This window comes from Gorilla gorilla, chromosome 23 (genome assembly GCF_029281585.2).
Source record: "Gorilla gorilla gorilla isolate KB3781 chromosome 23, NHGRI_mGorGor1-v2.1_pri, whole genome shotgun sequence".
Taxonomy (NCBI): Eukaryota; Metazoa; Chordata; class Mammalia; order Primates; family Hominidae; genus Gorilla; species Gorilla gorilla.
The window spans coordinates 48,800,899-48,945,077 of NC_086018.1; the positions used below are offsets into that span (position 1 = coordinate 48,800,899).

The 144,179-nt window shown below is 40.8% G+C and overlaps 3 protein-coding genes across 26 annotated transcripts; 1 reads left to right on the plus strand and 2 right to left on the minus strand.

Moving 5' to 3' along the window:
• Positions 1 to 4,068: 4,068 nt before the first annotated feature.
• Positions 4,069 to 6,789, minus strand: LOC109025190 (U2 small nuclear ribonucleoprotein A'-like). Its single transcript, XM_055374492.2, has one exon. The coding sequence runs from the start codon at positions 5,638 to 5,640 to the stop codon at positions 4,282 to 4,284; it is 1,359 nt and encodes a 452-aa protein (XP_055230467.1). The 5' UTR covers positions 5,641 to 6,789; the 3' UTR covers positions 4,069 to 4,281.
• Positions 6,790 to 17,541: 10,752 nt separating this feature from the next.
• On the minus strand, positions 17,542 to 31,113 carry RABL2B (RAB, member of RAS oncogene family like 2B). 23 transcript variants are annotated; one of them, XM_055374501.1, is made up of 10 exons: positions 30,918 to 31,113; positions 30,456 to 30,703; positions 29,605 to 29,768; positions 26,717 to 26,746; positions 25,435 to 25,514; positions 24,528 to 24,607; positions 19,001 to 19,112; positions 18,557 to 18,654; positions 18,143 to 18,226; positions 17,542 to 17,976 (listed from the first exon to the last, which is right to left on the minus strand). In XM_055374501.1, the coding sequence occupies exons 3-10, from the start codon at positions 29,709 to 29,711 to the stop codon at positions 17,878 to 17,880; spliced, it is 690 nt and encodes a 229-aa protein (XP_055230476.1). In that variant the 5' UTR covers positions 29,712 to 29,768; positions 30,456 to 30,703; positions 30,918 to 31,113; the 3' UTR covers positions 17,542 to 17,877. The 23 variants fall into 23 exon arrangements, with proteins under 23 accessions (XP_055230476.1, XP_063560921.1, XP_063560922.1 ...); XM_063704851.1 differs by having other exon boundaries at positions 18,557 to 18,651; positions 30,308 to 30,462; positions 30,918 to 31,075; XM_063704852.1 differs by having other exon boundaries at positions 18,557 to 18,651; positions 30,918 to 31,075.
• An 87-nt stretch (positions 31,114 to 31,200) lies between these two features.
• On the plus strand, positions 31,201 to 70,844 carry LOC115936298 (putative uncharacterized protein FLJ92257). Of its 2 annotated transcripts, none has more exons than XM_063704855.1 (4): positions 31,201 to 31,839; positions 32,575 to 32,708; positions 36,935 to 36,983; positions 37,077 to 37,279. In XM_063704855.1, the coding sequence occupies exons 1-4, from the start codon at positions 31,774 to 31,776 to the stop codon at positions 37,164 to 37,166; spliced, it is 339 nt and encodes a 112-aa protein (XP_063560925.1). In that variant the 5' UTR covers positions 31,201 to 31,773; the 3' UTR covers positions 37,167 to 37,279. The 2 variants fall into 2 exon arrangements, with proteins under 2 accessions (XP_063560925.1, XP_063560924.1); XM_063704854.1 differs by lacking the exons at positions 31,201 to 31,839; positions 32,575 to 32,708; positions 36,935 to 36,983; positions 37,077 to 37,279 and adding exons at positions 57,141 to 57,517; positions 58,362 to 58,426; positions 67,174 to 67,231; positions 67,731 to 70,844.
• The last annotated feature ends 73,335 nt before the right edge of the window (positions 70,845 to 144,179 follow it).

A 144,179-nucleotide genomic window follows, 5' to 3' on the forward strand; every position in this document is an offset into this window, starting at 1 on the left:
GTTTGGTTTTTTGTCCTTGCGATAGTTTGCTGAGAATGATGGTTTCCAGTTTCATCCATGTCCCTACAAAGGACATGAACTCTTCATTTTTTATGGCTGCATAGTATTCAATGGTGTATATGTGCCACATTTTCTTACTCCAGTCTATTGTTGTTGGACATTTGGGTTGGTTCCAAGTCTTTGCTATTGTGAATAGTGCCACAATAAACATACGTGTGCATGTGTCTTTATAGCAGCATGATTTATAATCCTTTGTGTATATACCCAGTAATGGGGTGTCTGGGTCAAATGGTATTTCTAGTTCTAGATCCCTGAGGAATCGCCACACTGACTTCCACAATGGTTGAACTAGTTTACAGTCCCACCAACAGTGTAAAAGTGTTCCTATTTCTCCACAACCTTTCCAGCACCTGTTGTTTCCTGACTTTTTAATGATCGCCATTCTAACTGGTGTGAGATGGTATCTCACTGCGGTTTTTATTTGCATTTCTCTGATGGCCAGTGATGATGAGCATTTTTTCATATGTGTTTTTTGGCTGCATAAATGTCTTCTTTTGAGAAGTGTCTGTTCATATCCTTCGCCCACTTTTTGATGGGGTTGTTTTTTCTTGTAAATTTGTTTGAGTTCATTGTAGATTCTGGATACTAGCCCTTTGTCAGATGAGTAGGTTGCGAAAATTTTCTCCCATTTTGTAGGTTGCCTATTCACTCTGATGGTAGTTTCTTTTGCTGTGCGGAAGCTCTTTTGTTTAATTAGATCCCATTTGTCAATTTTGGCTTTTGTTGCCATTGCTTTTGGTGTTTTAGACATGAAGTCCTTGCCCATGCCTATGTACCGAATGGTATTGCCTAGGTTTTCTTCTAGGGTTTTTATGGTTTTAGGTCTAACATTTAAGTTTTTAATTCATCTTGAATTAATTTTTGTATAAGGTGTAAAGAAGAGATCCAGTTTCAGCTTTCTATATATGGCTAGCCAGTTTTCCCAGCACCATTTATTAAATAGGGAATCCTTTCCCCATTTCTTGTTTTTGTCAGGTTTGTCAAAGATCAGATGGTTGTAGATATGTGGCATTATTTCTGAGGGCTCTGTTCTGTTCCATTGATCTATATCTCTGTTTTGGTACCAGTACTATGCTGTTTTGGTTACTGTAGGCTTGTAGTATAGTTTGAAGTCAGGTAGCGTGATGTCTCCAGCTTTGTTCTTTTGGCTTAGGATTGACTTGGCGATGCGGACTCTTTTTTGGTTCCATATGAACTTTAAAGTAGTTTTTTCCAATCTTGTGAAGAAAGTCATTGGTAGCTTGATGGGGATGGCATTGAATCTATAAATTACCTTGGGCAGTATGGCCATTTTCATGATATTGATTCTTCCTACCCATAAGCATGGAATGTTCTTCCATTTGTTTGTATCCTCTTTTATTTCATTGAGCAGTGGTTTGTAGTTCTCCTTGAAGAGGTCCTTCACATCCTTTGTAAGTTAGATTCCTAGGTATTTTATTCTCTTTGAAGCAATTGTGAATGGGAGTTCACTCATGATTTGGCTCTCTGTTTGTCTGTTATTGGTGTATAAGAATGCTTGTGATTTTTGTACATTGATTTTGTATCCTGAGACTGCTGAAGTTGCTTATCAGCTTAAGGAGATTTTGGGCTAAGACAATGGGGTTTTCTAGATATACAATCATGTCATCTGCAGACAGGGACAATTTGACTTCCTCTTTTCCTAATTGAATACCCTTTATTTCTTTCTCCTGCCTGATTGCCCTGGCCAAAACTTCCAACACTATGTTGAATAGGAGTGGTGAGAGAGGCATCCCTGTCTTGTGCCCGTTTTCAAAGGGAATGCTTCCAGTTTTTGCCCATTCAGTATGATATTGGCTGTGGGTTTTTCATAGATAGCTCTTATTATTTTGAGATACGTCCCATCAATACCTAATTTATTGAGAATTTTTAGCATAAAGGGTTGTTGAATTTTGTCAAAGGCTTTTTCTGCATCTATTGAGATAATCATGTGGTTTTTGTCTTTGGTTCTGTTTATATGCTGGATTACATTTATTGATTTGCGTATGTTGAACCAGCCTTGCATCCCAGGGATGAAGCCCACTTGATCATGGTGGATAAGCTTTTTGATGTGCTGCTGGATTTGGTTTGCCAGTATTTTATGGAGGATTTTTGCATCAATGTTCATCAAGGATATTGGTCTAAAATTCTCTTTTTTGGTTGTGTCTCTGCCAGGCTTTGGTATCAGGATGATGCTGGCCTCATAAAATGAGTTAGGGAGGATTCTCTCTTTTTCTGTTGATTGGAATAGTTTCAGAAGGAAGGGTACCAGCTCCTCCTTGTACCTCTGGCAGAATTCGGCTGTGAATCCATCTGGTCCTGGACTTTTTTTGGTTGGTAAGCTATTGATTATTGCCACAATTTCAGAGCCTGTTATTGGTCTATTCAGAGATTCAACTTCTTCCTGGTTTAGTCTTGGGAGGGTGTATGTGTAGAGGAATTTATCCATTTCTTCTAGATTTTCTAGTTTATTTGCATAGAGGTGTTTGTAGTATTCTCTGATGGTAGTTTGAATTTCTGTGGGATTGGTGGTGATATTCCCTTTATCATTTTTTATTGGGTCTATTTGATTCTTCTCTCTTTTCTTCTTTATTAGTCTTGCTAGCGGTCTATCAGTTTTGTTGATCTTTTCAAAAAACCAGCTCCTGGATTCATTAATTTTTTGAAGGGTTTTTTGTGTCTCTATTTCCTTCAGTTCTGCTCTGATTTTAGTTATTTCTTGCCTTCTGCTAGCTTTTGAAGGTGTTTGCTCTTGCTTTTCTAGTTCTTTTAATTGTGATGTTAGGGTGTCAATTTTGGATCTTTCCTGCTTTCTCTTGTGGGCATTTAGTGCTATAAATTTCCCTCTACACACTGCTTTGAATGTGTCCCAGAGATTCTGGTATGTTGTGTCTTTGTTCTCGTTGGTTTCAAAGAACATCTTTATTTCTGCCTTCATTTCGTTATGTACCCACTAGTCATTCAGGAGCAAGTTGTTCTGTTTCCATGTAGTTGAGCGGTTTTGAGTGGGTTTCTTAGTCCTGAGTTCTAGTTTGATTGCACTGTGGTCTGAGAGACAGTCTGTTATAATTTCTGTTCTTTTAGATTTGCTGAGGAGTGCTTTACTTCCAACTATGTGGTCAATTTTGGAATAGGTGTGGTGTGGTGCTGAAAAAAATATGTATATTCTGTTGATTTGAGGTGGAGAGTTTTGTAGATGTCTATTAGGTCCACTTGGTGCAGAGCTGAGTTCAATTCCTGGGTATCCTTGTTAACTTTCTGTCTTGTTGATCTGCCTAATGTTGACAGTGGGGTGTTAAAGTCTCCCATGATTATTGTGTGGGAGTCTAAGTCTCTTTGTAGTCACTAAGGACTTGCTTTATGAATCTGGGTGCTCCTGTATTGGGTGCATATATATTTAGGATAGTTAGCTCTTCTTGTTGAATTGATCCCTTTACCATTACGTAACGGGCCTTCTTTGTCTCTTTTGATCTTTGTTGGTTTAAAGTCTGTTTTATCAGGGACTAGGATTGCAACCCCTGCCTTTTTTTATTTTCCATTTGGTTGGTAGATCTTCCTCCATCCCTTTATTTTGAGCCTATGTGTGTCTCTGCACGTGAGATGGGTTTCCTGAATACAGCACACTGATGAGTCTTGACTTTTTATCCAATTTGCCAGTCTGTGTCTTTTAATTGGAGCATTTAGCCCATTTACACTTAAAGTTAATATTGTTATGTGTGTATTTGGTCCTGTCATTATGATGTTAGCTGGTTATTTTGCTCGTTAGTTGCTGCAGTTTCTTCCTAGCCTTGACGGTCTTTACATTTTGGCATGTTTTTGCAGTGGCTGGTACCGGTTGTTCCTTTCCATGTTTAGTGCTTCCTTCAGGATCTCTTTTAGCGCAGGCCTGGTGGTGACAAAATATCTCAGCATTTGCTTGTCTGTAAAGCATTTTATTTCTCCTTCACTTATGAAGCTTAGTTTGGCGGGACATGAAATTCTGGGTTGAAAATTCTTTTCTTTTTCTTTTTTTGGTAGCACAGTGAGTGGAGTTTATTTTTATAATTTGTAGAAAATTGACATTTAGATTTCAAAACTTATATTACAAAATTATCAGCAGCAGTCTTAAGCATTTCAACAATGCTGATAGATTCCACTTTGCTAACACAAACAAGGCTATTATACCATGTTCGAAAAGCAAGACTTGTTCCAAGAGGGCCTATTATTATACATCTGCCTCACTGCTCAGGACCCGTTTATGACTGTGTCTTCTTCCATCTCTTCTTCACCATCACCAGTGGGCCCCGATCTGCATTCTCTGCCAGGGATCTGACCAGACTGCAGCAACCCCTTCAGCCGCTCCACTTCAGCCAGAGTTGAAGCATTTGCTATAGCATTCTTGATTGCTTCTACATCCCCTGGAGATGGCCCACCTTTCTTTTTGTCAGTTGGCAAACCAGCACCTGGATTAAAAGTTTTGCTTCTCCTGGCAATATCCTTTGCAAGCTGTGAACCCCGTTTGCCCTTGAACATTTTCTCTGCTTCCTGACGCTCTTTTAGTTTCATTTTCTGGAAATCCAGTACTCTGACTTGCGGAACTTTATAAATCACATACAATCTGTAATGCTTCTTATTGGTTACCGGATTTCTTAGGATACTTAGGTAAGTCAGCGATTTGAGAGATGCCAGAGGGTCCAGATCACCCAGTTCCACGAGCCTATTATTGGTGAGAATGAGTTCTGTCAGACAGGGCAGAGCCTGATCAAGTCCCTCACCTATACGGCATATTCTGTTGTTGTTCACTAACATTGTTTTCAGTCTTCTCAACAAAGGAAAACCATCCAGTTTCCTGATCTCATTGTCAGAAAAATCAATAGCATCAAACTGGTCTAATGTAGCACCTAGATTTTCAATGATGGGAATTTTATACCCCCGGAGGTCCAGCTCCCGGTCGCGCACCGCGTTGGTGTACTGCACCGCCTGCTCGATCAGCTCCGCCGTCAGCTTGCCCATCCTGCAGCCTCCCGTTCCCCCGCGCTGTGGAAAGCTGAAAATTCTTTTAAGAATGTTGAATATTGGCCCCCACTCTCTTCTGGCTTGTAGGGTTTCTGCCGAGAGATCCGCTGTTAGTCTGGTGGGCTTCCCTTTGAGGGTAACCCGACCTTTCTCTCTGGCTGCCCTTAACATTTTTTCCTTCATTTCCACTTTGGTGATTCTGACAATTATGTGTCTTGGAGTTGCTCCTCTCGAGGAGTATCTTTGTGGCGTTCTCTGTATTTCCTGAATCTGAATGTTGGCCTGCCTTGCTAGGTGGGGGAAGTTCTCCTGGATAATATCCTGCAGAGTGTTTTCCAACTTGGTTCCATTCTCCCCGTCACTTTCAGGTACACCAATCAGACGTAGATTTGGTCTTTTCACATAGTCCCATATTTCTCGAAGGCTTTGTTCATTTCTTTTTATTCTTTTTAATCTAAACTTCCCTTCTCGCTTCATTTCATTCATTTCATCTTCCATCGCTGATACCCTTTCTTCCAGTTGATCGCATCGGCTCCTGAGGCTTCTGCATTCTTCACGTAGTTCTCGAGCCTTGGCTTTCAGCTCCATCAGCTCCTTTAAGCACTTCTCTGCATTGGTTATTCTAGTTACACATTCGTCTAAATTTTTTCAAAGTTTTTAACTTCTTTGCCTTTGGTTTGAATGTCCTCCTGTAGCTTGGAGTAGTCTGATCATCTGAAGCCTTCTTCTCTCGACTCGTCGAAGTCATTCTCCATCCAGCTTTGTTCCGTTGCTGGTGAGGAACTGCGTTCCTTTGGAGGAGGAGAGGCGCTCTGCGTTTTAGAGTTTCCAGTTTTTCTGTTCTGTTTTTTCCCCATCTTTGTTGTTTTATCTACTTTTGCTCTTTGATGATCATGATGTACAGATGGGTTTTCGGTGTGGATGCCCTTTCTGTTTGTTAGTTTTCCTTCTAACAGACAGGACCCTCAGCTGCAGGTCTGTTGGAATACCCTGCCGTGGGAGGTGTCAGTGTGCCCCTGCTGGGGGGTGCCTCCCAGTTAGGCTGCTCGGGGGTCAGGGGTCAGGGACCCACTTGAGGAGGCAGTCTGCCGGTTCTCAGATCTCCAGCTGCGTGCTGGGAGAACCACTGCTCTCTTCAAAGCTGTCAGACAGGGACATTTAAGTCTGCAGAGGTTACTGCTGTCTTTTTGTTTGTCTGTGCCCTGCCCCCAGAGGTGGAGCCTACAGAGGCAGGCAGGCCTCCTTGAGCTGTGGTGGGCTCCACCCAGTTCGAGCTTCCCGGCTGCTTTGTTTACCTAATCAAGCCTGGGCAATGGTGGGCGCCCCTCCCCCAGCCTCACTGCCGCCTTGCAGTTTGATCTCAGAGTGCTGTGCTAGCAATCAGCGAGATTCCGTGGGGTAGGACCCTCTGAGCCAGGTGCGCGATATAATCTCGTGGTGCGCCTTTTTTAAGCCGGTCCGAAAAGCGCAGTATTCGGGTGGGAGTGACCCGATTTTCCAGGTGCGTCCATCACCCCTTTCTTTGACTCGGAAAGGGAACTCCCTGACCCCTTGCGCTTCCCAGGTGAGGCAATGCCTCGCCCTGCTTCAGCTCGCGCACGGTGCGCGCACCCACTGGCCTGCGCCCACTGTCTGGCACTCCCTAGTGAGATGAACCGTCAGATGGAAATGCAGAAATCACCCGTCTTCTGCGTCACTCACGCTGGGAGCTGTAGACCGGAGCTGTTCCTATTGGGCCATCTTGGCTCCACCACCCTGGTCAGTCTTTTTAATTTTAGTCATTCTGATAGGTGTGTGATAATATTTCATTGTGGTTTTAATTTGCATTTGCTTAAAGACTGGTGATGTTAAGCATATTTCATGTGCTCATTGTCATCCATATATCTTCTTTGGGGAAGTGTCTGTTCAAATCTTTTGCCTATTTAAAAACTTCTGTTGTCATCTTTTTATAGAGTTTTGAGAGTTCTTTTTACATGCTGAATGTAAGTTCTTTGTCAGCTGTATGCATTGTAAATGTCTTCTCCAAGTCAGAGCTTGCTTTTTAATTCTCTAAACGGTGTCTTTTGGAGCTCAGCAGTTTTAAACTTTGAGGGAGTACAACTAATCACTTTATTCTTTATTGTTACATATTATTTGGTATATCTATTCATTTATTTAGGACTTCCTCAGTTCTCTCAGCAATGTTTTATAGTTTTGAGTGTGCAGGTTTTTCACGTATTTTGTCAGAATTATTTATTTATTTATTTATTTATCAGAATTGTTTATAAGTATTTCATATTCTGATACTCAATTGTTGATTCCTAGTATACAGAAATACAATTGATTTTTGTGTGGTTATCATGTATCTTGAAATCATGGATCATGCTTTTGGTGTATGATCTAAGAGATTTTTGCTTAACCCAAGGTCACAAAAATGTTCTTTTATGTTTTATTCTAGAAATGTTAGAATTTTAGGTTTTTCACTTAGGTTTATGATCCATTTTGAGTTAATTTTTATATTTGGTATGAACTTGGATTGAAATTTTTTTTTTTTTTTCCTGAGACATAGTTTCACTCTTGTTGCCCAGGCTGGAGTGCAGTGGCATGATCTCAGCTCACTGCAACCTCTGCCTCCCGGGTTCAAGTGATTCTCCTGCCTCAACCTCCTGAGTAGCTGTGATTACAGGCACTCACCACCACGCCTGGCTAATTTTTTTGTATTTTTAGTAGAGATGGGGTTTCACCATGTTGGCCAGGCTGGTCTTGAAATCCTGACCTCAGGTGATCTGCCCATCTCAGCCTCCCAGAGTGCTGGGGATTATAGGCATGAGCCATCGTGCCCGGCTGGAAATTGTTTGGTATATGATGTCCAATTGCTCCAGCACTATATGTTGAAAAGATTCTCCTTTTTCCATTGAAATGCCTTTGTACCTCTGAAGAAAATCAGTCGTTCATATATGTCTGGCTCTGCTTTTGAGCTATTTTGTTCCTTTCATGTATTTGTTTATCTTGACACCAATACCACACCATCTTACTGCAAATGGGTTTATAATAAGTCTGGAAATCAGGTAGTATACATCTTCCAACATTTGTGTTTTCTTAAAGCTGTTTTGATGAGTTTAGGTCCTTTGTATTTCCATATGAATTTTAGCATCAGTCTGTTGATTTCTACAATAAAAATTCTGGCCGGGCTCGGTGGCTCATGCCTGTAATCCCAGCACTTTGGGAGGCCGAGGTGGGCAGATCATGAGGTCAGGAGATCGAGACCATCCTGGCTAACAAGGTGAAACTCCGTCTCTACTAAAAATACAAAAATTAGCCGGACATGGTGGTGCATGCCTGTAATCACAGCTACTCAGGAGGCTGAGGCAGGAGAATGGCATGAACCCGGGAGGCAGGGCTTGCAGTGAGCCAAGATTGTGCCACTGCACTCCAGCCTGGACAACAGAGCGAGATTCTGTCTCAAAAAAAAAAAAAAAAAATTCTGTTGAGATTCAGCAATCCCATTACTGGGTATACATCTAAAGGAATATAGATTTCAACAGGAAATCAGTATGTTAAAGAAATATTTGCATTCCTTTGTTCATTGCAGCACTGTTAACAATAGCCAAGATATGGTATCAACCTAAGCATCCATCAACAAGATGAATGGATCAAGAAAATGTGATATATATACACAGTGGAATACTACATAGCCATCAAAAAGGAGATTTTATTATTTGTGAAAATGTGGATGAACTGGAGGACATTAGGTGAAATAAGCCAGATACGGAAAGATACATGCTGCATGATGTCACTTATATGTGGAATGTAGTAAAGTCTAAGTCATAGAAACAGAATAAAATGGTGGTTTCCAGAGGCTGGGGGGTGGGAAGATTGGGAGACCTTGGTCAAAGGACACAAAATTTCAGTTATTCAGGAGCAGTAAGTTCAAGACATGTATTACACATCATGGTGACTATAGTTAATAACAATGTATTGTACACATAAAAATTGCCAAGAGAGTGGATTTTAAGTGTTTTTACTATAAAGAAAATGAAATGATAATTATGTGAGATAATGTTAAATAGCTTGATTTAGCCATTCCACAATGTATACATATATCAAAACATCATGTTGTATATCAGAAATATATACAATTTTTGCTTGCCAATTGAAAGAATTAACTTAAAAGAATCTGCTGATGTTTTCATTGTGATTGTGTTGAATTTGCAGATCAATTTGGGAAGACATGACACCCTAACAATACTGCATCCTCTGAGTCATGAGCTCAGTGTATCTATTCATTTATTTAGGGTACTGTGTCCTCTGAATCATGAACTCAGTGTATCTATTCATTTATTTAGGGCTGCTTCAATTTCTCTCAGCAATGTTTTGTAATTTTGAGTGTGCAGGTTTTTCACATATTTTGTCAGAATTATTTCTAAATATTTCATATTCTGATACTCAATTGTTGACTGCCAGTATACAGAAATACAACTGATTTTTGTGTGGTTACCATGTATCTTGAAACCATGCCAAGTTCATTTATTAATTCTGGTGCTCTGTTTGTAGCTGCCACTGGATTTCAACATAGACAATCAAGTCTTCTGTGAATAAAGACAGTGTTATTTCTTTCTTTATTTATTTTTGAGATGGAGTCTCGCACTGTCTTCCAGGCTGGCGTGCAGTGGCACAATCTTGGCTCACTGCAACTTCTGCCTCCCAGGTTCAAGTGATTCTCCTACCTCAGCCTCACGAGTAGTTGGGACTATAGGCATGTGCCAGCACGCCTGGCTAATTTTTGTATTTTTAGTAGAGATGGGGTTTCACCATGTTGGCCAGGCTGGTCTCGAACTCCTGACCTCGGGTGAACCACCCAACTCAGCCTCCCAAAGTGCTGGGGTTACAGGTGTGAGCCTCCACGCCCAACCTTATTTATGTTTTTCTATCTGAAAGCCCTTGTTTTTCTTGCCTTATTTCACAGTACAATGCTGAATGGAAGTGGTGAGAGTGGACATTCTTGTTCCTGAGCTTAAGCATGAAAAGCTTCAGTCTGTTGCCATTAAGTGTGATGTTAACTGTGGGTTTTTCACAAATACCATTTATTAGGCTGAGGATATTTTATTCTCTAAGAAAAATATAGAGGTTTATATTTTTGCTAAGAGGTTTATATTTTTATTTTTTACACAGTAATGAGTGTTGAATTTTGCCAGCTTTTCCTACATTTATTGAGATGATCATGTAATTTTTCTGTTTTTACTTTGTTAATCTGGTGTATTAAATAAACTATTTTAGAACAACTTTAGATTTATAGTAGTCACAGATTGTTACAGATTTACTCCTCTAGTTTGAGACTATTTCTCAGTCTTTCCTTGCTCTTATATGACCTTGACAAATTTGAGGGATAGTTAGGTATTTTGTAGAATATCCCTCCATTTGAATTTGTGTAGTATTTTTCTCATGATTATATTGGGATTATGAATTTTGGGAAAGAGTGTCATAGAGACAAATTATCCTCATCACATCCTATCAGGAGTCTACAACATACATATGACAACAGTGATGACATCAACCTTGATCCGTTGGTCAGGGCAGTGTTTTCTGGGTTTCGTCGCTGTTCGCTTTCCATAAGTGCTTCTTTAGAAGTGAACCACTCAGTCCAGCCCATTCTCTGTAGTGATGGTGGTTGGGGGTGTTGGCTCCACCCCCTGCAGGTGGCAGGAGTTACACATAGTATTTTTAATTTTTCTGTATGAAAGATTTGTCTCTTATTATTCATCTATTCATTATATTAGTGTAGAGCCCTAATGTATATTTATTTTATACAGTGGACTAAAAACCAATATGACACTATATAATTTGTTGCTCACATTTTTCCAGCTTTGCCCATTGGGAGCCCTTTCATATTGGCTCTTGAGTCTCTTTGACATGCCTTCATCATTTTTTAAATTAAAAAATTATTACTAATTTATTTTTATTTTATGGAGATAGGTTCTTTCTATGTTACAGCCCAGGCTGGTGTGGTCTTGAACTCCCGGCCTCAAGCAATCCTCCTACCTCGGCCTTCCAAAGTGCTGGGATTACAGGTGTGAGCCATTGCACCTGTGGCTTCATTCCCGGCTTCATTTCATTTGTTGAGCACATCCTTCCTTTCTGATATAATAAGATGCTACAGGCTCATTTTGCATTTCCCCTGCTTCAACCCTGGAATCCACCATTTCTCTAAAGTAATCTGGTTTTTTCACTGGAAAGTGTTTTTTAGAAACTAAGATCTGGACACTGGGTGTGCTTGTCAATACTGAGATGTATTACTTCTAAGCCCTCAAAGCTGGATGAGACAGTTAGGTAATATATGTTGTATACTAACCCATGTACACACATGTATCTATTATTGTTTTTGTATCTATCCATTTTATATATATATAAAACTAAATGAGAGTTCACAATAATACTTTCACCTCTTATCCAGTACCGCGAGATTTAGTTTATCCTTTTCTTGCTTCCAATACTTTTTTTTTTTTTTTGAGACGGAATCTTGCACTGTGGCTCAGGCTAGAGTGCAGTGGCGTGTGATCTCAGCTCACTGCAACCTCCCCCTTGTGGGTTCAAGCGATTCTCCTGCTTCAGCCTCCTGAGTAGCTGGGACTACAGGCGCCCACCACCACGCCTGGCTAATTTTTTGTATTTTTAGTAGAGACGGGGTTTCACCATGTTGGCCAGGCTGGTCTCGAATTCTTGATCTCAGGTGATCCACCCGCTTCAGCCTCCCAAAGTGCTGGGATTGCAGGCATGAGTCACCGTGCCCAGGCCCATTAAATTTTTTTTTTTTTTTTTTTGAGACAGATTCTCACTCTGTCGCCCGGGCTGGAGTGCAGTGGTGCGATCTCAGCTCACTGCAAGCTCCACCTCCCGGGTTCACGCCATTCTCCTGCCTCAGCCTCCCGAGTAGCTGGGACTACAGGTGGCCGCCACCACGCCCGGCCAATTTTTTTTGTATTTTTTAGTAGAGACGGGGTTTCACTGTGTTGGCCAGGATGGTCTCGATCTCCTGACCTCGTGATCCGCCCGCCTCGGCCTCCCAAAGTGCTGGGATTACAGGCGTGAGCCACCGCGCCCAGCCCCATTAAATAATTTTTAAATATTTAACTGACACTGCACTCCTGGGATAAACTCCATTTTAGTCATGTGTATTATCCTTTTAATATGCTGCTGGACTTCTCTTATTTATTTATGTATTTATTTTATTTAGAGGCAGAGTCTCATTCTGTCATCCCAGCTGGAGTGTAGTGGTGCAATCATAGCTCACTGCAGCCTTGAACTCTTGGGCTTAAGCGATCCTTTCATCTCAGCCTCCCTAGGAACTGGGACTACAGTCATGTGCCGCCACACCCAGCTAATTTTAGTGTTTTTAGTAAAGACAGGGTTTTGCCATGTCAGCCATGCTGGTCTTGAATTCCTGGCCTCAAGTGATCTGCCCGCCTTGGCCTCCCAAAGTGCTGAGATTACAGGCGTGAGCCACTGCACCCACCCACAATTAATTTTAAAGTATTCTCGTTACTTGAAAAAGAAAATCTGTACCCTTAGCTTCCTGGCCCCCACCAAATTCCTTCCCAACTTCACCGGCAACCCCCCACCCTAAACAACCACTAATCTGTTATTTTTGTCTGTAATCTTTCTGTTCAGTAATCTTTCTGTCTCTGTAGATTTGCCTATTCTGGACATTTCATATTAATGAAATCGCACAACCTGTGGTGCTTTATACGTGGCGTCTTTCATTCAACATACTTTTTTTTCAGTTTCATCCACGTTGTAGCACGTATTAGCACTTCATTTGTTTGTATTTTTGAGTAATATTTCATCATGTGGATATACCACATTTGATGGATATTTGGATTATTTCCAGCTTTTTGGTTATTATGGATAGTGCTGCTATGCCCACTCATATACAAGCTTTTCTGTGAGCGCATGTTCTCATTTCTCTTGAGTGTACACCTAGGAGTAGATCTGCAGGATCATAGGGTTAACTCGATGTTTCACCATTCCAGGACTGCCAAACTGTTTTCCAAAGTGCCTGCACTATTTTACTTCCTCCTCAGCAGTGTATAAGGGTTCCGATTTCTCCACAGCCTCATTAACACTTGCTATTATCTTTTTCATGATCAGTAAGTGGCATCTCATTCTGGGTTTGATTTGCATTTCTCTCATGACTAATGATGTTGAGCATCTTTTCATGTACTTGTCGGCCATTTGTATATTTTCTTTGGAGAAATGTGCATTTGCTTCATGTATTTTTAAAAACCATTTTATCGATATACGTATTTAAGGTATACCACTTGATGAGTTTGAAATAAGTATATACCCATAAAAACTTCACCACAATGAATGCCATAAACATATTCATCGCTTCAAAAAGTTTGCTCCCTCTCTCTTCATTTCTAATTCTTATGTTTTGTGATAAGGACACTTAACATAAGATCTATTTCCAGTAAATCTTTAAGTATGTAATACAGTGTTGTTAACTATAGTCACTGTGCTGTACGGGAGGTCTCTAGGACTTATCCCTCTGGCATAGCTGAAGCTTTGCACCCAATGAGCAATGCCTGCTTATTTCCTCCTCCCCCTAGCCCTTGGCAACCACCATTCTACTCTCTGCTTCTCAGTTTGAATATTTTAGATTCCTTATGTAAGTGAGATCATGTAGTATTTGTCCTACTGTGTCCGGCTTCTTTAACTTAGTATATTTGCTGCAAATGGAATGATTTCCTTTTTATTTTATTTTATTTTAATTTTTTTTGAGACCGAGTCTCGCTCTGTTGCCCAGGCTGGAGTGCAGTGGCGCGATCTAGGCTCACTGCAAGCTCTGCCTTCTGGGTTCACGCCATTCTCCTGCCTCAGCCTCCCAAGTAGCTGGGACTACAGGTGCCCGCCACCATGCCTGGCTAATTTTTTTTTTTTTTGTATTTTTAGTAGAGATGGGGTTTCACCGTAGCCAGGATGGTCTCGATCTCCTGACCTTGTGATCCGCCGGCCTCAGCCTGCCAAAGTGCTGGGATTACAGGCGTGAGCCACTGCGCCAGGCCAGGATTTCCTTTTTTAAAAAGGCTGAATGATGTTCCATTGTACGTATATGCCACATTTTCTTTATGTATTCATCCGTGGTTGAAAAAAAATTTTTTTTTAAGCATCTCTTTCAATCTTTGCAGATTGGCTTTGTGCTGGAGCATTCCTTCAACACCTAACCCGGATATTAACAACTCTGTCTTAGCCTTCACTTCTTGATAACCCTAGAGATCTTCCAAAGGAAAAAGCTTAGAGTCTTTTCAGATCTTTCCTGAATGCGTGACCTCCCCTGGGTATGTGCATGACATTTGAAATCCCCAATAAACACAAGTATTTTTTGAATGTCCTGATTTCCCAAAGAAACTCTCCCAGATTTTCCTCCCAGGCTTTATGTAATATATTGTATGTCTGAACCACAACTTTTTGTCCCAGGGAGCTGTGGGTTTTTTGGTCATCTCAGAATGTTTTCAAGCAATGCCTGCCCCTTTTCTACCTCGAGTGGATTCAGACTTGGGCAAAACAGACAAATGCCTCATTTTAGTCTTTCAGATCGTTTCTGACCGGTTAGAATAGACAAACAAAGTCATTTGTGAATAAGGTCTGCCTTGCTCCCTCTGGAACCTGGGACCTGGGTCCTAAATTGGGAAAATGGACTACTATCTTCAAGATCACCATCAAGCTGATGAAGGGGTGGGGCAAGGGCAAGTGAAAATGCCATAGCACTTTTCTGTCACTTTGAAGTTGCCCTTTCCTCATTTCAGTGCTTTCCTGATTGATATAAGTCTTTTACTTTTTCCAGAGTTCTGGCAAAGTTTCTGCTGCTTTTTCTCCATGTTTCTGTAGAGGGACAGGAGTTTGGAGCTGTCTACTCTGCCATTTTCCTGATGTCACTCCACTTCTGAGTCTTTCCTGTCTTTGTGGATAGCAGAGATGTCGATCTCGGATATGATACCCTGTAAGGATGGGGTCCTTCATGATGTGATATACAACTTAATATTCATTATATGGTTTTATGTCCCCAACATGTCTAGTAACCAAGGAGTGGACATAGGAGCGCCCCGCTCGCTAGCACTCTCAGTGACACACTTGGGGAATCTGTGTTTGTGTCTACAGCTTTAGGCTCTGTGAGCTGAAGTCTTGGACTCTGTGAGTGGCAGTGTGGGGAGTGGGGGAGGCATTTCCACCAAGTGATACAGTAAGAGTTTCACTAAACACAAAGCTATGGCTGCTTCCTAGACAGTCCATGCGCTTGTAACTGGCAAGCAGAGTTAGCATTCTGGAAAGAGGTGATTGCCTGTAATCGTCATTAGGAAGAAAGGATGTTGCCAGATAATAATAGGAAGGAGCAATGTATTTGGTACTCAGATGATTCATGCTGTCTCTTGGTACTTGCATGTTTAGATATAACTATGTAAGTGTTAACAACCACTGCCTCATAAAGGCATAGTAAGCAGGGGCTCAGACCCCATTAGGCAAGAGGAGCAGGATCAACCCACCAGGCAAACAACCTAGACCAGCGAAAGTGCTAGCCAGAGGATGAGAGGTGACAAGTATCAGTCTCTGCATGGGGTCCAACTACAATAGCAGGGGCTATGGTTTGTCCTTTCCCATTGACCCTTCTCTTGTACATTCCCCCAGGACTGGTGACCAGTTAGAAACATGGAGCAGCTCTACCTGGATGGAATGAACTTTAAGAAGCAGGTGGATCTGAGCAATGTACACATGGGTGGCTTGTGGATGTTGCTGGCACCCTGCCTAAACATTCATCCTCCAATTGCTTTGAGTTGGAAGCGCACAGTTGCCCTTTTTCCCAGAGAACTGACCTTACTGAAACAGAAGGCCCCCTTCCACCTCACACCCTTGGCTGAAGGGCACAAAAGGCCCCTGGTCTTGGGGTAGGACTAACTCTGGAGGGCAATTTGCCCTCCAGAGCTTCCCTGGGACGGGGTGGGGTGGTGAAGCCAGCCTCCAGCTGAGACCACAACCTTGCTGAGCTTCTTGTCTCCTGTCCCCCTCACTCTTCTGAGAATGACCCTAATTAAATCATTTGAACCACGGCCTTCTCAGGGTCAGCTTCTAAGGAACCGGATACAGAATAGGCCCATAAAACCAACACGATGGTGAACTTTATAGTCTGCAAATTCTATCTCAGTAAGCCTGTTGTATTTTTTTTTAAATACTTAGTAGTTATTTACAGTAACTACATTTTTTTAAGTTCTACCACATCAGGGTATACGTTCCTGGGAACCCCTGGTCAGGTCAAACATCTTACGTTGAACATCTAAGTATTGCTGATTTAAAGGGGAAATGTGCTTGTTCTTGAGCTCCCAAATTAATAGGTAATTGAATTCTTTTGAAAACACTAAAATCCACTGAAATGGCCTCCAATATAGTGAATTGAGAGTAAACATGGGCTACCCTGCAACAGGTCAAGGCAGCTACCCCTCATTGATAAGGGTGATGATTTGCAGATTCTTTTGTCTTTTTGCTCCGAACACACTTCAGAGCCACAAAGCACATACATTTACTCAATGTTTATGTAATTCAGCCTTTACTGTAAAAAAGGAAACAATAAAAACAAAACCCTATTAATAAACACAATGCAAACAATGCCCGAGATTATCATAAAAACATACTAGCAAGCCACAAGTACCAGAGAGGGGTGAACAGGCATATCTGCTAGCTCTCCTCTTGCAGTCCTCAGCCTCCCACAGGAGGCACAAGGTCCAAACTATTCCTCAAAAAAAAAGGACAGCCTCTTTATGCTGAAATAGGAACTTTAAAGGAAGCTCTTCTTGTAGTCCAAATGGATGTACCTTGTGGTATGGCTGTAAGGACTCCATTTTATCGCTTGTGTATTCCTAACTATAGCTAGGCCTGTCACCTGCTGTTCCTGTGATCTCAGCTTTACCTAGAAGAGCTCCTGAAACAGAGTAGGTACACAGAAATCTGGAATGAATAGCTATCTGCTCAAAAATGTTTGTTTAAAAACAGATGATTGGGGCCGGGCGCGGTGGCTCATGCCTGTAATCCCAGCACTTTGGGAGGCCGAGGCGGGTGGATCACGAGGTGAGGAGATCGAGACCATCCTGGGCAACATGGTGAAACCCCGTCTCTACTAAAAATACAAAAATTAGCTGGGCGTGGTGATGCCAGCCACTCGGGAGGCTGAGGCAGGAGAATCGTTTGAACCAGGGAGTCAGAGGTTGCAGCGAGCCGAGACTGCGCCACTGCACTCCAGCCTGGCGACAGAGCGAGACTCCGTCTCAGAACGAACAAAGAAACAAACAAACCGGATGATCGGGAGACTGAAGAGGAAAAAAGATGGGAGAAAACGTAGGGAAAGGATGGGGCCTCACAGACTCAGCTGTGGGTGGGGGGGTAATCATTACCTCAGCAGAAGCACAAGGAATTGTCCCCGAGGTGAGCTTTGGAAAGAAAACAAAAACAAAAACAAAAACACCAAAAAACACCTAAATTTCCTTTATTAAAGTGACACATAATCATGTTTTCTGATTCTCTTCACTGTCTGCCTGGGGGGAGGGGGTGGGGAAGGTGTTAATGATGCTGATCCCTAATTCTGCTTCAAGGAGATCTGGTGGGGAATTCTTCCACCAGTCCAGAGTTTGCTGGTGCTGACCTCATCCCTGTATCACGGGCCTTGAATGTGGGAGGCTAATAGGATGGGTGGGTTGCAGGAGGTAGAAGAGGGGATGGCCTAGAGAGTTTCTCCGTTCAGAGCTGGAGAGCTGTTGAAGGGAAGGGTATTTTAAAAGGGCTCCACCCACCCCTAGCCCCAGCCCCTCAGCTGTGGGGAGAGGCCGCCTCCTCTGATGGGGTCTCCATGCTGCTGCTCTGTTCCTGGTCTGGCACGTCCTCCTCTTCCTGCTCCAAGTTGAAGTTCTGTGAACAAGGTCGCAGGTGAGCCCTGGCCCTGCATTTGCTCAACCGCAGCTCTGATACATTTAGTGGGGCAAACTTAGGCAAGAGCCACTCTACTGGGTTGTAGTCCCTCTCCCTGAAGAGGAGCCGTTTCTTCCATCCCACCCGAAATGTGGACCTGACCTACCTCGAGCTCCTGAAAAATCTCATCCATGAAGTCCTGGGAGTTCTGTTTGTAAGACACAGCTAATCGAATTGCATCATTGAAGAGCTGGGGGTGAGGTAGAGATGGTGGATGAGAGTGCCTTGGACTCTGCCCAGTCCACCCCACTGGCCCCACTGTGAGACTACACAATACTCCATTCCTAAAATCAGCAACCTTACCCCTCCATTTGCCTCTCCCCGTCACCCTGACCTATGTATGGTCAATGGACTTCTGCCTCATCAAGTCCAGGCCCATCAGCTCCTCCCCTCCCTGCCACCCATGCCCATGCACTGTCCTGGTTCTCTCCATCACACCTGCAGTAAGCCCTTCTCTTCACAGCTTCCCTTTACCACCTAGCGCCCTGACCTTGCTAGCTACCTCTGCAGTCAGCCATACCTTCACAACATTGGTACCATCAGCAGCCGAGACGAAATACAGGGGCAGGGAGAACTTCTTGGCAAAATTGAAGCTTTTTTGGGTCACGTTTATGTCTGCTGTAGAGAGAAGGTAGGACATTGGTCTGTCTGTCAAGGGAGGGGAAGAAGGTTTGGAGGGGGGCCACTGGAGGCCTTCATTCCAGAAAGTGGGATAGGCAGGGATGATTGGGAAACATGTCCTAGAAAGAGCTCAGTTAATAGGGATCTGTATCTTGGAAAGAGGGCAGGTCGGCTTAGCTGGCTTCTTTATAAGGTGGGAAGAATGCAAGCAACCAAGGGTTGTATCTTATCGTGGGAGGGAGAACCAATCACTGAAGGCTGCCTGCCTGGGGAATGGAGGAGGAAATGTATGAGGGCAGGTCCCCAGTGAATTGCTAACACCCAGGTGCAGGGATGGCCCCACCATCAATTTTATTGGCCACCACGATGCATGGGATCTCTGGCCTGAACTCCCGAAGCTCTGTATACCAGGTGCTCAGGTTCCTATAGGTGACTTTCCTCTGTACATCAAACACCTGCAAAGGGCAGAGGAAGAAAGATAGCTCAGGTATGTCAATGTTTCTGCACCCCATCTCCAGGTGACTCACACACCCAAGCAGGTAAGCATGAGCACATGGTGCTGTTTGTGGGAACACTCTGAATTGCACCCTCTCTGACCACAGAGGCTGCCATTTCTCAGGGAAGCCCCCTGGAGCCTCCAGATGTGAAAATGTTTTAAAAAATCTTATTCTTGGCCCAGTGCAGTGGCTCACACCTGTAATCCCAGCACTTTGGGAGGTTGAGGTGGGTCAATCACCTGAGGTCAGGAGTTTGAGACCAGCCTGGCCAACATGGTGAAATTCCGTCTCTACTAAAAATGCAAAAAATTAGCTGGGTGTGGTGGCGCATGCCTGTAATCTCAGCTACTTGGGAGGCTGAGGCAGGAGAATTGCTTGAACTAGGCAGACGGAGGTTGCAGCGAGCCCAGATCATGCCATTGCACTCCAGCCTGGGCAACAAGAGCGAAACTCTGTCTGAAATAAACAAATAAATAACGTATTCCTTTTTTGTTATCTTGTCATCTAATCTTATTCACCTATTTTAACAATCATAAATTGAATCAATTTGCCAATTGATAGTCTGTTAGAAATTGTAAAAACTTTTGTGTTTTTTAGTCTACTCTTGTATTTATTGCTTAAACTGTTTTAAAGTTCCTCTGTAGTAACCGTAAATGTTTCTAGAGTTTTACTTTAGTTACTATTTACTTTTATTTATTTATTTACTTTTTAGAGACAGGGTTTCACTGTCACCCAGGCTAGAATGCAGTGGCTCAATCACAGCTCACTGTAACCTCAAAACTCCTGGGCTCAAGGAATCCTCCTACCTCAGCCTCCCAAGTAGCACGCACGCATTTTTATTTTTTTATTTTTTATTTTTTGTAGAGGCAGGCTCTCCCTATGTTACCCAGGCTCATCTCAAACTCTTGGCCTCAAGGGATCCTCCCACCTGGGCCTCTAAAGGTGCTGGGGTTACAGGTGTTAGCCACCACAACTGCCCTTGATTTTTTTTTTTTTTTTAGATGGAGTCTCACTCTGTTACCCAGGCTGGAGTGTGGTGGCATAATCTCAGCTCACTGCAACCTTTGCCTTCTGTGTTCAAGTGATTCTCTTGTCTCGGCCTCCTCAGTAGTTGGGACTACAGGTGTGCGCCACTATGCCTGGCTAATTTTTATATTTTTAGTAGAGACAGGGTTTCGCCATGTTGGCCAGGCTGGTCTCGAACTCTTGATCTCAAGGGATCTCCATATATGGAGTCTTGCTCTGTTGCCCAGGCTGGAGTGCAGTGGCGCTATCTTGGCTCACTGCCACTGCAACCTCCACTTCCTAGGTTCAAGCGATTCTCGTCTCAGCCTCCGGAGTAGCTGGGATTACAGGTGCGCACCACCACGCCTGGCTAATTTTTGTAGTTTTAGTAGAGACCGGGTTTCATCATGTTGGCCAGGCTGGTCTCAAACTCTTAACCTGCAGTGATCTGCCTGCCTAGGCCTCCCAAAGTACTGGGATTACAGGCATGAGCTACTGCACCTGGCTGATTTAAGCTTTTGTTTACTTCTTTGTTCTTTCTGCTTTTTGTTTTTTGAGATAGGGTCTTACTCTGTCAGCCAGGCTGGAGTGCAGTGGCACAATCTTGGCTTACTGCTCCTCAACCCCCTGGGTTCTGATGCTCCTCCTACCTCAGCCTCCTGAATAGCTGGAACTACAGGCACATGCCACCATGCCTGGCTAATTTTGTTTATTTTTTGTAGAGATAAGCTCTCATTATATTAACCAGGCTGGTCTTGGACTCCTGGGCTCAAGTGATCCTCCTGCCTCGGCCTCCCAAATTTCTGGGATTACAGGCATAAGCCACTGTGCCCGGCCTCTTTAAATTTTTTTAAAGTAATTTTTATGTTTTATTATTTGCAGTTCATAATTGTATTACTTTATAATTTGTTTTTACCTATTTTATTTTTATTTATTTATTTATTTATTTTGAGATGGAGTCTTGCTCTGTTGCCCAGGCTGGAGTGCAGTGGCGGTATCTTGGCTCACTGCCACTGCAACCTCCACCTCCTGGGTTCAAACGATTCTCCTGTCTCAGCCTCCTGAGTAGCTGGATTACAGGCGCGCGCCACCATGCCTGGCTAATTTTTGTATTTCTAGTAGAGACGGGGTTTCAACATGTTGGTCAGGCTGGTCTCGAACTCCTGACCTCAGGTGATCTGCCCGCCAAGGCCTCCCAAAGTACTGGGATTAAAGGCATGAGTCACCGCGCCCAGCCTGTTTCTACCTATTTTAAAATATCAGCAAGAAGGATGAGCACTGCAAACCAGCTCTAAGGGCAGAACTCTGAAAGACAACTGAGCTGCTGCTACAGTGAGCCTTCATGCCCTTCACAGGAGCTCCTCCAAAGTGTCTAGCCCAAACTGCCCTAGTACAACGTCAGTGGATTAAAGTTACAGACAACCACCACCCTGTAACTGCTGGTACAGCTGACCTCACTTCTAAATCACCCAGCTATTTGTGCAAGCAACATGGTTCAAGCTCAGGGCTAGGGGCTCGCCCTGTGTGGTGGCGGGAGGGTCAGCAACTGTCACATCTCAAGAGGTGGCAGGAAGTCTATGTGGATTCTCTTTCACAGGCCAATTTCAATGAATCACCAGGTTGTCTTGAATTCCCGATGAAGACTCCTTATAAAGGATGTCTGTAACTAAACTTCTGGAATCTGCCTCACACCAGGCTCAGATGCCTTTTGTCCAGGTCTGGTTTCCTGAGCATCCTTTCCTTGTTTTGAGAGCTGAGGAGGAGCTGGCTAGAATGAGGAGCATCCCCATCTCAAGGTTTCAAGGTGGAGGGTCGAGCCCTGGTTCCGTCTCTGACCCTCAGCTCCCCGTGTGGTCAGAAGGCAAGTGCTTTCTACTCGCCAGGGCCCGTGCAGCAGACTGGGGCTGGTGGCAGGCACCTGCAGACACAGGCATGGTGGCAGGAGAGACACCCCAGGCCTTCAGAAGAGGGTCTGAGGGGAGCCCACGGAGATGCATCAGATGTAGGAAGCAGTCACTCCAAGAGAAAAAGAGAGGTGAGCTCAAAATACCAAATGCCACTGTAGGCCTGAAACCAAACTGGCTAGGACCAAGCTCCTCTGCTCTTGAGGGTCAGACTTCTGCACTACACTGCCCCCATTTGCCTTGCCCCATCATCCTCTTGTTTAGTACCTTAACAGTTATCAGAGTTAAAGCTTTTGGAATTTTTCAAGGGATTTTGTTCTTAAGGGGCAGTCGGGGGAATTAGGTGACGAGTTCCTTCCTTTACCATCTGCAAAGGGTCAGAAGGGAAGAATCCTCACTGTCCTCACCACTGGTGTCTGTACTGTGCCTACCAGTCAGTCAGTTCCTGGGGGCAGCATGTGTGTCTTTCCACCTGGGCACTCCCAGCATCCTGCACACGTGCATCACAGACAGTCCATGTTGCGGAAGGGATCAGTGGTGCAGGAGCACACACGAAAGAGCTATGCTAATGACAAACATCAGAGGAGGCTGCATGGAGGTGGTGGCATTGAAGCAGGGCCTGAAAAATGAGCAGAGTTTCAAATAAAGGGGTGTGAGCTGGGGAGAGGCTGAGGGAAGAGCATGAAGGAAGGTGTGCAGAGGAGCAGGTGACAATGAGCAGAACAGAGCAGCTCCTTCTGCATCCCCTCTGCTATTGTTTCTTACAGATGAGATGACACCTACTCAGCCATGCATCTCTCTCAGTGCCAAGGTAAGGCCGTGCATATTTACAGACAATCACTAAGTGGGAGGTAGGGCTAGAAAGGTGGGTGTCTAAATGCTATGGGGTGCCATGGCAGACTTTATTAATATATGCCAACAATGGTGGCAACCTGTCCATCCCATGTGTTCTTTTAACCATGTGACTCTGGTTCCCCACTGAGAGATGCCATCTGTTTCTTCCCTCTGTGACTATGGACAGAGAGATGCCACATATTCCAGGGCTAGGCCATAAAAGGAAATATAAGTCCCACCGGGTTCTCTTTGGATACTTGATCTTGGGATCTTGGCTGATACTCTGTGAGCAAACCCAAATCAGCCCAACTGACAAACTGCGAAGAAACACGGGGAGTAGAACCTGCTGGTGGTCCAGCCAAGTACCAGTGTGTGTGTGGGGAGATGCCCCAGGCAGTTCCAGCCTGGAACCCAGCCTTGGAGTCTTCTTAGCTGAGACTTCAGACATGGATTCCCGATCCATCAGAAAAGGGTTGTTTTGTACCACCAAGTTTTGGGGTTTTGTGTTAAAGCAAGACCTTGAATGCTATTCCAAGAAGTTTTAGTGACCGAGGTTTTCACTTGGTGACAATTGCTAGGGTTAATAATTCAGAAGTCTATTACTTTCTGCATTGTTGATGGCTGATATTCATGAAAATGTGGGTTTTTTTTAGATGGAGTTTTGCTCTTGTTGCCCAGGCTGGAGTGCAATGGTGTGATCTTGGCTCACTGCAACCTCTGCCTCCTGGGTTCAAGTGATTCTCCTGCCTCAGCCTCCCAAGTAGCTGGGATTACAGGCACCCGCCACCATGCCTGGCTAATTTTTTGTATTTTTAGTAGAGATGGGATTTCACCATGTTGGCCAGGCTGGTCTCAAACTGCTGACCTCAGGTGATCCACCCATTTGGCCTCCCAGAGTGCTGGGATTACAGGCATGAGCCACCGTGCCCAGCCATGAAAATGTTTTTTAAGTGACCCAAAAGAAAAACATGCTCCTTTTCAGCATTTAAAAGTGGTGGCCTGAGAACCAAGCCAGGGAACTCACGGGTAGGAACCTCTATAGGACACAGGTTTACAGAGCTCCTTTTTCCTTTCTTAGCCCTTTCCTCGGCTGCATTTTTCTCTTGGAGTGACTGCTTCACCACACCCTGGTCACCAGGGTGGAACCGTGAGGATTGTGTCCTAGGCAACAAAATGGGAGGCTCGGGGGGAGGCAAGGGGCTGGCCTGAGAGAGAAGGTTCTCTGGGACCCGCAGCGTCTACTCAGTCCCAGCACGTACCCCCTGGGGAAAAGCAGCAGGCAACAGTGGAGGGAGGCCTTGGGAGCTTGTCTGACAGGTTAGGTCCATCAGAGGGACTGTGGCCCTGTTTCAGGCATATGTTTGCCTCTTGGATGCTACACCTGATGTTGAAGCCCTGAGCTTGCTGTTCCACCTTTTCTCCACCCATCCCCGCCTACAGAGAGCTCACCTGGCACCTTCTCACTAAGAAGCTCTGGGGAGCAGGTGTGGTTTGAAACATCCCCCGGGTGACCCTAAGCCCCCCTCCCACAACACCCAGACTTGGTTACAAGGGCCCAGGGCTGCTAGGCCCCTCACCCCTCAGGCCAGACTTGCCCAGTGCCTCTGTCCACCTCCCCACCGTCTCGTACCATGATGCAGGCGTGGGCCTTGTGGTAGTAGGAGGCATGCATGCTCTGGAACCGCTCCTGGCCTGCCGTGTCCCAAAAGTCTGCAATGTGAATACAGACAGACCCACATGCCCGGTGCATTTCTGTGCAAGTCACTAAGATACAACACACATGCGGCACAAACCACAGCACATGTGTGAGTGTACATGGGGAGCACAGGGAGAAACAGAGACCATACGGCCCCACACGTGTGTCTTCAAGACACAGTGTACCTGAGTGTGATGTGAGAGGTGTGTGTTCACCTGTGTGTATGGGAAGACAGTGGGTCAGGGGCCAGGAGGAAGGACAACACACTGGAAGCCCAAGGAGGGAGAAGACAGTTCCCCGTTTCCCATGTGACATGCAGGCTCCTCAAAGTTCTAAACTATTCCAACTTCTCACATGCACTGACCACAGATGGTAGACAGAGTCAGGCAGGCTGTGTGCCTGGCCAAGGAGAAGATTACGACCTGATGGAAGGTCGCAGCCCGATGTGGGAGATAATGTTCTGACCACATTTATTTTTTTAAACTGGCTGAGTAAGAACCCCTGAAGCTAGGAAAACTACTGCCTCGTCGAAGGCCTCTTATGTTCTTCTTCCCTGAGGTGGGTACAGCCCCCTGACTTCTCCTTTCCTGAACTCTGTCCTGCACAGGTGCTGGCCTGGTCACCAGGTCAGAGGGCTGGGACTTGGCCCCTGCATGCCTCCTTCCACCCTCCATGGCCTCCTGGCTCCTGGCTCTCTGGGTTCTCTCTAGCACCCCTTGTCCCTGCCTGGGGTCTCATTTTCTCCCTCTGGACTCTCTCCTTATGAACCTTCCCTCACCTCCCCTCGTCTTCCATTTCCTCTTTCCTGAGGGTCAGCATGTCTTGGCCCTGTGCCACTTACCCACAAGGATGGTCTTGCCATCTACCATGGCTGTGTGCTTGTACAGGGTCAGGGCGTACGTGGAAAGCTGCTGTGGCTGACTGCACTCAGGTTAAGGACCAAAATCAATAAAAGGGGAGGTAAGGAAGGAGTGGGGAGCAGGGGTGTTTGGTTTGATGAAATGGATCCTCTCCCTCCTCTTCTCTTTGGAGTTATTGAGATTTTAAATCAAATGAATGTTGCAGACAGAGGATCAGCTTCACATACCACTGGTACAAGCTCCATGGAAGGGTGAGGGGTGGGAGGAGATGGGAGTGTGTCCTGGCCATCGAAGTCTGAGGTAAAACATAGAACAGGATTTTACAGACAAGTGTCATAAAAGGCATCATGCAGTTGGAAAATGCAAATGTGGATACCCCAACTCAATCATGGATGGAGCTTTCGCAGGCTAGAAAGGAAACCCTAACACTAGGTAGCAACATGACCATTCCAGGGACAAAAGCTCCCACAAGCCATACAGTTGACAAACTGTCAATCAATTTGGAGTCTGCTTATGTGTGAAACCCTGAGAAAAAGGGTTAAACTCTGGGGATTAACACCTTCCGAGGCTGCAAGAAGCCGGACAGTGTAAAAAGCAGAGCCAAATGACGCAGGTGGGCTGGGTGTGCAGGAGCACTTGGTAGAAGGTGGAGTAACACATACTCAGATCTTAAGGCAACTGAGCCTTGGGGTGCCGAGCCTAGGACAGGCAGCAGCAGGCTCCAGGGGCTCCTCTCACCTGTGGTTCTCAGTGGATCCACTTGGGAAGCTGTTTAAAAATCTCCCAGTTGCGGGGAGGAACTCACTCCAAACCTATGCAATATAACAATTCATGGGAGAAAGGTGGGGCTGGCAGCTCCTATTTTACAAAGTTCATTCATATCAGAGATTTTTTTCAATAGTAGGGGGCCCAAGCTTTGAGGTTAGAGAGGTTAAATGACTTGGCCAGTATCAGAAGCTACTGAGGAGGAGGAGGTGGGGTTTGAATCCAGGCATTAGATCCAAACCATTTGCTGTTTGCCATTCTACTGCCCTCTTAATATAAAACAATCCAAATATGAGTAAGGTCCAAAATATACAGCACTGATTGTGCAATGCCATGTGGGTCAATTGGCAAGAAACAAGCGCGGAACAAAACCTGTGCATTCACTTACCCAATCCTCCTTCCTGGGCTGCTGGTACAAAGGGGTGGGCAGTGGGACACTGATACATGAGCGTGGGAAGACCCACAGGAACAAGGGGTACTTCAAACCTTGAAGGATACAAACCATCCATGAGAAATCTCTCCATGAGTCTGTAAGCAGAACAGGCAAGGTGGTCAGATGGCGTCTCCATCTCTCCCTTGTCCCAAACTTTTTCACCCTAAGGCTGACAACCTGGAAGCCACCTGTGGCTTCCCTTCCCCCTTTCACTCCACAGCCACACAGCTTCCGGGTCAAGTCTGGAAGCTGGATATCAGCATTACTAACCCGTCATAACAAAACAGCTCATGTCACTATGAGTACACACACCAGCCCATGTGAAGCTCTCAAATCTGTTATTTCCACCAGAGCACAGTTCTGCACATACAATTATCCTTGTGTTATGCAAAGGGAAACAGAGGCCAGGCCAAAGCTGCGCCTTCCGTTCAAAAGCCATTTCCCGGTCAGGCGCGGTGGCTCACACCTGTAATCCCAGCACTTTGGGAGGCCAAGGCAGACAGATCACTTGAGGTTAGGAATTCCAGACCAACCTGGCCAACACGGCAAAACCTCTGCTAAAAATACAAAAAAATTAGCTAGGCATGGTGGCGCATGCCTGTAATCCCAGCTACTCAGGAGGCTGAGGCATGAGAATTGCTTGAACCTGGGAGGCAGAGGTTGCAGTGAGCCTAGATTGCCCCACTGTACTCCAGCCTGGGTGACAGAGCAAGACTCTGTCTCAAAAAAAAAAACAAAAAAGCAAAAAAACACCATGTCTTGTTATTAAGCAGTATGATCACCTGGGGTCAAAAGAAATCTGGTCGGGTGCAGTGGCTCACGCCTGTAATGGCAGCTCAGGAAGGTGGCATGTGCAGGAGCAAAGGAAAAGCCTTCCACAGGAGGCAGTGCCCAGGTCTGAGGACACCTGTTCACAGGGGGTAGGGGAGCTGTCATCAGAGCCCACCAACAGAGCCCTGAGTGGAATCAAGAAGCATGAACATGTTGCATGAGGAAAAAAAAAAAAGGCACCTTAAAGAAAGCCTGGTGACTGGGGCTGCTACTGTTGTAAATTTCTGAACTCTGCAAGAAGGCCGCACTGCCACAACATTGCTATCTAGAAATGAGGCCGTGTACAACTGACGCCCTTCAGATATGATGAACACAAGTGTTAACTTTTTTTTTTTTTTTTTTTTGAGACAGGGTCTTGCTCTGTCATTAGGCTAGAGTGCAGTGGCGCAATCATAGCTCACCACAGCCTGGATGTGTTAACCTCTTAATGGGTGTTTTAGCCCAACTGAGTTTAGATTCATAGGTTAGAGACACTGAAAATTGGCAGTAATTCTTGAGTCCAATCAAAACTGAACCACAGTGTTCTTATGCACTCACCTTCCCTCAGATGCACTGTTTCCATCATGGTCTTTGTATCTGGTACAACCTTTTGCCTGAGATACTGCTAGTGGATGAAGACTGGCTTGTTTTCTAATTGTTGTGTCTGTGGAGGCCAATGTTATGGTAATCTTTGACGTCAAGTTAACCACTTGGATTCTTATTTTTTGTTACTGTTTGAAATGAGGCATATAAAGAGACTAGCATTGAACTTGGGAGCTGGGTATACCAAGATACATTCTCCGAAAGTTCTGTTTGTTATTAAAGTGGCAATTTGCTCTACACCTGCCTGCCATTTCTATTCTTTGTTGTTTTAAACTTGAGTGGGGATAAAGGGGGTGTTATCTATTGGGTAACCTTCCCAAACTGCAACACCTACCCTCACTTTTACTGTACAGGCGTGCTGTTGAGGATGGTCAAAGTAACTATAAAATACTAAACCAGAGGCCGGGCGCGGTGGCTCATGCCTATAATCCCAGCACTTTCGGAGGCGGAGGTGGGCGGATCACGAGGTCAGGAGATCAAGACCATCCTGGCTAACAAGGTGAAGCCCCGTCTCTACTAAAAATACAAAAATAAAATTAGCTGGGTGTGGTGGCGGGCGCCTGTAGTCCTAGCTACTCGCAAGGCTGTGGCAGGAGAATGGCGTGAACCCGGGAGGCGGAGCTTGCAGTGAGCCGAGATCACGTCACTGCACTCCAGCCTGGGCGACAGAGCGAGACTCCATCTCAAAAAAAAAAAAAAAAAAAAAAAAAATACTAAACCAGAGCTGCAGTGTGTGATTGTGTGGTGGGGAAGAGAGAGAGAGAAAGAGAGAGAGAGAGAGAATTCAAAGGCATGCAGATGGCCTAAAAACCAGCAAAGCCCCCAGAGAATTATTCACAGCTACCTGAGTCAAAGGACTTGATTATAAAAATGAAGGTAGAAACCAAGGTGGGCCTGGAGTACTTGGGAGATAAACGTAACCACTTCTCTGGGCAGGGGCAAGTGTACCGTCATGCTATGAAGGCAGAAATGGACATGTGCCCTCAGCAGTCCTAGGCGTGAGAACTAGGACGTCTCATGGAGACAAGCTGGCAGCACGGCAGAGCCTCCCTTCACCTCTCCGGGTGGCATGTAGGCACCGAAATTCATTACAAGAAGAAACCAGTCTTCACAATGATTATAGTCAATCGTCAGTTCTACCCAGTTTTCTCTATCTCAGAGAGTCCCTCCAAGAAAGCATCTTTACCACCTTTACCCAATCTGTCACGGTGGCATAGTCACTTTTGTCTTTCCATTCCCACTCCCTGCCCTTGCCATCCCTCAGCCCACAAACCACATACAATGTCCTCAGTTGCTCCACACGTTCTCTCAGGGCTCAGAGGAAACATTCAAATTCCTCAGTCCTTATGACCTGCCCCCTCCACCCAACACACACAACGGCTCACGTGATTCCCCTCGTTCCCTCATGAACATCTGGGCTCCAGCCAAGACTGCTCCTTCACCAGCCCCAAGAAGCCATGCTCCTCTGCCTCTGGAGGACTTTTTAAATGACCCGGACCCTCTCTGGGGCTGGTATTTATTCCCTAATCTCCCAACATACTTGGATTTGCCCACTGCGCTGTCTCCCAGGCAGATGATCTTCACGTTGTCATCAGCATCATACTTCCCTTGGTCCAACTCACTCGGTTTGGTTTTGTCTTCTGCCATTGGCTCCTAGCTGTAGAGAGGGGTCCAGCCCAAGGGAGGGGAGGGTATTGTCACTGTCTGGGAAGATCAACAAGAGGCTGTTGTCAGAGATAAGTCCCCTCAACCAAATCTCCAGCTGTACCTCCATCCAGACTGCTTCCCTCAGTGCCAGACTGAGATATGGTATGCAATTGACTACTAGCCTTGGAGTAGCGGAGTATGACACACAGGCATCAATAATATGTTATACACAAATAGTTAAGTCCTGCGCACCCCAAATGCTGCTCCTCACGTTACCCATTTGCACAAGACATTCACCAGGCATCCAGTGCCAAAGGCTGTGTGCAGCATTATGTCTAGCTCTGTTTTACTCTCCTCACACCTAAATATGACTTTGTAAACATTCCTGAGAATGTAACCACAGTCCAGACTCTTAGCTAGGGGGGCACATAGAAATGATATGATGACGAGATAGCAGCAATAGGTGAGCCTTACTGGGCATTCACCATGAGCAGACCTTGCACAGGGTTCAGAGGATGGAAGACACAATGATAGCAGAGTCTACTGTGGTGAGAGCTACGACAGAAGTATGCACACGGGTCAGGGGTAGAAAATACCAACAGGGCCCCCGAGTTTTCCTGACTGTGCCACCACACAGCTACTGCTTCTGCACAGCCAGGGACTTCGCCTTGTTTATCCAGGGAGACAATTCCTGGGAAGTGGCAGATGCCTGGAAAGCATGATGAGGGGTCTGCCCCCTTTCACCTGTACCCTGTAGAGAGAGCGACAGAAAGCCAAATCCAGCTTCATGGCTCCATGCTTGAAGACGTTCTTTCTTTTGTTTAGAGATAGGGTCTCACTCTGTCGTCCAGGCTGGAGTGCAGTGGCGCGATCACGGCTCACTGCAGCCTCCAACTCCTGGACTCAAGCGATCCTCCCTCCTCGGCATCCCTGGACTATAGGCGTGAGCCACGGCTTACGGGCGAAGACTTGCTTGTCGGTGTCCTCGCCATCTAAGTGGGTAAGCTATCTTTCGATAAATGTTTTTGGCCACCAACCATGTCCAGGCATCGCCAGGCTGCCCGTCCCGCCCCCCACAACAGCCTCGCGAAGCCACCTTTCCGTGCTTCCCCCGACCCGGACGCCCTCTCGCCCACACCGCTAGGGAGGCCTCGGAGGGGCTGTCCCCGCGTGCTAAGCCAGCCACCGGGGCGGATTTGCCCTCACGTGCGGTTCCGAGTGAGGGCTGGAGAGACCAGGGACGCTGCGGGTCGGCCGCTCGGGCCCTGCCGCCCGTCTGGACTCTGCGCGCTCTCGAACCACGCCCGCCGGCCCAGCTCGCGCCGCAGCGCACTCCACTTCCGGCTCGGCCCGCGTCCTCGCAGCTGCTAGGCAACCGCGCAAGGACCCCGAGGGAGGCTGCCCGGCCGAAGGCCTGAAGGACCCCGCCGGGGCGCTGGCTGCCCAGCGCGGCGCCTGGCGGGAGGGCCGCAGGGAGTGCGCATGCGGCCGAGTGCGGGACTGGGGCTCCTGGCTGTGGGTGTGGTATTGAGGCTTCAGCGGGTGCCGCCCGCCTAGAGGGAGTGGAGCGGTGAGCACGTCAGGGGTGGGGGGCGCAGGTCAAGCTTTCACCAGTTTTTAATTCTTTGATGGGGTAAATTTGAGCAATTTTCTCGTCTTGTCGACATTCGTTATTAACTGAGCAGGAATTAGGAGAGGAACCCGGTCCTCTCCACACAGCCCAGCAGGTGCGCCGCCCATGTGCCTGTGGAGAAGAGGTTCCTGTGGGGCAGACAGGTGTGGACCAAGTAGCTGTGAAATTTCTTCTGAAGAAAACACACAAGGAGGAAGCGAGTGAGCTCAGTGGAGGAGGGGCGCTACCCCAGGGGACGTCCCCATGCATGGGCTTGTGAACCTCGAATATGTGAGACGGTCTCAGTCAATTTAGAAAGTTTATTTTGCCAAGGTTGAGGACGCACGCCCGTGACACAGCCTCAGGAGGTCTTGACATGTGCCAAAGGTGGTCGGGACACAGCTTGCTTTTATACATGTTAGGGAGACAGGAGACATCAATATATGTAAGATGAACGTTGGTTCCCTCGGGAAAGGCGGGACAACTCGAAGCAGGGAGGGGGCTTCCAGGTCACAGGTAGGTGAGAGACAAACTGTTGTATTCTTTTGGGTTTCTGAATAGCCTCCGCAAAGGAGGCTATCACATATTAACCTATCTCAGTGAGCAGAGGGGTGACTTTGAATAGAAGGGGAGGCAGGTTTGCCCTAAGCAGTTCCCAGCTTTTTTCCCTTTAGCTTAGTGATTTTGGGGCCCCCAGATTCATTTTCCTTTCACAGGCTAGACAGCTTTAGGAACTGAAAGGTTCACGAGGCTGTAACGAAGAGTCGAGTTGCTCCAGGTGAGCCTGGGCCACAACAGCACGCAGGACCTGGGCGCCCACGAGGGGCTCCTGGGAGGGTTCGGGAAAGGGATCTGTGAACCCTATCTGAGATGGTTTCAGGTAATTTAGAAAGACGTGCACCCGTGACACAGCCTCAGGAGGTCTTGACGACATGTGCCCAAGGTGGTCAGGGCACAGCTTGGTTTTAGGGAGACATGAGACATCAATCAATATATGTAAGAAGTACGTTGCTTCCATCCAGAAAGTTGGGGACAACTGGAAGCAGGGAGGGGGCTTCCAAGGTCACAGGTAGGTGAGAGACAAAGGTTGCATTGTTTTGAGTTTCTGATTAGCCTCTCCAAAGCAGGGAATCACATATGCACGTATCTTAGTGAGGAGATAGGTGACTTGGAATAGAAAGGGAGGCAGGTTTGCCCTGAGCAGTTCCCAGCTTGACTTTTCCTTTAGCTTAGTAATTTTGGGGCCCCCAGATTTTCCTTTCAGAGAGCCTACGACTAGATTTGCATCTTTACGTCCTGCGCGGAGGCTGCTACACACATGCAGAAGTCATGCTGGTGGCCTGGACAGTGAAGGGAGAGAAGTGGATTTGGGAGACATTTAGGAGGTAAGATTGCTAGGACCTTGGTGATAGCTTGGACATGGAGGGTGGAGGAGGAGGGGTGTCTAGCAGATAATGCTCTTAGATTACCACCTGGGATATTAGGGAGAGTGAGCAGGCTGTTTTTTCTTTGTTAGGCAGAACTTGGTTTTGCGGTGCAGTAGGGTGCCTGGAGCCAAAAGCCTGACTTCTTCATACAGGCCAGACCCCACATGTGACTGCCAGGCCACTTTGAGGCTGAGAGAGATGGTTTTGTCTGGCCTCTGTCCTGCACATGTTTACGGATGACCTCTGTGTTGGCAGATTTGGGGGTCCGCCAGATGGGATCCTGTGAAGAGACCTCAAAGGTCTTTAGTCCAATCTATAAAACATTTTTATGTTGATTATATCATTTCCACAATCAAAGATGAATAAAATATACAGAGGTGTATTTAGTGAATAAGGTTGATGGTGCACCTGTGCTAGGCAGTGTTTTAGTTCGTTGAGACACCAAGAAGTTGAGACAATTCTTTACCTCAGAGTTTTGTGTCTGTAAGTCCTGCTGTTGAGAGCTGTGTGTGTTAAAATGTCTGATTTGGGCAGGTGAGATCTGGTCCCTCTGTAAGGTTAGGTAACAGGAGGTTGGTGTCCAGCAAATATTCAGTGCGCCATCATCATCCCAGTTCTTGTCCACCAATCTTCCAATTCTAGGACTGATGCGGAGGCCCTCAGAGCGACTTCAGAGGAGAAGTAGTATGCTCTGTGGCTATCTTGTTTTGGAGTGTAAATTGTAAATCCTCTGCAAACAAAAAGTTGGAAACAAGTAGTGTTTTGGCTTGAGTTTCCTGTAAATGGCTTACAGTCGTATAAACCAGAGCATGTATACCACAGGGCAACACGAGTGTCCCTCTATCACCCTTTCTCCCAGTGGCCTAGGTGGAGATGTAAACAGAATACTGTGTGCAGCCTCACTATGTGACAGTCCAGTGCTTTGAGCTTGGAGTGTCATCAGGGAAGGGCCCCTGACTTGGAAGGCTGCTGCATCTCGCTCTGTGACAGGAGGCACAACATGGCCTTGGTCTTATGAAGACCTTTGGTGCCCTAGTTCATTGTAGTCCCGATTAGCCTGATGCAGGTGCTGGGCCCTTGTTCTGGAGGTGAGAAAACACCCTGGGCTTCCACTGCATGGGCACTCTGAGCATTCAGGTGCCTGTTTGGGGACTGATACAGAGTCCTGTGCCAGATGCAGTGGTGCACACCTGCCAAGGGTCCCTGCTTCTACTGGAGAATCTGGACACATGTAAAAGGTAAGAAAGGCTAAGGGTAGGAGTTAGGGTTAGGGTTAGGCTTGGGGCTGGGGTTGAGGTTGTGTTTAGGGTTATGGTTAGGGTTGTGGTTGTGTTTAGGGTTATGATTAGGGTTTGGCGTTAGGAGTTAGGGCTAGGGATAGGGTTTTAGCGTTAGGGTTAGGGTTGGGGTTACGGTTACGGTTTAGGGTTAGGGGTCAGGGTCAGGGTTAGGGTTAGGGGTTGGGGTTAGGGGTTAGGGTTACAGTCAGGGTCAGGGTCAGGGTTTTAGGGTCAGGGTCACGGTCGGGTCAGGGTTAGGGTTAGGGGTTAGGGTGAGAGTGAGGGTGAGGGTTGGGTTAGGGTGATGGTGAGGATGAGGGGTTAGGGTTAGGGGTTAGGGTTAGGGTAGGGTCAGGGTCAGGGTCAGGGTCAGAGTCATGGTTAGGGGTTAGGGTCAGGGTCAGGGGTTAGGGTTAGGGGTTAGGGTTAGGGGTTAGAGGTTAGGGTTAGGGTTTAGGGTTAGGGGTTAGGGTTAGGGGTTGGGGTTAGGGGTTGGGGTTAGGGGTTAGGGTTAGGATTAGGGGTTATGGTTAGGGTTAGGATACTGTAAATTTCACATTATTACTAATAATAAATTATTATTTGTATTACATTATTACATAATGTAAAGGCTATTAAGACATGTTTGTCTTCAAAGAATGGCCTTGGTTTCTGTGGGTAGTGTCTCCTCATGGAAAGGTAATGCGTTCCTGCTAAATCATGGACAAAACGGGTTTCCAGGAGCTACAGGCTGCAGCAGCAGCTTCTCCTCTACCTCCTTCACTGCCTCATACTGTTGTTGACTTTGAAAGCTTCTTTCAGTCTAGTTTTATCAACAGAGCTAGTATTTTCATGAGGTTCTACTGCATACCAGGTTCCAGAAAGCTAAATGCCTTTTGTTTGTTATTATTCACTAAATACAAATCACAACTCTCTCCTCATTACTCACACAACAAAATTTAACTGAGGGAGACTGAGTGACTTTCCCAGGGTCACATAGCTACTAAGATCAGAGTCGTGTTTAGATTCATGTGGGAATACTGAACACAGACATGAACCAGTGGAAACATCCTACGTTCCAAAGGCCTACTCAAGCCATTTGTTCTTATTTTAAGGAAAATCTTTATGCTAATTTTAAACTCCAAATACTTATGAATGGCAGAGATCTACAGATTTGATTCTGATGTAAGAAATGATGGTCACCAGCTGGTTACTGCTACCACCCCACAACCCCGAGCATACTGGACGAATGTCTAAGCCTTGTGGTTAGTGGGGACAATGCTGGTGGGGTCTGAAGTTGTCATGCGGTGACTCATGCAAGCTTAGGCAGATTTGGTGATATACGACACAGAGATGCAAAGAAATGTTGTAGCTGACACACACCGGCTGGCTCTGGGAGATGCAGAAGGAGCACGTCACCCAAAATAGAGCCAGATATCCTTAAGGAAAGAGCAAAGGGGCTGCATCTTAAAGAATGAAGAAAGGATTTGTCATGAGAGATGGGACAGGAAGTTCTTGATAGGCAGAGGGAGATTGTGAGAATGTTGGGAAGGGAGGAGAGATTCTCGCACATCTGGGAAGCTGACAATCCATCAGCATGTCCAGAAGGAAAATAAGGAGGAGGAGCAGAAATAGATGAGGCTGGATATAGAAGCAGGGCTGAAGCTGTGTCGATTGTGGTAAAGAGTTGTGCTTCTATCCAGAAGGCAATAGGTAGCATTCTAAACAGAGATCTTTTAAAACAAGAGTCAGCAAATATTTTCTGCAAGGGGTTAAATGTTAAATATTTTAAGTTTTCCAAGCCATATGGTCTCTCTCTCAATGACTCAGCTCTTCCATTATACCATGAAAGTAGCCAGAGACATTATGTAACACATGTATTGGCTGTGTCCCATTACAACTTTACTTACAAACGCAGACTGTGTCAGACATGGTCCATGCATGGTGGTTTGCTACACCCTGTTTTAGAAAGCTCAGGTTTATGATGTGATGGAGAATGCCTACAAGAGCTCTTATTTTAAATGGTAGAGTGAACATATACTGGAATTCTATCCTGCTTGACCCAAGCTCTTGATAGCGAAAGGTAGAAAAGATAGAGAGTAAACAGGTAGATAGATAGATGATAGATAAAGAAAATACATAGCTGTTCCAGAAAACAGAAATGGATAACTTCATGAACCAAAAGCAGAGTAATATACTTTAGAAAGGAAGCAGGCCGGAAAACCCACAGTTGCAAAGCAAATAGAATTTCCAACTGCCTCTTGTAGCCCCTTCCTGGAAGTAGTCACAGCCCAGGGTGTTTGACTTCTTCCTCTGTTTTTTGTTTGTTTGTTGTTTGCTTTTCTGTGGGGTTTTTGTTGTTGTTGTTGTTTGCTTTTTTTAAAAAAAATTCCCTTTCCCTGCTTTTTGGTCACAGCAGCCTTTGTCACTTCAAACACCGCAAGTGTTCTTTAAAAAAAATTATATCAACCTTTCAATTAAAACGCAACATGTCTGAAACTTGGTATCTGGAGAGGTGAGTTGGACAAAGGAGCCCTTGTTGCTGCACGTTTTCATTCTTCAAATTTCACCTTGCACGCAGTAACAGACAGTGCACAAAGCCACTTCCTTATGGACTGAAATTCTGAAATCCTTTTATGCCTGGCCTTTCCATCCTTCAACTTCCCCTCTCCCACGCTGTGAAGGATCGTACTGGACATTTTTGTTTTACTGTCAGTGACAGGGGAACACAGGTAGCTCTAATATAGCTGTGACCCAGATGCTTCTGTTTCTAGCACGTATTTATTTTGCAGCAAACATTTACATCCATGATGTTTCACTGTCTTTTGAAAATAATTAGGCAATATCTCATCTGAGGTAGGATGTTTCTAGGGGTTGTGTTCTGAGGGAGGAAAACTAATCTGTTTTCTTTCCACTGCATTCTAGGAACAGTAAGAGGACCTTGTGCATGAATAATTTGTTTCCACACTACAGAGTGGGTAATAAGCAGATTAGTAAAAACAATTCTGCTTCACTTCAATAACAGCCTCCTCCAACTCATTTTTTCTCAACAAACTTATTTTTCCAGCAGAAGAATCCCAGACTTCTTAGAGAACCCAGTGACTTTTTGCACCTTAAATCTGTGAAATCCTCATGTTTTCTTCTGCCGTATCCATAGTTCAAACAAAGATGAGGCAAAGCTAGACGCATTCCTGAAGGAACCCAAGAAATTCCTCTCTTTCTCTCTCTGGAATGAAATGAATTCTCCAGACCACCAGTTCTAACCTTCAAAAACCAAACCTGTTTGTGAGATCTCCTTCAAATACTGCTGGAGACCCCAGTGTTTATTCATTAAGTTTTTTAAATGTTTGTTTTATTTGGAATCCATGTATTTGTAATTTTAGTGTTTGTATTAATATCAGGGAGAAATGTTTAAATCTGTCTGTGCCATATGTGCCTCTGGCTTATTGCCCAATTAATTGTAGTCTCAGGCTAAACTTTGGTTTCTGTCTTTAATTTTTGTCAGAAGAAATATAACTGATCTCAAAACATCTGCTTTTATTGTAGGGGCTCGTGCTGCCATCTCCATTCCTCTCTCTTTTCTTGCAATCTGGGTGGAAGTTCTTTAATATGAACATTTCAACCACCTTCATCCTACCATGTCCACTATCAGCACATTCAAACTGATCCAGCCAAGGCTGTCATCTTAGGCCAGGGATTTTTTAGGAATCTATTTTGCTGTGATGCGGCTGGCACCCCTTTGACTCACTGTATCACCCCAGGGTTCTTTTCATTTTAGAAGCCCAAGAGGGCAGAAAAAGAAGTAGGTGAGCAATTAAACACTCTGAGTCAGGAGCGTCTCCCCTTGCGTTAAGCAATGTTGTAGAACATCGATGTTCTACATCGATGTTGGCGACCTTGGTACCATTTTGTCCACTTGATTGGAAAAGCCAGTCAATAATTTCAGGTCACTGTTGGCCTTAGAAGAAGAGCCCAAAGGCAACAAGCAAAGGCGCTCGTGTCCAGTCGCCTTCTAGAAGCATTTTCACTTTCCCTTAAGGTTTCCCTTGATGAACGTAGAAGTACTGTATGTAGAATTGACCCAGTGCTGCCCTGGAAACTTTGTATATTAGGCCAAATTTACATTTCTTACCTTTATGAGAGGCACCCTGGTAGGCTAGTGGAGTTACACACAAAGTCTGATCTCAGCTGCACTGTCCAGAAATGCAACACGGTCCAATCAAATAACATTCTCTGAGCCTGTTTCTTTAGCTGTGAAAGAAGAATAACATACCCATCTAAAAAGGCAGCTTATTGTATTTGATTGGTCTTTTATTTTCTATGAAACTGTGTTTAACACAGTAATTATTTTCATTTGTGTACTACATTTGTGTTGTGTTTTTGGTTTTAGTTTTGTTTTTGAAATGGAGTCTTTTTTTTAGTGGTTTTTTGTTTTGTTTTGTTTTTTAGATGGAGTCTTTCTAATGTCACCCAGGCTAGAGTGCAGTGGCGTGATCTCTGCTCACTGCAACCTCCACCTCCCAGGTTCAAGTGGTTCTCCTGCCTCAGCCTCCTGAGAAGCTGGGATTACAGGTGCCCACCACCATGCCCAGCTAATTTTTTAAATATATTTTTAGTAGAGATGGGGTTACAACACGTTGCCCAGGCTGGTCTCAAACTACTGACGTCAAGTGATCCACCCGCCTTGGCTTCCCAAAGTGCTGGGATTATAGGCATGAGCCACCACGCCTGGCTTGTTTTAAAATAAGGGTTTCTTGGCTAGGCATGGTGGCTCACACCTGTAATCCCAGCACTTTGGGAGGCCAAGGTCAGTGGATCACCTGAGGTCAGGAGTTCAAGACCAGCCTGACCAATATGGAGAAACCCTGTCTCAACTGAAAATACAAAATTAGCCAGGCGTGGTGGTGCATGCCTGTAATCCCAGCTACTCAGGAGGCTGAGGAAGGAGAATTGCTTGAACCCAGGGGGCAGAGATTGCAGTGAGCTGAGATCGCACCATTGCACTCCAGCCTGGGCAACGAGCAAAACTCTGTCTCAAAATAAAAAAAAGATTTCTTAAAATGATATTTTCAGTATTTTATAGATGATGTGTAAGCAGCAATCTTAATAGGATGTTACCCGACACTTTGTGAGACTGGCAGCTGATTTTATCCAGATGTCTCTAATTCTTTTTTCTTTTTCTTTTTCTTTTTCTGTTTTTTTTTTTTTTTTTTTTTTTTTGACAGAGCCTTGCTCTGTCCCCCATGCTGGAGTGCAGTGGCACGATCTCGGCTCACTGCAACCTCCACCTCCCGGGTTCAAGCGATTCTCCTGCCTCAGGCTCCTGAGTAGCTGGGATTACAGGCACGTGCCACCATGCCCACCTAATTTTTTGTATTTTTGGTACAGACAGCATTTCACCATGTTGGCCAGGCTGGTCTCGAACTCCTGACCTTAGGTGATCTGCCTGCCTCGGCTTCCCAAAGTGTTAGGATTACAGGCGTCAGCCACTGTGCCTGGCCCAGATGTCTCTAATTCTAACATGAGATGTATTGCAGGATCATAGCAGAGTGAGTTGCTGATGTATCCAGAAGGAAATGAGCATGGAACTCTCACGACAGCTGTCCTGAGAAGTGTGTGTGTGCTGTGCTTGAATATCACTGCTCATTTATACACAGGCTTTCTGGTGACTGAGTTAACAGTATCTGTTTCATAAATAATGTAGCCCTCTTTCTTTCTTTCTTTCTCTCTCTCTCTTTTTTTTTTTTTTTTTGAGACAGGGTCTTGCTCTGCTACCCAGGCTAGAGTGCAGTGGTGCAGTCTCAGCTCACCGCAACTTCAGCCTCCTGGGTTCGAGCGATTCTCCTGCCTCAGACTCCCAAGTAGCTGGGATTACAGGCATGCGCCACCACGCCTGGCTAATTTTTTCTTTTTTTCTTTTTTGAGATGGAGTTTCGCTGTTTTTGCCCAGGCTGGAGTGCAATGGCACAATCTCTGCTCACCACAATCTTTGCCTTTTGGGTTCAAGGGATTCTCCTGCCTCAGCCTCCCAAGTAGCTGGGATTACAGGCATGTGCCACCACACCCGGCTAATGTTGTAGTTTTAGTAGAGACGGGGTTTCCCTATGTTGGTTAGGCTGGTCTCAAACTCCTGACCTCAGGTGATCTACCCGCCTCTGCCTCTCAAAGTGCTGGGATCACAGGCATGAGCCATCACTCCTGGCCTAATTTTTGTATTTTTAGTAGAGAGAGGTTTCACTCTGTTGGCCAGGCTGGTCTCGAATTCCTGACCTCAAGTTATCTGCCTGCCTCGGCCTCCCAAACTGTTGGAATTACAGGCGTGAACCACCATGCCTGGCCAGCTCTATTTATTTAAGCCTACATGTTTTGCACTTGTTAAAAGTATTTGAACATACAATTACTCAGCTTCCCTTGTTTACGCGTGAATTTTGCATAATGTTAAATATTTTTTCCAATCTAAGCTTTATTTTATCCCGTTTCTTCTATATTTGTATAACTTTGGGTGGCTATCTTCATTGGAAGTTTTTTCTCAAAAGCCTTAAGATAGAACATAGTTCTTGGCAGCAATTTGAAAGTTATTTGAGAAGGGGAGACTTACAATGATGATTCAAATGAAGGAAACTAAAAAGTAATGAAGCAAGGCAGAGGAAAAAGCAGTACTCACTTGAGCACATCCCAAAAGAATAACATTTCAAATGTAACTAGAAAAAAGTATGCTGAAGTTCGCAATACAGAAATAATTATTAATAAGATAGCTTTAAAGCCCTGCTCAGCTTTTGAATGTTGGGAATTGACCGAGAGGTGGCTGTAACCTAAGATGGTTCCTTCAGTAATGACCATTTTTTCTTTTTCAAGATGATGATTATTCCCCACCTTCTAAGAGACAAAGACCAACGAGCCACCACAGCCACCAGTCCCAGAACCCGCCAATGCTGGGGAACGGAAAATGAGGGAGTTCAACTCTGGTAAGTTCTCAGCGAAATCCATGACCTTTTCCTTTATCTTCTGGACTCTCAAGGTGACTGATGAAAGTTACCACATGCTCTGCAGGGGGAAATGGTTTAGCATGTGTTACTACATCTTAATCACATCTTTGTAAAGCCAGGAGCATTTTACAAGTCACGTTACAGACATTGTTTAAACATAGTCTGTATTTACCAAAGTATAGGACATTGTATCATCTCATATTAATTAGTTAGTTGGCTCAAAATTAGTGCTAATGACTTAGTAATTCAGTGATTTCTGTTAGCTTTAAAACCTTTATTTCAGAACTATTTCACCTCTTGGTTTTCATTTTTGCTGTGTGTCACTGCCTGCCGGCTGCTAATTTATTAACTCCCAGTGAATCATGTGTCCTGTGAAGGGACTGAATATTAGTGGCAATTTTATGTTGATGATTTGTATTTTGAATAAATAGTTTGAATACATAGAACATTAAGCTTGTATACATTTTGAAAATAGTATTTTAATATTCTACTGTGTCATAGTTACAATGATTGGATATATATTGAATTTATATGTACTTTAAGTCGTTATATGTTTATGGTCTTTAGCATTCTAACGTGCAATTGTATATCTGTTAAAGTCTTTTTTTTTGTCAAGATTAGACTGATTTATTGAGGCATCTGTTTGATGCCACATTAAGTGGCCCAGGCTTTGTGTAGGGGTTGAGGTTAAAGCAGGAAGAAGGGTGGTGAGAGGCGGGGTACCAGGATTAGGTTGGAATACCTGGGGGTGCTCTGAGGCTCCCCAAGTTTCCCTGGTCTTGGCCGGCTGTGCTGCTGGCCTGGGCATCTGATGGGCCTGCAAGGGTGGTCCAGGGGCTAGGGCAGGGACTTTGGAGTCACGCCGTTGGCTTTGAATCCAGACTCCTACACTTGGTAGCTGTGAACTCTCCATGCCTCAGGGACCTGCAGAACTGAGCTCTGTCTGAGCCAGGTTCCATCCAGGCACTGCGCATCCATCCAGAGGGGCACTGCCTCAGGTTGCTCGCTATTCACTGCCTTCTCAAGCAGACCCTTGTCTCCTTCTAGGCCCTCACAATCCGGTGGAGGAGACGAAACTCATCTGCCTCTGTCCCTCTGGGCACGCCTCATGCCAGGTGCATCTGTGGACGGGGGCCATGCTCCTGGGCTTCCAAAGTTGGAGAAAGCTGCCAGGCTCAGGTGGGTACATCACAGCAGCTGCTGCTGTCTGAACACAGTGACAAATAGAACACTCTGGGCCTGGAGCCCTGGTCTGGGGCATTGGGCAAGGCTGTTGCACTTCTCTGATCCCATTTCCCCATCTGGAAAGTGCGCTGATTGTATCTCCCTGTGGGCACTGAGGGCTCAGTGTTAGTTTGAGAGCCAGCATCTGGAGTTTGGGCTGTAATTCCCCGTCAGCCCCATAGCTGCGGGGAACCAGGGACTTTGTTGGGATTACTCTAGGCATCAGTTTAGCTTCCTGCCCCTGGCTTGGGCTCAGCACCTGAAGTAGTCTAGGGGGTAGGTGGTCCTGGGGGGGGCTGGGGCTTTTACCCAGACTGAGGTCACACCCAGAGCCAGAAGTCTTGGTGCCTGCTCTGGGCAAAGGTGCCAGCCTGTGCGACAAGAGCGAAACTCCGTCTCCAAAACAAAAACAAAAAAGCTTGCATCATTTCAAGGGGCTCACACCTCCCTAAGGGCCTGGTAATTGGCTGGCTCTGGCCTGCATCTGGCCCCGAGGGTATAGGTAACACCCCACCTTACCTGGTTTCTTCCTGCCAGGGCCAATCTTCAGACCTCAGGACTTTGCATCCTATCCCACCTCCCCTCTGGCCAGCCTTGAGCCCTTGTGGGTCCAGCACTTTTTCCAGGCTGTCTCCTGGTTGTCCTTCTGCCTCCAGGCCTGGCTCATGCTGCTCCCCCTCCCACTCTCCAAGACCCACAAGGACCACTCCACACCCAGCTCAGCCCCATCCCCTCAGATAGTCCTTTCTCTTTCCTCAGGTGGCCAGGTGCATATCTTGGTGTGAGGACCTTCACTGTATCTGGGAATGCCTACTGGTTACCTCGGTAACAGAGAACAAGGCATTTACCTGATATGAGTGTCTTGGTTCACTGTCTACATGGCTAGGGAGGGAATCAATAATAGGCTTTTCACTTGCTGCTAGGGCCAGTTCTCCTGGCCCCATGGCTCTAGGGACGGAGGACGCTGCAGGAGATGCACCGCTCACTTCCCAGCTGAGGACTGTGGGTCATCTCAGGGCGATTTCACAGTCCCCACATGCCCCACCCCCTCAGCTCTGCAAATACCAAGCAGTGCAGCCTGCCTAGGGAATGGTGGGCTCGGGAGTGCCCAGGTAGTGCCCAGAGTGCCGTTGGCAGGCCCCTCACCTAGCTGCTTCCACAGCTCTGTAGCAAGAGTTCTAACGTTTTTTGACCGTGAAGCCTGCTGAGAATAAGAGCTGTGGACTGTTTTCCCAGAAAGGCATGTACATGCTCTCCACACAAAACCTTTCATCGTGGCCAAGCACAGTGGCTCATGTAATCCCAGAACTTTGGGAGGCGGAGCCAGTCGGATCACCTGAGGTCAGGAGTTCAAGACCAGCCTGCCCAACATGGCGAAACCCTGTCTCTACTAAAAATACAAAAAATTAGCCAGGCGTGGTGGCAGCCACCTGTAATCCCAGCTACTCCAGAGGCTGAGGCAGGAGAATCACTTGAACCTGGGAGGCGCAGGTTGTAGTGTGGTGAGATCACGCCACTGCACTCCAGCCTGGGCGACAGGAGCGAAACTCTGTCTCAAAAAACAAAACAAAACAAAAACTTTCATCCTTTCGGGGGGCTAACACCTCCCTAAGGGCCCAGTAATTAAACACTTTGGGCCTGAGGGTGAGAAACTTTGTCTCAGTTCTTCCCCGAGTGATCAGCCCAGGGGTAAGGAAGGAGAAGCCAGAAAGCAGGACCCATGAGAAGGGCCCCCTCCTGGAGTTTGAGGCCCACTCCCTCTTGCCCCTGCCTCTCCTCTGCCCAGGACTCCTCCCTGCTCTGCCCCACTCCTGGGGCCATAACCATGGGGAGCTGTGGTTTTCTACAGGCCCCTGGGCACAAAGTGGGCAGGCTCACCTGGAGGCGATCAGAGTAACATGGCAGGAAGTGAGGGGGAAAGCCGCCCTGGAACTGTGCCTCTCTGCCCCCTGACGTCACTGGCGTGCACTCCTCCCTCCCCTCACTCAGGCAGTGGCATGAGTTCCATGTGAGCGCTGTCCTGCTCCCTCTGCTGCGTCTTTTTTTCCTTGGGGCTGCCATAACACTTTCCCTTCCCCAGCCCTGCCAACCTGGTGGGACATTGGGCTTCCCTCTCACAGGGTCCTGGGGACAGGCCCATCCTTTATCATACCAACAGAGAGACCATTTTTTTCTTCAGGACCTGGGGAGCAGCCAGGTTCCATGAGTTAAATGCAGATCTGAACCAAGCTGGGATTGGGGTACACACTCTCCTCTACTGAAAAGTAGCTAGGGATTCCAACTAGGTGAGAAGGAGAGTGGGGCAGAGCCAGACCAGACAAGGACTGATCACCTGGAAGAAGCCTGCCATCAAAGGTCTTGGCAAATGCTGGGTGCAGTGGCTCACTCCTGTAATACCAGCACTTTGCGGGGCTGAGACAGGTGGACTACTTGAGGCAAGGAGTTCGAGTCCAGCCTGGGCAACATGGCAAAACCACATCTCTACTAGAAATACAAAAATTAGCTAGGCATGCTACACTCCTGTAATCCCAGCTACTCAGGAGACTGAGGCAGGAGAATCACTTGAACTGGGGAGGCAGAGGTCGAAGTGAGCCGAGATTGTGGCCCTGCACTCCAGTCTGGGAGACAGAGTGAAACTGGCCTCAAAAAAAAAAAAAAAGAATATGGCCTTGGCAGAGAGGGGCCAGCCCAGCAGTGCCTTCCCTTGGGTTTCTCCTGGGTAGGCCTCTGCCATGAGGAGGTGCTTCCTTCTGCCTGTCCATGGCCCACAGCAATGGAATGTCTGCTTCTGGGGGTTGGGTGGGAGACTGCTGGCAGAACTGGAAACCTTCAGTTGGGGTTTTTTTGTTTTGTTTTGTTTTTGAGATGTAGCATCGCTTTGTCACCCAGGCTGGAGTGCAGTGGTGGAATCTCAGTTCACTGCAACCTTCGCCCCCCTGGGTTCAAACAATTCTCCTGTCTCAGCCTCCTGAGTAGCTGAGATTACAGGCATGTGCCACCATGCCTGGCTAGTTTTTGTATTTTTTGTATAGATGGCATTTCACCATGTTGGCTGGGCTGGTCTCGAACTCCTGACCTCAAGTGATCCACCCACCTCGGCCTCCCAAAGTGCTGGGATTACAGGCATGAGCCACTGAGCCCAGCCCCTTCAGGGGGGTTTTGAGGCTTCACTACAATACTAGTTTCCTGTGGCTGCTGCAACAAATTACCACACACTTAGTGACTTAAAACAACCAAAATGTATTCCCTTACAGGTCTGAAGGCCAGAATTCTACAGTAAGTCCTACTGAGTCAAGGTGAGAGCAGGGTCGGTGGCTTCTGAGGCTCTGCGGGAGAATCTGTTTCCTGGCCGTAGAGGTGGCCTGCACTCCTCAGCTTGTGCTGCCCATCTCGAATGACTGGAGTTTCCTGCTTCTGTCACTACACCTCCCACCCTCTCCATCACCTGCTCTGCTCTTATAAGGATCCGAGTGAGTACATCAACCCCAAAAGCCAAAGGCCCTTAACTTCATTATATCTGCAAAGCCCCTTTTGCCATATAAGGTCATGTTCACCAGTTCCCGGGATTAGGATATGGGCATCTTGGGGGCATCAGCCTGCTACAGCTAGGCTGCAAAACTGTTACACCCTCCTGGTGTTTCAATGATTGGGAGAAAAAGGGTTGGCATTTTTTGCTTAGGGGTCCCTCTTAAACTTGTATCTGTAAGGTCGGGGGTCCCTCTTAACCTTGTGTTTTTGTTTTTGTTTTTTTGAGGTGGAGTCTTGCTCTGTCATCCAGGCTGGCAGTGGCGTGATCTTGGCTCACTGCAATGTCTGCCTCCTGGGTTCAGGTGATTCTCCTGCCTCAGCCTCCTGAGTAGCTGGGACTACAGGCACCCGCCACCATGCCCTGCTGTTTTGTATTTTTGGTAGGGACGGGGTGGGGGTGGGGCTAGGGAGGGGGGTTTTGGCTATGTTGCCCTGAGCTCAAAGCGATCCGCCTGCCTCTGCTGCCAAAGTGCTGGGATTACAGGCCTGCACCACTGCACCCGGCTGCTGTAAAGTCTTATTTCACACAGCTGAGACATGTTCTAGGAAGTTTGCTAAAAGACCCCTGGAGACCGCCTCATTGTGACCTCCCTGTTATTGTGTTTAATTTGATTGAACTTTTCTGCCCTCCTGCTTTTCAGCTTCTCTAATAGTCTCCCATTAAACCAATTCTAAGAACCACCAAAAAGGGGAAATTTTTTCTTGAAAGCAGTAAAATGATATGGACTGTTAGAATGTAAAATATATGAAATCAGTCATTATACGTTAGTGCTGCTCTGACATAGGGACGTATTATTGAGAAGCAACTTTTGCTTGATTTTCAGAGAAATGGAATCGTCGTATCGCTGATCTACGTAAACAAACTGAAGAATTGTCTGAAAGAAAATATGGTATGTCTAAACTGGAAAAGTCCTGTAATCTTATGTTCATGGGCGTTTACACAGTGGAGTTACTGTTCATCATGTGGGTACCGTGGACAAGCCCAGGGCTGCCGGCGAGTCATGCCATCCTTACACATTTCTCCTTGTAAGGTACTTTGTTTCTAGACTGCTGCAAAGCTGAGGAAAAGTTGTATTTCTTTAGTTATTAGTTAGCATTTCTTTTAAACTTTCAGTATGGAGATTGGAAATTTATTTACATATTTATTGCAAAGCCCTAGATCTTAGGGATTTCATTGAATTATTTATTTATTTTTTTTGAGACAGAGCCTCACTCTGTCGCCCAGGCTGGAGCGCAGTGGCACGATCTCGGCTCACTGCAACCTCCGCCTCCCGGGTTCAAGCAGTTCTCTGCCTCAGCCTCCCGAGCAGCTAGGATTACAGGCACCAGCCACCACGCCTGGCTGATTTTTGTATCTTTAGTAGAGACGGGGTTTCATGATCTTGGCTAGGCTGGTCTTGAACTGCTGACCTCCTGATCCACTCACCTCAGCCTCCCAAAGTGCTGGGATTACAGGTGTGAGCCGCCATGCCTGGCCAAATATTTTTTTTTAAATGAATTGTTTCTCTTAGTCTGCTTTGTTAAATTTGGAATTCATCTGGGTGCGGTGGCTCACACCTGTAATCCCAGCACTTTGGGAGGCCAAGGCAGGCAGATATCTAGGTCGGGAGTTCGAGACCAGCCTGACCAACATGGAGAAACCCCGTCTCTACTAAAAATACAAAATTAGACGGGTGTGGTGGCGCATGTCTGTAATCCCAGCTATTCGGGAGGCCAAGGCAGGAGAATCGCTTGAACCCAGGAGGCAGAGGTTGCGGTGAGCCGAGGTTGCACCATTGCACTCTAGCCTGGGCAAAAAGAGCAAAACTCCATCTCAAAATAAATAAATAAATAAAATGTTCAGTACTCACCAAGGTGCCCCTATTGTCTCTACTTTTATCTTGATGCATCACTGAATTGATGTTAGATTTCAAATTCATCATTGCCCTGATACTGTTCTATCCTGAAGCCACCTTTATATAGTGATGAAAGAAATTAGCGATTTGTTATTATCCTCTCTCTGTTGGTATACATCAAATGCTCACCTAAAAAGAGGAACAACCAGTGGAAAACATGATGTTTTTATTTGGGTGACTATTTACTTGTAACCTACTAGCAAACTATAAAATTGTATGATATGCAGAATTTCAACTGAATTGCTTTAAGTGAACATTTAAACATGATAAACAATATTGATGGTATTTATGTTAATGTACTTAAAATGAACATTTTTCTTCATTATGAGTAATATAACCTACTCCTCAATGAAAACCTAGCACTAAATTTGCTAATGAATTCAATAACATTTCTATAATATTTTTAGTTACATGCTTAAGGTTCTCTTAGTGTTTCTCCCACTTTTTAATAGCTTATGCCTTTTTCACCTTTGGTTTTTTTTTGGTTCATTTTAAAGCAAAAATCTCACAACATGTGATATCTGGAAACACTGTAACCTAGTGGTAAGACCATAGGCCCTGGGGACACAGGCTGGCCATGTCTCTTCTCCTGTCTGAGCTTTAGTATCCTCTTTTGTGGTCATGAGAACTGAAGATCTGTCCCAAAGATTTGATAAGATAGTAAAGTGCTTCACATAATACCAGACATATAAATACACAGTAAATGCTTCCTCCTTATATTTTTATTGATTGATTGATTGAGACAGAATCTTGCTCTCTTGCCCAGGCTGGAATGCAGTGGCGTGATAATGGTTTCTGCAACCTCCACCTCCTGGGTTCAGGCAATTCTCCTGCCTCAGCCTCTCAAGTAGCTGGGATTACAGGTGCCTGCCACCATGCCCAGCTAATTATTGTACTTTTAGTACAGACGTGGTTTTACCATGTTGGCCAGGCTGGTCTCGAACTCCTGACCTCATGATCTGCCTGCCTCAGCCTCCCAAACTGCTGGGATTACAGGTGTGAGCCACTGTGCCCAGCCTGTCTTTTCTCTTCACACCCGCAGTTCATGAAGAAATATTAAATATGTACTAGTGAATATTAAGTATTTATTCTCACTTTTCAGACATGAACTTATGAATTCAACAGGTGAAGATTTACAACTTGATAAATCAGCTTTGTGAGGTACGTCTTCAGTCTTAAGTCAGATTAGAAGATTATGTGAGGTAATTAACACAACATTGATTTAATGGTAGCTTCCACATGAAATAGTATGCCTCTAAGTATTAATTATGTCCTAGGACATAATTCTCCTAGGACAGGAGAATTCATGTTGTCAAAATTCTCATACTCTCTAGAACAATAAACTCATTTTCTTTTTATTAGTAAATATTGCATTTATGGGTAGACAAAACTGAACGAACAATATTTGTTCTACTTTTGAGATGCAAGATTCATCTGGCATAATGCATTGAACAGGTTATTATTGAAGTCTACACCAGTCAACTGAATAAGCATTCATCAAATGTCCATGATATGCAGGACATAAGTTTTCTTTTAGAGTATGGAACCATGCATATTATCTTTTAATTAGATGATTTAGTTAGATATGTTTTTAAAGAACTAGAAATATAATTGATTTTCTTGTTTTGGCTCTGGAGTGGAGTGGGGATGAAACAGAATGGATTCACACTGTTTAGATTTACTAAAATGGAAGGATTGCAGCAAGATCATATCCCTAGTCTCCCCATAGCAAATGTCACCTGCTAGCTGTTTTTTTTTTTTTTTTGGAGGTTGAAGTTTTGTTCTGTCGCCCACGCTGGAGTGCAGTGGTATGATCTCAGCTCATGGCAAGCTCACCTCCTGGGTTCAAGCAATTCTCCCTGCCTCAGCCTCCTAAGTAGCTGGGATTACAGGCCTCTGCCACCACGCCTGCCTAATTTTTGTATTTGTAGTGGAGTTGGGGTTTCACCATGTTGGCCAGGCTGGCCTTGAACTCCTGACTTCAGGAGATTCACCCGCCTCAGCCTCCCAAAGTGCTTGGGATTATGGGTGTGTCACTGCACTTGGATTTAATGGGATATTTCACTACAGACTTTGGTAAACAGAATATTAGCATTTTTGGTGTTCTTTTTATTTTACTCATACTATTTTTCTTTGGACTCAATCACAATAACAGAATTAAAGATCAAAGTGTAAAAGTTAAAGACCAGTACAGATTCAATAATTATTCTTTTCTACATACTGTGTTTAAATGATATCCCTTTTTCTTTTTGTTCTTATAGCTCGAGCTGTAAAAGCCAAAGGTCCGGTGATGATCCCATACCCTTTCTTCCAGTCTCATGTTGAAGATTTTTATGTAGAAGGCCTTCCCAAAGGAATTTTTTTTTTTTTTTTTGAGATGGAGTTTTCACTCTTATCGCCCAGGCTGGGGTGCAATGGCGCAACCTTGCTGGTCACTGCAACCTCTGCCTCCTGGGTTCAAGAAATTCTCCTGCCTTAGCCTCCCAAGTCGCTGGGATTACAGGTGCCCACCACCACACCAGGCTAATTTTTGTATTTTTAGTGGAGATGGGGTTTCACCATGTTGGCGGGGCCAGTCTCGAACTCCTGACATCAAGTGATCTTCCCGCCTCGACTCCTGACATCAAGTGATCTTCCCACCTCGGCCTCCCAGAGTGCTGAGATTACAGACGTGAACCCATGTCTGGCCAGGAATTTTGTTTTTTAGGAAGGCTTTCTACTAATGGAATTCCTGGCCTTGAGAGGATGTTACTTTCGAAGAAAAGGATTTTTTTGTTATTAAAAGGTAAGATTCCTGGATTCTTATTGGACTGTTATGAGTAATCCATCTTTAGTCATTCACCACTAGGGTTGTATTTAATTAAGTCTGAGTTATTTTATGGTGGTTTTGTTTTGTTTTGTTTTGTTTTTACCGAATTTTTTTCTCATTGCCGTGCTTGAGGGCAATGATGTGATCTCAGGTCACCACATTCTCTGCCTTCCAGGTTCAAGCAATTCTCCTGCCTCAGCCTCCTGAGTAGCTGTATTTACAGGCATGCGCCACCATGCCTGGCTAATTTTTTGTATTTTTAGTAGAGATGGTGTTTCATCATGTTGACCAGGCTGGTCTAGAACTCCTGACCTTGGGTGATCCACCCGCCTCGGCCTCCCAAAGTTCTGGGATTACAGGCATGAGCCACTGCGCCCAGCCTGGGCCTGCTTCTTTCTCTTTTTTTTTTTCATTAGCAGCTTAAAATTGGTGCCTTATTCAGACACAAGCAAAAGGACATTAGCCCAGCTTTGGAAATAGGTGAGAGCCCATCTATGATTTTCCTAGTTTCTCCTCCCCCTTTGCTTTTTGCTCTCTTGTTAGTATATTAATTGTTTTCACTCTCTGAATCTTTTTTCCCCATTTCGTTGGCAGACATTTTTACTTGTCTTGGAAGAGTAGGTGAAGAGCTGTTTTTAGGACTCTTTGAAAGGGTACAGTGTGGGTGACAGTCTTGGCTAATGGTAACATCCAGGGAGCTGGGGTCAGCGTGAGCTGGAATCAGTTCAAATTAGCAAAGCACTGGCACTCAGTGGCAGGAATACAAGTGACTGCAAAGTGTTAAACACATCTGGAAAGGGATACTGACATCATCCTCAGAATCTGTGGGGAGTTCACATAGCCAGTTAAGACCCATTCCTCTTTGACCCTATAAAGATTCTTTAAAGAATAATACCCTTAGTGGTTTTCTAGCCAGCTTGCCTGTTCATTTATCTTTGAGGACGACATGCCTTGTGGAGCTCCACAGGCCCCAGAGGGGTATGGATTCTGCATTTAAAAGTGCTGAAGCTGAGAGACTGGGTCTTGGTGGACCCCGAGAGTTCTGTTTCTCCTCTACTCATTGTTCCTTTTTTTCCCAACAGCTGGCATTGCTGTTTAAATGGGTTGTTCTTTGCTTTTTTAAGTTGTTTCATAGTGGTGTGTCAGGATTTGGGTTTTCTTAATACTTTCCAAGCTGGTGACTTGAGTGGTGGTTAGGGAGGAAATGTTTTAGGGCTGTTCTGGAGCTATTGAGGTCAGGTGTCTAGATACTCCCAGCTTGTCTGTTGAGGAGAATGCTGTTCTCATTGTGCTGCCTTTGGTGGTGCTGTGTGTGGCTCTTTAGATGTGGGTGGAGGTGAGCTGGGGGAGTTAATGAGATCTTTTTTAGGTGCTTTTGATAAAGTAGCCTGCACTACAGGATTCACTGTGACTTTTTTCCTTAACCTATGCATTTCTCTCTGCTAGCTTTTGCTGTCTTTCTCATGCCTTTGATTTTCTCAGCTCCTCTTAGTTGAATTAACCTAAGTGCTCTGCTATGGTTTAAATGTGTCCCCCAAAGTTTATGTGCTGGAAACTCAATCCTCAATGCAACAGTTGGGATGTGGGGCCTAATAAAATAGCCTTCACGAATGAGTTAATGTTGTTATTGTGGTAATAGATTAGTAATCACAGAGTGGGCTTATTATAAAACAGAGTTCAGCCCCTTTTGCCCTCTTGCTTTCTTGCACTCTCTTTTCCTTCTGCCTTCTGTCTTCTATAGTGGGATGATGCAGCAAGAAGACCCTTACCAGATGCAGGCCCCTCAACCTTGGACTTCCTAACATCCAGAACTGTTAAGAAATAAAATTTATTCCTTTCCTTTCCTTTTCTTCCTCCTTTCCCTTCTCCTCCCTTTTCTTCCCTTCTCCTCCCTCCCTCTCTCTCTCCCTCCCTCCCTCCTTCCCTCCCTTCCTCCTTCCCTTTCTCTCTTTCCCTTCCTTCCTTTCCTTCTTTCCCTTCCTTCCTTTCCTTCCCTCCTTCCCTTTTTCCCTCCTTCCCTCCTTCCTTCCTTTTTTCTTTCCTTCCTTTTTTCCTTTTTATAAATTATGCAGTCTGTGGTATTTTATAGAAGCATGAAATGGACAAAGACTCCATTTTCAAGAGCAAGCACTTTTGTAGTTTCTGAGTGAATTATGACTGCAAAGGAAGTTCTATAGGTAGCCTCAGATCCACTACCTAGGAAGCATGCTACCAAGCAGACCTAGGATCTAGGATTTGATCAAGTGCTGGGCAACATGATACCTCTGCAATTTAGCACTTCCCTATATACCTCCAGTTGGCTCAGCCCATTAGGGCTAAAACTACCCCTCATATCCTGGTGTCTCTTGTAGGCAGAAGCTTTGCCTAAACCCTAAGCTGCTTGGCTCACATTCTGTTTTGTGGTTTTTTTGTAGGGGGTTCAAATATACACAAAAGAAATATGTTGAACCTCCATGCACCCAACCCGCAGATTAAGCAGTTACCTCCATTTTTCCAGATTTGTTTCGTCTGCTTCAATCTCCCTAAAAATTTATGTTTGTACAGGAAAGACTGAATAAATAGCTAATTCTCCACCCTACCTCTCATCTTAAGTCACTTTTCAGAGTAGTAAGTTAGTGACCTTCCCTCTAATGACCAGTAGTTTTTTTTTCTGAATACCATTATGAACTCATAGATTATTGTTTGCATTTTATGTATTTCAGGCCATTGCAGTCTTTATTGTTTTGGATGCTTACATTGTCTTATCTAGGTTAATAATTATGTCTTCAAGTTGAATTTCATGTCTTTTTGATGTGATCCTGTTGGACTTTGATGGCTTCCTTGCTTTCTGGCAAAAAAGATGTTCCAGGATCAATATACTGCACCATACATGGAGTCAGCCATTTCTCTAGGGAACCTTGATTCCTTTTAGTAGAGAACACAGTTTGAGGTCTTGGACTGAATGACATTTGTGAACCTCCTCTCCTGAGACTACAGCCTGCATCCTTGCATATAGCCCATTTGGAGCTCTTGCTGGGCACCAACAGATCTCCTAAAACTGCTATATAGTTCTGCCTCACTCTTACAAAGATTCATCTCTTGAGAGTTTTGTGCTCTACCCCCAGATGTGGTCTTTCTGGTTCTGAAGCTTTTGCTTCAGTCACCCTGAATTTTGCCAGCCCTATGCATGCTATACCTTGGATTGCCAACTTGCCCTCACTGAAGCCAGTTTCTCTGGTTAGAATAGTTGCCCAAACCCATGTCTAATACTCTAGTAAACAAGGTTCTACCTAAGTTCATCAGCCTCCCTAAGTTCTGGAATTACAGGCTGCCACCATGCCTGGCCTTCACCAACATTTGCCATTATCTGTTTTTTTTCTTCCTTTATACCTTAAAGCAGTATAAGAACAAGTGTCTTCAATTATAGGAAACAGTATAATCCCAGGGCATTGAGAGGCTAAGACAGGAAGATGTCTAGATGCCAGGAGTTTTTTTTTGGTTGTTGTTGTTTTGTTTTTGTTATTGTTGTTGTTGTTTTTGACAGAGTCTTGCTCTGTCACCCAGGGTGGAGTGCAGTGATGGGGTCCACTGCAACCTCCACCTCCCAGGTTCAAGTGATTCTCCTGCCTCAGCCTCCCGAGTAGGTGAGACTACAGGTACATGCCACTACTGCCTAGCTAATTTTTGTATTTTTGATAGAGTCAGAGTTTCACCATGTTGGCCAGGCTGGTCTTGAACTCCAGACTTCAGGTGATTTGCCTGCCTTAGCTTCCCAAAGTGCTGGGATTACAAGCATGAGCCACCATGCCCAGCCTGATGCCAGGAGTTTTAGACTAGCCTGGGCAACATAGCAAGACCTTGTCTCTACAGAATATTTAAAAATTAGCCAAATGTGGTGGTGCCTGTGTATAGTCTCTCTCCCTCTCTCTCTCTTTTTTTTCTTTCTAACTTTTTGTGACATGGTCTGGCTCTGTCACCCAGGCTGAAGTGCAGTGGTGTGATCATGGCTCACTGCAGCCTGAAACTCCTGGGATCAAGTGATCAATCCTCCCACCTCATCCTACCAAGTAGTAGGGACCACAGGTGTATGCCACCCAGGTCTTGCTATGTTGTCCAGGCTGGTCTTGAGCTCCTGGCCTCAAGCAATCCTCTCACCTTGGCCCCCCACAGTGCAAGGATTACAGGTATGAGCCACCATGCCTGGCCCCTACCCTGCCTACTGAGAACCAAAAGAAGGACCCAAATTCTCCTTAGCTCAACTCGAGCCATTTCCTGATTGCTTCATCAGCAAGGAGCTGGTTATTGGGCTGTCCAGGCCTCCCAAGCAGCACAGAAATGAGGTGAAGGAGTTTTCCTGTTGCTCCACTCTGTAAGGAGTTGGAGGGTGATGTTTACTCGTTTGCAGAGAGAGATGCCTTGTAGGCACCTCAGGATGGAGAGGACCCTGATTCCAATGTCCTTTTTTTCTTCAGAAACAGGACCTTGCCCTGTCACTCAGGATGGAGTTCAGTGCTCCTATCATGGCTCATTATAGCCTCAAACTCCCAGGCTCAAGCAATCCTACCATGTCAGCCTTCCCGTAGCTGGGACTACAGGTAAGCATCGTGACACTCAGTGAATTTTGTTTTTATTTTGTTGTAGAGATGGGACCTCAGTATGTTGCCACGGCTGACCTTGAACTCCTGCACTCAAGGGATTTTCCTGCCCTGGCCTCCCAAAGTATTGGTATTACAGGCATGAGCCATTGTGCCCACCATCTCTGGTTCTTAACCTTCTGCCTCCCTCTTCCAGTTTTAAAGAATGCTTGTAATTACATGGGCTCTCCTAGATACTCCAGGATAATCTTGTTTTAAGGTCAGCTGATGAGCAACATTAATTTTATCTGCACTCTTAATTCCCCCTTCCTATGCAATTGTGCTGTGTAACATAGGACATGAGCAATTGGTGGTGGTGGGGGTTATTACTTTGGCCACCACAGTAACTATTTTATGCCAGGTACTCAGCTAAGCACTGGTGAATTAAGCATGAATAACACACACTCCCTAATCTCCATCCATTCATGGGAGGAGCACTTCACCTGCCATGCTCCTGAGAATCTCGGGAGTCAAAGAGGTCTTCTATGAGGAGGTGATGCCAAAGCGGACAAGTGACAGAGGAGTCGAAGCTAGCTAGGAAGAGAGTAGAGGTTTAAGGGGAAGCATATTATAAGCAGAGGATATTACCCACTTCAGAGACTCCCAGAGGAGAAAGAGTGTGTGTTCAAGGGGCAGATGAGGCTCAGTTGGACTCCATAGCAGATGAAATGGAGAGGGGCAAGCAGTGAGGCTGCCTTGCAAGGCAGGGCAGAGCAGGGGCTGTTAAGGAGTTTGGACTTAATCCCTGAGGCAAGGAGAAGTGATGTAAATGGGGGAGTAACATGATGAGATTCATGGATTAGAGACATGGCTCAGGCTGCTATAGAGAAGGCACCAGGGAGAGCAGATGGCTCAATGGGTGTGCAGGAGACCTCTCCCTGAGTTTAGGGAGAGGTTTTTAAAACAGAAGAAGTTTGAGTAATTTAAATGATGATGGGAAGGAGCTAAAAGTGGGGGATAGGTTAAAGATACAGGAGAGTGGGAGGAAGAACCGACAAGTGAGGTTCCAGAGAGGGCAGGAGAAGAGGAGATTCCCATAGGGGGATTAACACTTTCTTTTCTTTTTTCTTTCTAAGACAGGGTCTCACTCTGTCACCCAGGCTGGAGTGCAGTGGCACAATCTTGGCTCACTGTAGTGTAGACTTCCCAGGCTCAAGGGATTTCTCCCATCCCAGACTCCCAAGTAGCTGGAACTACGGGTGTGCACCATCAGCACACCTGGCTAATGTCTCTTTTTTTTGGTAGACACAGAGTCTCACTACTTAGCACTGATTGGTCTCCAACTCCTGGCCTCAAGCGATCCTCCTGCCTAGGCTTCCCAAATTGCTGGGATTACAGGCATGAGCCACAATGCCTGGCCTCTGCTAGTTCCGTATTCTGTAGAGTTGTCTTTACTTTGTGCTAGTGTGTCCCTCATTGTGCTGATCCTCTGTAAAAATTAATCTTTTTTTTTTTTTTTGAGATGGAGTTTCACTCTTGCTGCCCAGGCTGGAGTGCAATGGTGCTATCTCGGCTCAGCGCAACCTCCACCTGCCAGGTTCAAGCGATTCTCCTGCCTCAGCCTCCCGAGTAGTTGGGATTACAGGCATGTGCCACCATGCCCAGCTAATTTTGTATTTTTAGTAGAGATGGGGTTTCTCTATGCTGGCCAGGCTGGTCTCAAACTCCTGACCTCAGGTGATCTGTCTGCCTTGGCCTCCCAAAGTGCTGGGATTACAGGCATGAGCCATTTTGCCTGGCCAAAATTAATACTTTTTATATTAAATTTACATATATATACGTTTTTTCTTTTTGATACCAGGTCTCACACTGTCACCCAGGCTGGAGTACAGTGGCACAACCTCTGCTCACTGCAGCCTCCACCTGCCAGGCTCAAGCAATTCTCCTGCCTCAGCCTCCCGAGTAGCTGGGATTACAGGTAAGTGCCACCACACCCAGCTGATTTTTGTGTTTTTTTGTAGAGACGAGGTTTCACCGTGTTTCCCAGACTGTTCTCAAACTCCTGAGCTCAAAGCAGTCCACCCACCTTGGCCTCCCAGAGTGCTGGGATTACAGGTGTGAGCCATCTTTCTCATTCTAGTTTAAACTTTTGAGTGGTTTGTGTCTCCTGATTGGACTCCTACAAATACAGAATTGATGCTAGGAAGGGTACCAGGAGATAGACGCACACAGATGGGATTTGGGAATAGGTTTGGTTATCCAAGGAGCAGTGCTGAGCTCCTTGCTAATGGGATATGGGATGCTGGTGATTTCCAGGAAGTGAGCTCACAATGACTCAAGCTGCCACATACTGTTGATTGTGAAATGCCAGTTGAAGCATATGTCCTGCGAGCTTAGGGGTGCTACAAGTTGACCACTGCAGCAGTAAAGATGACTCTGAAGAATGGCGTGGGATGGATCCTTTCAAATGCACTTGAGCAGCGGTCTCCAACCACAGGGCCACAGAGCTGGAGGTGAGCAGCAGGCGAGTGAAGGGAAACTTCATCTGTATTTCTAGCCCCTCCCATCGCTTGCATGACCACCTGCGCTCCATGTCCTGTCAGATCAGCAGCAGCATTGGATTCTCATAGGAGCACAAACTCTGTTGTGAAGTGTGCATGTGAGGGATCTAGGTTGTGTACTCCTTATGAGAATCTAATGCCTGATATTCTGTTACTGTCTCCTATCACCCCAGATGGACAGTCTAGTTGCAGGAAAACAAGCTCAGAGATCCCACTGAGTCTACATTATAGTGAGTTGTAGAATCATTTCATTATATATTACTATGTAGTAATAATAGAAATAAAGTGCACAATATATGTAATGCACATGAATCATCCTGAAATTATTCCCTCACTCCCAGTCTGTGGAAAAATTGTCTTCCACACATTCACTCTGTTTTTTGGTAGAGGCAGGGTCTTAATATATTGCCTAGGCTGATCTCAAACTCCTGGCCTCAAGTAATATACCTCTCTCAGCCTCCCAAAGTGCTGAGATTACAGGCATAAGCCACCACCCTCAACCAAGACTTTCTTAAACCAAATAAAAATTAAGTGAGATTACTTGAGCCCAGGTGGTCAAGGCTGCAGTGAGCCTGATTGCACCACTGCACTCCAGCCTAGGTGACAGAATGAGACTGTCTCAAAAAATAAAATAAAATACAAATTAACCCTTTATGACATTCCCAGTAATTTCCTAAGTGTTCCCCAGAAGTCTTTGAATTCTGTTTAATTTTCACATAACATTTAAGACATTTAAGAATTTATGTCTGTCTGTGTCATCCGTTTATGTCAAAAGATGTCTTTTTGTCACTTCCAGCTGGATCTACCATGAAGGACTTCTGAATCCAGGAAGAGAGACTGACTGGGCAACATGTTATTCAGGTACAAAAAGATTTGGACTGTAACTTAAAAATGATCAAATAATAGTGCATGCATCAAGTGCAATGGGAAGCTCTTCTGGAGAGTGAGAGAAGCTTCCAGTTAAGGTGACATTGAAGCCAAGTCCTGAAAGATGAGGAAGAGTTGTATGAGAGTGGGGAGGGAAGGGGGAGGTGGAGGGATGGGGAATGGGCCGGGATGGGATAGCGCAAACTGCCCGGAAGGGAAACCAGCACCGTACAGACCTGAACAACGAAGATGGCATATTTTGTTCAGGGAATGGTGAATTAAGTGTGGCAGGAATGCTTTGTAGACACAGTAATTTGCTTGTGTGGAATTTTGCCTGAGAGACCTCATTGCAGTTTCTGATTTTTTGATGTCTTCATCCATCACTGTCCTTGTCAAATAGTTTGGAACAGGTATAATGATCACAATAACCCCAAGCATAATATTTCATTAATTCTCACAGAATCACATGTAGGTGCCACAGTTATCCCCATTTTATGAATGGAGTGATGAAGCCTTAGGAATAATGAATGATTTGCGCAGGCTCACCTGGATATTAAGACTGAGTCAAATGTTGAGTCTGGTCTGACTTTAATGTTTGCTTTGTTCATGAGCACCACATATTGCCTCTCCTATGCAGTTAAGCAGGTAGGTGACAGAAAAGCCCATGTTTGTCTCTACTCACACACTTCCGACTGAATGTATGTATGGAGTTTCTACACCAAATTCTTCAGTGCTCTGGATATTAACTGGGTATCCCATGACTTTATTCTGACACTACCTGGAGTTAGCACAGACCCCACAAGTTAGGGGCTCAGTCCCACGAGGCCATCCTCACTTCAGATGCCAATGGCAAGTCCTAAGTTGTCACCATACTTTTGACCAACCTGTTACCAATCGGGAGTTCCCATAACTGTCTTCTTGGGTTTAATAATTTGCTAGAACAGTTTACGGAACTCAGAAAAACAGTTTATTTTCTTTTTTTCTGAGAGAGAGGGTCTTATTTTGTTGCCCAGGCTGGTGTGCAATGGTGCAGTCATAGCTCATTGCAGCCTTGATTGTCTGGGCTCCAGTGGTTCTCCCACCTCAGCCTCCCTAGTAGCTGAGACTACATGCCTGCACCACCACATCTGGCTAGTTTCTTTTATTTTTAGTATAGATGGGGTCTTGTTGTGTTGGCCAGGCTGGCCACAAATTCCTGGTCTCAAGTGATCCTCCCACCTCAGCCTCTGAAAGTGCTGGGATTACAGATGTGAGCCACCACATCTGGCCAGTTCATTTCTTATTACTGGTTCATTGTGAAGGATACATCTCAGAAACAGTCAATGAAAGAGACGTGCATGCTGGATGCAGTGGCTCATGCCTGTAATCTCAGCACTTTGGGAGGCCAAGGTGGGAGGATCGCTTAAACTCAAGAGTTTGAGACCAGCCTGGGCAACATGGTGAAAACCTGTCTCTATAAAAAATTAAAAAATAATAATAACTGGTGTGGTGGTGTGCACCTAGAGTTCCAACTACTAGGGAAGCTGAGAAGAGAGGATACCTTGAGCTGGGGACTGGGGAGGCTTAGGTTACAGTAAGCTGAGATTGTGCCACTGCACTCTAGCTTGGACAAAAGAGCCTGATCCTGTCTCAAAAAAAAGAAAGATACCCAGGGCAAGTTAAGTTCGGAGGGGCACAGAGCTCCCATGCCCTCTGTTGAACATGAGACCCTCCCAGCATCTCCTGTGTCCAGCAACCCTGAAAGCTCTGCAAACCCCGTTCAGGGTGTTTATGGAGGCTTTATTATGCAAGCATGATTAATAAAATCTTTGGCTGTTGGTGATTAAGTCAGTCTCCAGCCCCTCTTCCTCCTGGAGTTCAGTGCATGAGGCTGAAAGTTCCAAGCCTCTTACCATGTGGTTGCATGGTAATCAGCCCTCCTCTTGAGGAAATTTTGGAGCTTGCAGTCACCCAGTCATCTCAACAACATCCCCAAATGCATTCTTACCATGCTGGAGATCCCAAAGTTCTTAGAGGCTCTCGTGTTAGAAACCTGGGACCAAGACCAAATATTAAAACAAAAGATGTTCCTGTCACATCTATCACTGAGGTCTTTGTAAGAGCTTTAGAAGCTCTGTGCCACAAACCAGGGACAGAGATTAAATATATATTTCTTTTCTTTTTTTTGAGACAGAATCTCCTGTGTCATCCAGGCTGGAGTGCAGTGATGTGATCATAGCTCACTATAGCTTTGGCCTCCTGAGATCAGGCAATCCTCCCATCTCAACCTCCCAAGTAGCTAGGACTACACATGCATGTCACCCATGCCCAGCTCATTTTTGTAGAGTCAGAGTTTTGCCATGGTGGCCAGGTTGGCCATGTTGGCCAGATGGGGTCTTCTTTTGTTGCCCAGGCTGGCCACAAATTCCTGGGCTCAAGTGATCCTCCCACCTCGTCCTTGTAGAGATGAGATTGAGTTATGTTGTCCAGGCTGATCTCAAACTCCTGGGCTAAATGGATTGTCTCACCTCAGCCTCTCAAGTAGCTGGGACCACAGGCGCATACCACCATGTCGGGCTAATATTTATTTTTATTTTTTTCTAGAGGTGGGATGTCTCACTGTGTTTTTCATGCTAGTTTCAAACTTCGGGCCTCAAGTGTTCCTCCTGCCTTGACATCCCAAAGTGTTGGGATTCTGGGTGGGAGCCACCATGCCCAGCAATCACAAGGGTCTTTATAAAAGAAAGAGAGTAGGAGATTCAGAATTGGATCAGGAGATGTGGTGATGAAAGCAGAGGTAAGAGAGAGAGATTTGAAGATGCTTCACCTCTGGCTTTGAAGATGGAGTCAGGGGCCATGATCCAAGGAATGGGGGTGGCTTCTAGAAGCTGGAAAAGCCAAGGGAACATATTAGAGTCTCCAGAAGGAATGCAGCCCTGCTGACACCTTGACTTTAGCCTTAATAGACCTAGTTTGGGTTTCTGGCCCCTAGAACTGTAAGATGGTAGATTTGTGGTGTTTTAAGCCACTAAATGTAGGAAACTGCAAACTATGTTGCAGCAGCAAGAAGAAATGAACATGAAGCCAGGCATGATGGCTCATGCCAGTAATCCCAGCACTTTAGGAATTTAGGCAGGAGGATCACTTGAGGCCAGGAGTTCAAGACCAGTCTGGGCAACATAGTAAGACCTTGTCTCTAGAAAAAATGAAAAAATTGGCCAGGCGTGGTGGCTCACGCCTGTAATTCCAGCACTTTGGGAGGCCGAAGCGGGCAGATTACCTGAGGTCAGGAGTTCGAGACCAGCCTGGCCAAGAATGTGAAACCCCGGCTCTACTAAAAATACAAAAATTAGCTGGGCGTGGTGGCACGCACCTGTAATCCCAGCTACTTGGAAGGCTGAGGCAGGAGAATCACTTGAATCTGGGAGGTGGAGGTTGCAGTGAGCCGGGATCGCACCGTTACACTACAGCCTGGGCAAGAAGAGTGAAACTCTGTCTCAAAATAAAATACTAAAAAATTTAGCCAGGCATGGTGGCATGAACCTGGAGTCCCAGGTACTCGGGAGGCTGAGGTGGGAGGATCGCTTGAGCCTGGAAATTTGAGGTTGCAGTGAGCTGTGATTTCGCCACTGCACTCCAGCCTTGGTGACAGTGAGATCTTCAAAAAAAGAAAGAAGAAAGTAAAGAAAGAAGAAATGAGCATGGTGGGCATGGGGACAGATGGCAATGTTAAATAGAATGGTCAGGGGTGGCCTCCTAAGTGAAAATTGAGTAAAGATTTGAAGGAGGGGAAGGAGGTGGCCAAGGTGCTGAGGGAAGAGGATTGTAGGCAGAAACAATAGAATAAACTGTCTGAGGTGTGTCTCTGGCTCTGGAAGGAGGCCCATGGAGCAGATGGAGAGAGGAAGAGAATTAGGGGAGGGAGCCAGGGAGTTGCTGGGTGGGGATCAGTACAGATCACATAAGCCCTGGGAGGTTATTGGTGGGGCTTTGGCTTTTACTCTGACTCAGATGGGAACTGTAGGAGGGTTCTGAGCAGAGAGGCGACATGATCTGTCTCCCGATTTAAAAGCATTCTCTGGCTGCTGAGTTGAGAAAGACTGTGGGAAGATGTGATAGAAGCATGGGGGCCAAGCTTTGGCAACATCCAGGCGGGAGATGATGGTGGTCCTGCCAGGGTCGTGGTGGTGTTGAGAGATGGTCAGAGGGGAGAAGTAGGGGAGGAGGCCAGGGAGTTGCTGGGTGGGGATCTTTAGTAGATGTCGAAGACAATCAACAGGATTTCCTGACAGACTGGATATGGGGTGTGAGAGAAGGCAGGGGTCAAGGTTGAGTTTGATTGTTACTGAAATTATTAAGTAATTTTAAAAAACACTACTGCCTTTCCCAATCCTACGAAGTATGGGATGCTAGATTAAAGAAATCTCTTCAGGCTCATTGCAGTGGCTCATGCCTGTAGTCCCAGCTCTTTGGTAAGCAGAGGTGCGAGTATCTTTTAAGGGCAGGTGTTCAAGACCAGCCTGGACAACACAGTAAGATCTGCTCTTTACAAAAATATTTTTCAAAATTAAATAAATGTAGCTAGGCATGGTGATGTGCACTTGTAGTTTCAGCTACTCAGGAGGCTGAAGTGGGCAGATCTCTTGAGGTCAGGAGTTTGAGGCCAGCTTGGGCAACATAGCAAGAACCCTCACTCTACAAAAAAATTAAAAAAATAACCAGGAATGGTGACACTCAACTGTACTACCAGCTACTGGGGAGCTGAGGCAGGAAGATGGCTTGAGCCCAGGAGGTCGAGGCTGCAGCGAGCTGTAAATGCACAGCTGCACTCCAGTCTGGGTGACAGAGCAGTACCTGTCTCACAATACAAATAAAAATACAAGTAAAATAATATCTCAAGTCAGAGCCTTTTGGCTCTGCAGCCCTTGCAACCCCTCAGCCGTGCAGTGAGGTTTGCATCGCTGGGAATGAGGAGACCCCTGCCCGGTGTTGTTGCCTGGCTAATCAGTGTTTTAAAACTTACATTAACCGGGGTGGGCGCGGTGGCTCACACCTGTAATCCCAGCACTTAGGGAGACCCAGGCGGGTGGATCACCTGAGGTCAAGAGTTCAAGACCAGCCTTGCCAACATGGTGAAACTCCTTCTCTACTAAGAAAATACAATAATTAGCTGGACATGGTAGTGGACGCCTGTAATCCCAGCTACTTGGGAGGCTGAGGTAGGAGAATCACTTGAACCTGTGGGGCGGAGGTTGCAATGAGCTGAGATTGAGCCACTTCACTCCAGCCTGGGCAAGAGAACAAGACTTTGTCTCAAAGAAAAAAAAGTATTATATCAACATGTAGTGGTTTTATTAATATGTAATGAATATTAAATATTTTTAAAATCTTATATCAACATGTAATGGCTTTAATATGTGATGAATAATATTTAAAAATTTGGGTCTTATTTTCTAGTTTTAATATAATTATCTACAGAAAGAAATAGTCTTAGAGATCTTCAATAAAGTTAAAAAAGGTAAAGGGATGTTAGACCCCAAAAGACTGAGAATTTCTAGTTTACAAATATTCAGACTAAGCCACATACAACTTGCTACTTGAACTATTTTTTTTTCTTTGTTTTTTATTTTAGGAGATGGGGTCTCACCCTGTCACCCAGGCTTGAGTACAGTAGTGCTATCACAGCTCACTGCAGCCTTGAACTCCTGGGCTAAGGGTACTCCTACCTGAGCCTGCTGAGTAGCTAGGACTGTAGGTATACATGACGATACTTGGCTAATTTTTAAATTGTTTTGTAGACATGGGGTCTCACTTTGTTGGCCAGGCTGGTGTCAAACTAATGGCCTCAAGTGACCCTTCCACCCCTGCCTCCCATCCTAGAGGTATGTGCCACCACAAGGAGCACTTGTTCAATTTTCTAAAGAAAAAATTTCTAAAGTAAGGCTGTGGGATGATGGCAGGAAGATAAAAGAAAAACGAAGAATAAGTTAAAATGACTTATTCACACATATTCTTTTGACAGCAAGAAGAACTTTTAATATATACATTCCTTACAAACAAACAAACGGCAGATAAACAATGTTGTATAGGAACTTCAACACACCCTGTACAATATTCCCACTTTGCTGACATAAGTTATGGAAATTTCGTGGTTTACTTGAGTGTCGCTACCAGTATTTTGCTTCTCTGATGATTTTTATCAACTTCCTAATCTGTTAACTTCTCTCCAAGGTATGTCATGTCACGACATACTGCCGTTGCACGAACACGGCCAGTGTCTTCCTATTAAACATGTAGAATGCTTTCCTAATTTCTCTTTGTACTCTCTGTCTTTGTGTTCTGCATTTTCCTTACTTTTATTGTCAGAAACTCCAGAAAGTCAATCGTACTAATTTATCACGATTTGCTTTATTTATTTATACTTTGCTTATATGGAATTTTGCCCAACAGACCTCATTACAATTTCTAACCTGTTTTATTTTGTTTTTTTTTCTCTGAGACAGGGTCTCCCTCTGTTGTCCAAGGCTGGAGGGTAGTAGTGCTATCGCAGCTGACTGCAGCCTCAACCTTCCAGGCTGAAGTGATCCTCCCACCTCAACCTCCCACGTGGCTGAGACTACAGGTGCTTGCCACTATGCCCAACTAATATTTGGAATTTTCGTATACGTGGATTCCAGAGAGGTGACAGTGAAACGTGGGTAAGCATGGATTTTGGTATATGCAGAGATGGGGGGCTGGAACTAATTCTGTATACTGAGGGACGGCGACTGTATATGTTTTTACAATTACACTGTAGGATACATACTGTTGCATAGCCTTGAAAATAATAATTTTTAATTGAGTGGAATAATAATAATAATATTGCTAAAAGTAGCAGCTGGCCAGGTGTGGTGGCTCACACTGGTAATCGCAACACTTTGGGAGGCTGAGGCAGGAGGATGGCTTGAGGCCAAGAGTTTGCGATAGGCCTTGGAAACAAAGGGGGAGTCACCATCCCTACCGAAAAAAACATGAATTAGCCTAGTGTGGTGGCATGTTCCTGTAGTCCCAGCTACTTGGGAGGCTGAGGTGGGAGGATCACTTGAGCCCAGGGAGGCTGAGACTGCAGTGAGTCATGATCAGGCCTCTGCACTCCAGCCTGGGTGACAGAGTGAGACCCTGTCTCAAAACAACAAAAAAGTAGCAGCTAACATCAACTGACCTTTTATACCAGGTGCCTATTGATATCATAGTTTAATTTCTTAGAACTGTTTCTTATTTCACTTACCAACTCTGTCTTCAGTTACTCCCAGGTTTTTACTGTGTTTGTACAGATGACCTTTTGTTTAGATTGAATTGTCTCCCCAGAAGTAAGATTACTGTGAGTCATGGTGAATGGACATTCTCATTACCCTTAATGTAAATTGACAGGGTTTTGGGTGCCTCCCAGCTATAATCTTAGCACTTTGGGAGGCTAAGAGAGGAGGATTGCTTGAGGCCAAGAGTTGGAGGAGGCAGTATGGCAGTATGGTGAGACCCTGTCTCCATTATTTTAAAAAATTGACAGGCTTTACCCGGGAAGGCTTATACACAATTTAAACACCCCTCATAGTATAAGAAAGTGCCCATTTCACTGCACCTTTGCCAGCACAGGGTATTATAATTTAGTAAGTCATTTTTTGTTTGATTATTTTAAATAGATAAAAGACCTCATATTACTTTACTTGTCACATTTCAACATCTTTTCTTAGCTTATTAGCTCTATCTCTTTTCTGTCTGTAAATGGTTGTTGTTGTTTTGTTCTTTGAGACAGGGTCTTGCTCTGTCACCAGGCTGGACTGTAGTGGCATAATCATGCCTTGCTGCAGCCTTGACCTCCCAGGCTCAAACTTCAGCATTCCGAGTAGCTGGGACTACAAGTGTGCACCACCACTCCCAGCTAACTTTTTTCTTTTTTTTTGGATAGAGACAGGGTCTCACTGTGTTGTCCAGACCGGTCTCTAGCTCCTGGCCTTAAGCAATCCTCCTGCATTAGCTTCTCAAATTGCTGGAATTTCAGGCATGAGCCACCATGCCTGGCCTGGGCTAGTCCTGTATTCTCTAGAGTTCTCTTTACTTTGTGCTAGCCAATCTCTCATTATGCTGTTCACCTGTTATAATGAATAATTCTCCATATTAAATTTTACCACTTTAAACTTTTGAGTGGTTTATGCTTCCTGATTGGACTCTGACTAATATGTTAGGAAGGGTCCCAGGAGATAAACCCACACAGATGGGATTTGGGCATAGGTTTGGTTTCCCAGGGGGCAGTGCTGAGCTCTTTGCCAGTGGGAAATGGGATGCTGGTGATTTCCAGGAAGTGACCTCACAATGACTCAAGCTACCACTTACTGTTGATTGTGACAAAATGCCAGCTGAGGCACATGCCTTGGGAGCTAAGTGGTTGCTGCCCTTGACCACTATGAAGACTGGTGTGGGAAGGGTCGCTTTGGATGCACTTGAGCAGGGGTCCCCAACCCCTGAGCCATGGAGCCGTAAGGAGCCACACAGCAGGAGGTGAGTGGTGTCGAGTGAGGGAGTGAGGGAAGCTTCGTCTGTATTTACAGCCACTCCCCTTTGCTCACATTCCCGCCTGAGCTCCACCTTCTCAGATGAGCAGCAGCATTAGATTCTCATAGGAGAACGCACCCTGTTGTGAACCGTGCATGTGAGGGATCTAGGTTGCGCTGTCCTTATGAGAATCTAATACCTATTGATCTGTCACTTTCTCCCATCACGCTCAGGTGGGACCATCCAGTTTCAGGAAAACAAGCTTAACACGCCCACTGATTCTACATTATGGTGAGTTCTATAATTATTTTATTATATATTGGATATCTAATAAATATATATTTATTATGTATATTAATATGTTAAATATATTAATATATTAAATATATTATTATATATTGTAATAATGGAAATAAAGTGCCTAATAAATGTAAATGTGCTTAAATCTTTTGGCCCAGCTCCTACTTCCCGGCAGCCTCTCCAGGCCCAGAACTTTCTCCAATCAGCCTCTACAGACCAAGCTCATGACTCACAATGGCCTATTTAGGCCCATACCCCACCTCATGGCAGTCTCCGCAGATGAGCCTACTGCCTCACAACAGCCTCCACAGGCACAGCTCCATCGTTACAATGGCCTCTTTAGACCCAGCTCCTGCCTCCCAGCCTTCTCTCCAGGCCCTGAGCTTTCTCAAGTCGGCCTCACCAGGCCCAGCTCATGCTTCTTTGCAGCCTCTCCAGGCCCAGCCACTGCCTCCCGTCGGCCTCTACAGTCCCAACATCTACCTCACAGTAGATTCTTCAGGCCCAGCATCTGCCTCACTGTGGACCCCCCAAGCCAAGCTCCCAACCTTTCAGCAGCTTCTACACACCCAGCTCCCGCCTGCCAGTGGCCTCTTCAGGCCCATGGGGGTCATTCCTCACAACAGCCTTTCCAGGCCCAGTTTTTCCCTTCCGGCAGCCTCTCTGGGCTGAGAACCTCCTCAAGTCGGCCTCTCCAGACCACTTGCACCCTCCGGGCGTCCTCTCCGGGCCAAGCTCCTCTTCCTGGCTGTGTCTCCAGGCCCTACTCCTGCCTCTCAACAACCTCTTTGGACTCAGTGCCTATCCATCTCCTGGCGTCCTTGGTCGGCCCACAGCTTCCTCAAGCCAAGCTCCCCAGGCCCAGGTCAGGCCTCACGGTGGCCTCTCCAGGATGAGCTCCTGCACTCCGATGGCACCTGCAGGCCCCAAATGGTCTCCGGTCGGTGGGCTTCTCCACGCCAAGCTTGGGCCTCCCGGCGACCTCTGCAGGCCCAAGTTGTCCTGAAGTCGGCATCTCCCGGCCATGCCTCCCAGCAAGTAAGCAAGCTCTTTTGGCTGAACTCCTGCCCAGCTCCCAACCGCCTTTGTAGGTCCCGAACTTTCTCCAGCCAAGTACTTCGGGCCTAATTCCTGCCGCCCGGTGGCCTGTACGGGCCCAGCAATGGTTGGAGAGTGGCCTCTGCAGGTCCTGCTCTTGCCTCCCAGGGGCCTCTCCAGGCCCAGCTCTTGCCCCCACGGCGGCCTCCCGGGGCCAAGTCCCTGCCTGCCTCCCAGCAGCCCGCGTGCGGCCCAGCTCCTCCCTCACGGTGGCCTGTTGATGCCCATGCCTCTGGTACCCTGCCCAGAGGCATGAGCCTCTTGCCTCACACCGGCCCCTCTCACGCTGACAGAGGTCCGCGGGAGCCCCTAGCCTCACACCGGCCCCTCCCAGGCTGACAGAGGTCAGCCTGAGCCCCTAGCCTCACACCGGCCCCTCCCAGGCTGACAGAGGTCAGCCTGAGCCCCTTGCCTCACACCGGCCGCTCCCACGCTGAGAGAGGTCAGCGTGAGCCCTTGCCTCACACCGGCCGCTCCCACGCTGAGAGAGGTCAGCGTGAGCTCCTTGCCTCACACCGGCCCCTCCCACGCTGAGAGAGGTCAGCCTGAGCCCCTAGCATCACACGGACCCCTCTCAGGCTGACAGAGGTCAGCGGGAGGCCCTAGCCTCACACCGGCCCCTCTCACGCTGACAGAGGTCAGCGGGAGCCCCTAGCCTCACACCGGCCCCTCTCACGCTGACAGAGGTCAGCGGGAGCCCCTAGCCTCACACCGGCCCCTCTCACGCTGACAGAGGTCAGCCTGAGCCCCTTGCCTCACACCGGCTCCTCCCACACTGACAGAGGTCCATGGGAGTCCCTTGCCTCACACTGGCCCCTCCCACGCTGAGAGAGGTCAGCGTGAGCCCCTTGCCTCACACCGGCCCCTCCCACGCTGACAGAGGTCAGCCTGAGTCCCTTGCCTCACACCGGCCCCTCTCACGCTGACAGAGGTCAGCGGGAGCTCCTAGCCTCACACCGGCCCCTCCCAGGCTGACAGAGGTCAGCCTGAGTCCCTAGCCTCACACCGGCCTCTCCCAGGCTGACAGAGGTCAGCGGGAGCCCCTAGCCTCACACTGGCCCCTCTCACGCTGACAGAGGTCCGCGGGAGCCCCTAGCCTCACACCGGTCCCTCCCAGGCTGACAGAGGTCAGCCTGAGCCCCTTGCCTCACACCGGCCCCTCCCACACTGACAGAGGTCAGCGTGAGCCCCTTGCCTCACACCGGCCCCTCCCACGCTGAGAGAGGTCAGCGTGAGCCCTTGCCTCACACCGGCCCCTCCCACGCTGAGAGAGAGAGAGACAGGTGATGTACTTTTTCTTCTTGGATAATTTTCATTGTTTTATCTAATTTGGCTGTAACTAATGTGTTTAATATGGCTTGCTTGTTTTTTAAAAAGTTGTTCAGTATCCTTAGAACTCAGTGCTGATTTCTTTTTCTAGCAGGCCTTTTATATAGGACATCTCACTTTCTCCTGGCTCTCTACTACTAGCATGAGGTCTCTGAAAAATCAAGACAGCAAAATAATTTGTTATAGAATAGCTTATGTAGAGGGACAGGGGAGGAGTCATATTCCAAGAGGGAAAGACCTTTGAGCCAGGCTCAATTTGTAGAGGCTGTTGAATGAAAATGAGAGAGAGAGAATGCACACTTTATTGCACTATTAAAGCAAAATTCTGACAATAACTTCTAAAAATGATTCAACTCTTATACACTGAGAATATGACAGACCTTCCAAAAGTATAATTTCTTACATGAACGTCCAGGTATATAAGGAAAAATAACTATTTCATACCAATATCTTCAGCCGCCTTTATTGTTGGTTCACCAGATAGGTTTTTATCAGAATCGCAGAACATTAATTTTTTAAATTAGTTACCATTACAACTAGCTTGAGAAGAACTTTCTTTTTAATAATTCGACCCAGATGCATTCTAGATACTCCAGTGTTACGAATCAATGGCTTCATGAGGAGCCGCTGTTGACTCATGCTATCTCTGGACACACTGACAGGAAATGTCTTCTTACACCTGTTTTCCTCCTGCTTTTCCTTGGTAGGACTTAGTTCCTTGGCATAGTTCAGTATCAATGGCAGTCATAGAGAAGTGTTACAAAAACCCAGCTTATTCCAACTTGTGAATTATTTGGCACCCAGGAACCAGGTCTTACAATCTTCAACCCACTTTTTCCTAACGTGGCCCCTTTTCTGAAATGTTTATTTATATATGATGTAGGCCTGGGGAAAGGACATGGACTTTCAAAGAAAATATTCTCCAATAGATCTCTCAACTCCAGAGAACCTTCTGACTAAATCTGAAAGAATTCCACTGTGCTCTGATAACATCCTTTAATAATGAAGAAAAGATATTTTTCCCCCAGGAGGATTTTGTAGTGAAAGAGATGGCATAATTTTTTTTAAAAATGTTGTTTATAATCTCATTTGTTTTTTCATTTGTGGGGTGTGTCTTAAATCCTAAATGGTACATCCTTTTTAAAATACTTCTAGTAATAAAATGTTTCTGAAGTTATGTTGTAAATATCATTGGACTATGTTTAATAATGTTAAGTTGATCCCACTTCCCCTGAAATTATATACATAAATGCTGAAAGTATAAATTTACATATACAACTTCATGGAACATTTTTCTTCCAAGTGTGCATTTGCTAGAATTTGCATTGAAAGGTTTTGGAAGGAGCCTGTTGGTATGAATCCTGTGTGAGCAACACTCAGATTTGTTGCATACTGAACAGCATGCTAAATCTCACTTCACAATCTTAGATTTCTCATCTACCATCTTGAGCTGAATTTAAAATGTAACTGCAGTTTATTATGTCACCTGTTCGTCAAACACTGATGCAAAGCTTAGTTTTCAGTGTGAAGAACCCATGACTAGAGAAAGGAAGAAGAAAGGGTCAAGCAGACCTCATTAAAGAGTGTATGGGCAAGAAAACACATCAGATGTCTTGATAGGTTTTTTAAAGTCCTGTTAGACTTGTCATGATTTCCAAAACACTAAATGCCATCTAGTATGTTGGACCCTCCAAAATTACAGTAGAATATTATTATGGGTCATCTTAATTGGAAATATACAGGAAAATCCTGATGATTAAGTAGACTAGTGATAGCTGTCACACATTTATATAACCTATGTTGAAAAGAAAGAAGAAAGGCAGGAAAGAAAGAAGGAAAAAGAGCGGAGAGAGAGGAACAAGAAAACACGTGGATTTGTGGAAATGAAAATTTTTAAATTACTAATTTGCAAGAATGGGTAAGAAAAATACCGAGTATGAACATAAATGCTTTCAATTCAGTTTGTCTCTTAATCCTTCTCAGTCCGTGGCCAGTTTTGAAACTTGGTGTAACTTCCTTCCTTTATTCCTCCCTCCCTTGCTCCCTCCATCCCTTCTTGCCAGCCTCCTTCCCTTCCTCTCTCCTTGAGTTTCCTTCTTCTTTCTTGTTCCCTCCCTCCCTCTCTCTTTTTTTCCCTTAGTTTCCCCGGAAGCACATATACCAGCCATTTGAATGCTTTCTGCTCATAGATACTGCCAAGCCCCCTCACCCAGACTGCTGACTAGATTTGGTAGAATGGAATGAGAAACATAGACTTTGTGTCTGTGGCGGCCACCTCTGATGTTGCAGATTTTTGCCGTGATTATGCACTCCAGCCGAGGGACGCTAGAGAGGTTGAAATTTCAACTGTGGGATTTGCCATTTTGGAATTTGCAGAAATGTACTGGATATGCTAACAGCAGCCTGGCTAGCCTCCACTTCACAAGGAAGTATTTAAATATACACGTGTAATATGAAGAAAATTGCATTAGATCATAAGGGATGAATTATTTTGTAAATGACTATACCATCAAATACCATACCTGATATCAATCATCTTCATCAGACAGTATCTGTGTATGTAAGTAGATAAACAAAAAAGCAGGAGTTTACTTCTCTCTAATGTATCCTTGACTCTCTAGCGGTGACCTCTGAAATGTCTCTTCTGATCCAGACTTGTTTGAATCATGTGCAACATTTTAGATTTGTCTTTTCTCTGCAAGTTTTTTTTTGTTAAGTACCATAACATATTGAACCAAATAGTTTTGCTTGCTTTCTATTGATGACACATGATTTTGGCTTTTATCTTCAGTGGAAAATCAATGTGTCACATGGCGTTCACTAAGAAAAAGGTATGGGGCCTCTTTGTAATTCTTTTTCAGATGATTGCTTTATCTTGATTTATGCCTTCAAACTTTTTCCCATTCAGCAGAAAATATTGTGTCGCTATCTGTGAGAGCAAAGCGATCTATACCAATTTATGCTCTAAGTGTAGCCTCCTTCCAGAACTGCTTATGGAACATATCAACTCACTATAGATTAGGGACATAATGGATTCTTCTTTCTTAAAAGTGGCAGATTGACAATTTTAGTTCATATACAAGCTTTTATATTAACATTAAAACAATATTTCTATGTAAAATAAAATATTGTAGTTGATTATTATTCAAGGGCCTCCCAGAATTTCAAGGTCTGAAAATAAATTCAATGTTCCTGGTGGTAACAAAATTGCCCCTACTTCCTTGTATCAGGACTGCCATTTGGAACTGCTGGGGAAGCTCTTTTCAGAAATTATTTTCAAAACAGCATTGTTGCCTTTTGCCAAACTGAAATCTGGTTGTAAACTTTTGAAAACTAGTTCCTTGGAATGGAATTCAAGTTGTCTTCTAAGCAATTTTTTTTTAACTCAAACATACATTCTATCTTGCTTTATTATGTCACTATTTGTGTAGGAAACATATTTCTATTTTTACCATTTTCAATTTATTTACATTTACATTTACATTTGTGTGTATATATATACACACATACATACACTTTAAGTTCTGGGATACATATGCAGAACTTGCAGTTTTGTGAAATAGGTATACATGTGCTGTCGTGGTTTGCTGCACCCATCAACCCGTCATCTACATTAAGTATTCCTCCTAATGCTATCCCTCCTCTTTCCTTCCTACCCACTGACAGGCCCCAGTGTGTGATGTTCGCCTCCCTGTGTCTATGTGTTCTCATTGTTCAACTCCCACTTATGAGCGAGAACATGTGGTGTTTGGTTTTCTGTTCTTGTGATAGTTTGCTGAGAATGATGGTTTCCAGCTTCATCCATGTCTCTGCAAAAGACATTAATCCATCCTTTTTTATAGCTGCATAGTATTCCATGGTGTATATGTGCCACATATTCTTTATGCAGTCTATCATTGATGGGCATTTGGGTTGGTTCCTAGTCTTTGCTATTGTGAATAGTGCTGCAATAAACATATGTGTGAATGTGTCTTTATAGTAGAATGATTTATAATCCTTTGGATGTGTACCTAGTAATGAGACTGTTAGGTCAAATGATTTTCTAGTTCTGGATCCTTGAGGAATTGCTACACTGTCTTCCACAATGGTTGAACTAATTTACACTCCCACCAACAGTGTAAAAGCATTCCTATTTCTCCACATCCTCTCTAGCACCTGTTGTTTCCTGACTTTTTAATGATTGCCATTCTAACTGGCACGAGATGGTATCTCATTGGACCAGGGGTGATGAGCTTTTTTTTTTTTTTTCTTCGAGACAGCCTCACTCTGTCACCCAGGGTGGAGTGCAGTGGCACAATTTCGGCTCACTGCAACCTCCACCTAATGGGTTCAAGCAATTCTCCTGCCTTAGCCTCTTGAGTAGCTGGGATTACAGATATATACCACCACGCCTGGCTAAAGTTTTTTTGTGTGTTTTTGGTAGAGACAGAGTTTCACCATAGTGGCCAGGCAAGTCTCAAACTCCTGACCTTGTGATCCACTCGCCTTGGCCTCCCAAAGTGATGGGATTACAGGCGTGAGCCACCACGCCCAGCCTATGATGAGCTTTTTTTCATGTGTTTATTGGCCGCATAAATGTCTTCTTTTGAGAAGTGTCTGTTCATATCCTTTTCCCACTTTTTGATGGGGTTGTTTTTTTCTTGTAAATTTGTTTAAGTTCCTTGTAGATTCTGGATATTAGCCCTTTGTTAGATGGATAGATTGCAAAATTTTTCTCCCACTCTGTAGGTTGTGTGTTCACTCCGATGATAGTGTCTTTTGCTGTGCAGAAGCTATCTTTAGTTTAATTAGATCCCATTTCTCAATTTTGGCTTTTGTTGCCACTGCTTTTGGTGTTTTAGTCATGAAGTCTTTGCCTATGCCTATGTTCTGAATGGTATTGGCTAGGTTTTCTTCTAGAGTTTTTATGGTTTTAGAGCTTATGTTTAAGTCTTTAACCCATCTTGAGTTAATTATTTTATAAGGTGTAAGGAAGGGGTCCAGTTTCAGCTTTCTTCATATGGCTAGCCAGTTTTCCCATCACCATTTATTAAATAGTCAATCTTTCCCCATTGTTTGTTTTCGTCAGGTGTGTCAGAGATATGTTGTATATTTCATGGTACAATGCCTTCTGTCAATGGGGAAAAATAACAAGCATATATGGGATGAATGAAGTCTGCTATGGTTAAGGTTGAGAATATTTACTGATCCTTGAGTTCAGTCTCCAGGAATGTTGGAAATAGAGAATGGAGATATTGGAGATAAAGAAAAGTTCTGAAAATGACACTTCCCATAGTGTCAAAATTGTGATCTATTGGAGAATTCTGTGATACATCAAAATCTCTGTTTATACTGAGGTTTGTTATTGTGTATGAGCATATCTTTATCAGGTGTAGGCTATTTCTATACTTTCATGTCTTTAAATCAATGTTTCTATTCACATATGTATATGTGCAAATAGAAGCATGTTAATATTATATATATATTTTCTGTCATTACCATGATTGCTATGATTATCATTAGGATGTATTATTAGTGTGACCGAAGTATCATCAGTATCAGTTTCTTTCTAACTGCAGTGCTCCTGTAATGCTTCGTTTCTACAGAGCCAACCTACACCCACCGTTTCCCTGACTATAACTTTAGCTAAAGTATAAGCCCTTATAAAGCCATGAAAGCCTACCAAGAATTGTCAAAGAAGCTAGGCAGCAGCCAGGCTCTGCCTTAGGAAAAGACTTTACTTTTTATTATCATGTGCAGTACTTAACTACTTGTTTTGACCTCTAAGATTTTGCTCTCCTATATTTCTATCCCCTGGCTTTCTGATATTTCATGTGATTATATTTGAAATTTTAACCTTGCTTTTCTTTTTGGAATCTCTGATATCTCTGCTGCCACAGGTAATGACAGGTTCCTCTCTAACTGTTGGTGTTATCCCTGGTCAGATTATTACTGATGACAGAAGTAGATGTTTTATGTGGATTCTCTCGATATCAGAAACAAATACAGATATCACAACTCAAAAATGACAGACTGATAACCATTATGAACTTAGATGCAACATTCTTAATACAATATTAGCAAATTGAGTCTAGGAATATTTAAAAATGATAATGTGTTTTAACCAAGTGGGGTTTATCTCAAGTTGGTTTCAACAACTGAAAATCTACCATGCTGACAGAAAAAAGAAAAATCACGTGACACTCTCAATAGATGCAAAAAAGGAATTTACAAAATGTAACACATTTTTTAAATTAAAAACTCCCAGCAAACTGAGGATAGAAAAGTACATTTTCAAACTGATTATGTGTTTACAAAAAATCTATAGCAAACATCTTACTTAAAATGGTGAAAGCCTTAATACTTTCTACATAAGATTATGAAAAATGCAATGATGTCCTCTCTCCCTAGTTCTTTAAAGTATTGCATTCAATATTAAATAAGTGGAAATATATACCAAGTTCATTGATAAATATTTAATACTTATGAGATGATAATTCTCCTGAAATTGATCTCTAGATTCAGTGGAATTCCCATGAAACCTTATAGGTCCTTTTGGATAAATTACAAAACTGATTCTAAAACAGGGAGAAAGAAAGAAGGGAAGGAAGGAGGAATGGACAGAAAGAAGAAAGAAATAAAGAGAAAAGAAAAGAAAATAAGAAATAAGTGACACCCAAGTTGGGAAGAAAGAAAAATACTATTCTCACGTGATGTAAACATATACATAGAAAATCCTTAGGCATCTGCAGAAGTGTGCTAGAGGTATGAAGTGAATTTAACAAAGTTGTAGGATGAAAGATCAATAAATAAAATCAATTGTGTTTCTATACACAATCAACACCAATTAGAAAATAAAATTATGTAAGCAATTTAACATAATAGCCTCAAAAATAATAAAATAATTCAGAATAAATTTAATAAAAGGTATGCTGATCCAAAATTTCTAAATCACTAATACGAGAGATTGAATAGGTAGAAATATGTATCAAGTTCATTGGTGAATATACATGTCATACTTATTAGATGATAATTCTTCTGAAACTGATCTCCAGATTTGGCACAATCCCAATCAAACCTATAGGCCTTTTTGGAGAAATTACAAAGCTGATTCTAATTTTTTTTTTAAATGCGGAAGTCCTAGAATAGCCAGAGCATGTTTTAGAAAGAAGAATAAAGTTGGAAAACTTTCCAAATTTCAAGACATATTGTAAAGCTACACTAACCAGTACAGTAAACTTACTGGCATGAAGAAGACATATATATCAGTGAAACAGAATAAATAATTTAGAAATATATCCAGCCTTACATGGCCAAAGTTGCCAAAATAATTCAATAAGGAAATCAATGTCTTTATAAAGATGGTACTATTAAAATTGGATATTAAATGGAGAATATGAACTTCAGAATTACCTCACACCATATCCTCAAATTAACTCAACATGTATTTTATACATAATGTAAATATAAAAAGTATAAAGCTTACTGAATAGGAAAAATTTTTAATAATCTTACTATAGCTAAAAATTTTTTAGATAAGAAAAGGATGGATGAAAATGGAAAAAAATAGTAAGTTGGACTTCATGAAATTAAAACTTTTGCAATTTAAAACATAGCATCAAAAAATGAAAAGGCAAACCACAGATTGGGACAGAATAATTTTAAATATGTCTGATAAAGAACTTTCATCTAGAATGTACACATAACTAAAAAACTAAATAACAAAACACAAATAACTCATTTAACATAATATTTTGACCTAAATGGGCCAAATATTTGTACAGATATTTTAATTTAAAAAGAGATGATGTCCAATACACAAATGAAAAGATACTTAACATTACCTGTCATCAGGGAAATGCAAGTTAAAACCACATTGAGGTACCACTGTACACCCACTGGAGTGGCTGACACGAGCAGAACTGACCATACCACATGATGTGAAGAATTGCTATTCACACCTGGCTAGTGGGACTTCAAAATGGTACAGACATTTTGGAAAGCAGTTTGGCAGTTTCTTCTAATGTTAAACTTAGTACTGATCATATAGCCAAATAATTCCACTGCGACTCAAAATAAATAAAAACATATCCGTACCAAGCCTCATCCTTGAAGTTCATAGCAGATGTGTCCATCAACTTGTAAATGGATAAACCAGTTGTAGATGGAGTACCACTCAACAATAAAAAGGAGCAAACTGATACAACAGCAATATAAATGAATATCAAAAGCATTATGCTCAGTGAAAGAAGCTAGACGTGAAAGACACCAATGTATCATTCCACTAATAGGATACTCTAGAAAATGCAAACTGTAGAAACAGAAGCAGATTAGTGGTTGCCTGTGTTCAGGAATGGAGAAAAGATCAAATGCAAAACAGCAAAAGAAAACATTTTGTGATGATGCAGATTTTCTGTATCTTGATCATGATTGTGGTCAAATGATGATATTCATCTGCCATAACCCATTAAATTGCACATTGAAAAGGGTGAATTTTACTGTGTGTACATTATACTTAAATGGAGCTGTAAATATGTTTGGAGCTTATCTGTGAACATTAGTTGCAGAGCAGGAGTTATTTTTATAGAGTGGAAATCTGCTGAGTGCCAACTTGAGAAGGGTTGAAAAAAATTAGAACCTTCTTCCAACACATTTCAGTTAGAACACTCTTAGGATGTCATTACAGCTATGCTCTATATTGGAGTCTCTGATGAAATCACATATCTAACAATCTCAGCATGCCTTTAATCAACAGAATATACACGTGTTTTCTTTTTTTACTATAAAGGATATACCAAACAACTTTTTCAAGACTTTACTTCAAAAAGGCACATAGTTTTGCAACATTTTTGGTAAGTCTTTAATTATTTCAAAATGAAAAATTGAAAATAAAATGCAATTATTTACTCAGGCCCCCCAAAAAAAGGCCTGTACGGGGAATGCATGTGGTGTGTGTGTGTGTGTGTGTGTGTGTGTGTGTGTGTGTAAATGTGTGATTTGAAGAATTGAAAAAATTTTAGTGGGGTTTTGTAGCATCACTTTGATAGCATCCTGTAATTTTATATTGTGTTTGAAATAAAGTGAATACACTGATAAAAGAATTTGAGAAGAATTTGCATTATTGCCTAAATTATGTGTGGTTTCCACAGTGGCATGAATCGAGCATCTTTAACCTACATAACAATATATCAGAATGTATTAGGTAAAAAATAAGTAAACTAGTATAACAAAGTTAAATATTTCTAAAGGAAAATTATAGCTTTATTTTTTTTTCCTGAAATGTTTTGAGGAGATATTTACACCAAAAGATATTATCACTGATCAATGAAACTTTTTCAGAATTTGCTTGTGTCCCACCAATATTTGATTACATAGTGCTTCTGTGAGTTCCATTTCATTAATTTAGCATTGACAGGAGAGAAGGCAATGGCTCTGCAGCCTCTCTCGGTGTGGCATGATCCTGGTTCCGCTGGCTGATCTCTATTAGAACCATGGCCTTAATCATGCCTTTCATGCTTCTAACTTGATTTGCATTTGTTGTGTAATCCAAATTTATTCTCTCGTTTAGTCGCTTCCACCCATAGAAAAGCAGGTCTTTTTCATTTCTCCTTCACCATTGCCCCCATTTTTTCTTTTTGTCCTTCCATGATGAAAAGCAAGACAGAAAACAAACTATAACAACAACAGACACCTTTTGTCTGTGGTCACCAATGCATTGTAGCACTAAACTTTGTTCAAAATCTCTAGATCTGACCTCTATATCTGCTGTTCCGAGAGTTTTTCAATATATTCTCTAGACTGCTGTGACCCACTGACAGAAAGTCTAGCTATATTTAATTGAAAGTTATTACTGTCTGATATGGTTTGGCTGTGTCCCCACCGAAATCTCATCTTGCACTGTAGCTCCCATAATTCACATGTTGTGGGAGGGACCCAGTGAGAGGTAAGTGGATCATGGGGGCAGTTTTCCCCACACTGTTCTAGTGGTAGTGAATAAGTCTCATGAGATCTGATGGTTTTATAAGGGGAAACCCCTTTCGCCTTTCACTTGGTTCTCATTTGCTGTTTGCCTGCTGCCATGTAAGACGCGCCTTTCGCCTTCTGCCATAACTGTGAGGCCTCCTCAGCCATGTGGAACTGTGAATTCATTAAACCTCTTTTTCTTTATAAATTACCCAGTCTTAGGTATGTCTTTATCAGCAGCATGAAAATTGACTAATACACTCACTGTCCATGAATGATAGTCTGTTAGCCCATTTGCATTGTTATAAAGAAATACCTGAGGCTGGGTAATTTATAAAGAAATGAGATTTATTTGGCTCCTTGTTCTGAAGGCTGTACATGAAGCATAGTACTGGCACCTGCTTCCAGGGAGGGCCTCAGGAACCTTCCAATCATGGTGGAAGGTGAAGGGAAACCAGCATATCACATGGTGACAGCGGAAGCAAGAGAGACAGGGAGGAGGTGTCAGTCTCTTTTAAACAACCAGATATCGCATGAACTCACAGGGTAAGAACTCATTCATTACCAAGAGGACAGCACCAAGCCATTCAGAAGGCATCTATCTCCAACATTGGGGATCACATTTTAACGTGAGATTTGAAGGGGACAAACATCCAAACTATGTCAGATACCAAAGCTGACAATGCTTAGGATCTTTAGCTGTTCCAGGTTCTGGGAAAAGGGAGAGAGTTAGCGTCCCTCGTCTATGCTGTGCTACTCCGTATTATATTAGTAATTATTGTTCTCTAAAGGTTCTTAAAAGCAAATAAACAAATGCAAGGCAAAACATATGAAATGCAAGGCAAAACATACGAAATGCAAGGCAAATGCATTAAAAACTTTTGAGTGTTAATATATATATTTTATTTTATCTTTTTAATTTCTTTTGCTTAACCAAATAGATTATGTAGTTTTGATTAACTGGCCATGAAATAGCTCTGCCTACATAGAATTTCCCATGAATAATTGGTTGTGGAGACTTTTGTGTGTGACCCAAATCCTCCCTCAAAACTGAAGTTTGCCCAGCTATTGGGAGTGTTGGCAAATCATGCCTCTCAGCTGATTCTCTCTAGAATTTATTCTCAGGAGATCTAATTAATAACTTGTCAAGCTGATGTCCATCCTTGGGGACAACTCGTATCTGAAGAATGGCCAGTGAAAGGTATTAAAACTCCATACTCCTGCCTCAATTTAGGGCAACTCTGAAGGGTCACCCCAGCTTCTCAGCTCCCCCTTGAGATTAGCTGAGGTATTTGTTGTGACTGCCTCACATCTCAACTCCCTTTATCCAATTCAGCTTTTTCGCCACAGTTGTTGGTTCCTAGGATTTTACCCAGTTAAATGTTCTCTACACAAATCTCTATCTCAAATCTGCTTTACAGGAAATGTGGCCTCAGACAGGTTTTCATTAGGTTCTGGACATAACTCTCATTAGTCATTGATATGATTCGGCTGTGTCTCCGCCCGAATCTCACCTTGATTGTAATTATCCCCGCATGTCAAGGATGGAGTCAGGTGGAGATAATTGAATCATAGGGGCAGTTTCCCGCTACTGTTCTCGTGGTAGCGAATAAGTCTCACGAGATCTGATGCTTTTAAAATGGGAGTTTGCCTACACAAGCTTTCTTCTCTGCTACCATTTAAGATGTGCCTTTGCTTCTTTTTTGCCTTCTGCCGTGACTGTGAGGCCTCCCCAGCCATGTGGAATTGTGAGTTCATTAAACCTCTTTCCTTTCTAAATTACCCGGTCTTGGGTATGACTTTATTAGCAGCATGAGAACAAACAAGTACAGTCTGTTCTATAAGCCCAAGCCGGATCACAGAGTCCCGCTTTCTGTTTTTTTTTTCTAGCCCATATTTCTACTAAAACTTGACTCATATAGACTTAAAACAAAATAATTAAGCATGGCTAATATTTATTTAATATTTTATACGTGTCAGGTACTGTATTTTGTAACTTATCTTTTAATAATCTCTCCAAATCTCTAAAAGGAGAATTCTGCTCTTTTATAGAGAAAATAAGGATGGCTCTGAAAATGTTAGTATTAGGGGAAGTAGGGTGAGGGACATAGGGGGCACTTTGTGTTATTTGTGCATTTTACTATCAATCTAAAATCAGGTCAAAATAAAAATTAAAAAAATGAGTAGTAGAAGCAGGTTGTTAAGATTTTCAGTGTGACTCTAGAATTTTTTTGTTTGTTGTTTGTTTTGGAGTGTAGTGGTAAGATCTCTGCTCACTGCAACCTCCACTTCCCAGGCTCAAGCAATTCTCCTGCCTCAGTCTCCCAAGTAGTTGGGATTATAGGTGCCCGCCACCACACCCAGCTAATTTTTGTATTTTTTTTTTTTTTTTAGTAGAGATGGGGTTTCAGCATGTTGGCCAGGCCAGTCTCCAACTCCTGACTTCAAGTCATCCGCCCGCCTCAGCCTCCCGAAGTGCTGGGATTATAGGCATGAGCCACCACTCCTGGCCCAAAGTTCATATTTTAACTACTAACCTAAATTATTTTAAAAACAAAAGCCTCCTTGGACTCAAACCAGGTCAGAGTGACATGATCATGTGCCTGTTTTGTGCAGGGTGAAGTGAGATTATTATCTAGGAAATAGCTGAAATGTCTTGTTGTGGGCATAAATATTTCATATAAATTCTAAGCTTCATATTAGCACTTAGATTATAATTATCTAAAGAATAGAGAACAATTTCATATAATTTTCAGTGTATCAGGCGAATCAAAAGTATACATACAAGCATGCAGATGAATTTCAGTGAATATAGTGGTGACAATGCTCAACAGAATATGTGTCCCCCACCCCAACCCTGCTTCTTGCTCTTTCACTGTCCTAAAGATAGAACAAAATGGTTCAGGCATCCAGCTTGTCCCCTCCACACTTCACACTTTTACTTAATAGCAGCTTATCTTTAACACTTTGTCATCTTTAAGATGTTGCTAATTCTTTCTGGTAGATCCCAGGACTGAGGATGAGGAAGAATGATTTTATTTAAATAAAGTTGCTTAATTAAAAAACAATTTTTTTTAGTTTTAAAATATTTTCATTATTTTATAAAATTTTTGTGGGTACATAGGAGGTTTATATATTTGTGGGGTACATGAGATGTTTTGATACAGGCATGCAGTGTGAAATAATCACATCATGAGGAATGGGCTTTCCATCCCCTCAAGCATTTATCCTCTGAGTTAAAAACTATTCAATTGGCTGGGCGCGGTGGCTCACGCCTGTAGTCCCAGCTCTTTGGGAGGCCGAGGTGGGCGGATCGCCTGAGGTCAGGAGTTTGAGACCAGCCTGGCCAACATGATGAAACCCCATCTCTACTAAAAATACAAAAATTAGCCAGGTGTGGTGGCGAGTGCCTGTCATCCCAGCTACTCGGGAGGCTGAGACAGGAGAATCATTTGAACCTGGGAGGTGGAGGTTACAGTGAGCCGAGATCATGCCATTGTACTCCAGCCTGAGTGACAAGAGTGAAACTGCATGTCAAAAACGAACAAACAAAAATCAATTACATTCTTTAAGTTATTAAAATTAAACATTGTAAATGATTTTTTTTCCCAAAGCTTTTTCAAAGAAAAAAAAGTAGAAACAAAGACACTTTCTACTGATTTCCAACATGGTGACTCTGTATTTCTAGCATGTGTTAAGGTGAAAAATTGATTTTATGTTTAATACAAAACATAGCATAATGTAATGAAAAGCAAGGTTGTAATGATAAAGGAAAATAACATTAGTGCTAATTTTTTTCAATTTGAAGCATTGGATTAAAATGAATTAGGTTATATTCCAACATGTTTATATTGAATTTCTTTTTTCTCCAATTGGTTTCTTTTTATTAATGGGGGAGTGTTGCATTTGTATAAGGTTTCCCTATTATATTCAATTGTTTTGAGATGCTTTTAATATGAAGTTTTTATGTTTTCTTTTTGATGTATACATGTTATGCTTTTATGCTGAATTTGATAATTGGTGCTGTCTATGCAAAGCAAATGTAATTTCCCAGCTTTTATTTTTTAAAGCCCTGGGAAGCAACATAATAAAGTAGAAACAGTATCAAGACAGGAGTTAGAATACCTGGATTCTAAAATTTAAATTAAATTAGGATCTAGTGACATTATAGGTGTTCCTTGATCTTCTGATGACCTGATTCCTCAAAAGAAAAATAAAATAACCTATAAATTGTTTCTAATTCTAAAACTCTATCAATCCTATTTTTAAAATTATAATTAGTTGAACTCTATAAGGTCACAAAAATCCCTATTAAGAAACTAAAATAAAATTTTATCATATCTTAAAAATACTCTGATCTTTTTTATATGCTGACATGAATTCTAATTATTTTTGAGCCCCTAAAAAAACATTTAAGATCACAGTTTATGTTTTATTATTGACTTTCAGATAATTAACATTTTACTGATAGATATGAACAAATCTACTCTAACAGAGATAGTCATTAGTTTATTTCTCTCTTTTCAGTATCAATAAAAAGTATCGATTTACCAATAACAATGAATTAATTGCCTGAAATAAATGAAACATAAGCAGCAAAAGTGAACTTTTTAGTATAACTCTTCTTGTAAACATTGACTTAGTTCAAAGGGAGCTTATCTTTAAAAAAAAAGCGCTAATTCATGTCTATTGGTATAGATATAATCTTTTGTTCCTTGAAAATAGATCCTACTATACTCCAGACACTATGCCACTTGGTGCAGATATTAACACAAATAGCAGGTGATCATTGTCCTCATGGGGTTTATTTTAAAGAGAACAAAGTGAGACAAAGGCACACAAGCAAAGAACTACAATACAAAGGGGATGGCATCTGACTCAGCATGGAGGTGTCACAGAAGGTGTTGTTTTGCTTAGGTTTTGAAGTGTGGGTAGGAGATGGCCCATGTTGAGAGTGGGAACTGGGAATTAAAAAGATGAGGAGGTCTCTGCAAATCTACATGGATGGGAAGTAGCATGCTGATGTGGGAAACAACTAAAAAGTTCCAGAATGCATGGTTTATAAAGCGTGAGTCAGAGAGGGCTAGACCAGTAGCCAGATCAAGGATATCTCAGATGTTATAGTCATGAATTAGTGCATTGACCTGCAGGCCACGGGAGTCACTGAAGGTTTCAGTCAGGTAAGTGAGCTGATCAGAACAGTCCTTTAGATAGGCCGCTCTTTTGGCTGTAAGGGGGACACGTTTGAAGTAGGGCTATAGCTAAAAATATACAGACACTTCCTCTTGTCTACAGCCCTGCTGGCATCTGTTGTATTTTGACTTTTTAATAATAGCCATTCCAACCGGTATGAAATGGTATCTCATTGTGTTTTGATTTGCATTTTTCTGATGATTAGTGATTCTAAGCATTTTTTTTCGTGTATTTTTTGGCCATTTGTATGTGTTCTTTTGAGAAGTGTTTGTTCATGTCCTTTGCCCATTTTTTAATTGGGTTATTTTTTTTTCTAATTTATTTAAGTTCCCTGTAGATTCTGGATACTAAAAAACAAACAAAAACCAGAAGTAAATAAATTCTCAGGACACACACACCCACACCCACACCCACAGAGAGAGAGAGAGAGAGAGAGAGCGCCTAGGTAAGAGGCCACCCACCACCAGGGTCCAAACTGGGAACACTTTCTAGTACAGAATGAATGGAAAGGATTCATGAAATATCTAGAAAGTAACGTTAATGAGATTTACATGTATGGAGTGAATGAGGAGAAACGGATCATTCAGGATTCTGGTGGGAATAACAGGGGGAGCCATTAGTTGAAATTTTGAAGTGGGAGAAGGAGAGGGAGTTTTAGGGAGAAAGATGAGTTGTTTTTTAGGTATTTCAAACCCTTGAAGCTTCTATGGGACATCGAATTGGAAATAACAGTCTGTGGGTTGGGACAATAAAGAAAGAAATTGGTTGAAGACTAGGGGAAGAGTATAGAGCAAAGAAATATTTAAGATAATAAACATATAGAGATAGCTGAAAATGTGGGACTGGATTACAAAGGAAGAATGATTTAGTTATGAAGCCCAAGGGCTGACAGGAATGGGTGACTACTCGAGGAGTTCATATGCATCTGTTATTGTATGAATAAAACAAATTATCTGTTTCTTCCTAAAGATATCTTCAACCTGTTTTTGGATACATATGGGCACTGCTTTTCACTCTCTTAGCCCCATTTCTTATTTTAGCCTCTGCTGTAGCAATCAGTTCTGCACAGGCTTTGACCCAGGCTTTGACTAGTTGGTGCAGGTGTGATATGACACTTACCTGGAATGGCCCACAGTTTGTGGCTGCTCTCACTTAAGCAGGTGGGATGCTCATGTAGGTGTAACCTAGAAGCTTGGTAGAGTTTATGCCCATGGGGCAACCTGTGACCACTCAAAAATAAAGCCCTTTCCTCCTCCCAGATTGAGGAGTCTTGCATTATGTAATAAAACTCCTTAGAAGGCCTATTAGGTTCCAATACAGCATTAGGCAACTTGATAAGGTATCCCGTCATCAGCCTTCCTTTCTTCCCTCATTCCTCTGCCTCTCACTCTTTCTTCCTAAGTTAACTTCTTAGATAAAATGCCAACTTTCTATATTTTGTTTCACATCAGGGAAAATAATTGTATATCCCATTTCAAAAGCACATAAAAAGGTTACTGTATAGAAAATTTGTCTTTAATAGATTAAGCTGTAATTTTCCAAATATTTTAAAATTTTATTTCAGATATGTTTTCATTTTTATAAGCTTCATCTAAAAGCAGAGTTCACCTAAGAATATACCTAAGAGCATATTACATAAAATATATTTTATATTTCAGTAGTTTAGCTAGGATTCTTTCAAAATTGAGAGGATCTACAAATATTTCTAACACATTAGTTTTCAGTCTTAAGGCTGAGTCAAGAACAAAGCTCCTAAACTTTGCATTGGTGATTGAGAACATTTTAAAATTGTTATTTAATTCATTAATTTATTTTTAAAAAATTTTCACATTGTAATTATATAGATTTATAGGATACAATTTGATGTTTCAATGAATATGTATGTTGTCTAATGATCCAATAAGGATAGTTAGTGTATTAATTACCTCATGCATTTATCATTTCTTTTTAATAAGAAATTTCAAAATCCTTTCTTCTAGATACTTTGTAATATACAATACTTTACTTTTAACTATAGTCACCCTGCTTTGCAAAGAACACTTCAACTTATTCTTCCTATATAATTGTGATTTCATAACTGTTAACCAATCTATCTCCATTTTGCCCTCCCCACTTCTTCCTCACTGGTAACCACTATTCTACTCTACTTCTCTATTAATATTTTTTTTTAAGATTCCACATATGAGAGAGATCATGCGGTATTTGCTTTCTGTGTCTGGCTTATTTCACCTAACATTGTATCCTACAGGGTCATCCATGTTGTTGCAACTGGCAGAATTTCATTCTTTTTTTATGGCTGAATAGTATTTCATTGTGTGCGTGTCCATATATATATATATATATATATAATTTTATGTATAATTATAATTACACATAAAATTATATATAATTATAATTAATTTTATGTATAATTATAATTACACATAAAATTATATATAATTATAATTATATATAATTATATATATATAATAAATATTATATGTAATATATAATATACATAATATGCATAATGTATATTATATATAATATACATAACGTATATTATATATATTATACATGATATATATTATATATAATATACATGGTATATATTATATATAATATACATAATATATATTATATATAATATACATAATATATATTAGGTATAATATACATAATATATATTATATATATAATTCACTTCTTTGTTTTTAGACACATAGGTTGATTCCATATCTGATTATTAGAAATAGTGCTACAGTAAACATAAGAGTGCAGATATTTTTCAAACACAATGATTTCATTTCCTATGGATATATACCCAGTAGGGGGATTGCTGGGTTATGTGATCGAATGATTTTTTTTTTTGTTTTTTTTATTTTTTAGTGAATTTCCATAAAGTTTTGCTTAATGGTTGTACTAGTTTACAACCCCATCTACAGTGTGTAAGTGTTCCCTTTTCTCCACTTCCTTGCCAACTCTTGTTATCTTTTACCTTTTTGGTAATAGCCATTCTAATGGGTGAACTGGTTTCTCATTGTGGTTTTGATTTGCATTTCCCTGATGGTTAGTGATGTTGAACGTGATTTTATTATATATTCGTCTTGACCATTTCTATATTTTCTCTTGTGGCATGTCTTTTAGTTTATTTTGTCCTTTTTTTTTTTTTTTGAGAAGGAGTCTTGCTCTGTTGCCCAAGCTGGAGTACAGTGGTGCAATCGGGGCTCACGGCAACCTCCATCTCCCTGGTTCAAGCAATTCCCCTGCCTCAGCCTGCTGAGTAGCCGGGGTTACAGGCACACGCCATCATGTTTGGCTAAATTTTTGTATTTTTAGTAGAGAAATGATTTCACCATATTGGTCAGGCTGGTCTCAAACTCCTGACCTCAGGCAATCCACCTGCCTCAGCCTCCCAGTTTTGCCCATTTTTAAATAAGTTATTTATGTTTTTGCTGTTGAGTTGTTTAAGTTTGTTATATAATCTGGGCATTAACTCCTTAGCAGATGTATAGTTTGCAAATATTGTATCCCATTCTGTAAGTTGTTTTTTCACTCTGTTAAGTTTCCTTTGCTGTGCAAAAGCATTTTAGTTTGATGAAACCCCATTTATCTATTTTTGCTTTTGTTGCCTGTGCTTTTGACGTCTCATTTAAAAAATCCTTGTACAACCCAAAGTTATAGAGAATTTTCCACATGTTATCTTCTAGTAGTTTTTCATAGTTTTCAATCTTACCTTTAGGTCTTTAATCACATTTGAGTTGATTTTTGTATAAGGTAAAAGATAGGGGTCTAATTTCATTATCCCACATGTAGATATCCAATCTTCTCAGTACCATTTAATGAAGAGACTGTCTTTACCCCTGTGTGTGCTCTTGACTCCTTTTTTGAAAATCAGTTGACTTTAGGTATGAGAATTTATTTCTGAGCTGTATATTCTCTTCCATTGGTCTATGTGTTTGCTTTATGGCAGTGCCATGCTGTTTTGCTTACTATGGCTTTGTAGTATATTTTGAAGTCAGGTAGTGTGGTGCCTCCAGCTTTGTTATTTTTGCACAGGATTGCTTTGGTTATTTGGGGTCTTTTCTGGTTTCATACAAATTTTAGGGTATTTTTTTCTATTTCTGTGAAGAATTTCATTGGTATTTTGATAGGGATTGCATTGAATCTGTAGGACATTTTGTTAGTATGGTCATTTCAATAGTATCAGTTCTTCCATTCCATGAGTATATAGTGTCCATTTTTTGTGTATTGTAAATTTTTCCATCAGTGTGTTATGGTTTTCATTGTAGAGATCTTTCACGACCTTGATTAAATTTATCTGCAGATTTCTTGGTAGCTATTGTAAATGGAATTCCTTTCTTGATGACTTTTTCAGATAGTTCACTATTAGTGTATAGAAACACCACTGAATTTTCTGTGTTGATTTTGTATACTACAACTTTACTGAATTTATTTATGATTTCTAGTAGTTTTTGGTCAAGTCTTTAGGGTTCTCACTCTATATAAGTATATATAGAAAGAACCCTAAAGAGAGAGAGATCATATATATCTATATGATCATATATATAGATGTATACATATGTATGTGAGATCACATTTTCTACAAACAGAAACAATCTGACTTCTTTCTTTCCAGTTTGGATCCCTCTTATTTATTTCTTTTGTCTAATTGCTCTGGCTCTGACCTCCAGTACTATGCTAAATAGAAGTGGTAGAAGTTGACATCCTTGTCTTCCTCCATATCATAGAGGAAAAGAAATTAACTATTCACCATAAATAAGATGTTAGCTGTGGGTTTGTCACATATGGCCTTTACTGCGTTGAGGTACACTCCTATACCTACTTTCTTGACAGTTTTTATCATAAAGGAATGTTGACTTTTGTCAAGTGTTCTTTTTGCATCTGTTGAAATGATCACATGGTTTTTGTTTTTCTTTCTCTTGTGGTGGTGTATCATATTTACTGATTTGTGCATGTTAAGCCATCCTTTCATCCCTGGGATGAACCCCACTTGATTATAGTGAATACTCTTTTTAGTGTGCTGTCGAAGTCAGTTCACTTGTATCTTGTTGAGAATTTTTGTATCTATGTTCTTCAGGAATATTGGCCTGTTATTTTCATTTTGTGCGTGTCTTTGTCTGGTTTTAGAATCAGGATATTGCGAGCCTCATAAGATGAGTATGGAAGTATTCCTTCCTCATTACTTTTGTGGAAAAGTTTGTGGAGAATTGGTAGTTATTCTTTAACTGTTTGGTAGAATTCAGCAGTGAAGACATCAGGTCCTGGATGTTGGTTGTTGTTGTTGTTGTTTTGATGGAAGATGTTTTATTATTGATTCAATTTCCAAACTCATTATTGATGTGTTCAGATGTTATATTTCCTCACAATTTAATCTTGGTAGTTGTATGTGTGCAGAAATTTATTCATTTTATTCTACATTATCAAATTTGTTGGCATATAGTTATGAGTAATGTCTTACAATCCCTTATATTTCTGTGGTGTATCAGTTGTAATGTCTCCTTTTTCATCTTTTATTTATTTGAATTTTCTCTCTTTTTGTCTTAGTTTAGCTAAAGGTTTGTCAGTTTTACCTTTACAGTTTGTCTTATTTATCTTTTGAAATATTTTTTAGTGTCTGTTTCATTTATATCTGCTGTGAGCTTTATTATTTCCTTCCTTCTACCAATTTTGGGTTTAGTTTGTTTTTGATGTTCTAGTTACTTGAAGTGTATAATTTTGCTTTGTGATTTGAAAATCTTTCTTCCTTTTTGGTGTAGGCTTTTATTGCTATAAATTTCCCTCTTAGAACTGCTTTTGCTACGTTCCATAGGTTTGGGTATGTTGGATTTTCATTCTTACTTGTCTCAGTGACTTTTGAAATTTTCCTATTAATGTCTTAATGAGACCTATTGATTTCTTGGGTGCATGCTATTTAATTTCCATGTTTTTATAAAATTTCCAAGGGCTTTCCTGTTGTTGATTTCTGGCTTTATATCCCTGTAATCAGAAAAGATACTTCATATGATATCTGTCTTCTTAAGTTTGTTAAGACTTATTATGTGTCATAATGTATGATTGGTCCTAGAGAATGTTTGGTGTACAGTTGAGAATAATTTGTATTCTGCAGCTGTTGGATGATGTATTAGTCTGTTTTCATACTGCTGATAAGGACATACCTGAGACTGGGTAATTTACAGAGAAAAAGAGGTTTAGTGGACTCATAGTTCCACGTGGCTGGGGAGGTCTCCCAATCATGATGGAAGGCGAAAGACACATCTTACATGGTAGCAAACAAAATAGAATTGAGAACCAAGTGAAAGGGTTCCCCCTTATAAAACCATCAGATCTTGTTAGACGTATTCACTACCACAAGAACAGTATGGGGGAAACCGCCCCCATGATTCAATTATCTCCCACTGATTCCCTCCCACAACATGTATGAATTATGGGAGCTATAATCAAGATGAGATTTCGGTGAGGATATACAGCCAAACCATATCAGGTGAGATCTTCTTTACCTGCTAGGTCCATTTGGTCTATGGTATAGTTTGAGTCTGTCATTTTTTGGTTGATTTTCTCTTCATATAATCTGTCCATTTTTAAAGTGGAGTGTTGAAATTTCCTACTAATATTGTATTGCAGTCTATCTCTACCTTTAAATCTAATATTTGCTTTATATATCTGGTTGTTCTGGTGTTGGGTACATATATAGTTACACCTAAGTAATACATATGTTATGTCCTCTTATTGAATTGGGCCTTTTATCGTTTCATTATACAGTGACATTCTTTTTTTATATAGTTTTTTTATTTAAAACCTTTTAAAATATGACAATGACTGTGGCTACTCCTGCTTGCTTTTCATTTGTTTGCATAAAATATATTTTTCCATCTCTTCACTTTCAGTCTATTTGTCTTTAATAGTGAGGTAAGTATCATGTAGGCAGCATACAGGTGGGTTTTGCTATCTGAATCCATTCATCCACTTTATATCTTTTAAGTAGAGTTTAATCCACTGCTATTCAAGTTTATTATTGATAAATTAGGACTTCCTTCTACCATTTCATTAGTTGTTTTTTAGATTACTTGTTCACTTCTTCCTTTCTTATTGTTTATCTCTCTAGTTTGGTGGTTTTCTGTGGTGCTAAGCTTTGTTTCTTTTACCTTTTTTGGTGTGTGTGTGTGTATCTGCTGTAATTTATTTCTTTCTGGTTAGTGAAACTAACATACAGAGTCCTGTATTTGTAACAGACTATTTTACACTGATAACAACTTAACTTCTGTCACATAAAAATACTCTTGACTTCTCCCCCCCCCCACACACAATTTATATTTTTGTTACGTTACATTGCATCTTTATGAATGGTAGACTCCATGGAACATAGGATCTATGTCACAACTAAATCAATTATTTAATGGCAGCATTAAAGCAGCCCAAAGAATGTGAAAAACTGGTGTGGGTGTATTTAACTTTTTAAAAACTATGTTTCATAATGTTTTCATTAAAAAGTCTTTATCAGTTTGCTAATGCCTAATTTTTACAACCAGCCACCATAGATTTTACAGGATAAATATATTATTTCAGTGGTAATTGAAGCAGAATTTTTGTTGCTCTTCTTACCCTTAGAGATTGTGTATTATCCTCAGACGTAATTCTTTGATTTTTTTTTCTTTTCATGTTGTTACACATAGTTACCAACAATCAACGTGAGAATAACCTTTGAATATTTTCAAGCATTAAGATTTGTTTATACAGCTGCACAATTAGACAACCAACACTCTTGGGTCTTTACCTCTCAGCATACACCTGATTATTAACTTAAAGGTATGATGGGAAAAGTATCAATTTTTCTTGGTCACCTAGATTTAGAAATATGTAATAACTATAAGCTTGGGTCTGCTTCTTCAGAAGCCTAGGAAGTGGAGTGATGGTTCTCTGAAGAGGCTGGAAACAAAGTATGTGTTTCCAGAAGGCTTAATAGAATATGTTGAGACATAGGCCATTAACACAAAAGTGAAAGAAATGCAAAAAATGTATGAAAGTAAGGATTTGAGAAGGGAAATTTTATTTTTAAGTCTAAGATTCCTATGAATTATATGAAAGTAAATGTCCTATCCTTAAAATTAGCCAAAGGAAGCACTTTACTTATCAATATGATATGACTTTTCATACTCTTATCTAAAGATATCCTAAACTAAGATCCAGTTTTCTAAGAAAAGACCTTTTACTCATGCTTTAAAGCATGTTAGATGATTCCTACCACATCACATCATGTTGTTTACATGTATGATTTAAACTGCATTTATTCTTCAACTCACTGGTTCCTTAGGCATCTTATCTTTCCTTGCACGCTTAGATAATTTTATGTAAAATTGATTTTTAGAAGTTTAGTTGCTGGGCGTAGTGGCTGTCACCTGTAAATCCCGTATTTTGGGAATTCAAGGCAGGTGCATTGCTTGAGGCTTGGAGTTTGAGGCCTGCCTGGGAAAGATGACAAACCCCATTTGTACAAAAATAAAAATATTAGCCGGATATGGTGGCACATGCCTGTGGTCACTGCTACTCCAAAGCTGAGGTGGGACGATGGCTTGAGTCCGAGAGGCAGAGGTGTGAGCCAAGATCATGCCCTGCCCTTCAGCCTGGGCAACGAAGCCAGACCCTGTTTCAAAAAAAAAATGTAGTGAGATTTGATTTCTATTTCTATGTGATTCAAAACTCGGAGAGCTTCAAGGCTAATGACTATTAAAAAATGGCCACTGCTACTTGCATTTTCTATGAAGCCAGCATACACAGCAACATGCAACCTAAAAACAAAGCTATTTAATATGGAGCTCAGATTTCAGGCTTCATTGTCTTTGAGGTTTGATTATTGCAGAGATCAATTGCCAGACCAAATATAGACAAATTCTGTATTTGGTCTTTTTATCATATGAAACATCCCAGCCTTGGGTATAAATTAAGAGCAAATATGGATGTTTATACCGATAGCGGTGTAGATATTTCCATGTTTATACAGATAGCGGTGTAGATATTTCCATGTTTATAGAGATAGCGGTGCAGTTATTTCCACGTTTATACAGATAACAGTGAAGATATTTCCATCTTTATACGGATAGCGGTGTAGATATTTTCATGTATATACAGTTAGCGGTGTAGATATTTCCATATTTAGAGATGGCGGTGCAGATATTTCCTTGCTTATACAGATAGCGGTGTAGATATTTCCATGTTTATAGAGATAGCGGTGTAGATATTTCCATGTTTATACAGATAGCGGTGTAGATATTTCCATGTTCATACAGACAGCGGTGTAGATATTTCCATCTTTATACAGATGGCGGTGTAGATATTTCCATGTTTATAGAGATGGCGGTGAAGATATTCCCATGTTCATACAGATGGTGGTGTAGATATTATCATGCTCATACAGATGGCGGTATGGATATTTTCATGTTCATACAGATGGCGGTGAAGATATTTCCATGTTCATACAGATGGCGGTGTAGAGATTTCCAAGGTTATAGAGATAGCGGTATAGTTATTTCCATGTTTATAGAGATGGCAGTGTAGATATTTAAATGTGTATAGAGATGGCGGTGTAGATATTTCCATGTTTATAGAGATAGCGTTGCAGATATTGCCATGTTTATACATGTAGCGGTGTAGATATTTCCTTGTTTATACACATAGAGGTGTAGATATTTCCATGTTTATAAAGATAGTGGTGTAGATGTTTCCCTGTTTTTCAGATAGAGGTTTAGATATTTCCATGTTTATACAGATAGCGTTTCAGATATTTCCATGTTTATAGAGATAGCGGTGTAGAAATTTCCCTGTATTACAGATAGCAGTTTAGATATTTCCATATTTATACAGATAGCGTTGCAGATATTTCCATGTTTATGGAGATAGCGGTGTAGTTATTTCCATGTTTATACCTATAACGGTGTAGATATTTCCATTTTTATATGGATAGCGGTGTAGATATTTCCATGTATATACAGATAGCGGTGTAGATATTTCCATGTTTATACAGACGGTAGTGTAGACATTTCCATGTTTATAGAGATGGCGGGGTAGATATTTCCTTGTTTTTACAGATAGCGGTGTAGATATTTCCATGTTTATAGAGATAGCGGTGTAGATATTTCCATGTTTATACAGATATCGGTGTAGATATTTAAATGTTCATACAGATAACGGTGTAGATACTTGCATGTTCATACAGATGGTGGTGTAGATATTTGATGTTCATACAGATGGCGATGCAAATATTTCCATTTTCATAGAGATGGCGGTGTAGATAATTCCATGTTTATAGAGATGGCGTTGTAGATATATCCATGTTCATTCAGATGGCGGTGTAGGGATTTCCATGTTTATAGACATGGCGGTGTAGATATTTCCATGTTTCTACAGATGGTGGTGTAGATATTTCCATGTTTATAGAGATAGCGGTGTAGATATTTCCACGTTTAAAGAGATGGAGGTGTAGATATTTCCATGTTTATAGAGATGGCGGTCGAGATATATCCATGCTTATAGAGATGGCAGTGTAGATATTTCCATGTTTATAGAGATAGCGGTGTGGATATTAGCATGTTTATAGAGATAGCGGTGTAGATATATCCATGTTTATGGAGATAGCTGTGTAGATATTTCCATGTTTATACAGATAGCGGTGTAGATATTTCCAAGTTCATACAGCTAGCAGTGTAGATATTTCCATGTTTATAGAGATAGCGGCATAGATTTTTCCCTGTTTTGCAGATAGTAGTTTAGATATTTCCATGTTTATACTGATAGCGGTGTAGATATTTCCATGTTTATAGAGATAGCGGTGTAGATATTTCCCTGTTTTACAGATAGCAGTTTAGATATTTCCATGTTTATACAGATAGCGGTGTAGATATTTCCATGTTTATAGAGATAGCGGTGCAGTTATTTCCACGTTTATACAGATAACGGTGTAGATATTTCCATCTTTATAGGGATAGCGGTGTAGATATTTCCATGTATATACAGGTAACGGTGCAGATATTTCTATGTTTATATAGATGGCAGTGTAGATATTTCCATGTTTATAGAGATGGCGGTGTAGATATTTCCTTGTTTATACAGATAGCGGTGTACATATTTCCATGTTTATAGAGATAGCGGTGTAGATACTTCCATGGTCATACAGATAGCGGTGTAGATAATTCCATCTTTATACAGATGGCAGTGTAGATATTTCCATGTTTATAGAGATGGCGGTGTAGATATTTCCATGTTCATACAGATGGCGGTGTAGATATTATCATGTTTCTGCAGATGGCGGTATGGATATTTTCATGTTCATACAGATGGCGGTGAAGATATTTCCATGTTTATACAGATGGCGGTGTACATATTTCCATGTTCATACAGATGGCGGTGTAGATATTTCCAAGGTTGTAGAGATAGCGGTGTAGTTATTTCCATGTTTATACAGATGGCAGTGTAGATATTTAAAAGTTTGTAGAGATGGCAGTGTAGATATTTCCATGTTTATACAGATGGCGGTGAAGATATTTCCATCTTTATACAGATGGCGGTGTAGATATTTCCATGTTCATAAAGATGGCGGTGTAGATATTTCCATGTTTACAGAGATAGAGGTGTAGATATTTCCATGTTTACAGAGATAGCGGTGTAGATATTCCCCTGTTTTACAGATAGAAGTTTAGATATTTCCGTGTTTATACAGATAGCGGTGTAGAAATTTCCATGTTCATAGAGATAGCGGTGTAGATATATCCCTGTTTTACAGATAGCAGTTTAGATATTTCCATATTTATACAGATAGCATTGTAGATATTTCCATGTTTATGGCGATAGCGGTGTAGTTATTTCCATGTTTATACCGATAAAGGTGTAGATATTTCCATCTTTATATGGATAGCGGTGTAGATATTTCAATGTATATATAGATAGCGGTGTAAATATTTCCATGTCTATACAGACGGCAGTGTAGATATTTCCATGTTTATAGAGATGGAGGTGTAGATATTTCCATGTTCATACAGATGGCGGTGCAGATATTTCCATGTTCATAGAGATGGCGGTGTAGATATTTCCATGTTTATAGAGATAGCGTGGTAGATATTTCCATGTTCATTCAGATGGCAGTGTAGGGATTTCCATGTTTTTATAGACATGGCGGTGCAGATATTTCCATGTTTCTACAGATGGTGGTGTAGATATTTCCATGTTTATAGAGATAGCGGAGTAGATATTTCCATGTTTATATGCACAGCAGTGTAGATATTTCCATGTTTATGGAGATAGCGGTGTAGATATTTCCCTGTTTAGAGAGATAGCATTGTAGATATTTCCAGGTTTATACAGATAGCTGTGTAGATATTTCTATGTTTATACAGATGGCAGTGTAGTTTTTTCCATGTTTATAGAGATAGCGGTGAAGATATTACCCTGTTTTACAGATGGCAGTGTAGATATTCCCATGTTTATACAGATAGCGGTGTAGATATATCCATGTTTATAGAGATAGCGGTGTAGTCATTTTCATGTATATACAGATAGCGGTGTAGATATATCCAGGTTTATACAGAAGGCAGTGTAGATATTTCCAGGTTTATAGAGATGGCGGTGTAGATATTTCCTTTTTTATACAGATAGCGCTGTAGATATTTCCATGTTTATAGAGATGGTGGTGTAGATATTTCCTTCTTTATACAGATAGTGCAGTAGATATTTCCATGTTCATAGAGATAGCGGTGTAGATATTTCCATGTTTATACAGATGGCAGTGTAGATATTTCCATGTTCATACAGATGGCAGTTTAGATATTTAGATTTTCCTACAGATGGTGGTATAGATATTTCCATGTTCATACTGATGGCGTTCTAGATATTTCCATGTTCATACAGATGGCGGTGTAGGTATTTCCATGTATAAAAGATGGCGGTGTAGATATTTCCTTGTTTATACAGATAGAGGTGTAGATATTTCCATCTTTATGGAAATGGCGGTGTAGATATTTCCATGTTCATACAGATGGTGGTGTAGTTATTTCATTGTTCATACAGATGGTCGTATAGATATTTCCATGTTCATACAGATGGCGGTGAAGATATTTCCATGTTTATACAGATGGCGGTGTAGATATTTCCAAGTTCATATTGATGGCTGTGTAGATATTTCCATGTTTATAGAGATAGCGGTGTAGTTATTTCCATGTTTATAGAGATGACGGTGTAGATACTTGAATGTTTATAGAGATGGCAGTGTAGGTATTTCCATGTTTATAGAGATAACGTTGTAGATATTTCCATGTTTATACAGATAGCAGTGTAGATATTTCCATGATTATACAGATAGCAGTGTTGATATTTCCATGTTTATAGAGATAGCGGTGTAGATATTTACATGTTTATACAGATAGCAGTGTAGATATTTCCATGTTCATACAGATAGCTGTGTAGATATTCCCATGTTCATACAGATGGCAGTGTAGATATTTCCATGTTCATACAGATGGCGGTGTCGTTATTTCCAAGTTCATACAGATGGTGGTGTAGATATTTCCAAGTTCATTCAGATGGCGGTATGGATATTTCCATATTCATACAGATGGTGGTGTAGATATTTCCATGTTTATATAGATGTGGTGTATGTATTTTCATGCTTATACAGATGGCGGTGTAGATATTTACATGTTTATTCAGAGAGTGGTGTAGATATTTCCATCTCAATACATGTAGCGGTGTAGATATTTCCATGTTTATACAGACGGCAGTTTAGATATTTACATGTTGATAGAGATGGTGGTGTAGATATTTCCATTTTTAAAGTGATGGCAGTGTAGATATTTACATGTTTATTCAGATAGCGGTGTAGATATTTCCGTCTTAATACATGTAGCGGTGTAGATATTTCCAAGTTCATACAGATGGCGGTGTAGATATTTCAATGTTCATACAGATGGCGGTGAAGATATTTGCATGTTTTTACAGTTGGTGGGGTAGGTATTTCCATGTTCATACAGGTGGTGTGGATATTTCCAAGTTCATAGAGATGGAGGTTTAGATATTTCCATTTTCATACAGATGGCGGTGTAGATATTTCCATGTTCATACAGATGGCAGTGTAGATATTTCCATGTTTATGTAGATGGCGGTGCAGATATTTCCATCTTTATACAGATGGCGGTGTAGATATTTCCATGTTTATTCTGATTGCGGTATAGATATTTGCATCTGTATACAGATAGCGGTGTAGATATTTCCATGTTTATACAGATGGCGGGGTAGATATACCCATCTTAACAGAGATGGCGGTGTAGATATTGCCATGTTCATACAGATTGCGGTGTAGAAATTTTCATGTTCATACAGATGGCGGTGTAGGTATTTCCATGTCTATAGAGATGGCGGTGTAGATATTTCCATGTTGATAGAGATAGCGGTGTAGATAATTCCATGTTTATAAAAATGGCGCTGAAGGTAGTTTCATGTTCATACAGATAGCAGTGTAGATATTTCCATGTTTATAGAGATGGTGGTGTAGATATTTACTTGTTTATACAGATAGCAGTGTAGATATTTCCGTGCTTATAGAGACTGCTGTGTAGATATTTCCATGTTGATACAGATAGCGGTGTAGATATTTCCATGTTGATACAGATGGCGGTGTAGGTATTCCCAAGTTCATACAGATGGCGGTTTAGATATATCCATGTTTATACTGATGGCGGTGTAGTTATTTCCATGTTGATACAGATGGCGGTGTAGATATTTCCATGTTTATATCGATGGCGGTGCAGATATTTCCATGTTTGTACAGATGGCGGTGTAGATATTTCCATATTTATTCTGATTGCGGTGTAGACATTTCCATCTTAATACAGATAGCGGTGTAGATATTTCCATGTTTATACAGATGGCAGGGTAGATATATCCATCTTAACAGAGATAGCAGTGTAGATATTTCCAGGTTCATACAGACGGCGGTGTAGATATTTCCATGATTATAGAGATGGCAGTGTAGATATTTCCATGTTTATAGAGATGGCAGTGTAGATATTTCCATGTTTATACAGATAGCGGTGTAGATATTTCCATGTTTACACAGATAGCTGTGTAGATATTTCCATGTTTACACAGATGGCGCTGAAGATATTTTCATGTTCATAAATATAGCGGTGTAGATATTTCCATCTTTATAGAGATGGCGGTGTAGTTATTTCCTTGTTTATACAGATAGCGGCGTAGATATTCCCATGTTAATAGAGATTCTTGTGTAGATATTTCCACGTTGATACAGATAGCGGTGTAGATATTTCCATGTTGATACAGATGGCGGTGTAAATATTCCTTCTTTATACAGATGGCGTTGTAGATATTTCCATCTTCATGCAGATGGCGGTGTAGATATTTCCATGTTCATAGAGATGGCGGTGTAGATATTTCCATGTTCATACAGATGGCAGTACAGATATTTCCGTGTTCATACAGATGGCGGTGTAGATATTTCCATATTTATAGAGATGGCATTGTAGATATTTCCATGTTTATACAGAGAACGGTGTAGGTAATTCCATGTTTATACAGATAGTGGTGTAGATATTTCTATGCTGATACACATAGTGGTGTAGATATTTAAACGTTTATAGAGATAGCGGTGTGGATATTTCAATGTTTATACAGAAAGCGTTGTAGATATTTCCATGTTTAAACAGATAGCGGTATAGATATTTCCATGTTTATACAGATGGCAGTGTTGATATTTCCATGTCTATAGAGATGGCTGTCTAGATATTTCCATGTATATAGAGAAAGCGGTGTAGTTATTTCAATGTTCATAGAGATAGCGGTGTAGATATTTCCATGTTCATACCGAAGGCGGTGTAGATATTTGCATGTTTATACAGATGGCAGTGTAGATATTTGCAGGTTTATACAGATGGCGGTGTAGTTATTTCCATTTTCATACAGATGGCGGTGTAGTTATTTCCATTTTCATACAGATGGTGGTATAGATATTTCTATGTTCATACAGATGGCGGAGTAGATATTTCCATGTTCATACAGATGGCGGTGCAGATATATCCATGTTTATATAGATGGCGGTGTAGATATTTCCTAGTTTATACAGGTGGCCGTTTAGATATTTCCATGTTTATGTAGATGGCGGTGTAGATATTTCCATGTTTTTAGAGATGGCGGTGTAGATATTCCCTTGTTTATAGAGAAAGCGGTGTAGGTATTTCCATGTTTATAGAGATAGCGTTGTAGATATTTCCATTTTTATAGAGATAGCAGTGTAGATATTTCCATGTTCTTACAGAAAGCGGTGTAGATATTTCCATCTTTATACTGATGGTGGTGTAGATATTTCTATGTTCATCGACTTGGCTGTGTAGATATTTCCATGTTCATACAGATGGTGGTGTAGATATTTCCATGTTCATACAGATGGCGGTGTAGATTGTCCATGTTTATAGAGATAGAGTTGTAGATATTTTCATGTTTATACAGATAGCAGTATAGATATTTCCATGATTATACAGATGGCAGTGTAGATATTTCCATGTTTATAGAGATGGCAGTCTGGATATTTCCATGTTTATAGAGATAGCGGTGTAGTTATTTCCATGTTTATGGAGACAGCGGTGTAGATATTTCCATGTTTATACAGATACCGGTGTAGATATTTGCATGTTTATACAGATAACGGTGTAGATATGTGTATGTTTATAGAGATAGCGGTGTCGATATTTCAATGTTCATACAGATAGCGGTGCAGATATTTCCATGTTCATACAGATAGCAGTGTAGATATTTCCATGTTCATACAGATAGCGGTGTAGATATTTCCATGTTCATACAGATAGCGTTGAAGATATTTCCATGTTCATGCAGATAGCAGTGTAGATATTTCCATGTTCATAGAGATAGTGGTGTAGATATTTCCAAGTTCATAGAGATAGCGGTGTAGATAATTTCATGTTCATCGAGATGGCTGTCTAGATATTTCCATGTTAATACAGATGGCGGTGCAGATATTTCCACGTTGATAGAGATGGCAGTGTAGATATTCCATGTTTATAGAGATGGCGGTGTAGATATTTCCATGTTCATACAGATGGCGGTGTAGCGATTTCCATGTTTATAGACATGGCGGTGTAGATATTTCCATGTTTATACAGATGAAGGTGTAGATATTTCCATGTTTATAGAGATAGCGGTGTAGATATATCCATGTTTAGAGAGATAGCATTGTAGATATTTCCAGGTTTATACAGAGAGCTGTGTAGATATTTCCATGTTTATGCAGATGGCAGTGTGGTTATTTCCATGTTTATAGAGATAGCGGTGTGGATATTTTCCTGTTTTACAGATGGTAGTGTAGATATTTCCATGTTTATACAGATAGCGGTGTAGATATGTCCATGTTTATAGAGATTGCGCTGCAGTTATTTCCATGTATATACAGAAAGCGGTGTAGATATTTCCATGTTTATACAGAGGGCAGTGTAGATATTTCCATGTTTATAGTGATGGCGGCATAGGTATTTCCTTGTTTATACAGATAGTGGTGTGGATACTTCCCTGTTTATAGAGATAGCAGTGTAGATATTTCCAAGTTTATACAGATAGTGGTGTGGATATTTCCATATTCATACAGATCGTGGTGTAGATATTTCCATGTTCATACAGATGGCGGTATAGATATTATCATGTTCATACAGATGGCGGTATAGATATTTTCAAGTTCATACAGATGGCGTTGAAGGTAATTCCATGTATATACAGATGGCGGTGTAGATATTTCCATGTTCATACAGATGGCGGTGTAGATATTTCCATGTTTATAGAGATAGTGGTGTAGTTATTTCCATGTTTATAGAGATGGCGGTGTAGATATTTAAATGTTTATAGAGATGGTGGTGTAGATATTTCCATGTTTATAGAGATAGCATTGTAGATATTTCCATGTTTAGAGAGATAGCATTGTAGATATTTCCAGGTTTATACAGAAAGCCGTGTAGATATTTCCATGTTTATGTAGATGGCAGTGTAGTTATTTCCATGTTTATGGAGATATCATTGTAGGTATTTCCCTGTTTTATAGATGGTAGTGTAGATATTTCCATGTTTATACAGATAGCGGTGTAGATATATCTATGTTTATAGAGGTAGCGGTGTAGTTTTTTCCAAGTATATACAGATAGCGGTGTAAATATTTCCATCTTTATACAGAGGGTAGTGTGGATATTTCCATGTTTATAGAGATGGCGGTGTAGATATTTCCTTGTTTATATTGATAGCGGTGTGGATATTTCCATGTTTACAGAGATAGCGGTATAGATATTTGTATGATCATACAGATAGCCTTGTAGATATTTACATGTTCATACAGATGGCGGTGCACTTACATGTTCATACAGATGGTGGTGCAGATATTTCCATGTTCATAGAGATGGTGGTGTATATACTTCCATGTTTATAGAGATGGCGGTGTAGATATTTCCATGTTCATACAGATGGTGGTGTAGATATTTCCATGTTTACAGAGATAGCGACGTAGATATTTCCATGTTTATATGCATATCGGTGTAGATATTTCCATGTTTGTTGTGACAGCGGTGAAGATAATTCCATGTTTACACAGATATCGGTGTAGATATATCCATGTTCATACAGATAGCGGTGTAGATATTTCCAAGTTCATACAGATGGTGGTGTAGATATTTCCATTTATATACAGATGGCGGTGAAGATATTTCCATGTATATACAGATGGTGGTGTAGATATTTTCATGTTCACACAGATAGCAGGGTAGTCATTTCCATGTTTACACAGATAGCGTTGTAGGTATTTCCATGTTTCTAGAAATAACGGTGTCAATATTTCCTTGTTTTTACAGATGACAGTGAAGATATCTCCATCTATATACAGATAGCGGTGTAGATATTTCCATGTTTATACAGACAGTGGTGTAGATATTTACATGTTCATACAGATAGCAGTGTAGATATTTCCATGTTTATATGGATAACGGTGTAGATATTTCCCTGTTTTTACAGATAGCAGTGTAAATATTTCCATCTTTATACAGATGGTGGTGTAGATATTTCCATGTTTATACAGATGTCGGTGTAGATATTTCCATGTTTATACAGATGGCGGTGTAGATATTTCCATGTTTATAGCGATGGCTGTCTAGATATTTCCATGTTCATAGAGATAGCGGTGTAGTTATTTCCATATTCATTGAGATAGCGGTGTAGGTATTTCCATGTTCATACATATAGCGGTGTAGATATTTCCATGTTCATACAGATAGCGGTGTAGATATTTCCATGTTCATACAGATAGCGGTGTAGATATTTCCATATTCATACAGATGGCGCTGTAGATATGTCAACGTTCAAAGAGATGGCGGTGTAGACATTTTCCGTGTTCATACTGATAGCGGTGTAGATATTTCCATGTTCATCGAGATGGCGGTGTACATATTTCAATGTTCATACAGATGGCGGTGCAGATATTCCATGTTCATACAGATGGCGGTGTAGATATTTACATGTTCATACAGATGGCGGTGTAGATATGTCCACGTTCATAGAGATGGCAGTGTAGATATTTCCATATTCATACGGATGGCAGTGTAGATATTTGCATGTTTATCGAGATAGCGGTATAGTTATTTCCATGTTTATAGACATGGCGGTGTAGATATTTCCATGTTTATAGAGATGGCAGTATAGATATTTCCATGTTTATAGAGATGGCAGTATAGATATTTCCATGTTTATAGAGATAGCTGTGTAGATATTTCCATGTTTATACATATAGCAGTGTAGATATTTCCATGTTTAAGAGACAGGGGTGTAGATATTTCCCTGTTTTACAGATAGCAGTTTAGATATTTCAATGTTTATACAGATAGCGGTGTAGATATTTCCATGTTTATAGAGATAGCATTGTAGTTATTTCCACGGTTATAGACATAGCGGTGTAGATATTTCCATGTATATACAGAAAGCGGTGCAGATATTTCCATGTTTATACAGATTGCGGTGTAGATATTTCCATGTTTGTACAGATAGCGGTGGAGATATATCCATGTTTAGACAGATAGCGGTGTAGATATTTCCATGTTTGCACAGATAGCGGTGTAGATATTTCCCTCTTTATACAGATGATGGTGTATATATTTCCATGTTCATACAGATGGCATTGTAGGTATTTCCATGTTCATACAGATAGCTGTGTAGATATTTCCATGTTAATACAGATAGCGGTGTAGATATTTCCATGCTCATTCAGATAGCGGTGTAGATATTTCCATGTTCATACAGATGGCGGTGTAGATATTTCCATGTTTATAGAGATGACGGTGTAGATATTTCCATGTTTATAGAGATGACGGTGTAGATATTTCCATGTTTATACAGATAGCAGTGTAGATATTTCCATGATTATACAGATAGCAGTGTTGATATTTCCATGTTTATAGAGATAGCGGTGTAGATATTTACATGTTTATACAGATAGCAGTGTAGATATTTCCATGTTCATACAGATAGCTGTGTAGATATTCCCATGTTCATACAGATGGCAGTGTAGATATTTCCATGTTCATACAGATGGCGGTGTCGTTATTTCCAAGTTCATACAGATGGTGGTGTAGATATTTCCAAGTTCATTCAGATGGCGGTATGGATATTTCCATATTCATACAGATGGTGGTGTAGATATTTCCATGTTTATATAGATGTGGTGTATGTATTTTCATGCTTATACAGATGGCGGTGTAGATATTTACATGTTTATTCAGAGAGTGGTGTAGATATTTCCATCTCAATACATGTAGCGGTGTAGATATTTCCATGTTTATACAGACGGCAGTTTAGATATTTACATGTTGATAGAGATGGTGGTGTAGATATTTCCATTTTTAAAGTGATGGCAGTGTAGATATTTACATGTTTATTCAGATAGCGGTGTAGATATTTCCGTCTTAATACATGTAGCGGTGTAGATATTTCCAAGTTCATACAGATGGCGGTGTAGATATTTCAATGTTCATACAGATGGCGGTGAAGATATTTGCATGTTTTTACAGTTGGTGGGGTAGGTATTTCCATGTTCATACAGGTGGTGTGGATATTTCCAAGTTCATAGAGATGGAGGTTTAGATATTTCCATTTTCATACAGATGGCGGTGTAGATATTTCCATGTTCATACAGATGGCAGTGTAGATATTTCCATGTTTATGTAGATGGCGGTGCAGATATTTCCATCTTTATACAGATGGCGGTGTAGATATTTCCATGTTTATTCTGATTGCGGTATAGATATTTGCATCTGTATACAGATAGCGGTGTAGATATTTCCATGTTTATACAGATGGCGGGGTAGATATACCCATCTTAACAGAGATGGCGGTGTAGATATTGCCATGTTCATACAGATTGCGGTGTAGAAATTTTCATGTTCATACAGATGGCGGTGTAGGTATTTCCATGTCCATAGAGATGGCGGTGTAGATATTTCCATGTTGATAGAGATAGCGGTGTAGATAATTCCATGTTTATAAAGATGGCGCTGAAGGTAGTTTCATGTTCATACAGATAGCAGTGTAGATATTTCCATGTTTATAGAGATGGTGGTGTAGATATTTACTTGTTTATACAGATAGCGGTGTAGATATTTCCGTGCTTATAGAGACTGCTGTGTAGATATTTCCATGTTGATACAGATAGCGGTGTAGATATTTCCATGTTGATACAGATGGCGGTGTAGGTATTCCCAAGTTCATACAGATGGCGGTTTAGATATATCCATGTTTATACTGATGGCGGTGTAGTTATTTCCATGTTGATACAGATGGCGGTGTAGATATTTCCATGTTTATATCGATGGCGGTGCAGATATTTCCATGTTTGTACAGATGGCGGTGTAGATATTTCCATATTTATTCTGATTGCGGTGTAGACATTTCCATCTTAATACAGATAGCGGTGTAGATATTTCCATGTTTATACAGATGGCAGGGTAGATATATCCATCTTAACAGAGATAGCAGTGTAGATATTTCCAGGTTCATACAGACGGTGGTGTAGATATTTCCATGATTATAGAGATGGCAGTGTAGATATTTCCATGTTTATAGAGATGGCAGTGTAGATATTTCCATGTTTATACAGATAGCGGTGTAGATATTTCCATGTTTACACAGATAGCTGTGTAGATATTTCCATGTTTACACAGATGGCGCTGAAGATATTTTCATGTTCATAAATATAGCGGTGTAGATATTTCCATCTTTATAGAGATGGCGGTGTAGTTATTTCCTTGTTTATACAGATAGCGGCGTAGATATTCCCATGTTAATAGAGATTCTTGTGTAGATATTTCCACGTTGATACAGATAGCGGTGTAGATATTTCCATGTTGATACAGATGGCGGTGTAAATATTCCTTCTTTATACAGATGGCGTTGTAGATATTTCCATCTTCATGCAGATGGCGGTGTAGATATTTCCATGTTCATAGAGATGGCGGTGTAGATATTTCCATGTTCATACAGATGGCAGTACAGATATTTCCGTGTTCATACAGATGGCGGTGTAGATATTTCCATATTTATAGAGATGGCATTGTAGATATTTCCATGTTTATACAGAGAACGGTGTAGGTAATTCCATGTTTATACAGATAGTGGTGTAGATATTTCTATGCTGATACACATAGTGGTGTAGATATTTAAACGTTTATAGAGATAGCGGTGTGGATATTTCAATGTTTATACAGAAAGCGTTGTAGATATTTCCATGTTTAAACAGATAGCGGTATAGATATTTCCATGTTTATACAGATGGCAGTGTTGATATTTCCATGTCTATAGAGATGGCTGTCTAGATATTTCCATGTATATAGAGAAAGCGGTGTAGTTATTTCAATGTTCATAGAGATAGCGGTGTAGATATTTCCATGTTCATACCGAAGGCGGTGTAGATATTTGCATGTTTATACAGATGGCAGTGTAGATATTTGCAGGTTTATACAGATGGCGGTGTAGTTATTTCCATTTTCATACAGATGGCGGTGTAGTTATTTCCATTTTCATACAGATGGTGGTATAGATATTTCTATGTTCATACAGATGGCGGAGTAGATATTTCCATGTTCATACAGATGGCGGTGCAGATATATCCATGTTTATATAGATGGCGGTGTAGATATTTCCTAGTTTATACAGGTGGCCGTTTAGATATTTCCATGTTTATGTAGATGGCGGTGTAGATATTTCCATGTTTTTAGAGATGGCGGTGTAGATATTCCCTTGTTTATAGAGAAAGCGGTGTAGGTATTTCCATGTTTATAGAGATAGCGTTGTAGATATTTCCATTTTTATAGAGATAGCAGTGTAGATATTTCCATGTTCTTACAGAAAGCGGTGTAGATATTTCCATCTTTATACTGATGGTGGTGTAGATATTTCTATGTTCATCGACTTGGCTGTGTAGATATTTCCATGTTCATACAGATGGTGGTGTAGATATTTCCATGTTCATACAGATGGCGGTGTAGATTGTCCATGTTTATAGAGATAGAGTTGTAGATATTTTCATGTTTATACAGATAGCAGTATAGATATTTCCATGATTATACAGATGGCAGTGTAGATATTTCCATGTTTATAGAGATGGCAGTCTGGATATTTCCATGTTTATAGAGATAGCGGTGTAGTTATTTCCATGTTTATGGAGACAGCGGTGTAGATATTTCCATGTTTATACAGATACCGGTGTAGATATTTGCATGTTTATACAGATAACGGTGTAGATATGTGTATGTTTATAGAGATAGCGGTGTCGATATTTCAATGTTCATACAGATAGCGGTGCAGATATTTCCATGTTCATACAGATAGCAGTGTAGATATTTCCATGTTCATACAGATAGCGGTGTAGATATTTCCATGTTCATACAGATAGCGTTGAAGATATTTCCATGTTCATGCAGATAGCAGTGTAGATATTTCCATGTTCATAGAGATAGTGGTGTAGATATTTCCAAGTTCATAGAGATAGCGGTGTAGATAATTTCATGTTCATCGAGATGGCTGTCTAGATATTTCCATGTTAATACAGATGGCGGTGCAGATATTTCCACGTTGATAGAGATGGCAGTGTAGATATTCCATGTTTATAGAGATGGCGGTGTAGATATTTCCATGTTCATACAGATGGCGGTGTAGCGATTTCCATGTTTATAGACATGGCGGTGTAGATATTTCCATGTTTATACAGATGAAGGTGTAGATATTTCCATGTTTATAGAGATAGCGGTGTAGATATATCCATGTTTAGAGAGATAGCATTGTAGATATTTCCAGGTTTATACAGAGAGCTGTGTAGATATTTCCATGTTTATGCAGATGGCAGTGTGGTTATTTCCATGTTTATAGAGATAGCGGTGTGGATATTTTCCTGTTTTACAGATGGTAGTGTAGATATTTCCATGTTTATACAGATAGCGGTGTAGATATGTCCATGTTTATAGAGATTGCGCTGCAGTTATTTCCATGTATATACAGAAAGCGGTGTAGATATTTCCATGTTTATACAGAGGGCAGTGTAGATATTTCCATGTTTATAGTGATGGCGGCATAGGTATTTCCTTGTTTATACAGATAGTGGTGTGGATACTTCCCTGTTTATAGAGATAGCAGTGTAGATATTTCCAAGTTTATACAGATAGTGGTGTGGATATTTCCATATTCATACAGATCGTGGTGTAGATATTTCCATGTTCATACAGATGGCGGTATAGATATTATCATGTTCATACAGATGGCGGTATAGATATTTTCAAGTTCATACAGATGGCGTTGAAGGTAATTCCATGTATATACAGATGGCGGTGTAGATATTTCCATGTTCATACAGATGGCGGTGTAGATATTTCCATGTTTATAGAGATAGTGGTGTAGTTATTTCCATGTTTATAGAGATGGCGGTGTAGATATTTAAATGTTTATAGAGATGGTGGTGTAGATATTTCCATGTTTATAGAGATAGCATTGTAGATATTTCCATGTTTAGAGAGATAGCATTGTAGATATTTCCAGGTTTATACAGAAAGCCGTGTAGATATTTCCATGTTTATGTAGATGGCAGTGTAGTTATTTCCATGTTTATGGAGATATCATTGTAGGTATTTCCCTGTTTTATAGATGGTAGTGTAGATATTTCCATGTTTATACAGATAGCGGTGTAGATATATCTATGTTTATAGAGGTAGCGGTGTAGTTTTTTCCAAGTATATACAGATAGCGGTGTAAATATTTCCATCTTTATACAGAGGGTAGTGTGGATATTTCCATGTTTATAGAGATGGCGGTGTAGATATTTCCTTGTTTATATTGATAGCGGTGTGGATATTTCCATGTTTACAGAGATAGCGGTATAGATATTTGTATGATCATACAGATAGCCTTGTAGATATTTACATGTTCATACAGATGGCGGTGCACTTACATGTTCATACAGATGGTGGTGCAGATATTTCCATGTTCATAGAGATGGTGGTGTATATACTTCCATGTTTATAGAGATGGCGGTGTAGATATTTCCATGTTCATACAGATGGTGGTGTAGATATTTCCATGTTTACAGAGATAGCGACGTAGATATTTCCATGTTTATATGCATATCGGTGTAGATATTTCCATGTTTGTTGTGACAGCGGTGAAGATAATTCCATGTTTACACAGATATCGGTGTAGATATATCCATGTTCATACAGATAGCGGTGTAGATATTTCCAAGTTCATACAGATGGTGGTGTAGATATTTCCATTTATATACAGATGGCGGTGAAGATATTTCCATGTATATACAGATGGTGGTGTAGATATTTTCATGTTCACACAGATAGCAGGGTAGTCATTTCCATGTTTACACAGATAGCGTTGTAGGTATTTCCATGTTTCTAGAAATAACGGTGTCAATATTTCCTTGTTTTTACAGATGACAGTGAAGATATCTCCATCTATATACAGATAGCGGTGTAGATATTTCCATGTTTATACAGACAGTGGTGTAGATATTTACATGTTCATACAGATAGCAGTGTAGATATTTCCATGTTTATATGGATAACGGTGTAGATATTTCCCTGTTTTTACAGATAGCAGTGTAAATATTTCCATCTTTATACAGATGGTGGTGTAGATATTTCCATGTTTATACAGATGTCGGTGTAGATATTTCCATGTTTATACAGATGGCGGTGTAGATATTTCCATGTTTATAGCGATGGCTGTCTAGATATTTCCATGTTCATAGAGATAGCGGTGTAGTTATTTCCATATTCATTGAGATAGCGGTGTAGGTATTTCCATGTTCATACATATAGCGGTGTAGATATTTCCATGTTCATACAGATAGCGGTGTAGATATTTCCATGTTCATACAGATAGCGGTGTAGATATTTCCATATTCATACAGATGGCGCTGTAGATATGTCAACGTTCATAGAGATGGCGGTGTAGACATTTTCCGTGTTCATACTGATAGCGGTGTAGATATTTCCATGTTCATCGAGATGGCGGTGTACATATTTCAATGTTCATACAGATGGCGGTGCAGATATTCCATGTTCATACAGATGGCGGTGTAGATATTTACATGTTCATACAGATGGCGGTGTAGATATGTCCACGTTCATAGAGATGGCAGTGTAGATATTTCCATATTCATACGGATGGCAGTGTAGATATTTGCATGTTTATCGAGATAGCGGTATAGTTATTTCCATGTTTATAGACATGGCGGTGTAGATATTTCCATGTTTATAGAGATGGCAGTATAGATATTTCCATGTTTATAGAGATGGCAGTATAGATATTTCCATGTTTATAGAGATAGCTGTGTAGATATTTCCATGTTTATACATATAGCAGTGTAGATATTTCCATGTTTAAGAGACAGGGGTGTAGATATTTCCCTGTTTTACAGATAGCAGTTTAGATATTTCAATGTTTATACAGATAGCGGTGTAGATATTTCCATGTTTATAGAGATAGCATTGTAGTTATTTCCACGGTTATAGACATAGCGGTGTAGATATTTCCATGTATATACAGAAAGCGGTGCAGATATTTCCATGTTTATACAGATTGCGGTGTAGATATTTCCATGTTTGTACAGATAGCGGTGGAGATATATCCATGTTTAGACAGATAGCGGTGTAGATATTTCCATGTTTGCACAGATAGCGGTGTAGATATTTCCCTCTTTATACAGATGATGGTGTATATATTTCCATGTTCATACAGATGGCATTGTAGGTATTTCCATGTTCATACAGATAGCTGTGTAGATATTTCCATGTTAATACAGATAGCGGTGTAGATATTTCCATGCTCATTCAGATAGCGGTGTAGATATTTCCATGTTCATACAGATGGCGGTGTAGATATTTCCATGTTTATAGAGATGACGGTGTAGATATTTCCATGTTTATAGAGATGACGGTGTAGATATTTCCATGTTTACGTAGATGGCGGTGTAGATATTTCCATTTTCACGCAGATAGCGGTGTAGACATTTGCATGTTTACACAGATAGCGTTGAAGGTATTTTCATGTTTGTAGATATAGCGGTGTAGCTATTTCCACGTTTATTCAGATGGCGGTGAAGATATTTCCATGTTTATACAGATGGGGATGTAGATATTTCCATGTTTATAGAGATGACGGTCCAGACTTTTCCATGTTTATAGAGATAGCGGTGCAGTTATTTCCATGTTTATACAGATAGCGGTGTAGATATTTCCATGTTCATACAGATAGCGGTGTGGATATTTCCATGTTCTTAAAGATAGCGGTGTAGATATTTCCATGTTCATAGAGATGACGGTGTAGATATTTCCATGTTCATACAGATGGTGGAGTAGATATTTCCATGTTCATACAGATGGCGGTGTAGATATTTCCATGCTGACACAGATGGTGTAGATATTTCCATGTTCCTACAGATAGCAGTGTGGATATTTCCATCTTTATACAGATGGCGGTGTAGATATTTCCATGTTCATCCAGATGGCGGTGTAGATATTTCCATGTTTATAGAGATGGCGGTCTAGATATTTCCAAGTTTATAGAGATAGCGGTGTAGATAATTCCATGTTTACACAGATAAAGGTGTAGATATTTCCATGTTTATTCGGATAGTGGTGTAAATATTTCCAAGTTCATACAGATGGTGTGGATATTTTCATGTTGATACAGATGGCGGTGAAGATTTTTGCATATTTATACAGATGGTGGTGTAGGTATTTCCATGTTCATACAGATGGCGGTGTAGATATTTCCACGTTCATACAGATTGCGGTGTAGATATTTCTATCTTTATACAGATGGCGGTGTAGATATTTCCATGTTCATACAGATGGTGGTGTAGATACTACAATGTTTATAGAGATCTCGGTCTAGATATTTCCATGTTTATAGAGATAGCGGTGTAGTTGTTTCCATGTTTATAGAGATAGCGGTGTAGATATTTTCATGTTCATACCGATAGCGGTGTAGGTATTTCAATGTTTACACAGATAGCGGTGTAGACATTTCCATGTTTACACAGATAGTGTTGTGGATATTTCCATGTTTTAGAGATAGTAATGTAGATATTTCCAAGTTTATACAGACAGCGGTGTAGATATTTACATGTTCATAGAGATAGCGGTGTATTTTCATGTTTATAGAGAGAGCGGAATAGATATTTCCATGTTTATTGAGATAGCGGTGTTATTTCCATGTTTATACAGATAGCGGTGTACATATTTCCATGTTTATACACATATCGGTGTAGATATTTCCATGTTTATACCGATAGCGGTGTAGATATTTCCATCTTTATACAGAAGGTGGTGTAGATATTTCCATGTATATACAGATGGCGGTGTAGTTATTTCCATGTTTATACAGATGGTTGTGCAGCTATCTCCCTGTTTATGGAGATGGCTGTCTAGATAATTCCATGTTTATAGAGATAGCGGTGTAGTTATTTTCATGTTTATAGAGATAGCGGTGTAGATATTTCCATGTTTATAGAGATAGTGGTGTAGATATTTCCATGTTTATAAAAATAGCGGTGAAGGTATTTCCATCTGTATACTGATGGCGGTGTAGATATTTCCATGTTCATAAAGATGGCGGTGTAGATATTTCCATGTTTATACAGGTGGCGGTTTAGATATTTCTAGGTTTAGAGAGATGGCGGTGTAGATATTTCCATGTTTATAGAGATGGCGTGGTAGATATATTCATGTTCATACAGGTGGCGGTGTAGATATTTCCATGTTTATAGAGATGGCGGTGTAGAGATTTCCTTGTTTATAAAGATAGCGGTGTAGGTATTTCCATCTTTATGGGGATGGCGGTGTAGATATTGCCATGTTTATACAGATGGCAGTGTAGATATTTCCATGTTTATACATATGGTGGTGTAGATATTTCGATGTTTATAGAGATGGTGGTCTAGATATTTCCATGTTTATAGAGATAGCGGTGTAGTTCTTTCCATGTTTATAGAGATAGCGGTGTAGATATTTGCATGTTTATAGAGATAGCGGTGTAGACATTTCCATGTCTATACAGATAGCGGTGTATATATTTCCATTTTCATACGGATGGCGGTGTAGGTATTCCCAGGTTCATACAGATGGCGGTATAGATATTTGAATGTTCATATGGATGGCGGTGTGGATATTTTCATTTTCATATAGATGGCGGCGTAGATATTTCCATGTTCATTCAGATGGCGGTGTAGATATTTCCATGTTGATACAGATGGCGGTGTAGATATTTCCATGCTCATACAGATGCCGGAGTAGATATTTCCATGTTCATTCCGATGGCGGTGTAGATATTTCCATGTCCATAGAGATGGCGGTGTAGATATTTTCATGTCTATACAGATGGCGGTGTAGTTATTTCAATGTTTATAGAGATGGCGGTGTAGATATTTCCTTGTTTATACAAATATCGGTGTAGATATTTCCATGTCTATAGAGATAGTGGTGTAGATAATTCCATGTTGACACAGATAGCGGTGTAGATATTTCCATGTTCATACAGATAGCGGTGTAGAGATTTCCAAGTTTATGCAGGTGGCGGTGTAGATAATTCCATGTTCATTCAGATGGCGGTGAAGATATTTGCATGTTTATACAGATGTCGGTGTAGGTATTTCCATGTTCATACAGATGGCGGTATAGATATTTTCATGTTCATACATATTGTGGTGTAGATATTTCCATGTTCATACAGATGGCGGTGTACATATTTCCATGTTCGTACAGATGGCATTATAGATATTTCCATGTTAATACAGATGGCAGTGTACATATTTCCGTGTTCATACAGATGGTGGTTTAGATATTTCCACGTTCATACAGATAGTGGTTGTTGATCTTTCCATCTTTATACAGATGGTGTTGTAGATATTTCCATGTTCATATGGATGGCGGTGTACATATTTCCACGTTTATAGAGATGGCGGTCTAGATATTTCCATGTTTATAGAGATAGCGGTGTAGATATTTCCATGTTTTTATAGATAGCGGTGTAGATATTTCCATGTTAATACAGATAGCGGTGTATATATTTCCATCTTTATACAGATGGCGGTGTAGATATTTCCTTGTTTATACGGATGGCGGATTAGATATTTCCATGTTTATAGAGATAGTGGTGTAGATACTTCCATGTTTATACAGATGGTGCTGTAGGTATTTTCATGTTCATACATATGGAGGTGAGGATATTTCAATGTTTATAGAGATGACAGTGTAGTTATTTCCTTGTTTATACAGATAGCACTGTAGATATTTCCATGTTTATAGAGATGGCAGTGTAGATATTTCCTTGTGTACACAGATAGCGGTGCAGATATTTCCATGTTTATAGAGATAGTGGTGTAGCTATTTTTAAGTTTATACAGAGAGCGGTGTAGATATTTCCATGATTATACAGATAGCAGTGTGCATATTTCCATGTTTATACAGATAGCGGTGTAGATGTTTCCATGTTTATACAGATAGCGGTGTAGATATTTCCATATTTATAGAGTTGGAGGTGTAGATATTTCCATGTTTATAGAGATGGCGGTGTAGATATTTCCATGTTTATATACTTGGCAGTGTAGATATTTCCATGTTCATACAGATGGCGGTGAAGATATTTCCATGTTTATACAGATGGTGGTGTAGATATTTTCATGTTAACACAGATAGCAGTGTAGTCATTTCCATGTTTACACAGATAGCGTTGCAGGTATTTCCATGTTTATAGAGATAACGGTGTCAATATTTCCATGCTTTTACAGATGGCAGTGAAGATATCTCCATCTATATACAGATAGCGGTGTAGATATTTCCATGTTTATACAGACAGTGGTGTAGATATTTCCATGTTTATACAGATAGCGGTGTAGATATTTCCATGTTTATACGGATAACGGTGTAGATATTTCCCTGTTTTTACAGATAGCAGTGTAAATATTTCCATCTTTATACAGATGGTGGTGTAGATATTTCCATGTTTATACAGATGTCGGTGTAGATATTTCCATGTTTATACAGATGGCGGTGTAGATATTTCCATGTTTATTGAGATGGCTGTCTAGATATTTCCATGTTCATAGAGAGAGCGGTGTAGTTATTTCCATATTCATTGAGATAGCGGTGTAGGTATTTCCATGTTCATACATATAGCGGTGTAGATATTTCCATGTTCATACAGATAGCGGTGTAGATATTTCCATGTTCATACAGATAGCAGTGTAGATATTTCCATATTCATACAGATGGCGCTGTAGATATGTCTACGTTCATAGAGATGGTGGTGTAGATATTTCCCGTGTTCATACTGATAGCGGTGTAGATATTTCCATGTTCATCGAGACGGCGGTGTACATATTTCAATGTTCATACAGATGGCGGTGCAGATATCCCATGTTCATAAAGATGGCGGTGTAGATATTTCCATGTTCATACAGATGGCGGTGTAGATATGTCCACGTTCATAGAGATGGCGGTGTAGATATTTCCATATTCATACGGATGGCAGTGTAGATATTTGTATGTTTATCGAGATAGCGGTATAGTTATTTCCATGTTTATAGAGATGGCGGTGTAGATACTTCCATGTTTATAGAGATGGCAGTATAGATATATCCATGTTTATAGAGATGGCAGTATAGATATTTCCATGTTTATAGAGATATCGGTGTAGATATTTCCATGTTTATACATATAGCAGTGTAGATATTTCCATGTTTAAGAGATAGCGGTGTAGATATTTCCTTGTTTTACAGATAGCAGTTTAGATATTTCAATGTTTATAGAGATAGCGGTGTAGATATTTCCATGTTTATAGAGATAGCATTGTAGTTATTTCCACGGTTATATAGATAACGGTGTAGATATTTCCATGTATATACAGAAAGCGGTGCAGATATTTCCATGTTTGTTCAGATAGCAGTGGAGATATTTCCATGTTTATACAGATTGCGGTGTAGATATTTCCATGTTTATATACATAGCAGTGTAGATATTTCCATGTTTAGACAGATAGCGGTGTAGATATTTCCATGTTTGCACAGATAGCGGTGTAGATATTTCCCTCTTTATACAGATGGCGGTGTAGATATTTCCATTTTCATACAGATGGCATTGAAGGTATTTCCATGTTCATACAGATAGCTGTGTAGATATTTCCATGTTCATACAGATAGCGGTGTATATATTTCCATGCTCATACAGATTGCGGTGTAGATATTTCCATGTTCATAGAGATAGCGGTGTAGATATTTCCATGTTTACGGAGATAGGCATTTCCACATTTAAACAGATAGTGGTGTATATATTTAAAGGTTCATAAAGATGGTGGTGTAGATATTTCCATCCTTATACAGAGAGCGGTGGAGATATTTCCATGTTTGTACATTTGGCGGAGTAGATATTTCCTTCTTTATACAGATGGCAGTGCAGATATTTCCATGTTCATAGAGATGGCGGTGTAGATATTTCCATGTTTACGGAGATAGAGGTGCAGATATTTCCTTGTTTATAGAGATAGCGGTGTAGATATTTCCATGTTTATACAGATGGCGGTGTAGATATTTCCATCTCTATACAGATGGCAGTGTACATACATCCATGTTCATACAGACGGCGGTGTAGGTATTTCCATGTTTTTAGACATGGCGGTGTAGATATTTCCATGTTTATACAGATAGCGGTGTAGATATTTCCATGTTTATACAGTTAGCTGTGTAGATATTTCCATCGTTATACAGATGGCGGTGTAGATATTTCCATGTTCATACAGATGGTGGTGTAGATATTTCCATGTTTATACAGATTAGGTTGTAGATATTTCCATTTTTATACAGAAGGTGGTGTAGATATTTCCATGTTTAAAGAGATATCGGTGTAGACATTTCCATGTTTATACAGATAGCGGTGTAGATATTTCCATGTTTGTACAGATAGCTGTGTAGATATTTACATCTTTATACAAATGGCGGTGTAGATATTTCCATGTTTATACAGATGGCGGCGTAGATATTTCCATCTTTATACAGATGTCGGTGTAGGTATTTCCATGTTTATAGAGATGGCGGTGTAGATATTTCCATGTTTATAGAGATAGCGGTGTAGTTATTTCCATGTTAATAGGCATAGCGGTGTAGATATTTCCATGTTTATAGAGATGGCGGTGTAGATATTTCCATGTTTATAGAGATAGCGGTGTAGTTATTTCCATGTAAATAGGCATACCGGTGTAGATATTTCTATGTTTATAGAAATAGAGGGGTAGATATTTCCTAGTTTATACAGATAGCGGTGTAGATATTTCCATGTTTATAGAGATAGCGGTGTAGACATTTCCACGTTTATACAGATAGCGGTGTAGATATGTCCATGTTCAAACAGATGGCGGTGTAGATATTTCCATCCTTATAGAGATAGTGGTGTAGATATTTCCATGTTTATACAGATGGCGATGTAGATATTTCCATGTTTATGGAGATGGCGGTGTAGATATTTCCATGTGTATAGAGATAACGGTGTAGTTATTTCAACGTTAATGGGCATAGCGGTGTAGATATTCCCATGTTTATACAGACAGAGGTGTAGATGTTTCCTTGTTTATACAGAGAGCGGTGTAGTAGTTCCATGTTTATAGAGATAGCGGTGTAGACATTTCCAAATTTATACAGATAGCGGTGTAGATATTTAAAGGTTCATACAGGTGGTGGTGAAGATATTTCCATCCTTATACAGATAGCGGTGTAGATATTTCCATGTTTATACAGATGGCGGTGTAGGTATTTCCATCTTTATACAGATGGCGGTGTAGATGTTTCCATGTTTATACAGATGGCGTTGTAGATATTTCCATGTTTATACAGATGGCAGTGTAGATATTTCCATGTTTATAGAGATGTCGGTGTAGATATTTCCATGTTTATACAGATAGCTGTGAAGATACTTCCATCTTTATACACATGGTGGTGTAGATATTTCCATGCTCATACAGATAGCGGTGTAGATATTTCCATGTTTATACCGATGGCGGTGTACATGTTTCCATGTTTATAGAGTTGGCGGTGTAGATATTTCCATGTTTATAGAGATAACGTTGTAGATTTTTCCATGTTAATAGGCATAGCAGTGTAGATATTTCCATGTTTATAGAGACAGAGGTGTAGATATTTCCTTGTTTATACAGATAGTAGTGTAGATATTTCCATGTTTATAGAGATAGCGGTGTAGGCATTTCCACATTTATACAGATAGTGGTGTAGATATTTAAAGGTTCATACAGATGGTGGTGTAGATATTTCCATCCTTATACAGATAGCGGTGTAGATATTTCCATGTTTGTACAGATGGTGGTGTAGATATTTCCATCTTTTTGCAGATGGCGGTGTAGATATTTCCATGTTCATGGAGATGGTGGTGTAGATATTTCCATGTTTAAAGAGATAGAGGTGTAGATATTTCCTTGTTTATAGATATAGCGGTGTAGGTATTTCCATGTTTATACAGATGGCGGTGTAGATATTTCCATGTTTATACAGATGGCAGTGTAGATGTTTCCATGTTTATAGAGATGGCGGTGTAAATATTTCTATGTTTATGGAGATCACGTTGCAGTTATTTCCATGTTAATAGGCATAGCGGTGTAGATATTTCCATGTTTATAGAGATAGAGGTGTACATATTTCCTTGTTTATACAAATAGCGGTGTAGATATTTCCATGTTTATAGAGATAGCGGTGTAGACATTGCCACGTTTATACAGATAGCGGTGTAGGTATTTCCATGTTTATAGAGATGGCGGTGTATAAATTTCCATGTTTATACAGATAGCTGTGTAGATATTTCCATGTTTATACGGATAACGGTGTAGATATTTCCCTGTTTTTACAGATAGCAGTGTAAATATTTCCATCTTTATACAGATGGTGGTGTAGATATTTCCATGTTTATACAGATGTCGGTGTAGATATTTCCATGTTTATACAGATGGCGGTGTAGATATTTCCATGTTTATAGAGATGGCTGTCTAGATATTTCCATGTTCATAGAGAGAGCGGTGTAGTTATTTCCATATTCATTGAGATAGCGGTGTAGGTATTTCCATGTTCATACATATAGCGGTGTAGATATTTCCATGTTCATACAGATAGCGGTGTAGATATTTCCATGTTCATACAGATAGCAGTGTAGATATTTCCATATTCATACAGATGGCGCTGTAGATATGTCTACGTTCATAGAGATGGTGGTGTAGATATTTCCCGTGTTCATACTGATAGCGGTGTAGATATTTCCATGTTCATCGAGACGGCGGTGTACATATTTCAATGTTCATACAGATGGCGGTGCAGATATCCCATGTTCATAAAGATGGCGGTGTAGATATTTCCATGTTCATACAGATGGCGGTGTAGATATGTCCACGTTCATAGAGATGGCGGTGTAGATATTTCCATATTCATACGGATGGCAGTGTAGATATTTGTATGTTTATCGAGATAGCGGTATAGTTATTTCCATGTTTATAGAGATGGCGGTGTAGATACTTCCATGTTTATAGAGATGGCAGTATAGATATATCCATGTTTATAGAGATGGCAGTATAGATATTTCCATGTTTATAGAGATATCGGTGTAGATATTTCCATGTTTATACATATAGCAGTGTAGATATTTCCATGTTTAAGAGATAGCGGTGTAGATATTTCCTTGTTTTACAGATAGCAGTTTAGATATTTCCATGTTTATAGAGATAGCGGTGTAGATATTTCCATGTTTATAGAGATAGCATTGTAGTTATTTCCACGGTTATATAGATAACGTTGTAGATATTTCCATGTATATACAGAAAGCGGTGCAGATATTTCCATGTTTGTTCAGATAGCAGTGGAGATATTTCCATGTTTATACAGATTGCGGTGTAGATATTTCCATGTTTATATAGATAGCAGTGTAGATATTTCCATGTTTAGACAGATAGCGGTGTAGATATTTCCATGTTTGCACAGATAGCAGTGTAGATATTTCCCTCTTTATACAGATGGCGGTGTAGATATTTCCATTTTCATACAGATGGCATTGAAGGTATTTCCATGTTCATACAGATAGCTGTGTAGATATTTCCATGTTCATACAGATAGCGGTGTACATATTTCTATGCTCATACAGATTGCGGTGTAGATATTTCCATGTTCATAGAGATAGCGGTGTAGATATTTCCATGTTTACGGAGATAGGCATTTCCACATTTAAACAGATAGTGGTGTATATATTTAAAGGTTCATAAAGATGGTGGTGTAGATATTTCCATCCTTATACAGAGAGCGGTGGAGATATTTCCATGTTTGTACATTTGGCGGAGTAGATATTTCCTTCTTTATACAGATGGCAGTGCAGATATTTCCATGTTCATAGAGATGGCGGTGTAGATATTTCCATGTTTACGGAGATAGAGGTGCAGATATTTCCTTGTTTATAGAGATAGCGGTGTAGATATTTCCATGTTTATACAGATGGCGGTGTAGATATTTCCATCTCTATACAGATGGCAGTGTACATACATCCATGTTCATACAGACGGCGGTGTAGGTATTTCCATGTTTTTAGACATGGCTGTGTAGATAGTTCCATGTTTATACAGATAGCGGTGTAGATATTTCCATGTTTATACAGTTAGCTGTGTAGATATTTCCATCGTTATACAGATGGCGGTGTAGATATTTCCATGTTCATACAGATGGCGGTGTAGATATTTCCATGTTTATACAGATTAGGTTGTAGATATTTCCATTTTTATACAGAAGGTGGTGTAGATATTTCCATGTTTAAAGATATATCGGTGTAGACATTTCCATGTTTATACAGATAGCGGTGTAGATATTTCCATGTTTATACAGATAGCTGTGTAGATATTTACATCTTTATACAAATGGCGGTGTAGACATTTCCATGTTTATACAGATGGCGGCGTAGATATTTCCATCTTTATACAGATGGCGGTGTAGGTATTTCCATGTTTATAGAGATGGCGGTGTAGATATTTCCATGTTTATAGAGATAGCGGTGTAGTTATTTCCATGTTAATAGGCATAGCGGTGTAGATATTTCCATGTTTATAGAGATGGCGGTGTAGATATTTCCATGTTTATAGAGATAGCGGTGTAGTTATTTCCATGTAAATAGGCATACCGGTGTAGATATTTCCATGTTTATAGAAATAGAGGGGTAGATATTTCCTAGTTTATACAGATAGCGGTGTAGATATTTCCATGTTTATAGAGATAGCGGTGTAGACATTTCCACGTTTATACAGATAGCGGTGTAGATATGTCCATGTTCAAACAGATGGCGGTGTAGATATTTCCATCCTTATAGAGATAGTGGTGTAGATATTTCCATGTTTATACAGATGGCGATGTAGATATTTCCATGTTTATGGAGATGGCGGTGTAGATATTTCCATGTGTATAGAGATAACGGTGTAGTTATTTCAACGTTAATGGGCATAGCGGTGTAGATATTCCCATGTTTATACAGACAGAGGTGTAGATGTTTCCTTGTTTATACAGATAGCGGTGTAGTAGTTCCATGTTTATAGAGATAGCGGTGTAGACATTTCCAAATTTATACAGATAGCGGTGTAGATATTTAAAGGTTCATACAGGTGGTGGTGAAGATATTTCCATCTTTATACAGATAGCGGTGTAGATATTTCCATGTTTATACAGATGGCGGTGTAGGTATATCCATCTTTATACAGATGGCGGTGTAGATGTTTCCATGTTTATACAGATGGCGGTGTAGATATTTCCATGTTTATACAGATGGCAGTGTAGATATTTCCATGTTTATAGAGATGTCGGTGTAGATATTTCCATGTTTATACAGATAGCTGTGAAGATACTTCCATCTTTATACACATGGTGGTGTAGATATTTCCATGCTCATACAGATAGCGGTGTAGATATTTCCATGTTTATACCGATGGCGGTGTACATGTTTCCATGTTTATAGAGTTGGCGGTGTAGATATTTCCATGTTTATAGAGATAACGTTGTAGTTTTTTCCATGTTAATAGGCATAGCAGTGTAGATATTTCCATGTTTATAGAGACAGAGGTGTAGATATTTCCTTGTTTATACAGATAGTAGTGTAGATATTTCCATGTTTATAGAGATAGCGGTGTAGGCATTTCCACATTTATACAGATAGTGGTGTAGATATTTAAAGGTTCATACAGATGGTGGTGTAGATATTTCCATCCTTATACAGATAGCGGTGTAGATATTTCCATGTTTGTACAGATGGTGGTGTAGATATTTCCATCTTTTTGCAGATGGCGGTGTAGATATTTCCATGTTCATGGAGATGGTGGTGTAGATATTTCCATGTTTAAAGAGATAGAGGTGTAGATATTTCCTTGTTTATAGATATAGCGGTGTAGATATTTCCATGTTTATACAGATGACGGTGTAGGTATTTCCATGTTTATACAGATGGCAGTGTAGATGTTTCCATGTTTATAGAGATGGCGGTGTAAATATTTCTATGTTTATGGAGATCACGTTGCAGTTATTTCCATGTTAATAGGCATAGCGGTGTAGATATTTCCATGTTTATAGAGATAGAGGTGTACATATTTCCTTGTTTATACAAATAGCGGTGTAGATATTTCCATGTTTATAGAGATAGCGTTGTAGACATTGCCACGTTTATACAGATAGCGGTGTAGGTATTTCCATGTTTATAGAGATGGCGGTGTATAAATTTCCATGTTTATACAGATAGCTGTGTAGATATTTCCATGTTTATACAGATGGCGGTGTAGATATTTCCATGTTCATAGAGATGGCGGTGTAGATATTTCCATCCTTATACAGATGGCGGTGTAGATATTTCCACATTCATACACAAGGCGGTGTAGATATTTCCTCTTTATACAGATGGCGGTGTAGATATTTCCATGTTTATACAGATGGCAGTGTAGCCATTTCCATGTTTATAGAGATGGCGGTGTAGATATTTCCATGTTTATACAGATAGCTGTGTAGATATTTCCATCTTTATTCAGATGGCAGTGTAGATATATCCATGTTTATATAGATGGCGGTGTGGATAATTCCATGTTTATAGAGATGGCGGTGTAGATATTTCCATGTTTATACAGATAGCTGTGTAGATATTTCCATCTTTATTCAGATGGCAGTGTAGATATATCCATGTTTATATAGATGGCGTTGTGGATATTTCCATGTTTATACAGATGGCAGTGTAGATATTTCCATGTTTATAGAGATGGCGGTGTAGATATTTCCATGTTCATAGAGACAGGGGTGTAGATATTTCCTTGTTTATACAGGTAGAGGTGTAGATATTTCCATGTTTATAGCGATAGCGGTGTAGACATTTCCACGTTTATACAGATAGCGGTGTAGATATTTATATGTTCTTACAGATGGCGGTGCAGATATTTCCATCCTCATACAGATAGCTGTGTAGATATTTCCAGGTTTATACAGATGGCGGTGTAGATATTTCCATGGTTATAGAGATGGCCGTGTAGATATTTCCATGTTTAAAGAGATGACAGTGTAGATATTTCCATGTTTATAGAGATGACGGTGTAGATATTTTCATGTTCATACACAAGGCGGTGTAGATATTTCCATCTTTATACAGATGGCTGTGTAGATATTTCTGTGTTTATACAGATGGCAGTGTAGGTATTTCCATGGTTATGGAGATGGCGGTGTAGATATTTCCATGTACATAGAGATGGCGATGTAGATATTTCCATGTTTACAGAGATAGACGTATAGATATTTCCTTGTTTATAGAGATAGCGGTGTAGATATTTCCAAGTTTATACCGTTGGCGGCGAAGATATTTCCATCTCTATACAGATGGCGGTGTACATATATCCATGTTCATACAGATGGCGGTGTAGATATTTCCATGTTTTTAGACAAGGGGGTGTAGATATTTCCATGTTTATACAGATAGCGGTGTATATATTTCCATGTTTATACAGTTAGCTGTGTAGATATTTCCATCATTTTACAGATGGCGGTGTAGATATTTCCATGTTCATACAGATGGCGGTGTAGATATTTCCATGTTTATAGAGATGACGGTGTAGATATTTCCATGTTTATTCAGAAGTGTGTGTTGATATTTCCATGTTTATAGAGATGGCGGTGTAGATATTTCCATGTTTATAGAGATAGCGATGTAGATATTTCCACGTAAATAGGCATACCGGTGTAGATATTTCCATGTTTATAGAGATAACGGTGTAGGTATTTCCACGTTTATACAGATAGCGGTGTAGATATATCCATGTTCATACAGATAGCGGTGTAGATATTTCCATCCTTATAGAGATAGCGGTGTAGATATTTCCATGTTTATACAGATGGTGGTGTAGATATTTCCATGTTTATGGAGATGGCGGTGTAGATATTTCCATGTTTATAGAGATAACGGTGTAGTTATTTCAACGTTAACGGGCATAGCAGTGTAGATATTTCCATGTTTATAGAGACAGAGGTGTAGATGTTTCCTTGTTCATACAGATAGTGTTGTAGATATTTCCATGTGTATAGAGATAGCGGTGTAGACATTTCCAAATTTATACAGATAGCAGTGTAGATATTTAAAGGTTCATACAGATGGTGGTGTAGATATTTCCCTCTTTATACAGATGGCAGTGTAGATATTTCCATGTTCATAGAGATGGCGGTGTAGATGTTTCCATGTTTACAGGGATAGAGGTGTAGATATTTCCTTGTTTATAGAGATAGCGGTGTAGATATTTCCATGTTCATACAGATGGCGGTGTAGATATTTCCATGTTTTTAGACATGGCGGTGTGGATATATCAATGTTTATACAGATAGCGGTGTAGATATTTCTATGTTTATACAGTTAGCTGTGTACATATTTCCATCGTTTTACAGATGGCGGTGTAGATATTTCCATGTTTATTACAGATGGCGGTGTAGATATTTCCATGTTTATAGAGATGGCGGTGTAGCTATTTCCATGTTTATACAGATGGCGGTGTAGATATTTCCATGTTTAAAGAGATGGCGGTGTAGATATTTCCATGTTTATTGAGATGGCCTTGTAGATATTTCCATGTTTATACAGATAGCGGTGTAGATATTTCCATGTTTATACAGATAGCTGTGTAGATATTTCCATCTTTATACAAAAGGCGGTGTAGATATCCCCATGTTTATACAGAAGGCAGTGTAGATATTTCCATCTTTATACAGATGGCGGTGCAGATATATCCATGTTTACATAGATGGCGGTGTAGATGTTTCCATGTTTATACAGATGGCAGTGTAGATATTTCCATGTTTATAGAGATGGCGGTGTAAATATTTCCATGTTTATAGAGATCGCGTTGAAGTTATTTCCATGTTAATAGGCATAGCGGTGTAGATATTTCCATGTTTATAGAGATAGAGGTGTAGATATTTCCATGTTTATACAAATAGCGGTGTAGATATTTCCATGTTTATAGAGATAGCGGTGCAGACATTGCCAAGTTTATACAGATAGCGGTGCAGATATTTCCATGTTTATAGAGATGGCTGTGTAGATATTTCCATGTTTATACAGATAGCGGTGTAGATATTTCCATGTTTATACAGATAGCTCTGTAGATATTTCCATCTTTATACAAAAGGCGGTGTAGATATCCCCATGTTTATACAGAAGGCAGTGTAGATATTTCCATCTTTATACAGATGGCGGTGCAGATATATCCATGTTTACATAGATGGCGGTGTAGATGTTTCCATGTTTATACAGATGGCAGTGTAGATATTTCCATGTTTATAGAGATGGCGGTGTAAATATTTCCATGTTTATAGAGATCGCGTTGAAGTTATTTCCATGTTAATAGGCATAGCGGTGTAGATATTTCCACGTTTATAGAGATAGCGGTGCAGACATTGCCAAGTTTATACAGATAGCGGTGCAGATATTTCCATGTTTATAGAGATGGCTGTGTATATATTTCTATGTTTATACAGATAGCGGTGCAGATATTTCCATGTTTATTCAGATAGTTGGGCAGATATTTCCATGTTTATACAGATAGCGGTGTAGATATTTCCATCTTAATACAGATGGCTTTGTAGTTATGTCCATGTTTATAGAGATAGCGGTGAAGACTTTTCCATCTTTATACAGATAGCGGTGTAGATATTTAAATGTTCATACAGGTGGTCGTGTAGATATTTCCATGCTTATGCGGGTGGCGGTGTAGCTATTTCCATCTTTATACAGATGGCGTTGTAGATATTTCCATCCTTATACAGATGGCGGAGTAGATATTTCCATGTTCACCCAGAAGGCGGAGTAGATATTTCCATGTTCGTACAGAAGGCGGTGTAGATATTTCCATCTTTATACAGATGGCGGTGTAGATATTTCCATGTTTATACAGAAGGCGGTGTAGATATTTCCATGTTTATAGAGATGGCGGTGTATATATTTCCATGTTTATACAGATAGCGGTGTAGATATTTCCATGTTTATACTGGTAGCTGTGCATATATTTCCATCTTTATACAAATGCGTGTGTAGATATTTCCATGTTTATACAGATGGCGGTGTAGATATTTCCATCTTTATACAGATGGCGGTGTAGGTATTTCCATGTTGATAGAGATGGCGGTGTAGATATTTCCATGTTTATAGAGATTGCGGTGTAGTTATTTCCATGTTAATAGGCATAGCGTTGTAGATATTTCCATGTTTATAGAAATAGAGGTGTAGATATTTCCTTGTTTATACAGATAGCAGTGTAGATATTTCCATGTTTATAGAGATAGCTGTGTAGACATTGCCACGTTTATACAGATAGCGGTGTAGATATTTCCATGTTTATAGAGATGGCGGTTTCGATATTTCCATGTTTATACAGATAGGTTTTTAGATATTTCCATCTTTATACAGATGTCGGTGTAGATATTTCCATGTTTACACAGATAGCGCTGTTGATTTTTCCATGTTTACACAGATAGCGGTGTAGATATTTCCATATTTATACAGAGAGTGGTGTAGATATTTCCATGTTCATACTGATGGCGGTGCAGATATTTCCATGCTTATAGAGATGGCGGTATAGATATTTCCATGCTTATACAGGTGGCGGTGTAGATATTTCCATCTTTATACAGATGGCGGTGTAGATATTTCCATGTTTATATAGATGGCATTGTAGATATTTCCATGTTTATAGAGATGGCGGTGTAGATATTGCCTTGTTTATACAGATAGCTGCGTAGATATTTCCATCTTTGTAGAGATGGCGGTGAAGATATTTCCAGCCTTATACAGATAGTGGTGTAGATATTTCCATGTTTATACAGATGGCGGTGTAGATATTTCCATGTTTATAGAGATGGCGGTGTAGTTATTTCCATATTAATAGGCATAGTGGTGTAGATAATTCCATGTTTATAGAGACAGAGGTGTAGATATTTCCTTGTTTATACAGATAGCGGTGTAGATATTTCCATGTTTATAGAGATAGCGGTGTAGACATTTCCAAATTTATACAGATAGTGGTGTAGATATTTAAAGGTTCATGCAGATGGTGGTGTAGATATTTCCATCCTTATACAGATAGCGGTGTAGATATTTCCATGTTTGTACAGATGGCGGAGTAGATATTTCCATCTTTATACAGATGGCGGTGTAGATATTTCCATGTTCATAGAGATGGCGGTGTAGATATTTCCATGTTTTTAGACATGGCGGTGTAGATATTTCCATGTTTATAACGATAGCGGTGTAGATATTTCCATGTTTACAGAGATAGAGTTGTAGATATTTCCATGTTTATAGAGATAGCGGAGTAGATATTTAAATGTTTATACAGATGGCGGTGTAGATATTTCCATCCTTATACAGATAGCGGTGTAGGTATTTCCATGTTTGTACAGATGGCGGTGTGGATATTTCCATCTTTATACAGATGGCGGTGTAGATATTTCCATGTTCATAGAGATGGCGGTGTAGATATTTCCATGTTTACAGAGATAGAGGTGTAGATATTTCGTTGTTTATAGAGATAGCGTTGAGGATATTTTCATGTTTATACAGATGGCGGTGTAGATATTTGCATCTCTATACAGATGGCGGTGTACATATTTCCATGTTTATACAGTTAGCTGTGTAGATATTTCCATCGTTATACAGATGGTGGTGTAGATATTCCCATGTTCATACAGATGGCGGTGTAGATATTTCCAAGTATATACAGATGACGGTGTAGATATTTCCATGTTTATACAGAAGGCGGTGTAGATATTTCCATGTTTTTAGTGATGGCGGTGTAGATATTTCCATGTTTATACATAAAGCTGTGTAGATATTTCCATGTTTATACAGATAGCTGTGTAGATATTTACATCTTTATACAAACGGCAGTGTAGATATTTCCATGTTAATATAGGTGGAGGTGTAGATATTTCCATCTTTATACAGATGGCGGTGTAGGTATTTCCATGTTTATGGAGATGGCGGTGTATATATTTCCATGTTTATAGAGATAGCAGTGTAGATATTTCCATGTTAATTGGCATAGCGGTGTAGGTATTTCCATGCTTCTAGAGATAGAGGTGTAGATATTTCCGTGTTTATACAGATACCGGTGTAGATATTTCCATGTTTATGGAGATAGCGTTGTAGACATTGCCACGTTTATACAGATAGCGGTGTAGATATTACCATGTTTATAGAGATGGCGGTGTAGGTATTTCCATGTTTATACAGATAGCTGTGTAGATATTTCCATCTTTATACAGATGGTGGTGAAGATATTTCCATCCTTATACAGATAGCGGTGTAGATATTTCCATGTTTATACAGATGGCGGTGTAGATATTTCCATGTTTATAGAGATGGCGGTGTAGTTATTTCCATATTAATAGGCATAGCGGTGTAGATATTTCCATGTTTATAGAGACAGAGGTGTATATATTTCCTTGTTTATACAGATAGCGGTGTAGATATTTCCATGTTTATAGAGTTAGCGGTGAAGACATTTCCAAATTTATACAGATAGTGGTGTAGATATTTAGAGGTTCATACAGATGGTGGTGTAGATATTTCCATGCTTATACAGATAGCGGTGTAGATATTTCCATGTTTGTACAGATGTCGGAGTAGATATTTCCATGTTCATAGAGATGGCGGTGTAGATATTTCGATGTTTTTAGAAATGGCAGTGTAGATATTTCCATGTTTATACCGATAGCGGTGTAGATATTTCTATGTTTACAGAGATAGAGGTGTAGATATTTCCTAGTTTATAGAGATAGCGGTGTAGATATTTCCATGTTTATACAGACGGCGGTGAAGATATTTCCATCCTTATACAGATAGCAGTGTAGATATTTCAATGTTTGTACAGATGGCGGTGTGGATATTTCGATCTTATACAGATGGCGGTGTAGATATTTCCATGTTCGTAGAGATTGCAGTGTAGATATTTCCATGTTCATACAGATGGCGGTGTAGATTTTTCCATGTTTTTAGACATGGCGGTGTAGATTTATCCATGTTTATACAGATAGCAGTGTAGATATTTCCAAGTTTATACAGTTAGCTGTGTAGATATTTCCATCGTTATACAGATGGCGGTGTAGATATTTCCATCTCCATACAGATGGCGGTGTAGATATTTCCATGTTTATACGGATGACGGTGTAGTTATTTTCATGTTTATACAGAAAGCGGTGTAGATATTTCCTTGTTTATAGAGATGGCGGTGTAGATATTTCCATTTTTATAGAGATGGCAGTGTAGGTATTTCCATGTTTATAGAGATAGCGGTGTAGTTATTTCCATGTTAATAGGCATAGCGGTGTAGATATTTCCATGTTTATAGAGATAGAGGTGTATATATTTCCTTGTTTATACAGATAGCGGTGTAGATAATTCCATGTTTACAGAGATAGCGGTGTAGACATTGCCACGTTTATACAGGTAGCGGTGTAGATATTTCCATGTTTATAGAGATGGCGGTGTAGATATTTCCATGTTTATACAGATAGCTTTTTAGATATTTCCATCTTTATACAGATGGCGGTGTAGATATTTCCATGTTTACACAGATAGCGGTGTAGATATTTCCGTGATTACACAGATAATGGTGCAGATATTTCTAAGTTTATACAGATAGCGGTGTAGATATTTCCATGTTTATAGAGATAGCGGTGAAGACTTTTCCATATTTATACAGATAGCGGTGTAGATATTTAAATGTTCAAACAGGTGGTCGTGTAGATATTTCCATGCTTATGCGGGTGGCGGTGTAGATATTTCCATCTTTATACAGATGGCGTTGTAGATATTTCCATCTTTATACAGATGGCGGTGTAGATATTTCCATGTTCATACAGAAGGCGGTGTAGATATTTCCATCTTTATACAGATGGCAGTGTAGATATTTCCATGTTTATACAGATGGCAATGTAGGTATTTCCATGTTTATAGAGATGGCGGTGTAGATATTTTCATGTTTATACAGATAGCTGTGTAGATATTTCCATCTTTATTCAGATGGCAGTGTAGATGTATCCATGTTTATACAGATGGCGGTGTAGATGTTTCCATCTTTATACAGATGGCGGTGTAGATATTTCCATGTTCATACAGAAGGCGGTGTAGATATTTCCAACTTTATACAGATGGCAGTGTAGATATTTCCATGTTAATACAGATGGCAATGTAGGTATTTCCATGTTTATAGAGATGGCGGTGTAGATATTTTCATGTTTATACAGATAGCTGTGTAGATATTTCCATCTTTATTCAGATGGCAGTGTAGATGTATCCATGTTTATACAGATGGCGTTGTAGATGTTTCCATGTTTATACAGATGGCAGTGTAGATATTTCCATGTTTATAGAGATGGCGGTGTAGATATTTCCATGTTTATAGAGATTGCGGTGTAGTTATTTCCATGTAAATAGGCATAGCGGTGTAGATTTTTCCATGTTTATAGAGATAGAGGTGTAGATATTTCCTAGTGTAAACAGATAGCGGTGTAGATATTTCCATGTTTATAGAGATAGCGGTGTAGACATTTCCACGTTTATACAGTAAGCGGTGTAGATATATCCATGTTCATACAGACGGCGGTGTAGTTATTTCCACCCTTATACAGATAGCGGTGTAGATATTTCCATGTTTATACAGTTAGCTGTGTAGATATTTCCATCGTTATACAGATGGCGGTGTAGATATTTCCATGTTCAGACAGATGGCGGTGTAGATATTTCGATGTTTATACAGACGATGGTGTATATATTTCCATGTTTATACAGAAGGCGGTGTAGATATTTCCATGTTTATAGAGATGACAGTGTAGATATTTCCACGTTTATACAGATAGCTGTGTATATATTTACAACTTTATACAAATGGCGGTGTAGATATTTCCATGTTTATACAGATGGGAGTGTAGATATTTCCATCTTTATACAGACGGCGGTGTAGGTATTTCCATGTTTATAGAGATGGCAGTGTAGATATTTCCATGTTTATAGACATAGCGGTCTAGTTATTTCCATGTTATTAGGCATAGCGTTGTAGATATTTCCATGTTTATAGAGATAAAGCTGTAGATATTTCCTTGTTTATACAGATAGTGGTGTAGATATTTCCGTGTTTATGGACATAGCGGTGTAGACATTGCCACGATTATACAGATAGCGGTGTAGATATTTCCATGTTTATAGAGATGGTGGTGTAGATATTTCCATCCTTATACAGATAGCGGTGTAGGTATTTCCATGTTTATACAGATGGCGGTGCCGATATTTCCATCTTTATACAGATGGCGGTGTAGATATTTCCATGTTCATAGAGATGTCGGTGTAGATATTTCCATGTTTACAGAGCTTGAGGTGTAGATATTTCCTTGTTTACAGAGATAGCGGTGTAGATATTTCCATGTTTATACAGATGGCGGTGTAGATATTTCCATCACTATACAGATGGCGGTGTACATATTTCCATGTTGATACAGATGGCGGTGTAGATATTTCCATGTTTTTGGACAAGGCGGTGTAGATATTTCCATCTTTATACAGATAGCAGTGTAGATATTTCCATGTTTATACAGTTAGCTGTGTAGATATTTCCATGTTCATACAGATGGCGGTGTAGATATTTCCATGTTTATACCGATGACGGTGTAGATATTTCCATGTTTATACAGAAGGCGGTGTAGATATTTCCATGTTTATAGAGGTGGAGGTTTAGATATTTCCATGTTTATACAGATAGCTGTGTAGATATTTCCATGTTTATACAGATAGCTGTGTAGATATTTACATCTTTATACAAATGGCGGTGTAGATATTTCCATGTTTATATAGATGGCGGAGTAGATATTTCCATCTTTATACAGATGGCGTTGTAGGTATTTCCATGTTTATAGAGATGGCGGTGTAGATATTTCCATGTTTATAGAGATAGAGGTGTAGTTATTTCCATGTAAATAGGCATAGCGGTGTAGATATTTCCATGTTTATTCAGATAGCGGTGTAGACATTGCCACATTTATACAGATAGTGGTGTAGATATTTCCATGTTTATGGAGATGGCGGTGTAGATATTTCCATGATTATACAGATAGCTGTGTAGATATTTCCAGCTTTATACGGGTGGTGGTGTAGATATTTCCATCCTTATACAGATAGCGGTGTAGATATTTCCATGTGTATAGAGATGGCGGTGTAGATATTTCCATGTTTATAGAGATGGAGGTGTACATATTTCCACGTTTATAGAGATAACGGTGTAGTTATTTCCATATTAATAGGCATAGCGGTGTAGATACTTCCATGTTTATAGAGACATAGGTGTAGATATTTCCTTGTTTATACAGATAGCGGTGTAGATATTTCCATGTTTATAGAGATAGCGGTGTAGGCATTTCCACATTTAAACAGATATTGGTGTATATATTTAAAGGTTCATAAAGATGGTGGTGTAGATATTTCCATCCTTATACAGATAGCGGTGTAGATATTTCCATGTTTGTACAGATCGCGGAGTAGATATTTCCTTCTTTATACAGATGGTGGTGCAGATATTTCCATGTTCATAGAGGTGGCGGTGTAGATATTTCCATGTTTATAGTCATAGCGGTGTAGTTATTTCCATGTTAATAGGCAGAGCGGTGTAGATATTTCCATGTTTATAGAGACAGAGGTGTAGATATTTCCTTGTTTATACAGATAGCGGTGTAGGTATTTCCATGTTTATAGAGATAGCGGTGTAGACATTTCCACATTTATACAGATAGTGGTGTAGATATTTAAAGGTTCATACAGATGGTGGTGTAGATATTTCCATCCTTATACAGATAGCGGTGTAGATATTTCTATGTTTGTACAGATGGCGGTGTAGATATTTCCATCTTTATACAGATGGCGGTGTAGATATTTCCATGTTCATAGAGATGGCGGTGTAGATGTTTCCATGTTTACAGAAATAGAGGTGTAGATATTTCCTTGTTTATAGAGATAGCGGTGTAGATATTTCCATGTTTATACAGATGGCGGTGTAGATATTTCCATCTCTATACGGATGGCGGTGTACATATTTCCATGTTCATACAGATGGCGGTGTAGATATTTCCATGTTTATAGACATGGCGTTGTAGATATTTCCATGTTTATACAGTTAGCTGTGTAGATATTTCCAGCGTTTTACAGATGGCGGTGTAGATATTTCCAGGTTTATACAGATAGCGGTGTAGATATTTCCATGTTTATACAGGTTGCTGTGTACATATTTACAACTTTATACAAATGGCGGTGTAGATATTTCCATGTTTCTATAGATGGCGGTGTAGATATTTCCATCTTTACACAGATGGCGGTGTAGGTATTTCCATGTTTATAGAGATGGCCGTGTAGATATTTCCATGTTTATACAGATAGCGGTGTAGATATTTCCATGTTTATACAGTTAGCTGTGTAGATATTTCCATCGTTATACAGATGGCAGTGTAGATATTTCCATGTTAATACAGATGGCAGTGTAGATATTTCCACGTTTATACAGATGACGGTGTAGATATTTCCATGTTTATACAGAAGGCGGTGTAGATATTTCCATGTTTATAGAGATGGCGGTGTAAATATTTCCATGTTTATACAGATAGCGGTGAAGATATTTCCATGTTTATACAGATAGCTGTGTAGATATTTACATCTTTATACAAATGGCGGTGTGGATATTTCCATGTTTATACAGATGACGGTGTAGATATTTCCATGTTTATACAGATGGCTGTGTAGGTATTTCCATGTTTATAGAGATGGCGGTGTAGATATTCCCATGTTTATAGAGATAGCGGTGTAGTTATTTCCATGTTAATAGGCATAGCGGTGTAGATATTTCCATGTTCATACAGATGGCGGTGTAGATATTTCTATGTTTATAGAGATGGCGGTGTAGATATTTCCATGTTTATATTGATAGCGGTGTAGTTATTTCCATGTTTATAGGCAGAGCGGTGTAGATATTTCCATGTTTATAGAGACAGAGGTGTAGATATTTCCTTGTTTATACAGATAGTGGTGTAGATATTTCCATGTTTATAGAGATAGCGGTGTAGACATTTCCACATTTATACAGATAGTGGTGTAGATATTTAAAGGTTCATACAGATGGTGGTGTAGATATTTCCATCCTTATACAGATAGCGGTGTAGATATTTCTATGTACAGATGGCGGTGTAGATATTTCCATCTTTATACAGATGGCGGTGTAGATATTTCCATGTTCATAGAGATGGCGGTGTAGATGTTTCCATGTTTACAGAAATAGAGGTGTAGATATTTCCTTGTTTATGGAGATAGCGGTGTAGATATTTCCATGTTTATACAGATGGCGGTGTAGATATTTCCATCTCTATACGGATGGCGGTGTACATATTTCCATGTTCATACAGATGGCGGTGTAGATATTTCCATGTTTATAGACATGGAGTTGTAGATATTTCCATGTTTATACAGTTAGATGTGTAGATATTTCCAGCGTTTTACAGATGGCGGTGTAGATATTTCCATATTCATACAGATGGCGGTGTTGATATGTCCATGTTTATAGAGATGGCGTTTTTGATATTTCCCTGTTTATACAGATGGCGGTGTAGATATTTCCATGTTTATACAGATGGCGGTGTAGATATTTCCATGTTTATAGAGATGGCGGTGTAGATATTTCCATGTTTATACAGATGGCGGTGTAGATATTTCCATGTTTATACAGATAGCTGTGTAGATATTTCCATCTTTATACAAATTGCGGTGTAGATATTTCCATGTTTATACAGAAGGCGGTGTAGGTATTTCCATGTTTATAGAGATGGCGGTGTAGGTATTTCCATGTTTATAGAGATAGCGGTGTAGTTATTTCCATGTTAATAGGCATAGCGGTGTAGATATTTCCATGTTTATAGAGATGGCGGTGTAGATATTTCCATGTTTATAGAGATGGCGGTGTAGATATTTCCATGTTTATAGAGATAGCGGTGTAGACATTTCCACGTTTATACAGATAGTGGTGTAGATATATCCATGTTCATACAGATGGCGGTGTAGATATTTCCATCCTTATAGAGAGAGCGGTGTAGATATTTCCATGTTTATACAGATGGCAGTGTAGATATTTCCATTTTTATGGAGATGGCGGTGTAGATATTTCCATGTTTATAGAGATAACGGTGTAGTTATTTCAATGTTAATAGGCATAGCGGTGTTGATATTTCCATGTTTATAGAGACAGATGTGTAGATGTTTCCTTGTTTATACAGATAGCGGAGTAGATATTTTCATCTTTATAGAGATAGTGGTGAAGACATTTCCACATTTATACAGATAGCGGTGTAGATATTTAAAGTTCATACAGATGGTGGTGTAGATATTTCCAAACTTATGCAGATAGCGGTGTAGATATTTCCGTGTTTATACAGATGGCGGTGTAGATATTTCCATCTTTATACAGATGGTGGTGTAGATATTTCCATGTTCATACAGGTGGCGGTGTAGATATTTCCATGTTTATAGATATGGCGGTGTAGATATTTCCTTGATTATAGAGACAGCGGAGAAGATATTTACATGTTTATACAGATGGCGCTGTAGATATTTCCATCTCTATACAGATGGCGGTGTACATATTTCCATGTTCATACAGAAGGCGGTGTAGATATTTCCATGTTTATAGAGATGGCGGTGTAGATATTTCCATGTTTATACAGATAGCGGTGTAGGTATTTCCATGTTTATACAGATAGCTGTGCACATATTTACAACTTTATACAAATGGCGGTGTAGATATTTCCATTTTTCTATAGATGGCGGTGTAGAGATTTCCATCTTTATACAGATGGTGGTGTAGGTATTTCCATGTTTATAGAGATGGCCATGTAGATATTTCCATGTTTATACAGATAGCGGTGTAGATATTTCCATGTTTATACAGTTAGCTTTGTAGATATTTCCATCGTTATACAGATGGCAGTGTAGATATTTCCATGTTCATACAGATGGCAGTGTAGATATTTCCACGTTTATACAGATGACGGTGTAGATATTTCCATGTTTATACAGATGGCTGTGTAGGTATTTCCATGTTTATAGAGATGGCGGTGTAGATATTCCCATGTTTATAGAGATAGCGGTGTAGTTATTTCCATGTTAATAGGCATAGCGGTGTAGATATTTCCATGTTTATACAGATGGCGGTGTAGATATTTCTATGTTTATAGAGATGGCGGTGTAGATATTTCCATGTTTATAGTGATAGCGGTGTAGTTATTTCCATGTTAATAGGCAGAGCGGTGTAGATATTTCCATGTTTATAGAGACAGAGGTGTAGATCTTTCCTTGTTTATACAGATGGCGGTGTAGATATTTCCATGTTTATACAGATGGCTGTGTAGGTATTTCCATGTTTATAGAGATGGCGGTGTAGATATTCCCATGTTTATAGAGATAGCGGTGTAGTTATTTCCATGTTAATAGGCATAGCGGTGTAGATATTTCCATGTTTATACAGATGGCGGTGTAGATATTTCTATGTTTATAGGGATGGCGGTGTAGATATTTCCATGTTTATAGTGATAGCGGTGTAGTTATTTCCATGTTAATAGGCAGAGCGGTGTAGATATTTCCATGTTTATAGAGACAGAGGTGTAGATCTTTCCTTGTTTATACAGATGGCGGTGTAGATATTTCCATGTTTATAGAGATGGCGGTGTAGATATTTCCATGTTTATACAGATGGCGGTGTAGATATTTCCATGTTTATACAGATAGCTGTGTAGATATTTCCATCTTTATACAAATGGCAGTGTAGATATTTCCATGTTTATACAGAAGGCGGTGTAGGTATTTCTATGTTTATAGAGATGGCGGTGTAGGTATTTCCATGTTTATAGAGATAGCGGTGTAGTTATTTCCATGTTAATAGGCATAGCGGTGTAGATATTTCCATGTTTATAGAGATGGCGGTGTAGATATTTCCATGTTTATAGAGATGGCGGTGTAGTTATTTCCATGTAAATACGCATAGCGGTGTATATATTTCCATGTTTATAGCAATAGAGGTGTAGATATTTCCTAGTTTATACAGATAGCGGTGTAGATATTTCCATGTTTATAGAGATAGCGGTGTAGACATTTCCACGTTTATACAGATAGTGGTGTAGATATATCCATGTTCATACAGATGGCGGTGTAGATATTTCCATCCTTATAGAGAGAGCGGTGTAGATATTTCCATGTTTATACAGATGGCGGTGTAGATATTTCCATTTTTATGGAGATGGCGGTGTAGATATTTCCATGTTTATAGAGATAACGGTGTAGTTATTTCAATGTTAATAGGCATAGCGGTGTTGATATTTCCATGTTTATAGAGACAGAGGTGTAGATGTTTCCTGGTTTATACAGATAGCGGAGTAGATATTTTCATCTTTATAGAGATAGTGGTGAAGACATTTCCACATTTATACAGATAGCGGTGTAGATATTTAAAGTTCATACAGATGGTGGTGTAGATATTTCCAAACTTATACAGATAGCGGTGTAGATATTTCCATGTTTATACATTTGGCGGTGTAGATATTTCCATCTTTATACAGATGGTGGTGTAGGTATTTCCATGTTCATACAGGTGGCGGTGTAGATATTTCCATGTTTATAGATATGGCGGTGTAGATATTTCCTTGATTATAGAGATAGCGGTGAAGATATTTACATGTTTATACAGATGGCGCTGTAGATATTTCCATCTCTATACAGATCGTGGTGTACATATTTCCATGTTCATACAGAAGGCGGTGTAGATATTTCCATGTTTATAGAGATGGCGGTGTAGATATTTCCATGTTTATACAGATAGCGGTGTAGATATTTCCATGTTTATACAGATAGCTGTGCACATATTTACAACTTTATACAAATGGCGGTGTAGATATTTCCATGTTTCTATAGATGGCGGTGTAGATATTTCCATCTTTATACAGATGGTGGTGTAGGTATTTCCATGTTTATAGAGATGGCCGTGTAGATATTTCCATGTTTATACAGATAGCGGTGTAGATATTTCCATGTTTATACAGTTAGCTGTGTAGATATTTCCATCGTTATACAGATGGCAGTGTAGATATTTCCATGTTCATACAGATGGCAGTGTAGATATTTCCACATTTATACAGATGACGGTGTAGATATTTCCATGTTTATACAGAAGGCGGTGTAGATATTTCCATGTTTATAGAGATGGCGGTGTAAATATTTCCATGTTTATACAGATAGCGGTGAAGATATTTCCATGTTTATACAGATAGCTGTGTAGATATTTACATCTTTATACAAATGGCGGTGTGGATAGTTCCATGTTTATACAGATGACGGTGTAGATATTTCCATGTTTATAGAGATAGCGGTGTAGTTATTTCCATGTTAATAGGCATAGCGGTGTAGATATTTCCATGTTTATAGAGATAGCGGTGTAGTTATTTCCATGTTAATAGGCATAGCGGTGTAGATATTTCCATGTTTATACAGATGGCGGTGTAGATATTTCTATGTTTATAGAGATTGCGGTGTAGATATTTCCATGTTTATAGTGATAGCGGTGTAGTTATTTCCATGTTAATAGGCAGAGCGGTGTAGATATTTCCATGTTTATAGAGACAGAGGTGTAGATATTTCCTTGTTTATACAGATAGCGGTGTAGATATTTCCATGTTTATAGAGATAGCGGTGTAGACATTTCCACATTTATACAGATAGTGGTGTAGATATTTAAAGGTTCATACAGATGGTGGTGTAGATATTTCCATCCTTATACAGATAGTGGTGTAGATATTTCTATGTTTGTACAGATGGCGGTGTAGATATTTCCATCTTTATACAGATGGCGGTGTAGATATTTCCATGTTCATAGACATGGCGGTGTAGAGGTTTCCATGTTTACAGAAATAGAGGTGTAGATATTTCCTTGTTTATAGAGATAGCGGTGCAGATATTTCCATGTTTATACAGATGGCGGTGTAGGTATTTCCATCTCTATACGGATGGCGGTGTACATATTTCCATGTTCATACAGATGGCGGTGTAGATATTTCCATGTTTATAGACATTGCGTTGTAGATATTTCCATGTTTATACAGTTAGCTGTGTAGATGTTTCCAGCGTTTTACAGATGGCGGTGTAGATATTTCCATGTTCATACAGATGGCGGTGTTGATATTTCCATGTTTATAGAGATGGCGGTGTAGATATTTCCATGTTTATACAGATGGCGGTGTAGGTATTTCCATGTTTATACAGATGGTGGTGTAGATATTTCCATGTTTATACAGATGGCGGTGTAGATATTTCCATGTTTATACAGATGGCGGTGTAGATATTTCCATGTTTATACAGATGGCTGTGTAGATATTTCCATCTTTATACAAATGGCAGTGTAGATATTTCCATGTTTATACAGAAGGCGGTGTAGGTATTTCCATGTTTATAGAGATGGCGGTGTAGGTATTTCCATGTTTATAGAGATAGCGGTGTAGTTATTTCCATTTTAATAGGCATAGCGGTGTAGATATTTCCATGTTTATAGAGATGGCGGTGTAGATATTTCCATGTTTATAGAGATGGCGGTGTAGTTATTTCCATGTAAATACGCATAGCGGTGTAGATTTTTCCATGTTTATAGCGATAGAGGTGTAGATATTTCCTAGTTTATACAGATAGCGGTGTAGATATTTCCAGGTTTATAGAGAGAGCGGTGTAGACATTTCCACGTTTATACAGATAGTGGTGTAGATATATCCATGTTCACACAGATGGCGGTGTAGATATTTCCATCCTTATAGAGAGAGCGGTGTAGATATTTCCATGTTTATACAGATGGCGGTGTAGATATTTCCATTTTTATGGAGATGGCGGTGTAGATATTTCCATGTTTATAGAGATAACGGTGTAGTTATTTCAATGTTAATAGGCATAGCGGTGTTGATATTTTCATGTTTATAGAGACAGAGGTGTAGATGTTTCCTTGTTTATACAGATAGCGGAGTAGATATTTTCATCTGTATAGAGATAGTGGTGAAGACATTTTTACATTTATACAGATAGCGGTGTAGATATTTAAAGTTCATACAGATGGTGGTGTAGATATTTCCAAACTTATACAGATAGCGGTGTAGATGTTTCCATGTTTATGCAGATGGCGGTGTAGATATTTCCATCTTTATACAGATGGTGGTGTAGATATTTCCATGTTTATACAGATGGGGGTGTAGATATTTCCATCTCTATATGGATGGCGGTGTACATATTTCCATGTTCATACAGATGGCGGTGTAGATATTTCCATGTGTATAGACATGTCGGTGTAGATATTTCCATGTTTATACAGATAGCGGTGAAGATATTTCCATGTTTACAGTTAGCTGTGTAGATATTTAAATCGTTTTACAGATGGCGGTGTAGATATTTCCATGCTCATACAGATGGCGGTGTAGATATTTCCATCTCTATACAGATGGTGGTGTACATATTTCCATGTTCATGCATACGGCGGTGTAGATATTTCCATGTTTTTAGACATGGCGGTGTAGATATTTCCATGTTTATACAGATAGCGGTGTAGACATTTCCATGTTTATACAGTTAGCTGTGTAGATATTTCCATCGTTTTACATATGGCGGTGAAGATATTTCCATGTTCATACAGATGGCAGTTTAGATATTTCCATGTTTATAGAGATGGCGGTGTAGATATTTCCATGTTTATACAGATGGCGGTGTAGATATTTCCGTGTTTATAGAGATGGCGGTGTAGATATTTCCATGTTTATAGAGATGGCGGTGTAGATATTTCCATGTTTACACAGATAGCTGTTTACATATTTCCATAGTTATACAAATGGCGGTGTAGATATTTCCATGTTTATACAGAAGGCGGTGTAGATTTTTCCATCTTTATACAGATGGCGGTGTATATATATCCTTGTTTATATAGATGGCGGTGTAGATATTTCCATGTTTATACAGATGGCAGTGTAGATATTTCCATGTTTATAGATATCGCATTGTAGTTATTTCCTTGATAATAGGCATAGCGGTGTAGATATTTCCATGTTTATAGAGATAGAGCTGTAGATATTTCCATGTTTATACAATTCGCAGTGTAGTTATTTACATGTTTATAGAGATAGCGGTGTAGACATTGCCACGTTTATACAGATAGCAGTGTAGATATTTCCATGTTTATAGAGAATGCAGTGTAGAAATTTCCATGTTTGTACAGATAGCTGTGTAGAAATTTCCATCTTTATACATATGGTGGTGTAGACCTTTCCATTTTTGGACAGATGGCGTTGTAGATATTTCCATCCTTATACAGATGGCGGTGTATATATATCTTTGTTTATATAGATGGCGGTGTAGATATTTCCATGTTTATACAGATGGCAGTGTAGATATTTCCATGTATAGTGATGGCGTTGTAAATATTTCCATGTTTATAGAGATCGCGTTGTAGTTATTTCCATGATTATAGGCATAGCGGTGCAGATATTTCCATGTTTATAGAGATAGAGGTGTAGATATTTCCTTGTTTATATAATTCACAGTGTAGTTATTTCCATGTTTACAGAGATAGCGGTGTAGACATTGCCACGTTTATACAGATAGCGGTGTAGATATTTACATGTTTATAGAGATGGCGGTGTAGAAATTTCCATGTTTATACAGATAGCTGTGTAGAAATTTCCATCTTTATACATATGGTGGTGTAGACATTTCCATTTTTAGACAGATGGCGGTGTAGATATTTCCAGGTTTACACAGATAGCGGGGTAGATAATTCCATGTTTACACAGATAGCGGTGTAGATATTTCCATGTTTATACAGATAGCGGTGTAGATATTTCCATGTTTATAGAGATAGCGGTGAAGACATTTCCACATTTATACAGATAGCGGTGTAGATACTTAAAGGTTCATACAGATGGCGTTGTAGATATTTCCATGTGTATACAGAAGGCGGTGTAGATATTTCCATGTTTATAGAGATAGAGGTGTAGATATTTCCTTGTTTATAGAGATAGCATTGTAGATATTTCCATGTTTATAGAGATAGCGGTGTAGACATTGCCACGTTTATACAGATAGCGGTGTAGATATTTCCATGTTTATAGAGA

Coding starts and splice junctions, on each gene's coding strand:
- LOC115936298 (XM_063704854.1), top strand. CDS start 57,435: ATGACTCTGAAGAATGGCGTGGGATGGATCCTTTCAAATGCACTTGAG. Junction 57,518..58,361: donor ACAGGGCCACAGAGCTGGAG/GTGAGCAGCAGG, acceptor TGTCACTTCCAG/CTGGATCTACCATGAAGGAC. Junction 67,232..67,730: donor CCCACTGATTCTACATTATG/GTGAGTTCTATA, acceptor TCTACCTCACAG/TAGATTCTTCAGGCCCAGCA.
- RABL2B (XM_055374501.1), bottom strand. CDS start 29,711: ATGGCAGAAGACAAAACCAAACCGAGTGAGTTGGACCAAGGGAAGTAT. Junction 26,747..29,604: donor AGCGCAGTGGGCAAATCCAA/GTATGTTGGGAG, acceptor TTCTGCTTACAG/ACTCATGGAGAGATTTCTCA. Junction 17,977..18,142: donor AGATTTTTCAGGAGCTCGAG/GTAGGTCAGGTC, acceptor CCTTGTTCACAG/AACTTCAACTTGGAGCAGGA.
- LOC109025190 (XM_055374492.2), bottom strand. CDS start 5,640: ATGGAGCTGAAAGCCAAGGCTCGAGAACTACGTGAAGAATGCAGAAGC.